General features: G+C 55.3%; 3 protein-coding genes and 1 long non-coding RNA gene across 9 annotated transcripts; 2 read left to right on the top strand and 2 right to left on the bottom strand.

The window, feature by feature from the left end:
* Positions 1 to 18,854: 18,854 nt before the first annotated feature.
* MIS18A (MIS18 kinetochore protein A) lies at positions 18,855 to 31,083 on the bottom strand. Of its 2 annotated transcripts, none has more exons than XM_051829906.3 (5): positions 30,615 to 31,083; positions 26,532 to 26,598; positions 23,321 to 23,443; positions 20,293 to 20,389; positions 18,855 to 19,415 (listed from the first exon to the last, which is right to left on the bottom strand). In XM_051829906.3, exons 1-5 carry the CDS (start codon positions 30,952 to 30,954, stop codon positions 19,335 to 19,337), a joined length of 708 nt encoding a protein of 235 aa, XP_051685866.3. In that variant the 5' UTR covers positions 30,955 to 31,083; the 3' UTR covers positions 18,855 to 19,334. The 2 variants fall into 2 exon arrangements, with proteins under 2 accessions (XP_051685866.3, XP_089186716.1); XM_089330590.1 differs by lacking the exon at positions 30,615 to 31,083 and adding an exon at positions 30,354 to 30,586.
* Positions 31,084 to 31,099: 16 nt separating this feature from the next.
* On the top strand, positions 31,100 to 31,982 carry LOC138849242 (uncharacterized). The gene is made up of 2 exons (XR_016232284.1): positions 31,100 to 31,369; positions 31,924 to 31,982. It is a non-coding gene; the product is annotated as an uncharacterized LOC138849242 (long non-coding RNA).
* Positions 31,983 to 51,392: 19,410 nt separating this feature from the next.
* Positions 51,393 to 61,053, top strand: MRAP (melanocortin 2 receptor accessory protein). The gene is made up of 3 exons (XM_002716695.6): positions 51,393 to 51,684; positions 58,686 to 58,785; positions 60,488 to 61,053. Exons 1-3 carry the CDS (start codon positions 51,549 to 51,551, stop codon positions 60,699 to 60,701), a joined length of 450 nt encoding a protein of 149 aa, XP_002716741.4. The 5' UTR covers positions 51,393 to 51,548; the 3' UTR covers positions 60,702 to 61,053.
* Positions 53,820 to 133,571, bottom strand: URB1 (URB1 ribosome biogenesis factor). 5 transcript variants are annotated; one of them, XR_011387734.2, is made up of 40 exons: positions 133,272 to 133,546; positions 127,700 to 127,839; positions 126,958 to 127,109; positions 126,006 to 126,138; positions 120,923 to 121,019; positions 118,683 to 118,768; positions 117,319 to 117,444; positions 116,201 to 116,325; positions 111,035 to 111,230; positions 109,389 to 109,526; positions 107,012 to 107,185; positions 106,171 to 106,297; positions 105,270 to 105,386; positions 104,121 to 104,233; positions 102,297 to 102,413; positions 101,033 to 101,149; positions 100,064 to 100,202; positions 99,221 to 99,391; positions 98,215 to 98,408; positions 96,392 to 96,610; positions 95,602 to 95,781; positions 93,466 to 94,321; positions 92,578 to 92,779; positions 91,824 to 92,010; positions 89,471 to 89,529; positions 86,873 to 87,066; positions 85,232 to 85,342; positions 84,904 to 84,967; positions 81,716 to 81,887; positions 81,158 to 81,263; positions 72,541 to 72,701; positions 71,960 to 72,071; positions 70,390 to 70,496; positions 69,974 to 70,117; positions 68,947 to 69,056; positions 67,858 to 68,055; positions 66,545 to 66,786; positions 65,446 to 66,027; positions 64,054 to 64,315; positions 53,820 to 53,956 (listed from the first exon to the last, which is right to left on the bottom strand). XR_011387734.2 is itself a non-coding variant. In XM_089330589.1 (39 exons), the coding sequence occupies exons 2-39, from the start codon at positions 127,790 to 127,792 to the stop codon at positions 64,119 to 64,121; spliced, it is 6,618 nt and encodes a 2,205-aa protein (XP_089186715.1). In that variant the 5' UTR covers positions 127,793 to 127,839; positions 133,449 to 133,571; the 3' UTR covers positions 63,724 to 64,118. The 5 variants fall into 5 exon arrangements, 2 of the variants coding, with proteins under 2 accessions (XP_089186715.1, XP_069927979.2); XR_011387733.2 differs by lacking the exon at positions 53,820 to 53,956 and adding an exon at positions 61,582 to 61,830; XM_089330589.1 differs by lacking the exon at positions 53,820 to 53,956 and having other exon boundaries at positions 63,724 to 64,315; positions 133,449 to 133,571.
* Between the last annotated feature and the right edge of the window lie 6,259 nt (positions 133,572 to 139,830).

Raw genomic sequence — 139,830 nt, 5'->3', positions numbered from 1 at the left:
GCTTCTCCAGGCTCGTCACCTGTCTACCAAACCGGACGTCTGGGGCAGAGATGGGAGAGACATCAGAGAAGGAACTGGGGCCCATGCTGGGCTTACGGGGAGGGAAGTCATCAGCCCCGCCCTCCAGAGAGTCACAGCGCTGTAGGCCATGCTGGAGGGACAAGGACAGCAAAGACCCAACCGAGGAGGACCCATCAACCCGGGAGTGTTTGAAAACACGGCTTGCAGGGAAGGAGGGAGCTGAGTCCCAACGAAGGAGTGGACCATTTGCTTGTTTTCCTGTCTCCGCAGATCAGGGTATAATGGCGGAACAAAGACGAGGAGCCAGAAACTGACCCACAGAAACACAAGCAACTGACTTTAACCAAGGCTCGCAAGCAATGCAGAGCAGGAAGGGGGGCTTCGCACAATCGACACCTGTAGGCAAAAATAAAGCAAACCAGCCTCAACCTGCCTTTGTACCCGAAACCATTCAGAACAGATCACCAACTGAAATGGGAAACATAAAACTTTCAACTTTTCAGACGGAAGCAGAGGAGGAGGGCCAGCGCCGTGGTGCAGTGGCTTAAGCGCCGGTTTCAGTCCCAGCCGCTCTGCTTCTGATCCAGCTCCTCACTAATGCACCTGGGAAAGCCGCAGAGGCCGGCTCAAGGAGTTGAGTCCTCGCCACCCACACGGGAGACCAGGACTGAGTTCCTACCCCCCAGCCTCAGCCTGGCCCTGTCACGGCTGTCGTGCACATTTGGGAAGTGAGCCAGCAGATGGAGGATCTTTGTCTGTCTTTGTCTCTATCTCTGTCTCTTTACCTTCAAATGAGTTAAATAAATAAATAAAATATAAAACAAAAAAAATAAATAAAGTGACTATGAGATGCCACTGTGTACGCACATTTAAAGCCTTAACGATAACGAGTGGTTGATAAGACTCCCCTAGAAAAGTCTCCTACGTTAAACGGAAACTTCTCCCATGGCCCAGCAAGCCTGCTCTCAGGGATTTAAGGAGAAGCCGACGCCTCTGTCCACTCAAACGTGTGTATGCAAATTTCACCGGAAGCGCCCCAGGTCCACCACGCGGTGAGCGGCTGAACTGCAGCTTGTTCACACGCAGGTCACCCTGAGCGATGAAAAGGAACTGACCGGCTGCTCGCACGAGAACGCATAACCACAGAACATTGTGCTGAGGGGAGAGAAGGCGGGCGTGAACCGCCTCGGGTGCGTGGCTCCCATCACGTAATATGCTGCAGTAGGAAAACCACAGTGGCAGAGGAAGGAACAGGGACGAGGAGGAGAGCCGCAGCAAAAGAACAGGAGCGAATCTCGGGCAGAGAGAAGTGCACAGTATCATGATGGTAAGGGCGGTATTATTATTATTATTATTATAATTATTATTATTATTAGAAAGGCAGAGTTACAGAGAGGTAGAGACAGAGAGACAGTTCTTCCATCCGCTGGTTCACTCCCCAGATGGCTGCAGTAGCCGGAGTTGGGCCAATCCAAAGCCAGGAGCCAGGAGCTTCTTCCGGGTCTCCCATGCAGGTGCAGGGACTCAAGCACTTGGGCCATCCTCCACTGCTTTCCCAGGCCATAGCACAGAGCTGGATCAGAAGTGGAGCAACTGGATCTCGAACCAGCATCCATATGGGATGCTGGCACTGCAGGTGGCGGCTTTACCTGCTACACCACAGCGCTGGCCCCCAGAATAAACTTAGTTGATCAGCTGATCATGGACTGACACCTTTAATTTCACGACCCTATCAAATGCTTAGGTGACCCCTTACTGCGTCATGGTAGGGTCCTACTATTAATAAAACAGGAAGCCACTGAGCCCGCACTCCAACTGTGGTCACCCCACCTACTGATGGGAGGTGGCCTCATTCATGACAGTGGGAGGCCGAGAGTCTCTGTTGGTGCCTTTGGTCTACACAGGCAGGGGACAGAGGACAGAAGCCGTCTCTGCTGGCTCTTCGGAAAGCCACAGCAGCTGGGTCCTCCCGTGGGAAGAGGGGCCTTTAACGTCTCCTGGGCGCCCCGCGGGTGGCGTGCAGGGCTCACCTCCTGTCTCTGCATCGAAGAGGAATATATGGGGGGAAGCGCCGTCAAGGAGGGAGGCTCTGGGCGCAGAAGGGAAGCTGCGGCCAGGGAAGAAGGCAGGGAAGAATTCCTGGTGACTCGCAAGCCGACAGCCCTCCGAAGGCGAGGACGGGTGCGGCGTGAGGCTCTGGTGCCCGCGTGGGGAACACCTGCTCTGTCGTCCCAGAGCTGCCGTGGGCTCCTCGCACCGGAGCGCCCCCAGCGGGCGACTCTGCAGCGCGGACGGTCAGCATCGCTTCCCCGTACCTCGCCCTTCCTCCACTAGCCCAACCCCCGGGCCGCTCTTGTCCCTGTGTCCCAGTGTTCGCACAACATTCCCGCCCCTGTGCAGTTTGTAAAGAACAGAGGTTTGGGTGTCCGTGTCTTGGCGCGGTGAGCTAAGCCTCTGCCTGCCGTGCCAGCGTCCCGCGTCACAGCGCCGGTTCGAGTCCCGGTTGCTCCAGCCTCTGATTCAGTTTGGAAAGCAGTGGTCCGTGGCTCAAGAGCTTGGGCCCCCACACACCTGGGAGAGACCAGGATGGAGTTCCAGACTCCTGGCTTTGGAAGTGAACCAATGAAGATCGATCTCACTCTCTCTCGCTCTTGCTCTCTCTCTCTCTGCCTTTCAAATTAAAATGAAAAAGAAAGGTTTAATTTCTTTACCACTCCAGAGGTCCAAGAGCATGGTGCCAGCTTCTGCTTCCCTCTGGTGAGAATCACATGGCGGATGGCATCCCAGTGCTGTCATGTGTGTGCGTGTGTGTTTGTGTGTGTTCATGTGTGTGCACGCATGTATGTGTGTGTGTAGGAGGTCCCATGGTGAGACAGGAAGGCAGGGGGTAGCAGGGATCACTCTTTGTGGTACAACCCATTCTCATAGACACTTGCTCCCTGGGCTCAATCCACTCCCAGGACAATGACCCCCTGACCTACTCACCTCCCGCTGGGCCCCACCTTGTAGAAGTTCCACCGACATCACGGCTCCACCCCAGGAACCCTTGGGGGACAAACTTCCAGAACACAGCAGCCACCCCAGATTCACTTGCTGGGATGAGCGCCTGAGCCAGAGTAGCTCAGCTCCCCATCCCACACTCGTCTTTGGGGTTCAGCCCCATCAGGGTCAGGGCCACAGCACTGCCTTTGCCCCCCACTCCCACTGCCCACAGCTGTGCGGTTCTGGGGCTTGCACTAGGAAACAGTCACTGCGCCCCAGCCTCCTTCCTGTTTCTACCCCTCAGTTGGGTTAAGATCCCGGCAGAGGGGACAGAGCGTGAGCCGTTGAGCCCCTCACCCCCCAACAGGAGGTTCTGAGTGGGAAGGAAAGGCCCGGCCATCAGCCCGGCCAGTGTCCTGGGAGGAGCCCCCAGAGAAACAGCTGGGGCCGGGGTAGGGGGCTGCCCTTCTCCGAGTGCTTCTGTCCGACTTCTCCGACTCCTTTGCCTGTCGCCAGCGTCCTGGAAGATCCTTTCTCTGGCTTCTCTCTGTACTTGGCAGTGACCGGAGCTGTGCAAGGAGCCCCCGGCAGAGACTACTGGAGATGTGGCTGGGGGAGGCAGGAAACCACCGAGGGGGGAGCCGTCCCCCGAAGCAGGTGTGGCTGTGGTGTGGAAGGGCAGAATACTTTTTTTCCCAGAAAAAAAAAAAAAAAAGAAATGAGTTGCTTTTGACCAAAATGAGCTGGTCGATCATGGATGACGCCTGGCTCCTGCCCAAACCAAAATGATGGGAAATACTCCGTTCCAAACACGCACAAAAATCTTCCCCATCGCTCAGGCCAAAGCCCATTACTTACTCCACTCGCTGGCACCCTGCCCTTAACCCGTGTGAGGCTTGGGATCACGGATCACTGTGTCCACTGTGCTTTGGTCCTTCATCCCATCCTATAGAGGAGAAGACTGACCCCTCAAACGCCGACATCTCTTACCCTCTTGGAAGGCACAACCCCGACCAGATCCCCAAACTCCAGAACCCCAAGTCTGCTCAGGACTTGTTCCACAGCTCCAGGCACCTGGAGGGGGATGAATCCCCTGAGGGCACAGGGGAGGAGCGCAGTGGTTTGCAGAGAGGAGAGAGAGAGAGAGGACCGACATTTAAGAAGAGGTGACCCTGTTCCTGGCACCAGACTAGGGACGCTCCTACAGTGGATACCCTTGGAACTGTCTTCCCAACAAATTGGAGGTGTTGTTATGAATTGTGAGCCCCAAAACAATTCATCAGCTCTCATACCTCAGAACGATTGTATCTGGAGATACGGGCTTTGGAAAGAGAATCAGGGGGGCCCGTGCTGCGGTGCAGCTAGCTAAGCTGCCACTTGCCCATACTGGGCTGCTGGTTCGAGTCCCAGCTGCTCCATTTCCGATCCAGCTCCCTGCTAATGCACCTGGGAAAGCAGCAGAGGATGGCCCAGGTGCTTGGGCCCCTGCCACCTTCATGGGAGACCTGGATGGAGACACAGGATCCTGGACTCAGCCTTACCCAAACCTGGCTATTATGGCCATTTGGAGATCTCTGCTTCTCTCGCTCTCTCTCTCAAATAAATAAAATAATTTTTTTTTTTTCAAATAAAGGATGTAAGGGGCTGGTGCTGTGGTGAAGCAGGTAAAGCCGCCGCCTACAGTAGCAGCATCCCATATGGGCGCCAATTTGAGTTCCGGCTGCTCTACTCCTGATGCAGCTCTCTGCCATGGCCTGGGAAAGCAGTAGAAGATGGCCCAAGTCCTTGAGCCCCTGCACCTACGTGGGAGACCCGGAAGAAGCTCCTGGCTCCTGGCTTCGGATCAGTGCAGCTCTGCCCGTTGCAGCCATCTAGGGAGTAAACCAGTGGATGGAAGACCTCTCTCTCTCTCTCTCTCTCTCTCTCTCTGCCTCTACCTCTCTGTAACTCTGCCTTTCAAATAAACAAATAAATCATTATAAAAGAATGGCAATTATGTTAAATTGAAGTCTTTATGGTGGGCCCTCATCCAATATGGCTGCTGTCCTTATAGTAAGAGGAGTTTTGGGGTCAGACACACACGGAGGGGAAACCATTGTGAAGGCACAGGGAGACGGCGGCCGTCTGCCAGCACAGGAGAAACCAAGCCTGCCCATGCTTCCAGCCCTGACTTGCTGTCTCCAGGACCGTGAGCTGCCCGTCTGTGCTTCTGCGATGGGAGCTCAAGCCCACGGTCACAGCATCTGCTTCCCGTCCTGCTCAGCCTTCCATACTCACAGCCTGCCCCTGGCAGGTACCAACTGAGCCAAACGCTCTCCATGGCAGGAGCCAGAACAGAGAGAGCTGCAGAGAGCAGTACTGTGTGCAGAGTCATACCAGTGGGGTCTCTGGCGGGGAGACCCCCCCCACCACCACACTGCTGAGATCCCCAGGACAGCCCCTCCCTGCCCTCCCTGGGGCCTCCTGTGCTAAACTTTCCAGTGAATTCCAGGAAAGACTCCAACATCCTGCCAAGAATTCCCCTTTCTTGGTTGAATCTGTTCAGAGTGGGTTTTCTTACTTACAACCCAGAGGAAGTCAACCGTGGTGTGTGTGTGTGTGTCTGTGTTCTATGACATGGTGCAGTTTCCCCATGAGGTTTTATTGTTCCATCCTGTGGACCGTGATGGTAATGACGTTGAGTAGCCAGTCCAAGGTCACAGGCTGCGTGCCTGTGCCCTTTGCTCTTGCCATGCTGTCCAGGACGCTGGAGTTCTTCCACCTCCCTGTGCAGGGCTCGGCTGGGAGCTAGGAGCTCAGTACAAGTTGTTCAATGGAGTTGGACTCACGGACGAATGTACCGGCTGTAGACCAAAACATAGATGACTGTGCTGCCTGTTCAAACCACTGGAGCCTAGAGAAATAAAACCAGGGTCAAGTACGTATTCATCTCATGCCCTGCTTCCCCTGAGACCTAGAGAGGTCAGAGACGTAACCCAGGCTCTCCGGGGAACTCATGGTTCACTCAGAGACACCAAGACCCAGCGCTGGCCCCTGGGTTCACAAACCCTGTCTACCGCTCCCATCTGGGTCGTGTTTATTTAACCTGCAAACCACAGCAAGCTACCTCCCCAGCAGTACCTTGTATTCTCCAGAAAAGATCTGCGCCCTCAGTGTCCCTCCCTTCCTCCTCCTCCTCTTCCTCTTCTTCCTCCTCCATGTGTGTGTGTGTGTGTGTGTGTGTGTGTGTGTGTGTTTTGACAGGCAGAGTGGACAGTGAGAGAGAGAGACAGAGAGAAAGGTCTTCCTTTGCCGTTGGTTCACCCTCCAATGGCCGCCACAGCTGGTGCGTTGCGGCCGGCGCACCGCGCTGATCCGAAGGCAGGAGCCAGGTGCTTCTCCTGGTCTCCCATGGGGTGCAGGGCCCAAGCACCTGGGCCATCCTCCACTGCACTCCCTGGCCACAGCAGAGAGCTGGCCTGGAAGAGGGGCAACCGGGACAGAATCCGGCACCCCGACCGGGACTAGAACCCGGTGTGCCGGCGCCGCAAGGCGGAGGATTAGCCTAGTGAGCTGCAGCGCCAGTCATCTCCTCCATGTGTCGTAACAAAAGGACACAGCCCACGCTCTGCTGGGAACTCGCCTCATCCTCGTCTTCGAAGGTTCTAGGAATCAGGAAGCTGGAACAGCGACGAAGGACTCAGCTGGCAAGGGTTTCTGGGCATTTTTCTCCTCTTTATAAAAATAAAATTACTTTTTCCCCTCTTGCTTTGGAAAGATCCCAAAATAAACCCAAGATCATTTGCATAGCTCTGCTGAAACTTCCCAAGCCAACCAAGACATCCAAGTTTCGCTGGCGGGGGGAATGGCTGTAGACCCGGCCCCGCCATCTTGTATTTCAACACGAATGCCTCGAGTGTGGAAGCCCTGGCCTCAGCACCACCTCCCAGAGCCACGAGGAAGCAGCTCCTCATTCTCTGACACCTCGGGCCTGGGACTGGCGGGGTGACGCTGTAGGTTAAGCCGCAGCCTGCAACGCCAGCAGCCCTGTGAGGTTCGACTCCCCGCTGCTCCATGTCTGATCCAGCTCCCTGTGACGGTGTGAGGTAGGGATCCTTGGTTTCTCCATTGCTCAGAAGCGCAGGAGAAATCTGCCCTGACAGAAAGGAGACGGCAGAAGCCCAGGTCCTTCTCATCCCATCCCCTCCACTCCGTGTTCTTTCCCTCCCCCTGGGCCCAGCCCAGGAGTTGACCAAGAGCGTGAGTCTCACGATGCCTGCAGTGGAACCTCATGGAAGCCTGATTTCTTGCCCCAATTTTTCTTTTTCCCAAATGGAAATATCTGCATTAGGGTTGTCTTAACTACAAAAACATGCATTTGCAGAAGGAGAGTTGGACTCACACATGAGTTCTGGGCCAACCAGCCTTCCCTGTCACCACCCCAAACCTGTAGCCAGCACCTCCCATCTTCCATTTGGCCAGCTGCAACTCCAGTGAACTCACCTCCCACCAGATGGCCAGGATCCTGAGTCCCACTCACATGGCTATGGGACTCGCAGCCCTCTCCTCTCCCCATTGTGTTTCCCCCAGTTCCCCAGAGGGCTCACAACACAGGATGCCGCGCGACCCCCAGCCCACGCGGCATGGGAAAGGCGCATTCTCTTCGTTCCAGCTCTGTCTCCCCCGCAGGTGCCCAGGGGGAGAGCCCTACCTCTCCCAGACTGATGGGATGGCCAGGCGGCTCTGGCACAACCCTAGCACAAGCTCCCTCCCCTCCCCACTTCCTTAGCAGGGAAATAAGAAGTGGGGGGGGGGGGGGCGGGGGAGGGCCGTGGCAGGTTCCTCGGGAGTTGGAGGCTGTGCAGCGACTTTCTTCTCGCCTGTCTGAGCACAGCCTCGGGAAACCAGCCGCGGGAGGATCCTGGAGGCTCCTAACTCTACTGACTCCCCTCCCCTCCTCCTTCGGCCCCTTCCTCTCTCCCACACCGCCTCTCTGCAGACCCTTGCCTCACTCTCCGCCGCTGGCCCATGAAACAGGTGCATGCTCCAACCCCAGCCTCCCAAAGCCAGGCGGGCAGGAGTCTGGGAGCTCCAGCCCTCTGATCCCCCAAACGGAGCCTCTGCAGATCCCTTCCCAACCTTGTGATTCAGGAGAATAAACCAGAATAAAATCTGTCTTGGGGCCAGCACTGGGATGCTGCAGGTTAAGCCGCCACCTGTGACACCGGCATCCCATATGGGCATGCTCCACTTCCGATCCAGCTCTCTGCTATGACCTGGGAAAGCAGTGGAGGATGGCCCAAGTGCTTGGGCCCCTGCACCCACGTGGGAGACCAGAACAAGCTCCTGGCTCCTGACTTCAGCCTGGTAGTACAGGTCCAGTCGTTGAGGCCATTTAGGGAGTGAACCAGTGGATGGAAGCACTCTCTCTGTATCTTCTCTCTGTGTAACTCTACCTTTCAAATAACTATTAAAAAAAAAAAAGACCCTTTGCTACCTCCTTTATGGATTTAGATGGGCCTCCTACACTAAGTTCAGGTTTACGGGCTTATCCAGAAAAGAAAAACACGTTAGCATTTCCATGCAGGTTTCAGAAAACTCAAGATTTTTTCATCACTTTGGATTTTCTAACCCAGGCATTGCCTTACACGGGTGGGAAGGGAATCGCTTTGTTTCGGGATGCTGAAGACTTGGCGGTAAAATCCACGGCATCAGGCTGCGGGTGCCCAGCCCCACCCTGGGGGAGGGAGCTCTCCACCTGCCCGCCCTGTGCCCCATGCCACTCTCTGGTCCAGCTGGTGCATGCGCAATGAACATCACCCTGCACCCGCACCGCCCCTCGGCTTAGGAGAACTGAAGAAGCGGGGGGCATCTCAGGCCTCTTCCCACAGAACCCCACGTGGGGGCTGTGAGCTGGGATGTCAGAGGGAAACGGCATTGCTCCCTCTGTGTTCCCATTGTACCGGTGCGGGATGGGTCCAGGCGAGCCCGGCGCAGTTCCCACGTGTAGGGCTGTCTTCTTGGAGTTAAGGAAGCTGCAAAATTCCCATTCATCTTCCCTATTCGGCCACTTCAGATCCTGTCCCCAGTGTGGCTGGAATTCCCAGGATTCTTTCCCAAGATATTTTCTCCAGGTTCTCCTTCCAACAGCCGTTGTTATCTCTGACAGCAGGGGTGGCCCCTGTCTCTGGAGCTGGACAGCACCAGCTCTTAGGCACAGACTCCCGCTGGTGGGAGCCAAGGTGGAGGGGTAGAGGGGAGAGACAGCTGCCACCTCCCCAGGAGCACCACATCGCAAGGCTACGTCCGCCTCCACCAGGGGGAGCCCTTGCAAGCTTTTGCTTCCTCTCCCTTTGGTTTGACAATGCAGAGCCCAGGCGCACTGTCTGATGGACCTAAAACACTTCTACCACCTTCCCCTTGGAAGTGCACACTCAGGCACCAACCCAACACTTGTTGGGAGGTTCATAGAAATCAGTTTTTCTGGAGAATCGTGCCTTTCTCTGACTCCAGCTTCCTGCTACCGCACAGCCAGGAAAGCAGCAGACAACGGCTCAAGGACTTGGGTCCCTGCCACCCACATGGGAGATCTGGATGGAGTTCCTTGTTCCTGGCTTCTGCCTGGCCCAGCCTTCGCTGTTGTAAGCATTTAGGGAGTGAACCAGGAGGTGGGACGCTTCTGTCTGTGTCTGTTTCTCTTTATATCTCATATTCTCTCTGCTTCTCTGCCTTTCAAATAAACTGAAAATTAATAATATACTTTTTTTAAAAAAAATCAGTTTTGCTGGAGAAGGTCAAAAAATCAAAATAGTTTTAATTGATATAATAAGAATGTTTTAAATTGCATTTTCAGGGGCCAACATCCCACATGAGCACCAGTTCAAGTCCCCGCAGCTCTGCTTCTAACCTAGATCCCTGCTAATGTGCCCGGGAAAGCAACAGAAGATGGCCCAAGTGCTTGGGCTCCTGCACTCATGTGAGAGACCCAGAAGGAGTTCCAGGCTCCTGGCTTTGGGCTGGCCCAGCCTCAGCAGTTGCAGCCATTTGGGGAGTGAACCAGCAGATGGAAGATCTGTGTATGAGTGTGATTCTCATTCTCTCTCTCTCTCTCTCTCTCTCTCTGCAACTCTGCCTTTCAAATAAATAAGTCTTTTTTAAAGAATTGCATTTTGAAAAGAAAAGCCGAAGTCCCTGTGGAATTCTTCATGACGTCAGAAGGCTTACCACACCTTACATTCTCTCCCCCTTTCAACAATTCTGTGCAAGGGACAGATTTCACTCATTAATCCAATTTTCATAATGCTAGTACAAATAAGAAGACAAAAACATGTGAGGTTATGTGAGGTGCTCAGGGTTCTACGTCTGGTTGAGAGCCAAAAGCCACGCACGCGTCTTCTTCCGTTCTTATTGTGTGTTCATTCCACTAGCAAATCACAGGCAGATTTAACAGCGCTCAGACATCCCACCGAGCTCACACAGTCCACATGCAAGCTACACACGTGCACGGTGAGCTTCCCAGAAGATGTTCCACACCGTACTGTGTACAGTAAACATGTCTGAAAACGACCCCGGCCCCCACACCAGGAGTTCGGTTGAGAGAACTATTCAATACTGTGAAATATCACGCAGTCACCAAAGCCAAGCTGTAAAAGCATGCTTGTGGCCATGGAGAACTGCTCATAGCTACAGAACGCGCACAGCAAGCTGTCGTTTTTATAAGTCTATGTATCAATAAGACACATAGCAAATCATAGGGAGGGATAGATACTAAAATATTAACAGTGTTATTAATGGATGAATTGCTGGTGATTTTTTTTTTTTGCTTTTGCTTTTTAAATGTATTTTTAGTTTGGGCTGGCACTCTGGCGTAGTGGGCTAAGCCTCTGCCTGCAGTGCTGGCATCCCATATGGGTGCCAGTTCGAGTCCCGGCTGCTCCACTTCTGATCCAGCTCTCTGCTATGGCCTGGGAGAGCAGTAGAAGATGGCCCAGGTCCTTGGGCCCCTGCACCCGCGTGGGAGACCCAGAAGAAGCTCCTGGCTTTGGATTGATCCAGCTCCAGCCATGTGGCCATTTGGGGAGTGAACCAGTGAATGGAAAAGCTTTCTCTCTGTCTCTCCCTCTGTCTGTAACTCTACCTCTCAAATAACTAAATGAAATCTTTAAAAAAAAAAAAAAAAACACCACGTATTGTTCCTTGTAGTAGACATTAGCAGTTGTACACACTTATGGGGCACAGAGTGACATCTCGTACAAGTACACCCAGTGTGATGAGCGGGTCAGGGCAACCGGCAAACGGTTGCAAAGCGGTCATGTCTGTGCACTGAGAGTGCGCACAGTCCTCTCCCCAGGCCGTTTTGAAATAGTCCATGAACTCTTGTCAACCATAGCTACTCTGCTATGCCGCGTTGTTAGATAATTCCTCCTCCACCGCCCCCAGGACCCCTGTTCCTCCCTTCGATCCCCTCCCCCCACGTCCTGGGCTCTTGCAGCCACTCTTCTTTGCCACCCACTTTCTAGAGTCCCCATAGGAGTGACAACACTGGCATCTGCCTATGCCTGACCTGTCACTTAACATGTGAGTGCGAACGACAGAATGGCATTCTGTTTTTCCTGTCGCGATTGAGTAATACTCTATTGTATACTTGTACCACATTTCCTTTACTTGTGGATGATTTTATGGTCTTCATAACCTACATCTTCTACATTCTTACCCACAGTAAAAGTACATTTCTTGTTTTTTTTTTTTTGTTTGTTTGTTTGTTTGTTTTTTGGACAGGCAGAGTTAGACAGAGAGAAAGGACTTCATTTTTTTCCGTTGGTTCACTCCCCAAATGGCCACCATGGCTGGCGAGCTGCGCTGATCCGAAGCCAGGAGCCAGGTGCTTCTCCTGGTCTCCCATCGGGTGCAGGGACCAAGCACTTGGGCCATCCTCCACTGCACTCCCTGGCCACAGCAGAGAGCTGGCCTGGAAGAGGAGCAACTGGGACAGAATCCGGCACCCCGACCAGGACTAGAACCCGGGGTGCGGGCGCCGCAGGTGGAGGATTAGCCTAGTGAGCCGCGGCGCCAGCCTCTTGGGTATTTTTTAAAGTGTCGAGACTGCTGTGTCAGGAGCCCTCATCGGGTTAAAGCACAAACGTGTTTGCACGTAAGTGTACGTACTAGCGTGACAGGGCAGCTCTGCAGGGTTATTCGCTCACTTGTTGTGTAACAGACATGTCGCACCCTTCAGGAGACAGAAGACTCCTCACCAGAGACTTGGTTCCTGGGTTTCTCGTCTCGTGTTGAGACGGTTTCCCCCAGAACCTCAGCGCCACTTCTGGGACCGAAGCTGTCGCTCCTGTACTCTCCACTTCCCAGCCGCAAACCCGCTGACCAGGGCACAGCAGTTAAGATGCCGCTTGGGACAGGAGAGTGCCTGGGTTCAAGTCCCGGCTCTGTTCCTGATTCCAGCTTCCTGCTCACGCACACCCTAGGAGGCAGCTCAAATGCTTAGGTCCCCGCCACTGCCATGGGAGCCCAGTCCGAGTTCCTGGCTGCAGGCTTCAGTCTGGCCCAGCCCCAGCTGTAGCAGGCATCTGGGGAACGAGCCAGTGGATGGCGAGATCTCTGTCTATGCTGTCTTTCAAATAAATAAACAAGTCCACAGACCCAGCCACCAAACGGTGCTCCTGCAAAGCCGACCAGTGCAAAACTCCTGGTCTCGTTTCTGTCCGCCTCCCGGAGCTGCAGTCCAGGCTGCCCACAGGTCCCAGCCCTCTCTCCCATCCCCCCTGAATGAAAGGCATCAGGTGACCTGGAATGGTCCTGTGTGGCAGAGCCTCGCTGGGCTCTGGGCTCGCCAATGAAGCCTTTGTTCAAGGGACTGCTCACCGCGGGGCTCCCGGGCAGTGACATCCTCGCTGGGGAGCCTGGGACAGCTCATGTCCGTCATCCCAGCTGCATCATTCGAAGTCCCCCTAATTCTCTTGTCATTGTCCTACTCACAATGAGACTGTCACTGGGTGAGGACAGTCCCCTGGCGCCATATCCGCCTCTGCCCCTTGGCTCATGCTAATCTTCGCCACGCTGCTGCGTGCCTGCAAGAATCTCCCTTCTCCGTGAGCACATTCGCTCTGTACCTCTTCATCGTGCGCGCATTCGGGGCGCGCCTTGCAGGATGGAGAGTGAATGTGCTTTTCCAACTTGCCATCGCTGGGGATGAGGGAGAATCAGACGTGGGGAAGACGCACCCAGAAATGGGCTGGGCTCTCCTGGAGCCACAGCGAGAGTGGGGTCTCCCAGCTTTTCCTGCTTGTGGAGAGCAGCTGTTGCCATGGAAACCCTGCCCAGTGGTGACGGTGGTGGCAGCAGCGGGCAGGAGCCACGGGAGTCTGCCCGCCTGCCTCCGTGGCTGCCATCCAAGGCTGATTAAGTTTGGGTTGGCTGTGACGTTGCTCAAGGCAGGCAGAGACGGGCAGGGGCGAGCCCGGGAGACGCCGAGCACCGCCAGACACATCCCTTCTGCTCACTGGAAGCCACGTGAGCAGCGACAAAAGAAATCAACAGGGCATTTTAGCAATTAACATGCTGGGCGCAATGCTGGCGACCAGGCGAGCTGTTAAAGAAAGCGTTCCCGGACCCGTGTTTTCGTTCTATTCAGAATTCCACGCGCTGATTCATGAATTTCTTCAAGACACGCCACCTGCCAGCCACCTACAACCACTAAGCACGCAGCAGCGGCAGACGTGGGCGCGCCGCCACCCCGAGCCTCTCTCCGGGCCTCGGTTCTCCAAAGGGCAGGTCTTGTCGCCGGCCGTCAGCCCGCAGGTGCCCCGGCCAGCCTCTGTCGGCTGCCGGAGCAAGGTTCAAATCAGCACAGCCCGAGGATGCCTGACCCAAACCACTCGAAATCTTTGATTTCAGATTTGTTCGACTTTTGGGGTATCTACATGCGTGAGGAGATGAAATTCTTCTGTGTTGTACACACAGCCTGAGGTCACGTGAAGAATTTTCGGCTTTGAAACGGTTTCAGATGTTTCAGATTAGGGGTGATCATCCTGTTATTTATTTATGTATTTTGAAAGTCAGAGTTATAGAGAGAGAGAGAATCTTCCATCTGCTGGCTCACTCCCCAGAAGGCCACAATGGTGAGGGCAGGAGCCAGGAGCTTCATCCGGGTCCCCCAGGTGTGTGGGGGGCCCAAGCCCTTGAGCCATCTTCCGCCGCTGTCCCCAGGCCATAGCAGGGAGCTGAATGGGAAGTGGAGCAGCTGGGACACAAACTGGTGCCCATATGGGACGCCGGCGTCACAGGCGGCGGCTTCACCGTCACATCACAGCACCCGGTCCGATCATCCTGTTCTTAACTAACACAACATTTTAGATTCATCTTAAGAGGAAATGTACGGATTGTTCACGTCCAACCTCCTCATCACAGACATGAGAAAACGAGGCTGGAGCTGGGACCCCAGGAGTGGCAGTGGCTCCTCGCTGGCTGGAGGCAGAGCGGGACGCACCCCCAGGCCCCAGGTTTCCCAGTCTGGTGGGATCTCGCGGACCCCTCACTTGGCGTCCGCTGAGTTGTGTTGAGGATGACTTGGTGCGCAAGCATGAAGAGAATCTGCTTCATCAAACGGAGACGGACACACAATACACAGTTGTCCCTGAGTATCTGAGCGCGGCTGGGTCCAAGTTCCCCACAGCTACCCAAACCCACAGATGCTCAAGTCCCATGTGCAGTATTTGCATGCACCATGCGAACGTCCTCTTGTATACTTTTAAATTAAGTTACGAGAGAGGCAGAGAGAGAGGGAGAGCGAGCCCACCCATCCACTGGCTCCCTCCCCAAGTGCCCCCAAGTTAGGAACTAGGAGCCAGGAATGGGATGCAGGTCTCCCACAGGGCTAGCAGGAACCCAGACCATGGCCCGCTGGAGTCTGCACTAGCAGGAACCTGGAGCCAGGAGCCACGTGCTTGGACGTCTTCACTACGAAGCTGAGTGTCCACTCCGTCTCCCGTGTGCTTTGTAACATCAACACACTGTAAGTGCTATGCAACTGGCCGCTCTGTGAGCACTGCATTGTTTGAGGAATAGCACAAGGAAAAGGAAAATATATACGTGTTTGGCACAGATGCAATTTCTTCCCCGAATATTTTCCATCTGTGGCTGGCTGAGTGCGGCGATGTGGGGGGCCGCGACTGTCGAGGTCTGGACGTGAGGTGTGGGGAAGTGCGCCGAGGTGAACAGTAAGCGCTGGATGCCCCGGCCCACAGGGAGGGAAACTGGCTCCCCGGTGGTTCCGGGGACGCTGTGGCTCCCCGGGGAGTCTCGTGGTCAGACACTTCAGCAAGGGGACCAGAAACTCCCTGCTCAGAAGTCCGACACCTCTCTGCTGGCAGTTCCAAAGCCAGCTGGCAAACAACCCGTGAGGGCTCAGAGCGCACTGGGGGCGGGGACTCGGCGATGAACCCGAGTCACTAGGAAACCATGATTACCGCCCCTGGTAAAATCAGACTCTGGGGGAAATGGCTGTGGGAGAACCGTGTAGCCAGCCTTGGGGCACAGCCCTTGGGCACTGCTTTAGGAAGGAGCTGGGTGGCAAGCGCGGAGGATCCAACTCCACCGAGCAGAGGCAACCAGGAAGGCGGCTCCTGCAGTCCCCACCCCACCGTGCCCACGAACCGGCTGCGCACGGTGAATATTTATGTGGAGAAAGGCGACCCCTTGTGGGCTAACTCTGGAACAAATCGAATCGAACAGCCTGGGAGCCCTATTTCACAGGATGCTGGAAAAATCGCCAGGCTACCAGGGGAGTTCATAATCGTGCCCAGAGGCGCGACGGAGACCCCTGGGCCTCGTGGGAGCCCCGGGGAGGGTCTGCGTGACGGCAGTGTGCCCGGGGGACGCACCCCTGACAGCTGCCCAGAGCCCTTGCGGCCAGGACCTTGCCCTTGGAGCGGCCTGGGGCTCTTCCCGCCTTGCTCCTGCCCAATTCTTTCCCACACCCAGACGCTGAGGAGCCCGGGGAAGCCACCGCGAGGTGCGTCCCTCGAGGACAGCCCGGCCCCGACGCCTTCTCAGCCCGAGTGGGACCCTCGCTTGCCTGGAGGGAGCAGCCCCTGCGGGCGGGCACCAAGCGCACCTCCACCTCGTGTCCCGCATCAGACTCCCCAAACCCAGCCCGATGCTTCCAGCGCCCTTTGCGGCCAGATCGCCGGCTAAGCTGCACTCACCCACCTCTGCTCCCGTCCCAGTTCCAAGAATCACTGTATTCGCTTACGGGGGAAAAATCATTTAATACAAACTATTTTTAACATGGTGTGGGAGGACAAAGGCGGAACCCACACGACCGTAGACAGATCACAGGTGGGTAATTACACATGCAAATGGATTCGATTTGGTAATTCTCCCCTGAATTCCTATTTACACGCTAACAAGTCATGCTAACCCCACACCACCACTGCACTTTGGGTTTCTCTTTATTCTGATGTCAATTCTGAAATATTAACGCCATTTAGAACACCTCGATAACACCGTGTTTCTGAGTTTAGACTGGGGGGGGGGGGGCTCCATACTAACTGATCCACACAGCCGGTAGGAGATGAAAACTACTTTCCTCACTTAAAAAGCGCCCCAGTGTACAAGGTTGCACAGGCTGGGTTTTGGCGGGCGGGGGTTGGGGGGAGGGCGAATCTACTCCTGCAGGAAACGTCCCCTTAAAACCAGAATGCAAAACCCAAGTCATGAAGCAAGAACATCCGGCAGAGCATCAGGAATGAAATGGGAGAAAAGTACTTCCTGCTGAGCAGTCAGGAAGGGCCTCCTGGAGGAGGTGACATTCGAGCAGGGCTGTGGAGGACAAGCTAGAGCTGCACATAGAGCAAAGGGGCAGGTGGAAGGCACGGAGGAGTTCTGACGGGAGGCAGAGCAGGAGGCCACCCTGGGGCAGATCAAGGCCTCCAGGCACAGACGGAGAGAACCCGTGCTGTGCGCTTTGCAGTGACCGCCGTGGGAAGACGCACTTCACAACAGGGTGTCCACCGGGTTACAGCAGAGGGATCCAAACATTAGTGATGCAAGCAAGGGACACCGACGGCTAGGGGAGCAATGGACAGAGAGGGAGGGACGAGAGACTGAGCCAAGAGCTGCCCGACAAGGGGCCGGAGGCGGCAGCGGGACCGTGGGCTCACCCGGCCCCACGCGCCCTCACACGCACTGCTGGCTACAGACGCAGTGCGGGAACTCAGAGCTCCATTTGCTGGAGAAAGGGGAGGGGAGCTCACGCCTGGGAAGCCTCCTATCGGATCCTCCCTGACAGATGCAGGAGGATGGGGCAAACAGCTGCAACACACCCCCAGGAGTCTCCCCAGGCCGCCCACCCATTTCCGACTGCTCCATCCGGGACCTTCCCTCAAAAGGCAAGCGCAGGGAGCGTCATGCGAGGCTCCTTCGTGCCCGGAGCGCCTGAGGCTGCTGTGCCGTGGCTCCTGGCTCCCGGCCTTGCCCGTGGTAAACGCCCAGCACCTGCAGAGAACCCTGCAGGCGGGCACGCCCTGCCCAGGCAGCCACTTGTCCCATGGGGGACGCTGGCGTGGCCGTGTGGGAGCCCCACAGACCCACAGTAGATTTATGACAGGTTTTTTTTTTTTTAAGTTGTTTATTTGAAAGGCACAGTTACAGGGAGGCAGAGAGAGAGATCTTTCTTCCACTGGTTCACTCCCCAGATGACTGTAATGGCCAGAGCTGTGCCAAGCCAAAGCCAAGAGCCAGGAGCTTCTTCCAGGTCTCCCATGCCAGTGCAGGGGCCATCTTCTACTGCTTTCCCAGGCCACAGCAGGGAGCTGGATCAGAAGTGGCGCAGCCAAGACTTGAACTGACGCCTGCAAAGGATGCCGTACCCCCTCCGCCACAGCACCAGTCCCTAGGATGAGACCTCACGCAGAGCCAGGAGCACCAGTCCTGCAGCGGCCCCCAGAGAGGAAGACCCTGGGTGGGGACCCCTCAGGCTGGCAGTCTAGGAGCCTCAGAGATCCCGCTCCCATTGCAGAGGCAAAGCCCCTCCTGCAGGGACATCCCAGGAGGCCAAGGCTGAGGACAGCCCCTCTGAGACTGTCCAGGGACCGGCCTTCAGAGGCTTGGCTCGCTGCAACCGTGTGGCATGGCGGGTGTGGGCTAGCATGGAGGTGCACACATCTGAACGCAGGGGTGGGGAGCAGAGCAAAGTCACCCCTGGGAGGGAGCCACGTGGGCAACCTGAGCCACGTTTCTCTTGTGCTCCCCAATAAGGGCTTCGTTAATTAGCGCCATGGAGGTTAGAAACGCTCTTCGTGATGCGTGGCTGGCTACAAACAGCACACAGCCCCGCCTGCCCAGGGTGGACAGGTGCGCGGGACTAGGGGGCGTGGCCCCTGCACTGACCGCTGAGCTAGCGGAAACCAGTGTGAACTCACTGGCACGCCTGTTCAGAGCGAGCTTTCGCACAGGTGCCACCAGGGCCCCGGCAAGCTTCCTGAGGCTGGACGGCCGTCTGGCGGCCGGCAGGGACTGATGCTGCCTTTGTGGGACCACGTTCCACCTGGCGGCGAGCTTGTGAGCAAGGAGACGGAGAGGGCTCGCTTGTGCCACGTGGGACTAGCAGGTTTCGACGACGTCACAAGAAGAACCCAGTACTGGTGAACTGATCAAGCCCCTGTGTGGGCCCTGTGCTGTGACGGGCTCAGGAACCCAGCGTCCTCTGGGGAACGCCTTCTCAAGTTCCAGGAAGAGGCGGAGCACCCCGTCCATAGCCAGCAGCAGGAAGGGGCTGCCACGGTGCCCAGTGCCACGCTCAGCAGTGCGTGTGTTGTCGCACCGGGATCTGTGATGCCGGATGAAAGGCAATCTGAAGGCGCTGTGCTTTCGTCTTTATTCTCTTTCCCATTATACAAATAACCCCGTTCTCTCTGTGAAAGCCCTGCGTCACACACACTGACAACCTGCACCCCGTGTCTCCCAGACTGGTAGCCCGCAGCAGTAAATCAACAGGACAAAGTCACCCACACGGCACGTCTCCCCAGAGGGCCGTGCGCGTCCGTTCTCCCCAGAGAGCGCTCGGGCGCTCCAGCTGCGGGAACCTCCAAGGCTTTCTCAATGTTCCATAGGACAAGCCAAAGCATCAGCAGTGAGTTAGCTTAAAAAAAACAGGAAATGGAGGACAAGGAATTTGACCAGAGGAGAAAACAGTTCAGAAACCATCCTAGCTTCTTACCAAAATAAAAACTCCTAAAGTTCAATTCCGTAAAATGGCTGGAACACTTGAACGTGGGAACAGTCACTTCAGCACCACACACAGCCGTCCAGGTAACTCCCCAGCTCTGCTCACTGAGCGCTCAGCTCTTGCAGCCGGGAGAGCAGAGTTTTGACTCCACCTCGCACAGCTGCTTCTGCAGGCCTTGCAGCACCTCCTCCATCTAGCGAGCGGAGAGAATACAAACACAGTAGAGTCACGCGGGACTGTGTGCGATTAACACGCGCGATGTGAACACAGTTTCAAACATTTCATGCATTACACATGCTGACTATTCAGTATTTGTAAGACGTAACTACTCAGAGGCATAGATCTGATTTAAATAAGACATAATAAATAAATCACACGTAACTCTATTAACAGTAGTTCTCAACCTACAGTCTGTTTACAGTTCCTTTAAACACGCCCCCTCCCTCTTGCCTATCTGGCCATGAAAAGATGTTAACATTCAACAGTGAAGCTGTTTATACCACAAGAACTGGATCAAATAAAAAAGGGACTTCATTCAAAGATGGATTTCCAGTTTAAGTTTTGGGATACAGACTGCTTTAACTCTGGCATGAGATGTCTTCCTTACACTTCATCAACTTGAGTTCATGGTTGGTTCCCAAAAATCAACATGAACTCCCAGTGTGGAAACGCTAAGATCAAGCAGGTATGGGGCCGGCAAAGTAGCTAAGCCTCCGCCTGCAGAGCCAACATCCCCTGTGGGCGCCGGTTTGAGTCCCAGCTGCTCCTCTTCCAACCAGTTCTCTGCTGTGGCCTGGGAAAGCAGTAGAAAGATGGCCCAAGTACGTGGGCCCCTGCACCCACGCGGGAGACCCAAAAGAAGCTCCTGGCTTTGGGTTGGCCCAGCTCCAGCTGCTGCGGCCATTTGGGGAGTGAACCAACGGATGGAGGACCTGTCTCTGTAATTCTACTTCTCAAATAAATAAATGTTAAAAAACAACAACAACAACAAGCAGGTGGCAACACAAAGAGCACTTGTTCACTGATAGAAGCTGTTCACAAAAGGATAGAAAATGTGCAGAAAAAGTTACCTGTTTTAGAGACTTTTCTATTTCAACTCTGCTTTCAAGATTAAACAGCTCTTCATCTTCTGACACTATCCGTTTTTCAGAGGATCCCAAAACATAGCTGAGGAACAGAACAGAACAAAGTTAAGATGCGATAAGGAACAAACACTAAATGAATGGCAGTTAATAATATGAGCACTCTAAGTACATTCCACAGATCAACACCAAGTCAGCAAATAGAGCTATTCTTGTGAAGAGGGACCACGCAGGAAGCTCTACTACGTACCTCATGCCTTCCTCCACAGCGGCTTTGTCTGCACAGCTCTACATCCCAATTCTCCAGCATTACAAGTATCTCATTACTGGCACAAACCTGCTCTAGGCAAACTGGGTGGCAAAGCATCATCACTCATAGCTCAGCCACCTAAGGACCCGGAAGAAGCCTCCCCTGTCTTGCTTTATCTAACGGCAGAAACATGTGCCACTTCCAATTTGACCTTTTTTCCAATTTTTTACTTAAGAGGGGCAGGGGAGAGAGCAAGAGCACGACCTCCCGTCTGTTGTCTCACTCCCCAGTGCCCCCAGTAGCCAGAGCTGGAAACTCGATCCAGTTCTCTCACGTGGGTGGCAGGGACCAACTACTTGGGCCAACTGTGTGCTACCTCCCAGGGTGTGCATTAGCCGGAAGCTGGAATCAGGAGCTCAGAATTAAACCCAGGGACTTTGGGGCCGGCGCTGTGGCACAGCGGTGAAAGCCCTGGCCAGCAGTGCTGGCATCCCATATGGGTACCAGTTCGAGTCCTGGCTGCTCTACTTCCAATCCAGCTCTTTGCTATGGCCTGGGAGAGCAGTAGAAAATGGCCCAAGTCCCTGCACCCACATGGGAGACCCTGAGGAGGCTCCTGGCTCCTGATCAGCTCAGCTCCACTGTGGTCATTTGGGGAGTAAACCAGTAGATGGAAGACCTCTCTCTCTCTCTGGCTCTACCTCTCTCTCTAACTCTGACTTTCAAATAAATAAAATAAATCTTAAAATAAAATATAATAATAAAATAAACCCAGGGACTTCAATGTGGAACACAGCTGCCTTAACCAGTAGGATAAACACCTGCTCCTAAATGAGACTTTAAGTAATAAATTGTGGTGGTCAATACTTGATTAACCAAATGTCAGCAACTGTAACAGTTATTCTCCAACTTACACTGTGTTTGCCTCTCATTGTTACAAGATGCCATGGTTTAGGAAAGTAGGAAGTAGCAGAAGAATCAGCTGGCAATGGAGGGGAACCAGCTCTGGGCTGGCAACCAGCTACATCTAAACAGTAAGGACGGAGATGCCAGCATCTCTCAAAGAAAACTCGAGGGGCCAGGGCTGTGGCGCCAGCTCCCGGCATCCCACAGCAGAGTGCTGGCGGGAGTCCCCACAGCTCTGTCTCTGCTCCAGCTTTCTACCAATATGCCTGGCAAGGCAGAGGAAAATAGCGTGGTAGGCAAACTGCAGAAGGCAACCGACATCCTACTTAGAAAACCAAAGATGCGGTGGGAAAATGACATGGCACCGAGCAACTGATAAAACTGTAAATAAATGGCACAGAGGGCAGCCCTGGCATTACAATTCCACCCCAAGGGGCCAGTGCCGTGGCATAACGGGTTAAGCTACCACCTGCAAATCCAGCATCCCACTTGGGTGCTGGTGCTAGTCCCTAACGTTCCACTTGCGATCCAGCTCTCTCTAATGCACCTGGAAAAGCAGCAGAAGATGGCCAAGTCCTTAGGCTCCTGCATCCATGTGGGAGACCCAGATGGAGCTCCTGGCTCCTGGCTTTGGCCTTGTCCTGCCCTGGCCCTTGCAGCCATTCGGGCAGAGAACCAGCAGATGGAATATCTCTCTCTCCTCACTCTCTCCCTCTGTAGCTTTGCTTCTCTCTGTGGCTTTGCCTTTCAAATAAATCTAAAAAATACACACACACACAAACTTATTTTTTTAAAAAAAATTCTGCCCAAGAAGTAGCCTGTCTCCTAAAATCAACTATTCAGGAAAAACAGCCTTGACAACCATGATCTCCTGCAGTAAAACCTCCCACGTATTTTCTTCTGTAACACAATATCGCTTTTTAGAAAAATTACTCTCATTTTATTTGAAAGGCAGAGAAAGACAGGAACCTTCCATCCACTGTTCACTCCCCAAATGCCTGCAACACACAGGGCTGGCCCAGGCCAAAGCCAGGAGCTTGGAAGTCAGTCTGTGTCTCCCACATGGGTAATAGGGACCCACCCAAGTACCTGAGCCAGCATCTACTGCCTCCCGGGTTTACATCAGCAAGAAGCTGGATCAGAATTAAAGCAGGCCCTGTCCTATGGGTTGGGGACATCCCAAGCAGCAACTTAACCACTGAGACATAGCCCCAGAAAATACTTAAAAAGAATCCTTCTCAAGTTCATTCCATTTTTAAAAACAAATGAACACAGGCCGGCGCCGCGGCTCACTAGGCTAATCCTCCACCTTGCAGCGCCGGCACAAAACCGGGTTCTAGTCCCGGTCGGGGCACCGGATTCTGTCCCGGTTGCTCCTCTTCCAGGCCAGCTCTCTGCTGTGGCCAGGGAGTGCAGTGGAGGATGGCCCAAGTACTTGGGCCCTGCACCCCATGGGAGACCAGGAGAAGCACCTGGCTCCTGCCATCGGATCAGCGCGGTGCGCCGGCCGCGGCGGCCATTGGAGGGTGAACCAACGGCAAAGAAGACCTTTCTCTCTGTCTCTCTCTCACTGTCCACTCTGCCTGTCAAAAAACAAACAAACAAAAAAGAACATATTTTTACTCCAAAAAAAAGCCACAATTTAGGAGTGCTGATTTTTCCAATATCAAAAAATTAGAGCAAAGCAAAGAGAAAAAGAGAGAGACAGAGAGAGAAATTAACCGGCTTTACTGTCAGAAAGTACTACCTGGAAATGTCGTTTAAGCGTGGTTTAGCTCTGACGTCTTCATAGCAATTTCTCTGCAAACTTAACTCTCTGAGAGGTCAGTTACCCAGTGGCCACTTAAACATCAAACTTACCTTTCAATGGCTTCGACACTGAGGCAAAACAAGTCCCTCTTGTAATCAAGGCTCTTGGGGGTGCATCTGTATATGTAGCCGAGGTTGAGGGAGCAGCCGGCGCAGTACAGGGTCTCGAGGACGCTGCGTAAAGACATAGCACCACTTTAGGAAGCAAAGCAGCAACTTGCTACAGAACACCCACTGCTGGCACCCACAAACGCTTCAACACTCAGGTTTCCAGGGTTTGTCATTCTGACCGTGTTTAGTTACATGTATTCATATAAGGAAGGAAAAAAATCAGAGTAAGACATTTATAATAGAAATGCAAGGACAGCCACACTGCCATCCACATCTGACGGCAGGAACATGCACACGGCAACAAGAGGAGGAGACCATCAAGTGCATGTGTTACGGCGCAAACTCTGCGGCCAGGGCTGTGCCCCAGCAGGTTAAGCTGTCGCTTGAGATGTCAGCATCCCATATGAGCGCAGGTTCAAGTCCCAGCTGCTCCACTTCCAATCCAGCTCCCTGCTAATGTGCTTGCGAAAGTGGCAGAAAATGGTCCAAATGCTTGGGCTCCTGCTACTCACATGGGAGACCCAGATGGAGTTCCAAGGTCCTGGCTTCAGCCTGAATTAGCCGTGGCTGCTGTGGCCATTGGGGAGTGAACCAGTGTATGGAAGTTCTCTCTCCCTCTTTCCGTAATGCTATCTTTCAATAAATAAATCTTAAGAAAAATAAAGAATGTAAACTCTTTGATTATAAAGAAAATTGGGAAATAAGACAAAAAGATTCTACACGTCCTTTTAATGCCATTGTCCAAGGAGCCCAACAACGGCAGGGAGAGGCAACTCCTGTGTAATGACGCAGAGAATAACTAATCCTTACTACTGGCCTCTGCCGTCACGGCACGGAAACAGCTTACAGACACTGCAGAACTCAATCACCTAGGTTCACAGAGAGGCATCCAGCCCAGGGCCTCTGCCTGCCCCTGCATTGGCAGAAAGCTAACACAGCCCAGTTTAGAAAAAGCCTCTAAAGTTAAATGACAGCCTGAAGAAAGCCCACCAATACACCGTAAGTGAGTTTAGTCTGGCAGGGACACAAACCATCCCTGTGAGTAGCAAAGCAAGCCCCAAAGACTGAGGGGCCATAACTCAATCTGCCGACCCTGAACCAGCTTCCGGCTCCTGCGTTAAGGGGTTTTTAAAAAGTCTCGGATGTGTGCCTGTGATCTGTGTGTTAGAGCTGCCTGTTAAAGGATCTACTCACCACCAGCACTTTCCCAGCAACCCCAGGCACGCCCCACACAGGTCACTCACACGTACTTCATGACCCGCCGCCTCTCCACTCACTTGTTCCTTCATCCTGGACTCTCCTCAGCCTGGCTTGCAACATCTGAATATACTCCCTTCCTGTCAACCTGTCTTCCTTAATCTGCCTCAGAATCACCGTTTCCAAAAAGCCTTGCTGACTTGGCTCATTCAATTTGCCACTGCGTGAGTAATCCACAGTAAAATTTTAGACCTAACACAGCAAATTAATAAGTGGAGATTTTTCTTCTCAGACTTAAAAAAAAAATTTTACTTGAAAGGCAGAGTGATGGGGATGGGGGATGGGTACGATCGTCCATTGGTTGGTTCACTCCCCAGATGTCCGCAACAACCAGCTCTGGGCCAGGCTGATGCCAGGAGCTAGATAGAACTCTGTTCTGCTCTCCCACATGCATGGCAGGGGCCTTTTTTTCTTTTTTTTTTTTAAAGATTTATTTATTTATTTGAAAGTCAGCGTTACACAGAGAGAGAGAGAGACAGAGACAGAGAGAGGGAGAGAGAGAGAGAGGTCTTCCATCCGATGGTTCTCTCCCCAACTGGCCACAACGGCTGGAGCTGCACCGATCTGAAGCCAGGAGTCGGGAGCTTCTTCCAGGTCTCCCACGCGGGTGCCAGGCCCTTGTACTTGGCCCATCATCTACTGCTTTCCCAGATGCATTAGTAGGAGCTGGATCAGAGTAGAGCTGCCGAGACACCAACCCCACTGGCACTTTGATATGGGATCAGCACCAAGGCTACTGCTTAATCCCCTGCACTGTAACACTGGCCCCACGACTGGAGACTGAAATCTAGTAGGAAGCGCACAGGTGGACTACACAGAAGATTACTATTTTGTAGGGCTGACACTGGGGTGCAGCGGGTTACAACACCGCTTGGGAAGCCGGCATCCCGTATCGGAGCCTGGTGTGGCTGGCTACGCTGCCTTCTGGTGCTCCGCACTGCCTGCTAACGCACCTAAAAGGCAGTGGATGATGGCAGAAGTACCTGGGTTCATGACAGGACTTCACAGACCCAGGTGGAGTTCCTGGCTCCTGGTTTTGGCCAGGCCTAGCCCAGCTATTGCAGGCCTTTGGAGAGTGAACTAGCAGATGGAAGACACCACTCAGCGAATAGAAGATATTTCTTCCTCTCTGTCACTCTGCTTCTCAAATAATAAATCTTTCAAAAAAATCATCAGATAAGTATTCTAACTCCTACTCAGGACGTGAGCCACTTGTAATCACTGCCTACCAGTTCCTTGATCAAGCAAAAGGAAACACCCCGGACTCAAACAGCAGACTCCACACACATCACTGTTCACCTACAGACACACAGGGACATTCTGAACTCCTGTAGCAACAGAGCAACATGAATCACTATCTGATAAATTACAAGTTCTCACTGGTAATGTAATAGCTAGATAATATCCCACCAATTATATATGAAGCTTCTGTGAGCTTTAATAAGCCTTTATAAAAGAAAAACAAGAAAAAGAAGAGCATCTTATAAGTAAACTCCAAGTAGGGAACCCGGCCTGCACCACGGGCAGCTAACGGCGAAGCTCCGCGTTCCACGTCAAGCCTCCTGGTTACCGCAGTGGCCACACACAATTACCAAGACCGTGCGCTGGGCCGGGGCGCCTTTTGACAGGGACTTCACAGAACAGACGCCTCCTTCTTCTGCGCTCAGCCCGAAGATCCAAACAGGGAGCGTCAGCCAGGCCTTGAGGAATCTAGAAACTTCCACCTCACTATCTACAGGGCACCACCCGCTGAACTGATGAATCTGAGTACTGACTTTATCCTGACGACCAGGAAATCAGTTTGATCCCAAGTTCTGACGCTGGTCGCGACGGAAGAGTTCCTTGGAGCACACCTTCTCTAAGCACATGCTCCCGCCCAGACGGCCTGACTCACCAGCCATTTTCATCTTTACGTTTGGAGAGCTTCTGCTCCTTATCCACAGAAACGTTACAGGAAACACCTAGAGGAAGCAACAACACGTTATGTTAAAACACATATGCAGACATTCAGAGCTTCTAATCAACGTTTAGAACACAAAGCACCAGAAAAAATAGGAGCCCAAAGTCACATGTACACACACACACACACACACACACACGCGGACACATACAAGTTGGGTGCAAAGGAAATGCACAGTGATTTTTCTGGAAAAAGACGGCATTAGAGGAGTTATTTGCTTCCCTTCCCAGAAGAACACTGGGACTGGTGAGCAGAACCAGCATGGAAAATTCAATCCGCGGCGGGACTTGGAACAACTAGGACCTGAAACCACAGACTACAAGGAAGCTCTGCCTGACACACGTCCCAGTGGGAGCAAGGCAGCAGCGCATAGCCAGTGCACGCACCTGCAGATCCCAAGGGCAGAGCTCGAGTCCCTAAAAGCAACCACAAGGGCCCTCAGGACCCCAGCCAAACATCCTCCACGGGGACCACGACTTGGACGGGGGAAGGGGGTACAGCTGGACCCCAGAAGCAGCAGATTCCTGGAGGATCCTGCCCGAGACACAGGAAAGAGGGGAGACAGGAGGCCAGAAGGAGACCAAGAAGAGACACCAGGCATAAAGGGACCAAAAACATACGCCTGCTGTCACCTCTGCCTACAGGCCTCCTCCTGCCTCAGCTCGGCAAGCTGCACCTTCATCCACGCGGCTGCTGTCTTTCTGGGTCCTTCCTCCCCGCATCCTTCCCCCCCTACATGCACCCCACAGGTAGGTCTGTCCATTCCGTCTCACAAGTCTCCCTCCACTGCCACCAAACCACTGGTGCCACCTCTTGCAAGGACAACCCCACTAGCTCCTCCTCCAATGCCTTCTCCAAAGGGGATCATTACCTCTCCCCTGCACACCAGAACGCAGTCCTGTCTTTCAGAGCAGCCTACAAGGCCCTGAGTTTCCAGCCTCTTCCCTCCATCCTTATTTTTCCTCTGACCTTCGGCCACACTAGCCTCAGGCCCTCTACACAAGCTGTTTCTCAGAAAAGCAAAGAGCAGGGTCCAAGGACTGTACACGCCCCTGAGTGGGCATCCGTGCACAAGGCCAATCAAGACCTTTCCAAGCGCTCAAACGTCACATTATCACAGCGATGAGGGAGGCAGGAGGGAAGGGTGGACTACTACCGACAATTACCTAACTGAGGAATGGGAACGCTGCTAATAAACTTTATCTTTTTTTTTTTTTTTTTTTTTTTTTTGGACAGGCAGAGTGGACAGTGAGAGAGACAGAGAGAAAGGTCTTCCTTTTGCCGTTGGTTCACTCTCCAATGGCCGCTGCGGCTGGCGCACCGCGCTGATCCGATGGCAGGAGCCAGGTGCTTCTCCTGGTCTCCCATGGGGTGCAGGGCCCAAGCACTTGGGCCATCCTCCACTGCCTTCCCGGGCCACAGCAGAGAGCTGGCCTGGAAGAGAACAACTGGGACAGAACCCGGTGTGCCGGCGCCGCAGGTGGAGGATTAGCCTAGGATTAGCCGCGGCGCCGGCCACTAATAAACTTTCATATACACGCAAGGAGTGAGTACTGGGGTGACAAAGGCAGTCCTGTACACATTAAAGCTAAAGACCACGTTATGGCTACAAGACTGAACGCAGATGCTATAAGCCTTGAAAAAGCGACAACAATAAACTAAATCAAACCGGGGCAAGAAGGAATGCAAATTAATCCAAGAAGGAGGGAGGTGAGAAAGGGGGCAGTTAGCCAAAGCTGGTGAATCAAGAACCTTATACAAACTTAGTAGGAGCCAGCATTGTGGCACAGCAGGTAAAGCTGCCACCTGCGAAGCCGGCATCCCATACGGGAGCCGGTTCGAGTCCCGGCTGCTCCACTTCCAATCAAGCTCCCTACTAAGGGCTCAGGAAAAGCAGAAAACAGCCCAAGTCCTTGGGCCCCTGCACCGCATGGAAGATACAGATGAAGTGCCGGGCTTCAGCCTGGCTCAGTCCTGGCCGCTACAGCCAGACGGGGCGTATACCAGCAAATGGAAGATATCTCTCTCCCTTCCCCTTCTCTCTCTCAAATACTTTTTAAAAACACTATAGAAGAAATATTATTTTTATATATAAAACAAAATAAACAGCCCTGGGGCTGGCGCTGTGGTGAGGCAGGTAAAGGCACCGCCTAGGATGCCAGCATCCCATATGAGCGCCGGTCCATATGATCCAGTTCCCTACTAATGGGCTGGAAAAGCAGCGGACGAAGGCCCAAGCGCTTGGGCCCCTGCACCCACACGGAAGACCCTAAAGAAGCTCCTGGCTCTAGACCAGCTCAGCTCTGGCCACTGTGGCCATTTGGGCAGTGAACCAGCAGATGGAAGATCTCTCTCTCTCTCTCTCTGTCTCTCTCCCTCTAACTCTGCCTTTCAAATAAATATAAAAAAAAAAAAAAAAAAAAAAAAAAGCCTGTGTGGCTAAATGTTTTTTAAAAAGCTATAAAAACAGGCCGGTGCCGCGGCTCACTAGGCTAATCCTCCACCTTGCGGCGCCGGCACACCGGGTTCTAGTCCCGGTCGGGGTGCCAGATTCTGTCCCGGTTGCCCCTCTTCCAGGCCAGCTCTCTGGCCTGGGAGTGCCAGGGAGTGCAGTGGAGGATGGCCCAGGTGCTTGGGCCCTGCACCCCATGGGAGACCAGGAGAAGTACCTGGCTCCTGCCATCGGAACAGCGCAGTGCGCCAGCCACGGCAGCCATTGGAGGGTGAACCAACGGCAAAGGAAGACCTTTCTCTCTGTCTCTCTCTCTCACTGTCCACTCTGCCTGTCAAAAAAAAAAAAAAGCTATAAAAACAAAGTACAAATAAAATATTTCACATATTATTTCTTAAAAAGCCAGAAAGACAAATCCACCTATGAAAAAGAGCTTCTCCTACATCGAAAATCTCAACCCCAGTATAAGCTGGACGCAACCTAGACCCCATCCAGAGACGGCCGGGGTGGATTAGGGCGTGTGTAAGCGGCACCTGGCGCTCGCTCTGTGCAAACGACAGACACTAACTCAGTCACCCTCACAACCACTCAGCGGCAGGGGCAGCACCTTTTGACAAAGACGCAAACTGAGGCAGAGAGGTGCAGCAACCTGCCCAGGGTACCCGCGTCAGCGCAGGCCAGGACTCAAGCTCCAGCGGCCTAGAGGTTTCCCAGCGAGCTACACCCAGCAGCGTCTAAAAGAGAAACAAATCTAACCCAGCGTGGGAAAGTATTCAGAGTACGCGTGCGGGGAAAAACAAGGGCAGTTCATAGCACGCAACCGCGAGTGTTTTCAGAATTTCACGCGTTCAAAGATGCTCACCAAGGCAAGAAATGCATCCGGACACATACAGAGACTACGGGAAGTGCGACACGCCCTTCGCACCTTACAGCCGTCTGCACTGTTGATTTCAACAGGCGCAAAGGAGTCACCTCGACGGACCACACGGCCAGGGCGTGCCTAGGCTGGCTGTCCAGGGACGCGGCCACCGTCGGCACCGATCGCCCAACCACCACTGAGCTGGCGCCATCGAAATGCTTACAGGATGCGAGCAGAGCCGAACTGCCTCGGGGAAACCCCAAGTCCGCGGAGAAGGCTCCTTCTGCGCCCATTCGGGAGAACTTCAGAAGCGGAAAGACCTCCCCCCAAAACCCACAAAACCCACAAGGAAAGGGTCGAACCCGAAACAAAGGGGAAACTCGCGCCGACCTAACGCCTAGCTGAAAACTCAGCTTCTTCAACCCCCGACGGTACTGTTCGCTACCTGGGCGCCCGCTAACTCCCGCAGCCAAGCCCCGCGCCCTGGGCGGGCAGCACCCCGAAACCATCACGGCCCGATCGGTCATCTGCTCCTGGCTCTTCTGAGATGGGGGACCCCACCCCCAGGAGAAGCACCTGTCGCTCGGGAGCTGCGCGAGGCGCAGGGACCTGAGCCCCTGCTGCTACGGGGCCGCCCAGGTGCGGTGCACCTGAGGAGACGGCCGCCCCCCACCCCGCGCCGCGCCGGCCCCCAGCCAGAACCGACAGCGCAGCAGAATGCAGTTGGCGTCCTCCAGGCTGGTCACCCAGCTCAGCGAGTCGCCGAGCGGCCGCCGGCAACCGGAGCACAGGAACACGAGCGGCCTCTCCTCCTCCTCCGCCGCCGACGCCGCCTCGCGCGGCGCCTTCTCCGCCCCGACCTCCGACGCCTCCCCGCTCGTGGAGCTCCAGATGCTCGCCCACTTCTGCAGCAGCTGGTGGCGGCTCGAGTCCTCCGAGAGCCGCCTGCCTAACAACGAGGACTCGCTCCACTTGGCCCTGTTGTCACGGCCACGGCGAGGGCAGGAGTACCCTGCGCCGCAATCCGGCGACCATGCGCCCGCCATTACGTACAAATCGCCCGCGCCCGGAGCGTCCAGGGAGAAAACCACGCCCCCTGTGCGTGCGCATGCGCGGACGGGCCCAGGCGGTGGCGGCCGCAGCCGAAAACTGAGGGGCGGGGGACGCACGCCCCCTCTAGTGCGCATGCTCGTCGTGGGATTGGGCCGGGCCGGCGGTCACTGCGCATGCGCCAGGTTTTCCAACCTGCGGAAGTTGATGCTGTTGGAGATGGGGGCTTTAGGTTTACCTCCTACATAAGGAGCGGCTTGATGGAGAAAGGGACGGGCTCCCTGTTAAATTGCGAAGGTCTCGGCCACGCCTTCACAGTGGTCTGTAACAGCGCATAGGAGCGCGCGCCAACCTCCCACGCCCTCGCGAGCCCAGTGGTCACCTGGGGGCCCGCACCTGCTCGGCTTCCGGGTGGGTGAGGAGGGGTTTGGCTTGAGAGTGTACCTGTAGACGCGTGCGGAAGCTCCGCCCCCTGTTCACTGTAGATTGGCAGATTACGTTGTGTGTAATTTCCGCTGCTGTGGTTTGCTCCTGGGGGGCCCGCTTTCCTTGAAGGGCAGAAAACAGGGTTTCTTTTTGCCTTGTAACTCCTGGGACAAGGTCCTGGAGGGAGCCCGATGGCTCGGGCTGGCGCGGCAGGGGAAGGGGAGGGCAGCGGCAGGGTGGCCGGTCATGGAACCGGAAGCTCCTCACTCTTGCACGGGGACCAGCTCTTCAGCGAGGGCAGCAAAGGCGGAAACCCATCCTCTGTCGTTAACATCAGGCACCTCGGCTCCCTCCCTCGGCTCGCTGTCCCTGTGTCTTCACTGTGGGGCTCACAGGTCAACTCCTTACGACAGAGTAAGCTCACTAACTTAAAGGGGTGGTGCAGGGGGCAGGCTCACCCTCAGGATCCCAGGTCACAAGTCCCAGAATTCCGTTGTCACCTCTGTGGTTAACATCCTAACAGCTGGACTCTGTTTCAGGATGCGTTGGGGGACGCCAGGCCCTGATCAAATAAGGCAATGACCAGGCTCACTACAGACCCCAGACAGCCCGAGCCCACCTTACTGGCACAGTGGGTTCAGAAAGCTGTGCTGACCAGTCAAAGGAAGGCCATGAGCACTGCGGACCAACCAGAAGCCCACCCGTGAGCCGCACACTCGCTGCACCGTTTATCCATTCGGAGTGAACACGAGCTGCCTGCCTGGCTCCTTGCTCTGGGCATTGCAAGATGAGCACCTGCGTTCTCCCACCCCGCTGCTGTCAGCGATTGGCTGGCTGCACGTAGACAAGGGCCCTGGTTTGGATAGATGAACAGCCCTGCCAGGCCGCCTCGGATAAGGCTCCGTACTGCGTCCCTTGATGCTCTGCAGGCTTTTGGAGAGGCAGTTTGTTCCTGTTGACTACCTCCGATCGGAAGAAAGGGCTTTGTCCCACCACTGAGTTCTCGTCTCCCCCTGCTTCTGTGGGGTCAAGCCTGACCTTCCTGTGCTGTTTTTGTTTTTGTTTTTGTTTTTTGACAGGCAGAGTGGATAGAGACAGAGAGAAAGGTCTTCCTTTGCCGTTGGTTCACCCTCCACTGGCTGCCACGGCCGGCGCACCGCGCTGATCCGATGGCAGGAGCCAGGTGCTTCTCCTGGTCTCCCATGGGGTGCAGGGCCCAAGCACTTGGGCCATCCTCCACTGCACTCCCGGGCCACAGCAGAGGGCTGGCCTGGAAGAGGGGCAACCGGGACAGAATCCGGCGCCCCGACCGGGACTAGAACCCGGTGTGCCAGCGCCGCTAGGTGGAGGATTAGCCTAGTGAGCCGCGGCGCCGGCTCCTGTGCTGTTTTCAAGCACACTGGCACCACACTGACACACCACGTGAGTTCCTTAGGTGCGTGGGCAGTAACTTTGGAGTTGCTCTGTCCGTATTATACATGTAAAATACTTCGGTAGCCACAAAGCCCTGTGTTGTGTGAGGATACAGTGAGATGCAAACTGCCATCCCCGCCCTTCCCCTCTCTTCCTTCTGCAGTAGGCGATTCCGGTAAGCTTGAGTCCAAGTGCTTCATCATCACAGTTCCAGGAACAGGCCGCCAGGTCTCAACCCTTCTCCCACAGTGACTGGTGCAGGGCCAGCACCTACCCAGACTTAAACCAGAGAGCACGTGTCCCCACCCCCACCCCAGCCACGGGAGCTGACTCACCATAGCAGCTTGACCTAAGTCATCCGATCAGTAGACCTCCGGACTCCTGCTCCGAAAGAGATGGCCTCTTTGTGCCCAGGATCTGGGAAGCAAGCACCATGTAAACATGGAGAGCCGTGGAGCTGAGGGAGCCACAGGGGAACTGAGCGCTCAGCTCAGTTCTCTTTATTGTGGAAGCCAGTTTGAACTATTGCTTTGCTCTCTTTTACTATCAGTTAAAGTCAGGTATAATAATCTATTATGTATGTTAAGATTGACGTTTTGGCTGAGACTCCAAGGTGAAGCAAAAATGAGACACCAAAGTCTGTGTGAGAAAGTTTATCCTCAGAGGTTTTTTTTTTTTTTTTAAGATGTATTTATATATTTATTTATTTGAAAGAGAGAGAGAGAGAGGTCTTCCATCTCCTGGTTCACTCCCCAGATGGCTGCAATGGCTGGAGCTGTGCTGAACTGAAGCCAGGAGCCAGGGGCCTCTTCTGGTTCTCCCATGCAGGTGCAGGGGCCCAAGGACTCGGGCCATCCTCTACTGCTTTCCCAGGCCATAGCAGAGAGTGGGATTGGAAGAGGAGCAGCCAGGACTAGAACCAGCGCCCATAAGGGATGCTGGCACCGCAGGCGGAGGATTAAGTTAGTGCACCACGGTGCTGGCCCCCCCTCCTTTCACTTTCACACAACATTGGAGCCAACACCATTCTCCCTCAACCCACAGGGATGCCAGAAGAAGCTGCTAGAAGCCAAAAGGACAACGAGTTGTGCACACAGGCCACCTCGAGAGGCCTGCCTTTCTGTGTAGGGATGTGGCCAGCTGAGATGGCCCTACGGGGATGGAGGCAGCAGGTTGAATTCCCTCACTGCACTGTCTCCCTCCCTCCAGTTGCCTGCTGTACCTCGCATTACGCAGATTCAGTGGGCTCCAAGGGTGTGGGACATCCTGATGTAATCTGCGCAGGTCAGTCTCCCACGGCGGAGAGCAGGCTCTGGGGATCTGAAGGAATCAGGCACACAGACTGCCTCTGTGCCCATCCAGAGGCAGGGAAGCCCATCCTCACCGAGTAAGGCCTAAGGGCATAACCAGCAACAAAATTTAAAATCTGGTTCCGTTCCCATTCTACCCAGCACAATTTCTTGCTCACTGTCTCAGTTACCCCTACTCCCCGACTCAGCCTTGGCTTCTGGCTTGGTTCAAAAGCTTTGATATAAATAACAAACAGATGCTAGTCTAATAGCAATGGCCAACACTGGAGGCAGGAAGATGGGAAACAGAATATGACGATGTGAGAAGGGATGGGAAGAGGGGGAGAAGAAATACTAATGAGACCTTGAGAGCTTTGAACTGTAGCTGCGTAAAAGGAGAAAAACTCAGAAAGTAAGGGCTGCTGAGGACGGTCCTGGGCTAGATTTTAATGCCATGCAACTCTTATACTTCCACAAGACAATGACAATGTGATTAAGGTCAGGGAAGTAGGTGAGGCGCTCCCCTTACTGCATAGACGGCCAGCTGCAGCTGCACCTGCGGACATCGTCATCCAGCTGACTGGTAGACGTGGAGCTGGGGGCCAGAAAGCTCACAAGGCTGCCCTCCACGACCAGCTGGCACCGCGGGAATGCATGCTTGTGTGCCCTCGGCTCCAGCTTCTCACAGTCACAGCCCTCCTTAGGGGATAAAGGGGGCTGTAGGAAGAGTGTGCAACAGTGGCTACAGGAATACACTTCACCTGCTGAGCGATCCCCGGGGGCAGGTTGCCCTTTTCCACCTGTCTTATTTAACATGTGGGATCACGCTTTTCTCATCGTGAGCTTGTGCTATTTGGTTTCTCATGCATGTTTAAAAGGAATGAGGAGGCCGGCGCCGCGGCTCACTAGGCTAATCCTCCGCCTTGCGGCGCCGGCACACCGGGTTCTAGTCCCGGTCAGGGCGCCGGATTCTTTCCCCAGTTGCCCCTCTTCCAGGCCAGCTCTCTGCTGTGGCCCGGGAGTGCAGTGGAGGATGGCCCAAGTGCTTGGGCCCTGCACCCCATGGGAGACCAGGAGAAGCACCTGGCTCCTGCCTTCGGATCAGCGCGGTGTGCCGGCCGCGGCGGCCATTGGAGGGTGAACCAACGGCAAAAGGAAGACCCTTCTCTCTGTTTCTCTCTCTGTCACTGTCCACTCTGCCTGTCAAAAAATAAATAAATAAAATAAAAAAGGAATGAGAAGAGTGTCTGATTTTCAGGAAAAACTGTCATGTCTTTGAGCTGCAGAACAATCCGCATGTCTCACTTTGTGGGTGAAAACTGAGGTGTGGGGTGGCGCAGGAGTCCCGGGTCTGGTTAGTAGCAGAGGGTCCTGGACAACGGGGCTGTTTTATGCAGCGCTTTTTCCCCTCATCTGGGAAAGCCCCTCGCTTCACCCCTACAGCCAACTGTTGGGGGGGGCTCCCACCCTGAAGTCTTCCCTCCTGCTTGCCCCATCCCGGGAGCGGGCTATGCCCTTTGCCCCAGTGATGGCCTGCCTGTCCACAACGAAGAGTTCAAGGTGAGCAGGTGAACTAGAGCCAGGCTCCGTCCACCCCTGGGAACATTCATGCCAATCTTAGAGGGAGGCGCCCACATGGGATGCTGGTACCTTAGGCAGGGGCTTAGCCTACAGCACGGGCCCCCACCCTTTCTTCTTGAATCATGGCTCCAGGCCAGTCCCCAGCCACATGGAACATCCCGGCCTGGCACCCTCAGAGAGAAGCAAGATGCAAGGAGACCAGGGCCATCACAGCATTCTACTTCCCAGCGCTCACTCCCAGCCACCCCTCACACCCAGTCCCCACCGAGCCCCACTGATGTTTAAGTCACTACCAAAAGAATTCTGACTAAAAGCAGATTCCAGGTGAGAACCAAGTTCTTCAGCCCCTGAGTACAGTGGTCAGACGGCTAGACCAAATGGTTGAAATTTTGAAAAGGCTTATTTAATATTTATTGATTTATTTGAAGAAAAGAGAGAGAGAGAGCTTCTGTCTGCTTGTTCACTTGCCAGATGGTTACAACGCATTGCCTGGGCTGGTCCAGGCTGAAATGAGGATCCCGGAACTCTATCCAGGTCTCCCACGTGGGTGCAGGGGCCCAAGTACTTGGACCACCTTCCACTGCTTTCCCAGGCTCATTAGCAGGACGCTGGATCAGAAGCGGAGCATCCAGACCTCCAACCAGTGCCCCGATGTGGGATTGCATTGCAGGTAGCAGCTTAGCTACGACGCTGGCTCCAACGTCTTGACATGTAATAGCATACATTTGATGTAAATGATAGTGCCGTATAATTTGCAAGGGACAGTTTTCCAAGGGGACTAACTTCGAAGATTTCCAGTATCATATAAGAGAAGAATGTATTTCCAATGCATAAAATTCTAATATCAGCTGCTCTAAGGGCCGTTGGGAAATCTCTGAACCTTCCTCTCAATTTTGCAGTGAATCTAAAACCACTCTTTTTTTTTTAAGATTTTTTTTTTTTTGAGACGTAGAGTTAGAGGGAAGGTGGAAGGGTGGAGAGACAGAGAGGATGCAAAAGAAACCTATGAATTTAATAAGATGTCAGACTCATAACAATCAAGCACAACACTTGGACTTTATTTACTCTTGGTTTGAAATTCACAAGACAAACAGGGAAGACCTGAACACTTACTGGATACTTGGTGCAATGAAATAATTGTGGTCGGGGGTTGGCATTGTGGGCGGCAGGTTAAGCCACATGTTTGTGATGCCGGCATCCCACATGGGAGTGCCAGTTCAAGGCCTGGCTGCTCCACTTCTGATCCAGCTCCCTGCTAATGCTCCTGGGAAAGCAGGGGAAGATGGCCCAAGTAAGTGGGTCCTGCCACCCACACGGGAGACCTGGATAGGGTTCCAGGCTCCTGGCTTCAGACTGACCCAGCCCTGACCATTGCAGCCTTTTGCAGAGTGAACCAGCAAATGGGCAATCTCTCTCTAGGTTTCTCCCTCTCTCTCTGTTAAATAAAAGTTCTTGGCTGGCGCCGCGGCTCACTAGGTTAATCCTCCGCCTAGCGGCGCCGGCACACCGGGTTCTAGTCCCGGTCGGGGCGCCGGATTCTGTCCCGGTTGCCCCTCTTCCAGGCCAGCTCTCTGCTGTGGCCAGGGAGTGCAGTGGAGGATGGCCCAAGTGCTTGGGCCCTGCACCCCATGGGAGACCAGGAGAAGCACCTGGCTCCTGCCATCGGATCAGTGCGGTGCACCAGCCGCAGTGCGCTGGCCGCGGCGGTCATTGGAGGGTGAACCAACGGCAAAAGGAAGACCTTTCTCTCTGTCTCTCTCTCTCACTGTCCACTCTGCCTGTCAAAAAAGAAAAAAAAATAAATAAAAGTTCTTAATATTGTTTCTTTTAAATGAGTTACTTGTACTATGATTTTGCTTTTTGTTTTTCAGACACACATGGGAGGTTAACAACCTCCCCATGGATAAGGGTAGAATTTGCTTCAGAATAACTCAGAGTGGCCCTGGAATGTCACAGATTCCAAAACTCTGCTGAAAATGGACAGCTGGAACCAAGTGCTGTGTCTATGTCGAGGACAGTTTGGAAGAAGAGGGATTTGACTGCGGTGTGATGGTGGAGGTGGAAGGGAAAGGCAGTGTGATGGGGACCAGAAGCCCGGGACAGCCCCCGGACGCTGGGAAAAGCACGCGGAGATCTTCCTTTAGGGTCTCCAAAGGGACCCAGTCTTAGGCAGCCGCTTGACTTCAGTGCCTGGAGACTCGTTCCCGACTGGTGATCTCCAGCACTGAGATCACAGCTCGGTGCTGTTTCCAGCCACCATGCTTGTGGCGATGTGTCGCAGCGAGCGCGTCACCACGACATCCCCGTGTTCAAGTCGCGGGGCTGCCGCACAGAGCAGGGGCTGGAGGCTGTGCCCTCTGCCTGTGTCTCAGCTCATGCTGAAAAACGGGGTTTCCAACACCCCAGGCACAGCGTTGTGGGAACCACGCACCAGCAAATGTTGGTCCTCCCTTCCCCAGCTCTTCCTCCCCCCCCCCCATCTGCAGTCTCAGTGACAGCTCCCAAGCACGCACCCTTCCTGTAATAGAAACCCCGACAGAAGAGCACTGGCACCTTCCAGCTCGGTGATATAAATTAAAGGGGCCAGAAAAACAATGCTGGCAGTCAAGGGCTTCGGGGCGATTTGTTAATATAAATATGTCATTATTATCTCAGAGAGCCGACCTTGCTGGCGGCGTTCGCTCTTACTGATGTCACGGAGGGAAAAGCGTTTGAATTGTTTTTCTACCAGGGTACACTCGTGGATCTTTTAAAATCAAGACGATTATCAGGCCAATCAATTTCACCTTAACAGTCAGTATTTCGTCACATAGAAGTGAAAATTCCAAACTAACGGAAATAAATTGGAGTCCATTGGAAAATGCAGTGAAGAAGGAAGGAAGGAAAAAGGTCAATTTATTGGGGTCGGTGCTGTGGTGTAGTGGGTAAAGCTGCTGCCTGCAGTGCCGGCAACCCCTATGGGCACCGGTTCGAGTCCCGGCTGCTCCACTTCCAATCCAGCTCTCTGCTGTAGTCTAGGAAAGCAGTGGGAGATGGCCCAAGTCCTTGGGCCCCTGAACCCACATGGGAGACCCGGAAGAGGCTCCTGGCTCCTGGCTCCTGGCTTCGGAACAGCACAGCTCTGTATGTTCCAGCCAGCTGGGGAGTGAACCAGTGGGTGGAAGACACCTCTCTCTCTCTCTCTCTCTCTCTCTCTCTGCCTCTCCTCCTCGCTCTGTGTAACTCTGACTTTCAAATAAATAAATTTTTTAAAAAAGGTCAATTTATCTCAATTCCTCACTTAGAATGAAAGTTACACAAAGCTGTGAATTTCATACGATCTCCTAACTTCAACCCTCACATTTATTTACATACACTTGACCAGTGCCATGGAAGTCCATAAACTACTAGGGCTTCCGGGAGGCCACATCCTCCCCCGCTCCCTGGATCTCGGGGTCCTACCCTAAGTCATGTGCAGTGATTATCCCACAGCCCAGCCCCCTTCTGCGGAGGTGATACATAGGGTGGAGCAAAGCCCCCCCACACCACATGAGCGGCACCCAGGGCACTGTTGCAACACAGAGACGATTGTACTCACGAAGCCTAACTCCTTAAAACCACAGTGGGAATTCCACCAATTTTCACATGCAATTCCTTTAGAAAGAGACAATGACTCAAGTTTCTATGGAGTTTGGGGGGTTTCATAAATAGCTCTTTTAAAAATGATTTATTTTGTTTGTGGACGTGTTTTAGCTAAGAGTGGCAAACTGTGAGAAGCACAGATCTTCGGCGGATGGTTGGATGAATTTCAGCACATACCTGTGCAAGTCATGTCAGTGCTGAAATAGAACCATTAGTGTGACCTCCAGAAAGTTCCCTGGGCCCCGCCCCAACCTCTCCAGTTGCCATACTCACAGGCATCCACTTTGAAGGGTCTTGTTGTCACAGCACTGGCATGGAACTTAGTGGTGAAGTTGCCAGCCAAGATGCTGGCATCCCATAGCCAAGTGTTGGGTTCAATATACATCTCTTCACATATCCGAGTGCCTGGGTTTAATTCCCAGCTCATCCCCTATCCCAGTGCCTGGGTTCAATACCCATCTCCACTCCTGACCTCAGCTTCCTGCTAATGCAAACCCTGGGAGACAATGGTAACGGCTCACACAATTGGGTCCCTGCTGTCCTTGTGGGAGACCTGGGTTGAGTTCCCATCTCTCTCTCTCTTTTTTGCCTCTCAACTAAATAAATAAAAGTGTTATCTTTTCACCTAGTTTTGCCTCTTTTAGCATTTCATGTATGGGAAGCACACTGCCTGAGACTGGTGGTATATTTCTAGCTTCTTTTCCTCAAAGCAGGTTATACCGTGTGGCACTCTCTTGAGCAAGCTATTTCCACTTCTTCCATGTGCTTACCAACAGTTAGCATCATCAGTCTTTGTCATTCTATCCATTCTGCTGGTATATGGGTGTCTCCTGGTGTTGTGTGCATCCTCTCATACCTAACTGAGCAGCTTTGCTTGTGCTTGTTGGCTATTTGTACGTCTTTCTTTGTGACATATCTATTCAAGCACGTTTCTTGAATTGAAATTAAAATTAAAATTGAGATGTTTGTCTTTTTACTAGTGAGTTATATATACTGGAAATAAATTATCAGATACATAATTTTAAAATATTGCCTTCCAGGGTGTGGCTTACCTATTCTTTTCCTTAATCATATCTTTTGATAAACAAAAGCTTTAAACTTCAGCAAAATATAATTGATTGATATGTTGATTTCTATTTTTAAAAAAGCTTCTGAGGTTATAATTGGGATTGCATTGAATCAATAGATCAATCTGGGGCAGTTTGCCATCTTACTAATACTGTTTCCACCCATCAGCCTGGTAGATCTCTCCATGTTTGGGGGTCTTACTTCTCTCAGTAATATTTTGCACCTTTAGTCTTACACATCTTTCGCTGATTTTATTCCTGCGTAATTTTACATTGTTGGACACTAGCAGGAAGCATTTATAATAGTCTACAAAAAAGCACAGGAACTAGCACTGTGGCCCAGCAAGCTCGGGCCTGCAATCACAGTGTCCCGTGTCGGAGCGCTGGTTCAAGTCCCAGCTGCTCTACCTCTGACCCAGCTCCCTGCTAATGGCCTGGGAAGGCAGCGGAAGATGGCCCAATTGCCTGGGCACCTGCCACCCACATGGGAGACCCAGATGGAGTTCCTGGCTCTTGGCTTGGGCATGGCCTAACCCACCCAGGTTTTTGCAGCCATTTGAGGAGTGTACCAATGAATGAAAGATCTCTCTCTCTCTCTCTCTCTCTCTCTCTCACTGTCACTCTTTCAAATAAATATAAATAAGCCTTTTATTAAAAAAAAAAAAAACACGAATTACACCTGAAAGGAAAGTACAATCTGCAGCTGTTGGATATAGTAATAGAAGCAACTAGGTCTAGATGTCTGGTAGGTGTGTGAGCTGGCTAGGGCTGCCAAAGTAGCCCAAGGATCACAGTGGCTTAAAGCACAAATGTGTTTTCCAGAGTTCTGAAGGCTTGAGGCAGGGCCAGCTTCCTCTGAGGCCCCTCTCCTTGCCCTGTCGCTGCTGTCTCCTCCTTCTGCCTTCACAAGATCATTCCATGCCCTCACTTCGTCCTCTGCTCTGGTAAGGACACCAGTCGCAGAGGGCCAGGGCCCACCCTCCACGCTGGCTTTCATCTATCACCTCTTGTAAGATCTGTCCCCACGTGCAGTCACGTCCCGTGGGATCCAGGATTAGGGCTTCGACATAGACATTGGGGCGGGTGCACAACTTGTCCCCTAACAGTGGGGTGGTATTTGTATCATCTAGAATTTTTCAAGTTTTTCTGCCTAGTTCCATCAAATATTTACAGTGTAATGTTAAAACTCTTATTTTACTTATTGATGTATTTGAAAGGCAGAGCTAGAGAGAGCGAGAAAGGCAGAAACAGAGATCTTCCATCTGCTGGCTCACTCCCCAAATGGCCACGAAGGTTGGGGCTGGGCTAGGCCAAAGCTAGGAGTCCAAAACTCCATTTGGGCATCCCACAAGGGCAACAGGGACCCAAGTACTTCCCAGGCACATTAGCAGGGAGTTTAATCGGAAGTGGAGCAGTTTGAACTGGCTCCCATATGGAATGCCAGACCAGGCCAAAAAGCAGGAGCTATTTCCAATCCAGTTCCCTGCTAACGCACTTAGGAAAGCAGCCCCTGCCACCCACATGGAGGCCAGGATGGAATTCCTGGTTCCTGGCTTCAGCCTGTTCCAGCTCTAGCTGTTGCAGCTATTTGGGGAGTGAACCAATGGATGGAAGATGTCTCTTTCTCTCTCTCTCACCCTCTCTGTATATTCTAGCTTTCAGATAAATAAATAAATAAATATTTTTGTAAAAAACATAGAATTACATAAAAGTTAAAAATAGTGGGGCCAGTGCTGTGGTGCAATGGGTTCATTTCCTGGCCTGAAGCACCGGCATCCCATACGGGTGCTGGTTCGAGACCCGGCTGCTCCACTTCCAATCCAGCTCTCTGCTATGGCCTGGGAAAGCAGTAGAAGATGGCCCAAGTCCTTGGGCCCCTGTACCCAAGTGGGAGACCTGGGAGAAGCTCCTGGCTCCTGGTTTCAGATCGGCGCAGCTCCAGCCATTGCGGCCAATTAGGGCGTGAACCAGCTGATGGACGACCTCTCTTTCTCTTTCTCTCTCTGCTGCTCCTCTCTCTGTATATGACTGACTTTCAAATAAATAAATAAATCTTTTATAAAAAGAAATAGCTACTCTAACAAGCCTTCTCTTGATAATGAACTCACTCCTGGAATGACACTAATCTATTCACGAGGACTTTGCAAGACCCCACCTCCCAACGCTGCTGTAATTGAGGGTTAGGTTTCCAACACCTGAACTTGGAGAGGCCCACTCAGACCACAGCACCCACCAAGGTCCCTTTTTTCTGGCCCAGGATCCAATCCAGAAGGCTGCGTGGTGGCAATAGTTATTACGTCTCTCTGGGGGACACCATCTGTGACGCGTCCTCAGTCTTCCATCGACTTTCATAACCTTCGCCCCTTGGAAGAGCACTGGGCAGTTGTTCTGTAGCATGTTCCTTGACTGGCGTTCCCTGATGCTTGATGGTGACTCAGCTGGGGTTATACACGTAGCAAGGACGCTACAGAGGTGAGGTGCCTTTATCACACGTAAGTCACTATGCCTTATTCTTCAGGGTGCTAACCTTTACCACTGCTTCAAGGTAGTTTCTACTGGGTTTCTCCACTGTAGAAATAGTGTTTGTCAGGCCGGCGCCGCGGCTCACTAGGCTAATCCTCCGCCTTGCGGCGCCGGCACACCGGATTCTAGTCCCGGTCGGGGCGCCGGATTCTGTCCCGGTTGCCCCTCTTCCAGGCCAGCTCTCTGCTGTGGCCAGGGAGTGCAGTGGAGGATGGCCCAGGTGCTTGGGCCCTGCACCCCATGGGAGACCAGGAAAAGCACCTGGCTCCTGGCTCCTGCCATTGGATCAGCGCAGTGCGCCGGCCGCAGCGCGCCGGCCGTGGCGGCCATTGGAGGGTGAACCAACGGCAAAGGAAGACCTTTCTCTCTGTCTCGAGCTCTCACTGTCCACTCTGCCTGTCAAAAAACAAAAACAAAAACAAAAACAAAAACAAAACAAAACAAAACAAAAAAACGAAATAGTGTTTGTCTCTCTAGAACTAATGGAACTTGGAGGAGATGCTTCTCAAGCTACGCAAATATTGTCTGTCTTCAAACCTTCCTCCTGGCTGTGGGTCTTGGCTCAATGGGGTTCTATGGGTGTTTTTCTCTGTCCAGCCTTCTTCCTCCATTCTTTGATTGTGACTCTACTGTTGGAAAGGCCATCCTAATACCAACATTTCTTTGTCAATTATTTATTTATATTTTTTTGACAGGCAGAGTGGACAGTGAGAGAGAGAGAGAAAGGTCTTCCTTTGCCGTTGGTTCACCCTCCAATGGCTGCCGCACCACACTGATCCGAAGGCAGGAGCCAGGTACTTCTCCTGGTCTCCCATGGGGTGCAGGGCCCAAGGACTTGGGCCATCCTCCACTGCACTCCCGGGCCACAGCAGAGAGCTGGCCTGGAAGAGGGGCAACCGGGACAGAATCCGGCGCCCCGACCGGGACTAGAACCCGGCGTGCAAGGCGGAGGATTAGCCTAGTGAGCTGTGGCACTGGCCGCTGATTGGCTTTTAATTTCATAACTTTGCATAGAAATAACTTGGGTTGGTTGATGGTCGCATCATTCTTTGCACTCTTCAGATTTCCAGGGGTTAGGAACAAGTCTCATTTATCTTATGGAAACTTTTAATATGATTACGATATCCACAAGTTACGACATTACAGGTCTTCTGTAAAGCACGGTGTCTTCAAAAGCATTCCGAAGCAGCTAGGAAGTTAAGTCATGAACAGAAGCGAATTTTCAAACGTGGCGCCTCCCTATCAAGTAACTGAAGTGAAAGGACTGAAATACCCAACATCGGTGAAGACACAGAGCACCAGGAGCTCTCGTATTTTATCAGTGACCTGTTGCACGAGAACTCACCCCAAGATCAGTGCTGTCATTTGATGGTTGTACCCCGATATCAGGCACTTGTTCCCCAAAGTCTCATGTTGATGATGCTAAGTGGGTGGGAACTGAATCCAGCCATGGTCTTTAGAGGTAAGAAGTGGTTAGGTTGGATTAGGTTATTGGGGTGGGGCCTGCGAGTGAGTCCGGTGGCTTTGTAAAAGACACACAGATGGACAGGCGTGTGTGTGCCCTGCCTCTGGCCGTGTGAGGTCCTGTGTTACCTCAGACCTCTGCCAGCCAGAATACCATGAGCAGAGGCTGAACCAATAGGGCCTCACCCAAGCTTGAACTTAGAACCTCCAAAACTGTGAGCTAAATCGATTGCTCCTCTTTGTAAGTTGGTTGCCTCAGGTATTTTGTTATAGTAATGAAATACTAATACTATAGGGGCCAATGTTGTGGCACAGGGGGTTAAGCCCCCTCCCGTGATCCTACATCCCATATCAGAGCACCAGTTTGAGTTCCTACTGCTCTGCTGCTGATCCAGCTCTCTGCTAACGCACCTGGGAAAGCAGCAGAAGATGGCCCACGTTCTTGGGCCCCTGCATCCATGTGGGAGACCCAGATGGAGCTCCAGGCTCCTGGCTCTGGCCTGGCCCAGCCCCAGCCATTGTAGCCACTTGGGGAGGAACCAGCATATGGAAGCGCTCTCTCTCTCTCTCTCTCTCTCTCTCTCTCTCCTTCTCTCTCTGAAACTCTTTCAGATAAACAAAAGAAAATAAAAAAATAAAACTAATATAGTTAGTGACTTGGAAGAACAAATGTCCATGCAGCCCAGCCTCCCAGTTCTGCAGATTAGCGCTGCAAGCCAGGCTCAGCTGGGTGTTTCTGGGTTCTGACTGCAGCTGCTCACGGATCTGCAGCCAGAGCCACATCGGCCAGGCAACCCTGTCCTCGGGGTTAGCTGGCAGCCATCCAGGCGACAGGTCCCTGATGATGCAGCAGGTCAAAGCGTGCTTATTCACAAAGTGAGTGGGCCGAGTTCCAGGGGGTGACGGAGTGTGCGAGACCTCTGGAGACCTTGGCCTGGGCCTCATAAAACTGACTAAGTCCTATCAACCAAAGACAAAACACATTGCAAGGCCAACCCACATTTGAGGGGTGAAGAAATTCTCTTCATTTTCTTGTATGAGAATGTGCAAAGTCATGGTGTACACAGGAGAAGTGGTTGCCCTTTTTGCAACACCTGAGCGCCCTACACACGTTGTGGGAGGGTGAGCTGGGGCAGCCTGTCGATTCCTCACCCAAGAGAAATCCACACTCACGTCCCTGAAAGACGTGAAAGAGAGTGCACGGCCACTCCGCTCACAAATGGCCAAAGGAGGAAATAACACGTGTTCGCTAATATGAGAACAGATATTCATACAATGAAATACTATGCAGAAGACCAAGAATAAGCGACCACTATGTGCAGCGTGTTACGTGAAAGAAGCCAGAAAGCAAACGGGTTTGTATTGGGTGGAATCATAGGATTCCATGGATGTGAGGTCCAAAGCAGGCAAAAGCAGTCATTGATGACAGAAGGCAGAAGAGAGGTTCCTTGGGTGATGGCAGGGCTGGGAATGGGGGTTTATTGATCCGGAAAGAACATGATGGAGGCTACCAGGGCTTTATGGTTACGTGTGTGTGTGTGTGTGTGTGTGTGCGTAAAATATTCCTCTGTAAATGCCTGCATCTTATTTAAGTTATACCTCAATTTTAAAATAGGAGCAGGCATTTAGCCTACTGACGCCTGTATCGCATGTCAGAGTATCTGCGTTTAAATCCCAGATCTTGAGCCGGCGCCGTGGCTCAATAGGCTAATCCTCCACCTTGCGGCACCGGCACACCGGGTTCTAGTCCCGGTCGGGGCGCCGGATTCTGTCCCGGTTGCCCCTCTTCCAGGCCAGCTCTCTGCTATGGCCAGGGAGTGCAGTGGAGGATGGCCCAGGTGCTTGGGCCCTGCACCCCATGGGAGACCAGGAAAAGCACCTGGATCCTGGCTCCTGCCAACGGATCAGCGCGGTGCGCCGGCTGCAGCGGCGGCCATTGGAGGGTGAACCAATGGCAAAGGAAGACCTTTCTCTCTGTCTCTCTCTCACTGTCCACTCTGCCTGTCAAAAAAAAAAAAATAAATAAATCCCAGATCTTGCTTCTGACTCCAGCCTCCAGCTAATGGAGACCCTGGCAAGCAGTAGGTGATGACTCAAGTCGTTGAGTTCCTGCCCCCTGCATGGGATGCTTGGACTGAGTTCCTGGCTTCAGCCTGCCCAAGTCTCAGATGCTGCAGGCATTTGGGAAATGAACCAGCAGGTGGGAGCACCTCTCTCTCTCTCTCTCTCTCTCTCTCTCTCTCTTCCTCCAATTTCTGTCCCCATGCCTCTGAAATCAACACATAATTTTAAAACTAAAAATAATTTTCAAGGGGTGGGAGTGATGACCAATACAAGTGGTTGGGGTTGAGAGGTGGGGCAGGTGCTGAGGCCCGGCAGGATGGGAAGGTTTCTCGGCCTCTGGGAGCTCAGGAACAAGCTGAGGAGGCGGAGGTTCCGGGACGGCAGAGCAAGGAGCGAGCTCTCCCACGGGTCTCAGTATCCTGCATCTACTCAGCTACCAGTTTCCGACTCCTCCAAAAGACAAGATTGCAACAATTTTATCTTATTAAAGATCTTAATTCAAGGCTGGCACTGTGGCGCAGCAGGTTAACATCCTGGCCTGAAGCGCCGGCATTCCATATGGGCGCTGGTTCAAGTCCCGGCTGCTCCACTTCCCATCCAGTTCTCTGCTATGGCCTGGGACGGTAGTGGAAGATGGCCCAAGTGCTTGGGCCCCTGCACCTGCGTGGGAGACCAGAGGAAACTCCCGGTTCCCAGCTTCGGATCAGCGCAGCTCTGGCCATTGCGGCCAATTGGAGAATGAACCATCGGTGGAAGACCTCTCTCTCTGCCTCTTCTCTCTCTGTGTAACTCTTTCAAATAAATAAATAAATCTTAAAAAATCTTAATTTGGCTTGATTTGCAATTCTAGAATCAGACAGCACCCCGTTCTGTGAAATAGAGTACCTGATCCCATGAGTCGAGCAGAAGGGGTTGGTTTTATAGACAGAGAAGGGCCAAAGAAAGCAGAAGCAAAGAACAAAAAGGACATTGGTCCTTCCAGAGTTTTCGCCTGTGAGTCTGGTTTCTCAGAACAGACAGCAGCTCAGTTTCACTTGGGTGAAGTGGACCCCTGGCACGAGTGGCATACTTCTGATTTTTAGTCTGTTCTGTTGGAGCCTGGTGCAGGAGCTTAGTCCAAAACAATAGCCTCTGATCATTTTTACATAACTTCTCTCAACTCCAGCCTTCTAAGCATTGAATAAGAAGAAAAAAAAATTATAGTCAATTGGACAGATAGATACTGAGTTGCCTAAAAATATGAAAATCTGTATGACCCAGCCTAAGGGTGAGCTATAGTGCCTAACAAATCTTTTGAAGTCAGAGATCCAATGTCTTAATCTTTTTATTAGCAAGGTCTCACTTGACCTTGAAATGGAGCCTCTCTTGGGTCACATTTCTCTGCTGTTGCTGTTCCGGGTCAACTCATTTGCCCTTCAATTCCTAATGGAGGAGTCCCTGTTTCTTCTTTCTTGCTATAACCGTACACCTCTGTGTCCAACAAAAAATGGCTTATACAGGTCATGTCTGTAGCCGGTTCATTTCCTGCTGAAGTATGCATGATGCCAAGGGCAGCTCATCCAACGGGGAGTTGGGGGACCCTGCTGCTAATCTGGACTTGGGCTCTAATTGGCTGGTTTGAACAAGCCATTAACTCTCTAGAAAAGAACCTGAGTGTGTGTGTGTGCAACATGAAAACACAGAGGGTGAGAGATGGTGATGGTGGCCGCAGATTGGAGAAAGCATTTTGTTACAGATGTCAACGAGGGCAGCTGGCTTGCCTTGAATCCTTTTTGCCAGCTGAGTAATGAATTATAGTTCAGACACTCAAAAGAAGGGACGGTAAAGCACAAGTTTATTACAGTACAATCCAAACAGGGCCAGTAGAGAGAGCACATGGCCCCCTTTTTTCCTGGATTAGGACTTTACTCCTGAAGTGTGAGGGGTGATGACTGGTAATGTGGCCATGATGCTCGTGATTGACATTTTTGATTGATATCTGGGAACTGTATGCCTGGAACTCTCTGCACATGTGGTTTCCCAGCATGCATTGGGAATGCGCACCATGGCAGGGGCAGGGGGTATGAAACCGCAATGCTGATCGTAGTATAATGATCATATAATGAAGCAGAGTCACTCCAATGTCAAACCGGGTCTCACTGAGCGTGTGCCATAAACTAGACTTTGCTGGTTTGGCTGAGTTCCCACTTTATCAGAATGCTTTCAGTACAAGTTGAACCCAAAGTGAGCATCTTAGGTGGGCCCCTGGTCCCACCCCTGGATGATGGGTTTGTGGTCCCTCCCAGTCACCCGTATCTGACTCTCCACCTGACAGAGACCCCAAAAAGGGAGGCTATGTGACTGGAGAACATGAACACGAGAAGCAAGGAGTTCATTTGCACCGAAGGCTGGCATTGTACAAGGAGAAAGCAGAGAGAGGAGCAAAGATGGATGAGAGAGAGGATGAGGAGCGGGTGGGAGGAAAGGCCACGTTTGTTGGCACAGCAATAATGGTGCATGCTGGTGAGTGCCTGCCACGGATGAGGCGCTGCCTGAAGTGCCGTGCCAGCAGGTTCTCGTGTAAACTTCCCAACTCCCCGAGAGACACCTGCTGTGGTCGGTCCACTTCCCAGATGAGGAAAACAAGCCCAGAGAGGTTAAGGCACTTGACAGGAGCCACGTCGCTAGGAAGAGGTAGAGGCAGGATTTCATCATCTCATGACCCGTGGATAGGATCATGAGAATTCCCTATGTATGTCCGGTTTATCAGTGGTATAGGTGACAACATGGGGCCTGTGATTGGCTCTGAAGTGGGGCACAATCTCGCGGGATTCAGCACTCAACCTGTGCCATCTGTGACAGTTCCAGGCAGTTGGGGTCAGCGCTGTGGTGTAGTAGATTAAGCCTCTGCCTGCAGCGCCAGCATCCCAGCTGGGTGTGGGTTCGAGTCCTGTCTACTCCACTTCTGATCCAGCTCCTTGCTAATGGCCTGAGGAAGCAGTGGAAGGTAGCCTAAGTGCTTGGGCCCCTGTACCAGCGAGGGAGACCTGGAAGAAGCTCCTGACTCCTGGATTCGGCCCAGCTCCCCTATTACAGCCATTTTGGCTTGTGAACCAGCAGATGGAAGACTCTCTTTCTCTCTGACTCTCTCCCTCTCTGTAACTCTGTCTCTTGAATAATAAATAAATCTTTTCTTTCTTTCTTTTTTTTTTTTTTTTTACAGAGTGGACAGTGAGAGAGAGAGACAGAGAGAAAGGTCTTCCTTTGCCATTGGTTCACCCTCCAATGGCCGCCACGGCCGGCGTGCTGCGGCCGGCGCACCGCACTGATCTAATGGCAGGAGCCAGGTACTTCTCCTGGTCTCCCATGGGGTGCAGGGCCCAAGTACTTGGGCCATCCTCCACTGCACTCCCTGGCCACAGCAGAGAGCTGGCCTGGAAGAGGGGCAACCGGGACAGAATCCGGCGCCCCGACCGGGACTAGAACCTGGTGTGCCAGCGCCGCTAGGCGGGGGATTAGCCTATTGAGCCGCGGTGACAGCTAACAAATAAATCTTAAACACACACACACACACATAATTCCAGCCAGTCAACGTCAGAATTGATTTAAATTGGAGCACACCCCATCTGTGTCTGCTGAGAAGTGGAAATGGCTTGGTGGGAGAAAAAAAAAAATCCACACCTGTGATGTCAGAAGGGTGGGTGTCTAAAGGTAAAGGAATTTCTTCTGCTTTTCTTTCTTGTTGTTGTTGTTCTTATTTTTTAATTTATTCAAGAGGTAGAGTTACAGTGAGGGGAGGATACACAGAGAAAGGTCTTCTATCCGCTGGTTCACTTCCCAAATGGCTGCAACAGCCAGAGCTGAGCTGATCTGAAGCCAGGAGCCAGGAGCTTCTTCCAGGTCTCCCACATGGGTGCAGGGCCCAAGGACTTGGGCCATCTTCTACGGCTTTCCCAGGCCACAGCAGAGAGCTGGATCGGAAGAGGAGCAGCTGGGACTAGAACCGGCGCCCACATGGGATGCCGGAGCCGCAGGTGGAGGATTAACCAAGTGAGCCACGGCACAGGGCCCTTCTGCTTTTCCAGGGTACCTTTCACCTCCTCCCTTTGGGGGCCCATGAGCTTATTCCTCCCCAACTGATCAACCGAGCCCCCTCAGAGCACCCCTGTGCATGGCTCAGGCACAGCAGGCCTGATCTAAGCCAGCAAGTACACTGTCTACACGGTCAGCTCCCAGTTTTATTCTTGCAGTGTAGACCTGAGCAGGAACACGAGAAAGTCGGGATACTGGAGGGAAAGACTCCATAAAATCTGCACATTTTGACTTCCTATTTCCAAAGGCTGAGCTCTGGGGCCCCTCTCACGTTTAGCTCTGCCGATTCCAGACTTCTCGAATGTTCCTTTTGCTCGCGTCTGAGGCTCCCCGAGAGTGACTGCATGACGGAATCAGACCCTGAGGAAGCCAGAGGAATCCTCATCTCAGGAGGGCTGAGCGGGCCCCAGAGTCCCGTGTCCCAGGATCCCAGTCCAGGAGGGATCTGGGCCCAGATCAACAACCCCATTCATCTGACTCGTTGACTGTTAGGGTGGGTGGGGGGGACTTCGATGAAAGCTGAGCCGTGTACCCAGTTGGGACAGGGAACTCCTTGGCCATGGGTGCATGGAGAGGTTTCAAATTCAGGGTCAACATCACTCAAGTTCTGCTGACCCTAAGCTGGTTGCTTAACAGCATGGAGAATTGCCTCAGTGTAAGTCAAGGGCACGGCTGGGTTTTCACTGTGGATTTGTTCACTTTTCAAGTACTGAAGGCAAACAGTGACTGTCCTGTCCACTGGGTTTCTCTTTCTCTGCCCCAGCATCTGCCTGCCTGCCTGCCTGGGTCTCTTACGCAGAGAGGCAGCGGAGAGCTGAGCCGGAAGCCTGCTGTCCTGCCTCTCCAGCTCTGTTTGCTTTGGAGTTGAGTCAAGAAGGGGCAGGATCAGACGGGCGGCCCCAGGCCCTCCCCTGCACCGGGATGCCAGGCTCGGGCCCCTGACCTTTGTTCCAGCCCAGGGCCTCCTATAAGTGGGCGGGCCTTGTGCCTGGAGACCCACAGACACACTTGGCTGAGTCCTCCACACGCCCCTTAGGCAATCTCCTCCCGGGGGCTCGAGCCTGGCTCCCGATGCGAGCCGGGCTTCCCGGTGCTGCGGACATGGCCAACAGAACCAACGGCTCCGCCCTGTACTACAGCTACGAATACTACCTGGACTACCTGGACCTCATCCCCGTGGATGAGAAGAAGCTGAAGGCCAACAAGCGTAAGTCAGAGCTGGGGAGCCTCGGGACCACGGGCTCCCTCCCGGCTCTCTCCCCGTTCCCCTCTTAGCTCCGGATGAGGCCACCGGCGCGCACCCGCCGGGCCAGGGAACACGCAGATAGAGTGAGTGGGCTGCGGGGGAAGCTGGCTTCCATAATGAGCCCGCGTCGCCCTGCTGAGAAGCTAAGGTGCTTTGGAAGGAGAATGCTCTTTCAAGGCAGGTTTCTTTTATTATTATTTGTTTCCCAAAATACTTTTTAAACTGTTATTTTCATCTTTAACTAGTTTTTAATAGATTCAGTGTGCTTTGTTGATACAATTCTGAGAACAAAATGCTATTTCCTATTTCTTTCTCCCTTTCTCTCTGCCTTTTTTTTTCAGCTTTTGATATAACATATTTTAAATTTACATTACAGTAAAAATGCTTAATGCTCTGTCCAATAAGAAGTTTAACAAGTGCAAAGCAGAAAGATCCTACCTTAGGGAGAATATAGATCATGGCCATAAATGACCATTTCCCCCATATGCAGTACATTTTAAAGTCATCACAGATCATTAAAACCACAGGAGGACACCATTTTTACCCATTGGTTTGACAAAGGTACAAAACAAGGTTTTTGTTTGTTTGTTTTTAAAGATTTATTTATTTATTTATTGAAAGGCAGAGCTACAAAGAGGCAGAGGGAGAGAGAGAGAGAGAGGTGTCTTCCATCTGCTGGCCCACTCCCCAAACGGCCACAACAGCTGGAGCTGGGCCGATCTGAAGCCAGGAGCCAGGAGCTTCTTCCTGGTCTCCCATGGGGTGCAGGGGCCCAAGGAACCGGGCCATCCTCCACTGCACTCCCTGGCCACAGCAGAGAGCTGGCCTGGAAGAGGGGCAACCGGGACAGAATCCAGCACCCCGATCGGGACTAGAACCCGGGGTGCTGGCGCTGCAGGCGGGGGATTAGCCTATTGAGCCGTGGCGCCGGCCTGAAAAAATATTTTTTTGCTTCAAAAGTATCCTAGTTCTGGGGCTGGCTCTGTGGTGTAGAAGGTTAAGCATCTACCTGCAGTGCCGGCATCCATATGGGTGCTGGTTCAAGTCCCTGCCGCTCCGCTTCCGATCCAGCTCTCTACTAATGTGCTTGGGAAGCTGCAGAAGATGGCCCAAGGGCTTGGGCTCCTGCACCCACGTGAGAGACCCGGATGAGGCTCCTGGCTCCAGCCTGGCCCAGCCCCTGCCATTGAGGCCATTTGGGGAGTGAACCAGCAGATGGAAGTCCTTTCTCTCTCTCTCCGTATCTCTGCCTTTTAAATAAATACATAAATCTATTAAAAAAAAAAAAAGACCATAGTTCTTTAAGAGATTCATTCCAGATTGACTGCAGGGTAGCGGATTCCACTCTACCCAAGTCTCTGAACACCCGGGGTCCGTGACACTTGCACAGAGCTGCTCCTTCAAGCCTTTTTGCTTCCTGTTTGTATCCCTGAGGGCCCCGTCTTCGCGTCTTATCTGGACTCAGTTTTGGTTTTCTCTAGAGGAGAAGTTCAGGGCTAGACAAAAATCACACCACATGGATGAGGTCATTGTCAAGGAAATGGGCAGAAAGCCGGCTTTGTGTGTGTGTGCGTGGGGGTGGGGGGCAGCCGGGAGGAAGCAGCCGTGGAGACACAAGGCGTGTGGACTCCCTAGCCGGCCCGCTGGGCCTGACCCTGAAGCTCTGTTCAGATCCACATCTGAGGCTTAGCCAGGCTCAAGAACTGGAGGGGTGTCCAGGGAGAGCTGGGCCCATGCAGGCCTGCATGGAGGGTGCTGTGTGGAGGCCTCCCAGGCCACCTGGGAGCGGTGGCAGACCAAGCCTTGAGGGTGTGTCAGGGTGGCTGGAACAGCAAGAGGTAGGTAGGAACCTCGTGAGCGCAAGGAAGGGCAAAGAGGGTGCCAGGACAATCATCCTAGAAATGGAAACCCCTTCCTTGTGCCATCATTTAATAGGACCCATCAATCAGCAAGGAAAACAGCAACAGCGAGTAGATATATTTTTTAAAGATTTATTTATTTATTTGAAATGCAGAGTTACAGAGAGGTGAAGCAGAGAGAGAGAGAGAGAGAGAGAGAGAGAAGAGAGAGAGAGGTCTTCCATCCGCTGGTTCACTCCCCAGTTGGCTGCGACGGCTGGAGCTGCACTGATCCGAAGCCAAGAGCCAGGAGCTTCTTCTGGGTCTCCCATGTGGGTGCAGGGGCCCAAGGACTTGGCCCATCTTCTACTGCTGTCCCAGGCCATAGCAGAGAGCTGGATGGGAAGTGGTACCCATATGGGATGCCGGTGCTGTAGGCAGTGGCTTTACCACTACACCACAGCGCTGGCCCTGGTTTTTTTTTTTTTTTTTTTTTTTGTATTTTTGTTTATAAAGATTTATTTATTCAAAAGACAGAGTGAGAGAGAGAGAGACAGAAGGAGAGGGAGACAGCGAACAATAAATCATCCATTTGCTGGTTCACTCCCCAAATGGTTGCAATAGCCAGTGCTGGCCCAGGCAAAAGCTAGGATCCTGTAACTCCATCTGGATCTCCCACGTGGATGGCAGGGGCCCAAGTACTTGGGTCATTTTCCACCGCCTTCCCAGGTGCATTAGCAGAGAGCTGGATTGGAAGCAGAATAATCGGGACTTGAAACAGCACTGATAGGAGATGCTGGCGTCACAACAGCGGTTTAATCCACTGTGCTACAGCACCTGCCCCCAAACCAGTACTGAAGCTGACTGGTATCATCCGGGTGTCAAAAATGAAATATGATCTCATAACACAGCAAAAATGTGTGTGTATGTGTAGGTGTGGGCATGTGTGTATATGTGTGTATGCATGTATGTGCATGTATGTGTTTGCGTGCATGTGTGTTCACCAATTCACCCGCAGAGGTGAAGAGGAACTCTGTCAACGTCCGGGCAACAGATGTGCTTTAGGGAACTTAAGACTCGATGGCGAGTACCCGTATTTCGGAGGCCAGTCTTCACTCGGGTCTTCAAGCTCCAGTATGCGCATTCAGAAGGTCAGGTTCATTCCTGACTTGGTTAAAGACAAGTGATGCCGCGGACAGAGTAGCAGATGCAACAGGAGCTGATTTCTGTCGCGTGGAAAAGTCTGCAGGGCTGGGGCAGTGAGTGGGGCCCACGGAGTCCTCCCACCCTGCACCCCATCCCGCATCCTCTTCTTCCACTGTGGCTTGGGCATCACGGCTGTGTTCCAGGCAGTAACGGACTAGGAGAGGGCCCACGTCCTGAAGTCTAGCCATCTCTGTCCGTGGTCTCCCAGCGGCTGCCCTGGAAGCCTGCACTCACATCTCATTGGCCAGAACCCCGTCACCTGGTCCCATCTGGCCGCACAGGAGTCTGGGAAATGTGACCTTTATCACAGGCAGCCCCTTCCCAGCGGAAAACAAAGGCTCATAGCTGTGGGAACACAAGCGGGCCCACACCAGGGTGGGCAGCCAGCTGTGACGCCACGGTCGCTCTATTCACGTCGTATGTGTTTGTGAGCCTGCAGGATGCAGTCATACGACCACAAAGCCAGAAATAAGGACTGGAGTTCTGCAGAAATCATTCCACAGCCATGGGTTTTAGATACACGGGTTCTGCCGTCCTCCCAACACCCTCTGTAACAGGCGCCACTCTCCCCCTTTTGCAGACAAGCGAACTGATGTAAAATCCCACCTTGCCCAAGATGGCACTGCTCGGAGCCAGAACTGGAGCTCAAAGCCGCTTACCTCTGCACTTGGGCTCTCTACCCTGCATGTGTGTTCGGTCCCCAAAAAGGGACAGATCTTGACCTTGACCTTCTAGGCTCCTGGGCCCCCCTGTGAGAGTGTGTGTGGAGGAGCGCTCACCGTGCGTTTCAGCAGTTTTCACTCAATAACACTAAGGTGGCTCCCAGGAGGGCACTTTTCAAAATTTAAGGAAAGCACTTAGTACAAACAGCAGAAACTGCGCACGGATTTCAAAAAGCTTTTGCACCAAGATAAACATGGGTATCTCAGTTTCCGTGAACTTTTTTTAAAAAAAATTTACTTGAGAGCCGGCGCCGTGGCTCAATAGGCTAATCCTCCACCTTGCGGCGCCGGCACACCGGGTTCTAGTCCCGGTCGGGGCGCCGGATTCTGTCCCGGTTGCCCCTCTTCCAGGCCAGCTCTCTGCTATGGCCAGGGAGTGCAGTGGAGGATGGCCCAGGTGCTTGGGCCCTGCACCCCATGGGAGACCAGGAAAAGCACCTGGATCCTGGCTCCTGCCATCGGATCAGCGCGGTGCGCCGGCTGCAGCGGCGGCCATTGGAGGGTGAACCAACGGCAAAGGAAGAGCTTTCTCTCTGTCTCTCTCTCACTGTCCACTCTGCCTGTCAAAAAAAAAAAAAAAATTTACTTGAAAGGCAGAGATAGAGAGGCAGAGGCAAAAGCAGAGAGAGAGAGAGAGAGAGAGAGAGAGAGAGAGGGCATTTGCAAGTTCACTCCCAAATTGGCTGCAACGGCTGGAGCTGTGCCGATCCGAAGCCGGCAGCCAGGAGCTTCCTCCAGGTCCCAGGTGCAGGGGCCCAAGCACTTGGGCCATCTTCTACTACTTTCCCAGGCCATAGCAGAGAGCTGGATCGGAAGAGGAGCAGCTGGAACTCAAACCGGTGCCCATATGGGATGCCCACACTGCAGGCGGCAGCATTACCTGCTACGCCACAGTGCCAGCCCTCCATACACTTTTTTGAAATGCCCTCTTGCGAGCAGAGAGTTGGGTTAGTTTGCTGACTCCCAATTAGGATGAGAAATCCCCCAATGTGAGGTGAAGCCTCAGCCATGCCTTCCAGAATGTTCTTTTCCCGTCACCTTAGTTGGTGTCTGCTCCTCCCTGATCCATCAGGGTGCAGCCGAGCCGGGAGCCGGAAGGGAGAGAGGGAGGTGGGGGAAGGGAGAGGGGAGGGAAGGACAAGGAGAAGGGGAGGCAAGTGGGGGGGGGTATTCTCCATAAGGGGACCAGCCTGGTGTCACCCCCGCCCCCGCCCCGTGTTGTGAAAACAAGCCCGTGGGTGTTGCGGCTCTTCCAACACGGGAGTGGCGGTTCTTTGCCCCTGGAACAAAATGTTCTCTCTGAGCATCTGGGCGAAGCTTCAGGAAGGAGACAAAAGGAATGCGATTTCCTTGGCTGCCTCTCCCAAAAACACGACGAGAGCAAAGTTCCGGGCGCAGGGCAGGGCGAGCGGCCACCCAGCGTCTTCTGGGTCCCACCAAGTTGATATCTTGCTTCTCTGAGGACGCCGTGTTCCGGGAATGGTGGCTTCGCATTTCCTGCTCTGGGCTGGAGAAGGGGGACCGGGAGCCTGAAATCCCTTCCTGGGTGGGAGCCCAGCCCCCGCAGCCCAGGAGCATGCGCACTCTGCTACTGTGACACCCGGAGACTAAGCGGGGACTCCGGGCCGGCACAGCAGCCACAAAGTCGGGGGCTCTGTGCTAAGGTCCTAGAGCTTAGGACAGAGAACCTCACTTCCTGTTTCCTGGAGCCCAGGGTCCCGATACAGTGTCATGCCCAGGGTGCCACCATCAGTTTCTCCGCTCAGGCATGGAGAGGAGACGATGATGTGGGAGCCAGGCTGGGTGGGGCTCTTTGCTGCCTTTTTGTTTGTTTTAATGCTTATTCATTTATTTGAAGGTCAGGGTTACAGAGAGAAAGAGGGAGAGACAAAGAGGGAGAGGGAGAGGGAGAGAGAGAGAGAGAGAGAATCTTCCATCTGCTGACTCACTCCCCAGATGGCTGGAATGGCCAGGGCTGGGCCAGGTCGGAACCAGGAGCCAGGAGCTTCCTCTGGGTCTCCCACGTGGGTGCAGGGGCCCAAGCACTTGGACCATCTTTCACTGCCTACCCTGGCGCACTAGCAGGGAGCTGGATCAGAAGTGGAGCAGCCAGGACTTGAACCAGCGCCCATATGAGATGCAGGCACTACAGGTGGCGGCTTCACCCTCTGTGCCACAGCGCCGGCCTCCTCTTGGCCGCTTTCAGTGGTGTGGTGTGGTGGGCGCGGTGATTCCTTTGACAAATGCTCGCCTTTGCCTGACGCTCTGTTTTCGAGGTTCACTGCGGTGTCCCAGCTGGGCTCTTCCAGGGCCTCAGTTTCTCCCTCCGTCTGTCTGGGGTCATAGAAACTGACTCCTTTTACTGGAGCACAGTCACCACCCACCACCCCCACCTGTGGCCCCAGCTCCACAAACACTCAGTGGGGTACGGCCCTTCGTGGCCTCTTTGGCTTTCGACGAAAGTATCTAGGACGTCTCTGGCTCAGGTCAGCCATGCGGTCTGGACAAAGATTCTTGCAGCCTCTCTAAGTAGGAGCCTCATGCCTGGGCCCACACGGACACCGCCCAGGAACATGACAGTTCCCTTAACAGCTGGGCCTCGCCAGCCAGGGTCTACCCGGGGTCCCTAAGAGGCCAAGAGGGTTTTGTGGTTTCCCCTCTGCCTTGGGCCACACATACAGCCAAGAGTGCCGGCTGCAGAGTGTGCATTGCTTCTTGCCACAGCCGCAAGGTGAGCCGTCCCCTGGAAAAGAGAGTGCAGCTCCTTCCTGGGTTGTCTGCGGAGCCAGGCACCCGACTGCCTCCAGGGCAACCTGGGGGCTCAGGGCACACCTTCCTTCCAGGTCTCCAACCCCTGGGGTCTCCAGGCTGCTCCGGTCAGGGTCAACACCACCTCCATTCCAGGAACTGGCGTGTGTGTGTGTGTCCATCTGTCTTACTGCCCTGCACTTCTCACATCCTTCCTTCTGCCAACCTGCAGCAGGGGCAGCCCTGAACGCAGACCCAGGGGCACCATGCGTCTGCCTGCACTGGTCAATCACACAGACCCGGTGGCTGGCGGGTCCCTTCCCCAGGTCACTGTCATCGGGAACCCCTCCCAGTGCTAGTGGCAAGAGAGGTGGGGAGGGGCGAGAAGGGCTACACTCGGGCGCCCTGGCCGCAAACCCACACTCAACCGCCTCTGCTCCCCCCGCAGACTCCATCGTCATCGCCTTTTGGGTGAGCCTGGCCGCCTTTGTGGTGCTGCTCTTCCTCATTTTGCTCCTCATGTCCTGGTCGGGCTCCCCGCACGGGAGGTGAGTAAGAGGGGCTGGGAACAGCTCCGCGGTGGGGGTGCAGTCCGCCCCAGAAAGGGAGGATTCAGGGGAAGGAGCTGGGGACCGTGGAGCGCAGTCCGCATGGCTCCCCTTATAGTCACGTGCACACGACAGCAGCTCACTCGCTCCGCGGCAGACTGCATGCACGGAGCTCCCACGTCACCTGGGATCCCCAGGGCGCCTTCTCTGTGTTCCCACTGTGAGGTCCCAATCGCCCGTGGCGTTCAGTACAGCCATGTGCTGCACGGGTCTGCAGCCGGGGAGCAGAAGAGCGAGCCCCTCCCCTCTGGGCTTGCTGCAAGTTCTCTGGTTTGCACAGCAGCGAACTCGCCCGAGGACAGTTCTCCGAGTGGTGTCTCCGCCACTTAGTGCAACTTCACTGCATGTGAAATCCAGACAGGGAGGATCTTCTATGGGAACAGGAAGCGGGTTACTGGATGCCCAGGGCTGGGGAGGAGGGGGGAGAGCGGCTGCTCTTTGGGGGTGGGGGGTAATGGTGAAAATGTTGATTACAGCTAGAGGACTGAATTGTACGCTTGGAACCGTACAATTCAGCTCCACCCCCTGCAAAGATCTCTCTCAATGAAGCCGTAAGAAAGAACAAAGCCAACACTGACCCCACGTGTGGCTGAAGTCACGCCCCCTGACTCCCCCGGAGAACGGGCCCCTAGCCTAGGCACATTCGGCCACTCTCTCAGGGGCTGCTGCCATGGCTGTAGTTTCACTGGAGGCAAACGTGGGAGCCACAAGAAGTGATTCAGACCCAGCTTGGGCTGTGTTCTTCCCGGTGCAAGAGGACTGGCTACTGCTGTCCGAAAGGACTTCCGCCATAGGGAATGGGACCGGGGTGGGCAGCTGACCCGGAGATGAGCTGGGGCCAGCGAGATCACCAGCTCTGCACCTGGGAGCTGGGAGACGGAGCAGGAGGCCACGGTAGACCAGCCTGCCCATCACAGACCCGAAGCCTTGGGGAGCAGAAGCCAGGACGAGGCACAGGCGGCTGGGCAGCACAGACAAGCAAGCCGGGGGAGGAGACGAGGGGCCCCGGGAGAACCGGAGGGTAGCGCCCCTCCCTGATGCTCGTGCATTTACAGGCTCCTCCGGGGGTCTTCTCCGCTGCCCGCCTGTCCACCCGCGGCGACCCGCCCACCAGGTGTACTCCCTTCCGGTCTGCTCTGGGTACCTCTGGGATGGTTTGTGAAGGCTGTCAGCCGGCCCCACTCGGGGGAACGTTCTTGGCCCCAGCAGGCTCACAGGGGCTGTCCCTGCCAAGCCCAAGTTCAGTGGACACTACAGCCCTTGTGAGCTAGAGTTGTTTGTTTTGCTTTTTCCAGACTTAGTGTTATCTATTTGAACAGCAGTGATAGAGACAGATAGATTCTCCATCTGCTGGTTCACCCTCCCCAAGCCTGAGTTGGCTTGGGGTGTGGGGATGACACCGCCGTTGATACATGGCTGGATACAAGGCCAAGCTGCCCAGCCCCCACTGCAAGCGGACAGAGGAGGAAGTGACCTTGAGGGTGAGGCGGAGGCCCGGCTCCCTGCCTTCTGCTTCCTCTGCGCTCTGTGCTCTGGCCTGGCCTCCCCTGGGGCTCGCCACTCCCTGGGCCGTGCAGGCAGGAGACAGGGGAGCGCCCAGCCGTCTCCTCTGATGCCGCCTCCCCTTCTGCTCTGTCCGCAGGAACAGCCCTCAGCCCCGCCACCCGTGCCGGTGGAGCCACAGCCTCACCCTCCCCTCCTGCCTCCGGCGGGCCCACCAGAACAGGGTCAAGGAACCAGGAGGCAGAGCTGGCGCCAAGCAGAGGCTGCAGTGTGACGGCTCCCCAGCTTTGCCCCCTATGGCTGCCACAGCCCACCCCGCGCTCGCCCACGGGGGACCCCACAGCATCAGCTGACATCAGGAGCAGGTGCAGCGAGCACGCCCAGGAGACATAGCCTCGCCACTGTAGAACCGAGGCCAGTGAACGGCACCTAGGCCCAGGGAGCTGGGGACCTCCAAGCCGCCTGGCCACACCCAGGTCTCTACAGCCCACTCACAGGCAGCAGAGCGCAGGTGGGCCCAGGGCTCGCCAAGGCAGCGCAGCACAGCAGCTGGCTGAGGCTTGCACACGGCCCCTCCAGCGCAGGGCAGATGCCCCGGATGCGACTGGTCTTAGTGTGTGTGTACTCTGCTTGGTTACTGACTGGGTTCAGTGTACTTAAAGGAAAGGGAAGGGAAATAAAATGTATACACATGGAGATGAGAAACCCTTGTGTTTGCAGTTCTGATTACGCCACTTCATCGTTCCTCCTGGAACACTATTTTTGGATTTATTTTATTTATTTGAAACGCAGAGTGAGAGACAGACAGATCTTCCATCTGCTGGGTCACTCCCCAGATGGCCACAACAGGCAGGGCTGGCCAGGGCCAGGCTGAGACCAGGAGCCAAGGAGTCCATCTGGATCTCCCATGTGGGTGGCAGGGGACCAAGCACCTGGGCCGTCCTCTGCTGCCTCCCCAGCCGCGTCAGCAGGGAGCTGGTTCGGAAGCAAAGCAGCCAGGACTCAAACTGGCACTGTGCAATGGGATGCCAGTGTCGCAGGTGGTGATTAACCACAAGGCTGACCCTCTTCTGAACATCCCATGCCCCTGGGCTCACCTGGCCCAGCTGTGCCAGTGTGGTTAGGACACCTGGGAGGCCTGCAGAGCCCACAGCCCAAGATGGAGTAGTATCCACACCGCCAGCCCAGCTGCAGCCAGGGACCTGAGTCACACCCAGCATCGTCCTCACAGACTTTTTTTTTTTTTTTTTAAAGATTTATTGTTAATTTATTTGAAAGAGTTAGAGGGAAACAGAACGAGAGAGAGAGGGAAGGAGAGAGAGGTCTTCCATCCACTGGTTCATTTCCCCAAATGGTTGCAATGGCCAGAGCTGAGCTGATCTGAAGCCAGGAGCCAGGAGCTTCTTCCAGGTCTCCCACGTGGGTGCAGGGGCCCAAGGACTGGGGCCATCCTCCACTGCCTTCCCAGGCCACAGCAGAGAGCTGGATAGAAGCGGAGCAGCCAGGACTAGCCCACATGGGATGCCGGCACTGCAGGCCAGGGCTTTAACCCGCTGCACCACAGCGCTGGTCCCAACCTCACAGCCTTTCAGGACAGAGTCCATGCCCCAGAGGGAGAATCAGCCTCCAAAGCTGGCACCAAACACCGGGAAGCTGGCAGGAAAGGCCCCCGTCTGGGTCAGCATCACGTGGCCTCGGATCTCAGGTTCCCAAGGACTCAGCTCTCCACCCACAACAGTGAGGAAGGCAGCGAGCGGCATACACGAGGCCCGGGACACCACAGCACCCCGGCTTGCAGGGGGCAGCTGGTGGGCTCTGTTCCTAAAGTAACTGTTCCCGGATCGGACCGGGGCATCTTAGATACACTTGTCCCTTGGTAGCCACGGGGGTGGGTTCCACAGACCCCTCGGTTACCAAAATCCAGGGACGCTCACGGCCCTTGTACGAAACGCCGTGGTGTCTGCATGGAACCCGCACACAGCCTCCTGAGGACTTTCAGTCAAGTCTAGAAGTCTTGAAGATTTAACCTGACGCAAACGCTGCGTGAGCAGTGGTTACGGCCATCGCCTAGGGACAATGAAACAGTCTGTTTCTGAACCAAGGTCGGTCCGGCTGTGTGGGCGCAGACCCGCGAACACGGAGGCCGTGGGTTGTAAATTTCCCAGGACAGGTTGACAATCACCTGGCCGGCAACAGGCTGTGATTGGTCGGGGCATAGACCACCCCTTGACCAGATTAGCTGGTCTTGGCTATATAAGATGTTGTACCAACTGAAATAAAGGAGTCTGCAGGCTGCTTGCCTCAAGCCCGCTTTCACCTGACTCCCCGGGTCTGTGTAGACACTGGTCTTCCTCGCCTGGCTGCCGGGAAGTGAGCCGCACACCAGGGCGGTGGGTTTGAAGGGAGACGAGGGAAGGGGAGACAGGTGGGCTCGAGGTGCAGACCCGGGGCAAGCTGCTCGAAACCTGTCTGCACTTCATGGAGCTGCCACTCAGTACCTGTCGCCACCCAGCGTGGCACCTGCTGCACTGGCTCCCGCCCCCTATGACGCTCCAGGCGGGCAGCGCACTGCTAGGGGAGAAGGCAGGGGCCGAGCCGCTAGCTGGCACAGGGACACTCAGGGAAGGGTAGGCTTCGGAAGGCCTGGCAGCCTCCCCTCCCCCAGGGCTCACAACAGGGAGGGCAGGGTGTCCCCCGCCCCCAGGGCTCACAACAGGGAGGGCTGGGTATCACCAGGTCGGCTGGGCGTCGCCAGTCAGGCAGGGACTCCAATCTTGCCCAGTGCCTGGGAGCTCAGGCCCTAGGAGACGGCTGACAGAGCCACAGAGGCCCACCCCACGCGCGGCCCCTTCCCAACTCCAGGGGCCTGGGCTGCCAGAGCACCCCTGGCCATGCCTTCCCAGCCAGCACCCCTTTGCGTAGGGAAGTCGGGGTGCTAGTAAGCCAAGGAACCTCAATAAACGTGCAGAGGAGGGAACCGCAGAGAAGCGGAAGGGGACGTGGCCTCGGCTGGACCGCGCACCGTGAGTCCAGCTGAGCGGAGCAGAGAGGTTCCAACCCGGGCATCCTCAGAGAGCGCCGCCAGGGGACCGCAGTGGACCAGGCCGGGGAGGGCGATGGCCCTGGCTTCCCACGGCGACCCGACTCGTGGGGGAGGGCAGACGGGACCCTGCCGCTCCGTGTACCGAGTGGGCGAATAGGACAGCCTCGCCCTGGTGACCGAGTGTGCGGGGGGCCTCTCGTGAGAGGCGAGAGCTCCATCCGGGAAACACCAGACTGCTGGTGAGAACCGTCAGCTCCACACTAACGTCCCGACCCCCGGTCTCCGCAGGGCAGCGCGTGCCCGCCACCACCTCTGAGGGCACACGCAGCGCCTTACAAAAATAGACATTTATTAGCCAAAGCAGAGAAAACGCAGACCTCCTCTGAGCCGCGGCGTCTCCCCCGCAGGGCCACGGCGCCGGGAGGGCTTCGGTGTCACCCTTCCCTGCAGGGACGGCAGGACCTCGCTTCCCTGCAGCTCCCGCGGAACCTGCTCTGGCTTCTCAGGGAAGGAAAGCCGAGTCTCTCCGTGCGTCCTAACCCACCCGACGTGTCTGCCAATGCAGCTTCACGCCCGTGATGCCACCTGCACGGCCCGCGTCCCCTCAGCGCGTGTCACCTGCAGGATGGGGCCCTGGGCCGTGGCGGGTGAAGTCCTCTCACCTGGCCTTGTCCGGGAACTCAGTCCCCGCGCTGCACCTGCCGCTGCCGTGGCTGTGACTTCCCTGTCAGTCCCGCAGACCCTGGCGCCCGGGCCGAGAGGCGGCGAGGCCCGTGCAGAGCGCCACGATGGCCTCCTCGCCGGCGCCCGGGGCGCGCTCTGCGGCTTCACAGACCATGCGGACGTGGGCGCGGAGGGTGTCGGGCTGCGGGGCCCCCAGCCACAGGTCCTTGACGTACAGGGACACCAGGAAGGCCGCAGAGGCTGTGGAAGAGGGGACAACCAGGAGGTCAGGACAGGCCACCCATCCACAGTGCTGGGGCTCAGCCGAGCGCCCGCACAAACCACCACACATGTGGGCGGCCCACGGGAGCCTGGGGACAGGACAGGAGCCCAGCCTCTGCCTAACTCTCGCGTCACCTAGCGGGCAGCCCACAGGAGCCTGGGGACAGGACAGCAGCCTGGCGTCTGACTAACTCTCGCGTCACCTAGCGGGCAGCCCACGGGAGCCTGGGGACACGACAGGAGCCTGGCGTCTGCCTAACTCTCGGGTCACCTAGCGGGCAGCCCACGGGAGCCTGGGGACGGGACAGGAGCCTGGCGTCTGCCTAATTCTTGGCGTCATCTATGTTGTTCATTACCTTTAGGCATCTGCTAAATGCCCAGCATGTACACCGTGCGTGCATGTGTGTGCTCGTGCAGATACACGTGTGTACATGTGTGCTCGTGCAGATACATGTAGGTGCCTACTTGCAGAAACGTGTGCATACATGCATATGTGTGTGCTTGTGAGCAGATGCATGTGTAAGTGTATCCTACATGCTGATACATGCACGCGTGTCTGTTCGTGTGTGTACATACGTGTATGTGAGCACACACACCCTGGCCGAGAGGAACAGGAATCTTCATCAAAAACCCCGGCTCTGCAGGGTGGCAGAGTCCCTGGTGGGACACGGAGTTCACGGGAAGGGGTCCCCGCTAAGGCAAAGACCCCTCGTTCATCCCAGGTGAGGAGGGCTCAACACCTCCCCGCCTGAGGGAAGCGGCTGCTGCGGCCTGAGTATCCGCAAGGGGGCGTGTGCTGGGAGGCGCCGGAGGCAGGGGACTGAACCCGGCGGCGGTGTGCAGAGGTGAGGCCTCGGGCAGTGATCAGGGGCAGGCGAGGGAGAGGCCAGCAGACATGCGTGTGTGCTCCTCCTCCTGACACGTGGCCCTCGGCCTTGGGTCTCCAGATCCCATCTTGGGGGAGGGGGGGTCTGGCTCGGCAATGGGGAAGGGCTGAGAGGGGACACCCGAGCTGTCACCAAGGCCGCGCCGGAGGCTCCAGGGCACGGGAGTCACCGCCCGCTCCTCCCCTCAAGCCTCTCAGCTTCCCGCCCCGGAGCGCGCCTTACCTCGAGAGGCCTCGTCCTTCCCGGGCAGACAGGAAGCGCACAGCGCCTCGACTTCCGCGTGCCAAGGGCTGGCTGTGGTGGTCCCGGCTGCCAGCAGCTGCAGCATGACGGCGTTGAAGAGGCAGGCCACGTCCTGCGCGGGCCCGGCCAGGCCCTCGGCCCCACAGAGCTGGCTGTACAGCACAAACAGGCCGCTCTTCACGGTGCTGTCCCCGAGCAGGCTGGCCACCACCGCCGGGTGTGGCAGAACGTGGCTCCGGAGCCAGCCCAGGAGTCCCGCGGCCTCCGGCCTGCTGAGCGAGCGCCCGGCCAGCGAGCGCAGCACCCAGCTGAGCACCAGGGCGGCCGTGGCGTACGCGGCGGGCGGGGCTTCGCTCTCGGGGGGCTCCTGGGCAGGGGCGGCGGGGACCACCGGCCCCCAGTGGGTCAGTATGGAGCGCAGGTGGCTGCGGCATGTCTCCAAGCTGGACGCCTTCAGCTCAGGGTCGGCCGTCTCCTCCGCCTCCCCCAGCCTCCTCTTCCGGCCGCGCGGGCCTTTGGCTCGGGCTGGCCCAGCGGGCTTGCTCTTTTCCTTGAGCATTTCTGTTAAACACACAGAACACAGACAGTGAGACCGGCGTCCCTCCGTCCCTAGAGAACCCGGCGGGGGTGGATATTTTTTTTGGTGGGCGGGGGGAGAACGGGAGGGAGGGGCACGGCCACAGCTTCCACGGGACCTGCTCCCCTTCACCACCACTGCCCCCGTTGTCAGGATGAACTCAATCCTCAGTAACCTCAGGAGGCAGGGCCCTCGCCCTCGCGTACATCCGAGGGAGCCGCCAGGTGGCGCTGTCACAGCGAGGCCAGGCAGCCTCCACTCTGTCCTTTGGACCCTGTGCTGCCTGACAAGGTGGGGACAAGGAGCCCCTGGCCCCTTTAACGTGAGTGGTCTAAGCGACTTTCCAAAAAGCGAAAAGCTCCTACACGGCAGAGCTGGGACTCAAAGCCCGGCTCCCCAGCTGCCTCCCCAGAGGAACGTGGCCCGCCGCCAGGCCCCTCCTAGGCGGGCAGGCAGGCGGCTGGGTGGCTGTGTGGGCCGGCCGGGGGCGCCGACACTCACTCACGAGCTCCCGGACTTGGCACCGCTCGACGACCGCCCTCAGGTCTTCCTGGAGCCTGGCGTCCTCGTCGATGAGGCTCCACTTGTGCAGGAGGACGAGGACGTCCCTGGCAGAGAGCACGGTCTCGTTCACGGTGAAGCGGTCCATGTCCCTGAAGGCCTGCAGCACGGCGGCCTGGTACCTCAGCACCGAGTCGAGGGTCCCGAAGAAGCTGGTCAGCTGGGCGGGGGCCAGGGTGGGCCTGTTTGGGGCCGACAAGGCAGACTGAGGTGGGGCTGCCCCCCTGGCCGGCAGCCCAGGACCAGGGGCCTGTCGGCTTCACACGCCCAGGGCTGCCAATGGTGACGCAGGACCCAGGCAGCCGGCAGGGTGCCCGGGGTGCAGACCAGGAAAGAGCGAGCCAGGGCAGGGAGGCAGAGCCCAACCCTCACCCTGCAGGAACCCCGGCTACAAGGGGCGGCCAGGCAGGGCAAGGCTCGAGATCTGGGCACCACGAGTGGGCACAGGACTGCATGCACTCTCCAAACTCCGTGGGCTGGCATCAGCCCATAGCCCACCCTCAAGCCACTGTCACCGGGAGGAAGGGGGTCTCTCTGAATATCGGGTTTCAAGCGAAACCATTATTTCCAGTAGCAGTCAGTTCTCACGCGCCAATACGCCTCCTGGAAGCACGGCCTTCCCTCCGTGTGGAACAGTGCCCAACAACATGGCGCGTTCTTTATCGAGAGTTCTCACTGTGGTATGACGTGTTTGCCAGCCACCTCCTGCCCCGACCGGCACACCAAGACCAGAACCGTGAGTGTGCACAGTGTCTTTCCTACAACACAGAGAACTCAGGTCTCCTGTGAAAACCCAGAACAGGATTCTGAGGGCCTGGACGAAAACACTCAAATAGCCGAGAAAATTCATGGGTGAGAGCGTGCTCACGGCGAACGAAGCCAAGGGGCAGGACTGGAACTCCCTGTCTTGGGTCAAGGTCACAGAAAATATTCTCCTGTGAAACACCCCCGATGCAAGTGGCTGAGTAAAACGCAGAGGTGATGTCTGTCCGCCCAAAACAACCCGGTACGATGCGCTCCAGGTTTGGAAAGGTGTGAGGTTCTCAGGGCCTCGACCAGGAGCCGTACAAAGCTGAAGGAGCAGAACTCTAGGAGACGCCCTGACGCCACGCCACGAGGCCCCCGTGTTGTCCTGGCCCACGCCAGGCCACAGCCCAGCGTCCACCTGTGGCGTCGTGACCGAGACATGGTGTCCACAGGTGACACGGCCCCCGACGGGCAGGCCGAGGGGTCCCCTGGCAGGGAAGGCTCACCTCAAGTGCTTCAGGAGTGCGATGAGGACGTAAAGGAACTCGCTGACCAGGTGCAGGGCGAGCATCTTGGGGGGCTCGTGGGGCCCAGGCTGGCCAGCAGGCTGCTTGTCGCCCTCCACTCCCTTGTCTCCCAGGTTGGTCACCCACAGCGTGTGCAGCAAGGAGATCACGCTGGACAGCAGCGGGGTCTCCAGGAACCTGCAACCGGACACAGATGCGCTCCAGCTCCACCAGGGCCCTGCCCACCAAGGGGACCAGTCCAGGGGCAGTGTGGGACCCAACATGGCGGCAGGGCGGGACCAAGCAGAGGTCCAGTGCACACCGCCCCAGGCAGCAAGGCCTCTGAGCAGAAACAGGGAGCCTGCTGCACCCCGGCAGCTTCGGCAGAGCTGAGGCCCCAGCTCTCTAACCAGATGGCTGCCTGGGTCCCTACAGAAACCTGGGTGCTGCTGCCACACCCCAATAAAAGCTGTCCACCCAGGACAACGTGCGACTCCTGACACACCGCTCTCAGGCAAACAGTAATGAGCCGGTTACGCGTTTCAGCCGATGGTCTTAAGACCAACGTCCAAAGACACACTCCAGGCTTTGGCTATGACTTTCTAAGATGCTTTTTAAAAATGCACACAAGGACCCAGATAGCCCAGGACTGAGAGCAGCCAGAGCTTTGAGAGCCAGACCCCTCTGCCCCCCACGCCTGGCCCTTAGCCTCCCAGACGTCCCCCACTGGACTTGGAGGTGACAGCACTCAGTGAGGCCCGTCTCCAGCACGGTCACCCACTGTCACACGTGGACTCCACGGAGCTTCCCACGGTTCTACTCAGGAGGGGCTGTGGCCTGCCGGCCCCACGGGGGAGGAATCTGAACCCGTGCTAATGGAGCCAGGGAGGCTGGGACGCCTCTGCCAACGTCGACAGCAGGTGGTGGCTGTCACTCCGCGGCAGACAGGGGGCACGGGAAGCGGGATCTGAGGGCAGGACAAGCACTGGGCGCTCCCAGGGGCAGGACGGCCAGGCACGGGGAGGGCGGGGTGGTTCAGGGCTGAAGCTGGTGGCAGCTGTGCCATGCGTCTCGGGAGGAGGGCCTTACTTGTTCTCGAGGATGTGTAAAATCCAGGTCAGGAGGCTGTAGTCCCGGATGACCTCATAGGCAGACCTGGCGACCTGCGCAGCACTCTGCAGGATTTCTAGAATCCAGTTCTGAAAACCCCAAACCAAAGTCACTCCGCAGCGGGAAGGTGTCGCTCACGTGGCCAAAGGGACAGGTCTCCAACCCAGGGCTGTGCCACGATTACAGGTGGCGGCCAGGCAGGAAGACGCCCTTCCCCGCGAGTGGCAGCCCGGGGACGCGGTGTCCACAGCGGTGCCTGGGTGCTGACCCAACATAAAGAGCCGGCCCCAGCCCCGCTCCAGCCCAGCGGCGAACCACTCCTGCCCTGTTCCACTCCTGGCAAGGGAGCCGCACGCCCGGAGCTGCCCCTCGGCTGTTCCCATGCCAGAACAGGCTCTCACGCAAACTGAGCTTATTTCAACCGCTTCTTAATCCTCACTCCAGTTTGCCTGTATCTTATGTAATGGTGGCAACCGAGGCTGGTCAGGCCAGGAACTCAAATGCCAATGGCTTTTCCTGTTCACTTCTTCCAGTGACCTGAGGTCTTTAGAAAACGCCCCTCCCCTCCCCTCCAGCACTCGGTGTTGGGGGACAGAGCTGCACGCACAGATTCCCTGACCGGCAGGCGAGGCCGGTAGCTTCCTGGCCGGGCCCTGACGACTCGCAGCTTCTGGGCCCGCGGTAGCCTCCTGGGGCCCGAGCGCACCCCCAACAAGTGCCCCCATCACTTGAGGAGGCTGCTGTGCCCTGGACTCCGGGGCCAGCTCCAGGGGCCCCTGATTCCTGACCGGCCCTCCCTCTAGATGGCAAAGCAAAGAGGCCTCCTGTCAGCCAAGGGCAGGGCGCCACCACCCAGCCTCCACGCATGGATCGGCCTGTGCGGCGCAGCCCCCGGGAGGGGCGTTCACGGAACCCCGTCTTTGTCCGGATCAGTGTCCACGCGGACCCGACTTCCCACCGGGAGCCTGAGGAAGGGCACGGGCCTTCCGGCCTCGGCTCGGCTCACCTGCGCCGCGTGGTCGCACAGCGGGCTGCAGAAGAAGGCCAGCAGGATGCGGAAGACCCCCCGCCGGGCGTACAGCTCGTAGCAGTGCTTGTCACGGATGCCCTCGCGCAGGACCCCCAGCACCCACTCCTGCTCCTGCTTGTGCTGCCGGCCAGGAAAACAGGGAGCTACTGCTGGGAAAGGCAAAGCCCCCGCCGGCCCGGCTTCAAACCCCGCTGCGTTCAGGGTGTGAGGACCGTGGCGCAGCCGAGAAGCTGCATGAAACTTGTGCCTGGGACGGGAGGCGTCCCCTTCCCGACTCCCCGCTCTGACGTGGCTCTCGCAGTCCTGGCGGCCACGAGTGCACAGGGTGAACGGGACAGTGCCCGCGCGACCACAGTGCCCGAGGGACCCGGCTCAGGGGCTTGCAGCGTTACCTGGAAGTCAGAGCTGTAGAAGAACTGGTAGAAGCCTGGCACTTTGTCCATGTTCAGGTACTCGTGCGACAGCAGGAACTTGCTGATCTTCAAGTACATGTGCTCCTCTGGGAAGAGGCAGACGGTGGGGTACGTGGGCACCACAGCACCCGGGCCGGCTGAGCCCAGGGTGTGCTCTGGGCTATCCGACACAACCCCCTCCGGGAGCTTCTGCCCTGCCTCCCGATCCCTGGCTCTCGAAAACTAGAGGCCGCCTTAGCGGTCTGTGGCACACGGCTTCCCCCACAGCTCAGAGGCCACGGCTGGATGTCCCCATTATCATCCCACTGCCACGGAAACAGCAGGGGCTGGTCACACACACGGGCCGGGGGAGCTCAGAGACAGGGAGGCGCAGTCCCTGGGCTCAGCACTCCTGCTGCGCCCCACCCTCGCGTCACCCACCTCACTCTGTGCAGACCTGCTGCAGCCTGGGGCCACGGCTACCCTGCACAACCCCCCACCCCCATAGCAGGGCTGGTGCGGGACAGAGCCCAGCTGGCACAAACGGGACGAGGCGAGGCCCACAAACCCCACAGTCCCTGCCCTACATTCTACTGGGTCTACAAATAAAGGTCTTCATTTCCTTCCTGAGGGAGGGGGAGGGGAACCAAGTTTTAAAAATGACAGGGAGCAGACTGTGGGAGCAGAGTGAGTAGGTGCCACTATCACCCCACTTTACAGGGAAGAAACCAAGGCAAGGGGAAGTCAGAGCAGCCTGGCTCAAGCCCTCACTTAGCCCCTGAGACACGGGCCCTCACCTCAACCCTGGGACACGGGCCCTCACCTCAGCCCTAGGACACAGGCGCTCACCTCACCTGGGACACAGGCCCCCACCTCAGCCCTGGGACACAGACGCTCACCTCACCTGGGACACCGGCCCTCACCTCACCTGGGACACAGGCCCTCACCTCACCTGGGACACAGGCCCTCACTTTAGCCCCTGGGACTCGGGCCCTCACCTCAGCCCTGGGACATGGGCCCTCACCTCAGCCCTGGGACATGGGCCCTCACCTCACCTGGGACACAGGCCCTCACCTCAGCCCTGGGACACGGGTCCTCATCTCAGCCCTGGGACACGGGCCCTCACCTCACCTGGGACACGGGCCCTCACCTCACCTGGGACACGGACCCTCACTTTAGCCCCTGGGACACGGGCCCTCACCTCAGCCCTGGGACACGGGCCCTCAGCGTGGCTACATCCACTAAGGGATCAACCTGGCTTCTTACTTCTGCTTATTTGCTCTCAGCAGTTTCATGCAACCACAAGCAGTGATGACAGATACCCTCTCCCCGTCACACACGGTGTCTGCACCTTGTTTCTTTTTTAAAGTCTTTAGGTATCCGCCTGCTCACAGCACCAGGTACTGCCCACTATTTGGGGTATTTCAGTGGCACCCAAGCTTTCCCTCCCACAAGCACTGAATGGCCTTCGACGTGTCCTTTATCACACGAGTGTGACTGCTTATGCCTAGACATGGACTTGTTTAGCTCAGCTTTCCAACTTCTCCTCAAGCTACTTAACCCATGGTACCTGGTTTCAAAATCTGCAGGGCTGCTTTGGCAATGAAGAGAGCCAGGGTGAAGGTGAGTCTCATGTTCTGAGTTCGAATCCCGTTCCGGACCACATCCATCAGGTAAAGAACCTTGTGCGGGGCGAGACGACCACTGTCAGAGCAGGGATGGTCCTGCCCTGGGCGGCTGAACCACAGCACTGCAGGACGCACCTGCTCCTCCCACCTCAGGACCCTCCAGAGCTCACAGTGGGGAGCCCTCCCCTGCTGCCAGGAGTCAGGCCTGGCGCCAACCGAATCTGCCCTTGCTCCTCTACCCCAGCGGCACGTTTCTGAGCTCAGCGCTGCGTGGTAACGGCCTCTTCACCCGGGTGTAGACTACAGAAACACTGAACGCCAAAGCAGTCAGTGCACCCGTAAGGGCTCCTACAGGAAACCGCTCCCAGCGTCCCCAGGGCACCACGCGCGCTGGGAACACCTGCATCTCGTCCTACAGGTTTGGACAGGCTCCCCTCCCTCAGCAGGGGCTCCTCCGCAAGTCCTTCCGCCGGCCCCGGCCACCGCCAGCTCTCTGCCACGGCTGTCCCCACGGCCCCCTTACCTGGGGCTGCTCTCGGAACCGGGCCCCCTCCAGGTGTGAGTAGTAGGCCGCCAGGATGTAGTAGGCCGCGGCTCGCATCTGGGGGTCGTAGCTGCTGAGGGCCATGACCGTTAGGCCCAGTGCGTTTGAATCCAAAAATTTTCGACAATCCACCACAAATTCTACAGGAAATAAAATACAGCATGAGACACACACGGTGGGGTTTCATTTTGCATCTTACCAGTGTCAGGTGCAGGTGCGGGCCCCCCACCGGGATGCACACTTGTGCCGCAGTAGCAGAGGGCCGCCTTCCCTCCAGCGGCAGCAACCGCCACGCTTCCAGTTTCCACCTCACTGCTTCTCACCACCATGAGCCAGAGAGACGCCGAGGCCACTGCTGGGGTCCCAGGGGAACACAGGAGGGCCGTGCCCAGTTCTGTGCTCAGCCCACGGCCCGGGGCGCCCATCCCCGAGCACCATGGAGGAGAAACCAGAAGGCGGCACAAGCGGGAACCCAGTGGAGTCCAGCAGTCCGGCATCATGCTGTGACCTCCCTTCCTTCTTCAAACACAGCACAGCAGCTCAGCAAGCCTGGGCAACGCTGCAGGCGAAGGAGCCCCAGGCTCCCAGCCACCTGCCGTCTGTGAGGCCGAGAGCAGCGGGCAGACACACAGGAACCCGCTCACCGCAGGGCACACGGCTCGACTCTCGCTCCGGTAAGGCAGGCTGCTTCTCCTCCTTGCCCATCGCTAAGAGCCCCGGCCACTGTACAAGACAAATGCCCCCAAGAGGAACCTCACAACAGAGAGGTGCGAAACTGGCCAACCTGGTCATGACAACCACCCACGAGGGAGTTCTTCAGACTGGTGACCAGCAGACAAGCCAACCGAAATGCCTCCCCCAAGCTGAGAATCTTGGATTATACCATTAGTGATAGTAACACTGCTCTTTTTTCTCCTCTCTCCTTAACTTTTGACTGATAAAGCTTAATGTCAACAATCTGAAAATTTAAGAAGAGATCTGGGGCCAGTGCTGTGGCCCACTGGGTTAATCCTCCGCCTGCAGTGCCGGCATCCCATATTGGCGCTGGTTCTAGTCCTGGCTGCTCCTCTTCCAATCCTGCTCTCTGATATGGCCTGGGAGAGCAGCAGAAGATGGCCCGAGTCCTTGGGCCCCTGCACCCACGTGGGAGACCCGGAAGAAGCTCCTGGCTCTTGGCTTCAGATCAGCGCATCTCCGGCCATTGCGGCCATCTGGGGAGTGAACCATCAGATGGAAGACCTCTCTCTCTCTCTCTCTGCCTCTCCTCTCTCTGTGTAGCTCTGACTTTCAAATAAATAAATCTTTAAAAAAAAAAAAAAAAAAAAAGTAGTCTCCTCAAAAGTGAAGTCCCTGAAAAAAAATCTGAATACTGGCTAAAACTTTTCCAAATTTCACAGAAACTATGAAACTGCAGAACCAAGACGCTCAAAGAACCCCACGCACAAAAACAGAGATGCTACCAATGCACATCAGCACACACACAAAGCAGCCAGAGAGCACACAGAACAAAGCCGAGGGCGGCAGCGTCCCTGTTAGAGACGATGCAGGCCGGGTATCAGAGGAGCAGCATCGTAAAGCATTATAAGAAAAAACAAGCAACTCTGCCAATCTAGTTACACTCCATGAAAATCTTCCCATAGTTAAGCCTTTTTCAGCCATAAAAAAGCTAAAAGACTTGACAGCCAATAGCCTTGAACTACAGAATTCTTGAAGGAAGTATTGCAGGCAGAAAGAAAATGATACCAGACAGAATTCCTGATGCACACAAAGTAATGAAGAAAAAAAAAAAAAAAAGGAAAACTATATCACAAATACGTCTCCTTTAAAAAGAACAATCTGAAGGAAAAACAGCAGCATGTTGTGGGGCTTATAGCACACTGAAGCAATCACAAAAACCAGGAGGGGACGAACGATCTATACCGCTGCGAGGTTCTTACACCCTACCAGGATGGTTATGGTTATTATCACACTAAAGATGCTGCAATAAACCATAAACCCCAAGGCAACCACTAAACACGCACACACCCACACAAGCTAAAGTCAACAAAGAAAAAAGGACCTGGGAGCTGATGCTGTGGCGCAGTGGGTTAACGCCCTGGCATGAAGCGCCGGCATCCCATATGGGCCCCAGCTGCTCCACTTCCAATCCAGCTCTCTGCTGTGGCCTGGGAAAGCAGTAGAAGATGGCCCAAGTCCTTGGGCCCCTGCACCCACATGGGAGACCTGGAAGAAGATCTTGGCTTCTGGCTTCCAATAGGCACAGCTCCAGCCGTTGTGGCCAACTGGGGAGTGAACCATCGGATGGAAGACCTCTCTTTCTGCCTCTGTCTCTGTGTAACTCTGACTTTCAAATAAATAAATACATCTTTAACACCCAACCACATGTTGGCCGGCGCCGCAGCTCACTAGGCTAATCCTCCGACTAGCGGCGCCGGCACACCGGGTTCTAGTCCCGGTCGGGGCGCCGGATTCTGTCCCGGTTGCCCCTCTTCCAGGCCAGCTCTCTGCTGTGGCCAGGGAGTGCAGTGGAGGATGGCCCAGGTGCTTGGGCCCTGCACCCCATGGGAGACCAGGAAAAGCACCTGGCTCCTGGCTTCTGCCATCGGATCGGCGCGGTGCGCCGGCTGCGGCTGCCATTGGAGGGTGAACCAACGGCAAAGGAAGACCTTTCTCTCTCTCTCTCTCTCTGTCCACTCTGCCTGTCAAAAAAAAAAAAAAAAAAAAAAAAAACCACATGCAGCCTACGAGAAACTTTTACTATCAAGATACAGACTGAAAGAATGGAAAAAGAAATATCTAGTGACTCCTGGGTTCAAAAAGCACTAAACTGATTTTTCTCATTTCTAACATGTGACTACTTCTATTAGGAGGGCAAACCCAAAAGCTTATTTAAAAGCATCAAAGTGTGGATAAAGTTATAATCACATTGTTCTTGAAACAATAGTTATTTTCTTAAAGATACATTTATTTTGGATAAGGCCACCTCCTGCAGTGCCAGCATCCCATATGGGCACCGGTTTGAGTTCCAGCTGCTCCTCTTCCGATCCAGCTCTCTGCTGTGGCCTGGGAAAGCAGTGGAAGATGGCCCGAGTCCTTGGGCCCCTGCACCAGCTTGGAGACTCGGAAGTCTTCTGGCTTCAGATCAGTTCTGCTCTGGCCATTGCGGCCACATGCGGAGTAAACCAGCAGATGGAAGATCTCTCTCTCTCTCTCTGTCTGTCAATCTGCCTCCCTGTAACTCTGCCTTTCAAATAAATAATTTTTTCTCAAAAAAAAAAAAATAAATATATATATATATATACTGATTCGAAAGAATTAGAGAGAAAGTGCTCTAGAGAGATCTTTCATCAGCTCGTTCACTCCCTAGATGGCAGCAACAGCTAGGGCTGGGCCAGGCTGAAGCCAGGAGCCAAGAGTTTCATACTGGTCTCCAACATGGGTGCCGGGGCCCAAACATTTGTGCCATCTTCTGTTGCTTTTCCCAGGCCATTAGCAGAGAGCTGGATCAGAAGTGGAGCAGCTGGGACTTGAACCAGCACCCATATGAGATGCCAGCATTGCAGGTGGTGCCCTTACCACTATGCTACAACACTGGACCCAGGTGAGATGTATTTAAGAGACACCTACGTATCTACCTAACAAAGATCCAACAACAGAATACACGTGGGAAGGGTGTAATCTAGGCATTTAATATTACATTCACCAAACACCCTAGTATTCAGCTGGCCGGGGTATTTTGGGTGATCACTGACATGTCTAAGACAAGTGGATTTTCCGTGTGCCCATGAGGAAAAAGTCATTTTCATATTTCATGCCCGTCTCTGTTGCTCTGTGTGGTTTTGGCTTTGTATCATTTATGGAAAAAAGCTGTCCTTGGGGAGTTGAAAACATAATAGGCTATTTAAAAATAGTTACAAATGCCATCCTCCGTTTTAAGAATCTCACACACAGCAATTTGGCCTTCTGCTAATAGACTCTCAGATCAAAATGCCTTAACCAGGACGATTGTCAAGGCCTAAAATCAAAACCATCCCAGCTGTGCCGCTGGCACATTAAGAATCCTTCCACAGGCTCTTCCGACACGGGACCCCCAGAAGCAAGCTGTCAGGTAAGTTCAGCACGGTGACAGGTGTCACTGGGGCCCGTGTCGCCTGATGAGGAGGCCCGGAGGACGCAGAGGGCCTCCCTGCGCGGGCTGCTTGTGGCAGTCGCGCACTGTGAGCTGAGGATCTCACCCAGTGCCGCGGAGGACCAGGGTTTGCTGTGGAAAAGGCATCTGTCAGGCCGGCGCCGTGGCTCAATAGGTTAATCCTCCACCTTGCGGCGCCGGCACACCGGGTTCTAGTCCCGGTTGGGGCGCCGGATTCTGTCCCGGTTGCCCCTCTTCCATGCCAGCTCTCTGCTATGGCCAGGGAGTGCAGTGGAGGATGGCCCAGGTGCTTGGGCCCTGCACCCCACGGGAGACCAGGAAAAGCACCTGGATCCTGGCTCCTGCCATCGGATCAGCGCGGTGCGCCGGCTGCAGCGGCGGCCATTGGAGGGTGAACCAACGGCAAAAGGAAGACCTTTCTCTCTCTGTCTCTCTCTCACTGTCCACTCTGCCTGTCAAAAAAAAAAAAAAAAAAAAAAAGGCATCTGTCACTGCCACTGCTGACGGCCAGGCTGGCCTCGTTTCATGGCCAAGGACTCAAAGAAGGGAAGCAGTAAGGTTAAGAAAACAGGCTCCCATTTCCAGGGAAGGGCTGAAAATGGAGCGGTGAGACGCAGCTTCTCTGAGGACTCAGCACGCGCCACTGTGGGGATGAAGCACGGGGCCGAGCGCTCTGTGACACTGGGCACGGATGAATCTCCGCAGGGAACGTGGGATGCGTGTTGCTGACACCCAAGGCCGCGTGGGCCATAACGGGACCCTGGCTCTCCTGGGGAGGAAGGGGTTCGAGTCCTGAGCAGGCTGGGGGTCTCCCCCACGCTCTGCCTGTGCACGTACAGGTTGTGCCCACCCCCATGGCCCCCTTTAATCCATTTCACCTCCCCGGTGAACTGCTGAGCTTCCTAACTGGCAGTCAACGAAATCTGTTTAAAATCCCAGCTTCCAGTGTTCACTTGGGATGTCAAGGAGCCTAGGGCACAGCTAATATACCTACTTCTGGGAAGTGTTTGTTTTTTTCTTTTGGGGAGGTATATCTATTTCCCTCTCTACTTCTATGTTTGCCTTCTTTTTAAGATTTATTGATTGATTTGAAGGGCAGAGTGAAAGAGAGAATGAGGGAGAGACAGATATCTCCCACTCCAAAATGCACAAAGGCCAGGGCTGGACCAGGCCAAGCCAGGAGTCTGGAACGCCATCAGGGCCTCCCCCAGGGGTAGCAGAAATCCAAGCACTTGGGCTGTCATCTGCTGCCTTCCCAGGTGCACCTGCAGGGAGCCGGATCTGAGGTGGAGGAGCCGGGAGACGAAGCAGTGCTCATTCGGGATGCTGGCGTCGCGGCCGCTCCGCCACAGCGCCGGCCCCCGCCTCTGCACTTTCTGGGGTGCTCTGGTTCGAGGTGAGTTCTTAGCGGAAACAGCAGTGTAAGCGGTCGCAAACCCTTTCCAGGAGTGGGACAGACACGCTCTGCTGGTCTTCCTTCCTGTACTGTACCAGGAAAACTGAAGACAGGCTGTGGCGGAGACAAGGTGGGGAGAATGGGGCTGTGCGTTTCTCTAACGTGAACGCGCATTTGCCTGTCGCCTCCCCACACAGAAGGCCTCCCAGGCCCTGCCGCCACCAGGCACTAAGGCCAAGAGTCAAGGTTTTGGGGAAAACACTGTGCTAACTGCACTACGACACACTTTCCAAGTCTTTGCGTTCTGGTTCCTGGGCTAAGAGACAGAGGCCAGACCACATATGTCTCACGGTGCACACTGACGCTATGGCGGCCAGAGGCATCAGTCTTGGGCTGCGGAAATCTCTTTCTGAGCGTGGTGAGGCGCAGACTGCGCCAGCACCGTCACGGCTTAGGGCGATCCAAAGAGCTCCCCGGGCCCCCGGGCTGCTGGGTGTGCCACAGGCAGCCGCTGCTCGGCAGGCCCCGGGCCACGAAGACGGCCTGCGCCACCACCATGTCCGACACCTGTGTGAAACACTCTGCTCTCTTGCAAACAAACCCCAGCTGCAGCCTCAGAGCAGGGTCAGGCCAGGGGAGCTAGAACCAGCACACACGGCAGGAGATGGGAACTCTCTACCGACAGCCGGCCCTATCCACTGTGTGAAGGGGTTTAAAGGGCAGGGGAGGATCAGCAACTGCTCCCAAGGGTAAGGAGAGACATTTTCAGACTTACAAAGGGGCACAGCTCAGCTATCCAATCCTGCGGAAAGGAGCCCTGGGGAGTATGAGGCTGGCTGTGCCAACAAGCACAGAGACTGTGCATGCCTGTGCCCCCAGTCCCAGGAGGTCCTCTGTCACAGCCAGACTGGCAGCTCACCGGGCCTTGCGCAGCCCCTGAGCCCTGGAGACGACACAAACATCTGCTAACACATGCTTCCCGCTGAGTGAAGAGGCCCCGGCCAAGGGCGTGGCAGGAAGAGATCTGCACTGCATGCCCTTCAGCCCAGCTGAAGTTCCTTTGAAAGACAGAATGACAGAGATCGTCCATTTGTTGATCCACTGCCCAAAAGCTTGCACTGGCAATGTTGCACTGGTTCAAAGCCAACAGCCAGGAACTCCCACCTGGTCTCCCATGTAGGTGGCAGGAGCCCGAGTACTTGGGCCATCATCTACTACTTTTCCAGGTGCATCAGCAGGGCTCTGCTGGGACTTGAACCGGCGTCCTGATCTGGGGGTACCAGAGTCATAGCAGGGTCTTAACTGGCGGCCCACGAAACCACTCATTTCCCCACCCTCCCCAGCCGAATTTCGATCTGTGCTGCACTATCTAATGCTAGAACTGATTACATTAGGCTCTCAGTTCTGGGAAGAAGGAATAGGCACACTTTCCCCTAACTTCTTCTTCTTCTTTTTTTTTTTTTTTTTTTGACAGGCAGAGTGGACAGTGAGAGAGAGAGACAGAGAGAAAGGTTTTCCTTTGCCGTTGGTTCACCTTCCAATGGCCGCTGTGGACAGTGCGCTGCGGCTGGCGCACCACGCTGATCCGGAGGCAGGAGATAGGTGCTTCTCCTGGTCTCCCATGGGGTGCAGGGCCCAAGCACTTGGGCCATCCTCCACTGCACTCCCGGGCCATAGCAGAGAGCTGGCCTGGAAGAGGGGCAACCGGGACAGAATCCGGTGCCCCAACCAGGACTAGAACCTGGGGTGCCGGCGCTGCAAGGCGGAGGATTAGCCTATTGAGCCACGGCGCCGGCCCCCCTAACTTCTTACTAAGTGAAACTAAAACTCTGGAAATAAACACAGGTGGCCCTGAGAGCACAGAGACAGTGGACAGCCAGGGACGCTGAGACCCAGGACGGACGAGGCAGCCAGCGCCCCAGAGCCCAGGTTGTTCTGCCTCAAGCGTCCCAGACTCTGAGTGGAAGACACCAGGCACAGCTACTAAAAAGTCCGGGAAGGGGCAGCCGAGTGAGACTGACTACTGGACAATCAGACACTTGCTCTGAGCCCCACGCCAGCACCAGGGAGTGGGGAGCCAGGCCTCGCCCCCACATCTGAGGCCCTTCTGGACTGTCATGGTAGGCCTGCCTCAGTCCCCAGGCGGTGTCAGAGGAAGCCCAGTGGAGAGAGGGCTCCCCCACTGCCCTGCGGTGACACAGCTCCCCCAGCCTTGGGACCACAGCCGCTTCTACCCTCCCATCCAGGAAAGCGCCCTGAGACCCCACTCTGGCCCGCAGCCCTGGCCTTCTCCTCAAATAGGGTGGAACAATCAGACACCTAGAGGCCGACAAATGAACCTCGGCCTGAACCTCCTGTCTGATACAAAGACAAACTCTGTACAGATCATGGCCCATGTAAAGCACAAAACCATGAACTTGAGAAATAAGCACAAGAGAAATCCCTCAGGATCCAGGGGCAGGCAGAGTTCTAGACACACACTTGTACAACTGACTGGACTTGCTCAAACCCAAGGCTGTGCGCCACGGAAGACCCACAGCAGGAGGAATGGCTGCACGCCACACGTCCTCCGAAGACAAGGGACCCCCAAACTCAACAGCAAACAATCTGATCAGAAACCAGGCTGAAGGCACAAAGAGACATTCCACCCCAAGGACGTTCACGTCCCCATCGAACTGACCGCAGCCAGCTTCTGCCACGCACGGTCAGGAGGCCCCAGGGTAGCGGACCTGCCAGCCAGGGGACAGCAGCCGCGGCTCCGCAGAGTGTGCGCACAGACCTGCTCCCGCCCCTCTCCCTGCCCGTGCACCTACTCCCTCTCCCTGCCCACACACCCGCTCCCTCTCCCTGCCCACGCACCTACTCAAAGATGCCCAGATGCCCAGAGAACCGAGCGGCCCCAGCAGGCTCGGACCCGTTCACAGTACACACCCTCTCACCGCTCTGGTGTCTGGCCACCAGCTGCAACAACTCAGGAATCCTTCCCAAGCTCAGGTCCTGACGCGCCGCTGAGGGCAGCGAGGAGCAGTGGGGCCGAGAGGGGCACTCACCGGGCCTGGTCAGTTCACTGAAGAGATGGAGGAGAAAGCAGGGGTCGTAGAGGCCACCGAGATCCACCCTCACGTTCTTGTCTTCGAACACAGGCTCCTGCTCGTCCTGAAACAGCCAAAACCGACCGCAGAATGTCACCTCGCAGAGGGAGCCCAGGCCGGGGGTCTCCATCCCACAGTGGTGGAGGATCCCAGGTTTACTGGCTCAGCGTCCCCAGTCTGAAGGCTGGAATCTGAACGCTCCCAAATCAGAGCCTTTGCAAGCGTTTTGCTGGTGCTCAACAAGACTCGGACGCTGGAGCACTCAGATTAGGGGTGCTCGACTCGTACTGCCTGAGCATTTTCCGGTGACGGCCAGAACGCCAAGGGGTCCTGTGAAAGGCAGAACTTGTGCGTGAACGGATAATGGTCTTTGCAATCGGTGGGGCAGGGGTTGCCAACAAAGGACGTGGCTGCTGACCGCTGGAGTGCTGTACCTCGGAGCAGTCGGCCGCTGCCCCAGGGTGCAGACGGTGCCCTGGGAGGGGTAGGGGAGGGGGCAGGACAGCGGCGCGGTACCTCGGGCGGCAGCAGCTTCCGGCGCTGGGGGAAGTGCAGGATGGTCTGCAAGACCCGGTCGCGATCCAGCAGGCGCAGGATGTCCCCGGGGCTCGGCTGCTGCCACAGCGACTTGCCCAGGCTGCGGCACGTCTTGTGGTGCTCCACGGCCGCCGGGCCCCACAGCAGCACCCTAGGGCCAGGGAGGGGAGGAGGGACTGGTCCCAGCGTCCCAGCAGGAACACAGTGAGAGCAACAGCGACCACACTGGGTGGCCTCCGTCGAGACACACTTCACCCCCACCACGTGCATCCCTTCCCTTACCCCTGTCACAGCCTCCGGAGCTGCCGGTGGCGAGGGAGGGGAGGGCAGTGTTGTGACGATGACAGAAGCCAGCACCCATGCAGCACTGCACTTACCACGTGCCAGGCATTGTATTTCAAGTCCCTGACTTACGACCCTGCAAGGCAGGCGCTACTGCTGCCCCTTGGGCAAATGGCAGGGAGAGCTGCAGAGAGGAGTGAGGAAGCGGCCCCACGGGTCACCTGCCCGGAGGCGAGCGGCACAGCCACGGTTCCTGCTCGGCAAGTCTGGTCCAGAGTCCGTGCTGGACCACAGGCCCTGTGCGCGAACCAGGCCTGTGTGAAAGCCTTCTGCTGCCCTCACCCTTGAGTCTGCCCGTGCGTCACGTAGGACCAGCTCACTCCAGCTCCCAGCCACAGAGCTCACAAAGGCGCACCTCACCTTCCACCTGAAGAACAACACGACACGGGCCTCTCTCTTCTTCCCTGTGCCTCTCCTCCTCCCCACTGCTACAGGGCCCTGGCCAACACCCAGCCCTGAAGAGGGCCGCCTCTCCACTCCGGAACACCTCTCAGCTCTCTGCCATCTCCCGATGGACTGGAAGTCTTCTGTTGGGGGCCTGCGTCCTCCCTAACCAGCCGCCTGGCCTTCCAGCACACACCCTAAGACCTGGACGGGCCACCCCAAACACTCCCCCAGATGTCCTGGTTTCCCAGCTCCTCGCCGCCGGCCGTGCTGTTCCCTCCACGGCCCTCCCAGCTCAGGTCCTGGTGCCAATCCCTGGGAGGCCCCGCCCACCTCTGCAAGCAGGAACCTGACCGAGTGTGTGTACAGTTGATAGAATACACTTTGGGGTCCTCTTGGCTGCCCTGGACTCCCCTTTCTGCCTCACATCTGGGACCAGCACCTGACAACTGCCGATGAGGACGTGAGGACGGGCGTTGTGTGTTCAGGGAACTGAGCTAAGCAGGCCAGGGAGAGCCCTGCAGGGAAAACCGGGGCTAGCCCGGAAGCCACCCCACCCTATCCCCTCAAGAAGAAAGGAACAACAAATGAGAATAATTTTCTCGCACTTAGGCATGGCCCAGGCTCCTCTGCCACACCTGCCCCACCCCATGCCTCCCTGTCCTTCCAATGCCAGCCCACTGGGGCAGCGTGCCCTGGGCTGTGTCAGTGGCTCATGCCACGGGGGAGCCAGGTGCCAACTCACACAGAGCCGCCTCTCGTCAGCCTGCGTTTTCGTAACCACGGCCCTGAGTGGTCCCGACTGTGCCGCGCCCAGGGCCTGCTCCATAGCAGGTGCTCCACCAACACTACCGAGGTGAAGGCCTCCTGAGGGAGACGCCTCTCTGCCGAGGAAACAGCAGTGAGTGACAAGACGACACGGAGGACCGCCCTCCAGAGGGCGCTCCCAGCAGGCAGGCAGCTAATGCCCCGCCACACCCTTCGACAGCCCACTGCCTGGCAGATGGCGGCGTCCGCTGTGCTGTGCGCCACGGGGCTCCCTGGTCCAGGCCTGCTCCGTCACCTCAGGACGTGGTGATGCTGACTTAGAGTCTGAGGAAAACCTTGCACCCTTGGCTACCTTGGGTCCTCTAGCCACTGTCTCCCCGGGGAGCTGGACCTGGACTCTCCCAACCAATGCCAACCCGTCTGCCGGCACCTCGCGGCCCCACTCAGCCCGCTCAGCTCTCCAAGTGGGAGGGGCTCCATGCAGCCACCGGGGGCTTCCCGGTGACACGGCCTGCCTCGCCCTCACCTGTGCAGGGGCCGTTCTATTCCAGAAGGCAACTGAGCGAGGCCCGTGCGGAAGTGGAAGGAAAGAACGTTTGCTGAAGACCTGCCATCCTTAAGAGCAAGAAGACGATTTCAACGTTTTGTTGTTCTTTCCTTCTTGGGGAGAATGGGGTGGCAGCTTCCGGGCTAGCCCAGCCTTTGGCGCTATAGGGCTCTCCCCGCTCTCCGCCTGGCCCCCTGAGCTCAGTTCCCGTCTGAACACACAACGCACTTCTTCACATTCCTGCTGGCTGATAGCAGGGTGCTGTCCCAGATGAGAGGAGGAGAGGGGAATCCAGAGAAGCAAAGCGGGTCCCAAAGTGTTTCCTATCTACAGTACCATCTGACCAAGTCCCCACTCGGCCCTAGCACTCGCAGAGAGGGGGCAGGGTGCCCGGGGAGAGGCACCGAGCCCAGCCCCAGGACGTGGGCAGACATACACACGCGTGCACACACACACAGGAGAGAGATTTAACATCTGCTCAGTCCTCCTCGCGTCAATGAGACACCGCATCAAGTAAAGATGAAGAGGTGGGAGTCTGGTGTAGGGGTTAGGATGCCAAGTGAGACACCCGTGACCCGAATCAGAGCTCCTGGGTTCAAATCCCAGCTCCGCTCCTGACTACAGCACCCTTGCTGATGCACACCCTGGCAAGCAGCACGTGACAGCTCAAGCACTCAGGTCTCTGCCACCCATGTGGGAGACCTGGACTGAGTTCACGGCTTCTGGCTTTGGCCTGGCCCAGCCCTGGTTGTTGTAGGCACTGGGGGAGTGAACCAGAGGATGGACGATCTCTGACTATCTCTCTTTCAAGTAAATTTAAAAATAATTTACAAGTTAAAGCATGAAGGAAAAGGTTATTGGAAAAGTCTCCTAAACCAGACACTGGAGCCCAGGTGTGAGGCTGGGGGCAGGTCTTGGACAGGCAGGCACCCACTGTCAGCGGGGGCCCAGTTTTCATGGAGCAGCCCATGTGGTGCTAGGGGAGCCCCGGCAACCATGCCCTTTCCTTGGGAATCAGAAAAAGCACAAAGAAACCTCAAGGCTGGAGCTCGCTGTGTGGAGAGGGCGCCAGCGTCTTGGGGCGGGCACCGTCCGGCCTGCCACTCTGACGGCGCCCCACACGCACCTGAAGTCGATGAGGCTGAGGTTGTTCTTTTCATACGCCCGGAGCAGAAGTAAAATTTTCTGGTCTGTAAGCCAAGTGAGGGTCAGTTTAGAAAGTGGAACCCCTGAGGAACACTACCATGGGAGGCACCCCACCCCACGCTCATGGCACAGCCCTCACGTGGTTCCTGGTCACTAACAGTGGTCACACCCTCCCCCAGTCCCACCAGGCCCCACAGACTCGCACTCATGCTCCCTGCTACACCTGCGATGACCACAGCTCGCTGCTCACCCCTCCCACCCCGTACTAACACACTCCCCACTCTCAGCCCCGGGCTCTCAAACCTCACCTAGGACACTGAGGGTGGCACCGTAGGCCCCGAGAAGCACGGCGAAGTGGCTGCTCTCACACACAGAGGGACACATCCTCACCACCATCAGCATCAGGTCCACCAGGGCTTCTGGAATAAAACAGCGTGAGCCACACAGCTCTGCCGGGGTGTGACGCTCAGGCTAAATGTGGGAAGCCCACCGGGGGCCACTGAGACTTTCAAGGGGTCCCCTTGGGGCTGCCATCCAGTCCCTTCCCCGTGTCTCTTCAGCTTTACATCAGTATCTTCTCCATCACCTGTCTTCCTGGGTCTCTGACACGGCTGAACACCATTCTCTGCTCACTGTCCCCACCTGCCTCGCAGGCCACCCAGGACTGAACCATTCCTGTTGCCTAGCAACGCCCATGAGAGCCAGCCTGCTGGTCTCCTCGCGTGTCTGTGGCGACACTGGGGTGAACAACTCTGCACTGTCAGTGTCTAAAGCAGAAGGCACGCAGGTGCGCCCAGCGCAGCACACTTGGCCGTGGAGAAGCACTTAGGACAGGGTTAGGCATTCACTATACGACACCCTTTACTGCGACTGCGTATTACAGGGCAGCAGCCCCACACACGTGGTGTTCACCGCACAGATGGGCTGCAGCAAGAGGCCACACCAAGCAATGGGTCTGTGCCCTCCAGGCCTGCGTAAGTACACTCTGCAACATTCGCACAATGATGGAATCACAGTGACGCAGGCCTGAACTAGACTGAACTTGTAGTGACGTCTCGTGATGTAGGGGCGTGGCTTCCTCTCTAGACACAGGGGGGCACTGAGGGTGGGAACCTACAGCCCACCTTCTCTGACCCTCCCGCAGCCCACCCACGTGGGCACTGACGCACACACTGACGAAGCAGGAATGCAGCCCAACTTGGGGCTCGAGAAGTCTCCTAGCAACAACTGCTGACAAGTTTTACCCTTTCCCTCGCTAAAAGTTGCAATCTTCTCATTAACAAATTTCAGGGGCTGGCGCTGTGGCGTAGTGGGTAAAGCCACCGCCTGCAGTGCCAGCATCCCATATGGGCACCAGTTCGAGTCGCGGCTGCTCCATTTCCCATCTGGTTCTCTGCTAAGGTCTGGGAAAGCATTAGCAGATGGCCTAAGTCCTTGGGCCCCTGCACCCCTGTAGGAGACCCAGAGGAAGCTCCTGGCACCTGGCTTCAGATCAGCTCAGCTCCAGCTGTTGCGGGCATTTGGGGAGTGAACCAGCGGATGGAAGACCTCTCTCTCTGCCTTTCAAATAAATAAATAAATCTTAAAAAAAAAAAAAAAGTGTCCAACTGCTCGATTTCATTTCAGATGTCTACATACTTCCCCCATACCCTAATTTCCCTAATTCCTAGATTTTGATGGTAGCCCATAGTATGGCAATACGACCTCAGATAGGACTTCTGCAGCCAAGCAGGGCCTGAACAACAGGTCTGCAGAGCCTACTTGACTGCAAGGCAGAGGAAACAGGCGTTACCTCAGATCTGACAGAACTAAGGGACTCCCACACCATTCTGGTAATGGGCCCTTGGCCCTGAAAACACACGAGACAAGCTTTGGTGCAGAGCTGAATGAAGGCGGAGGATACCAGGGAGTAAGATCGGGGTCTGCAAGGGGAGGGGGCAGGGGGCTACCTTTCACTTGGGTGTCAGGGACGTCCTCTTCTTCAGACTTCAGGAGCGTGGGCAAGAACAGGGAGTGCTGGGTGAGCATGGTGTGGACCAGCGGGAGCTGGACGAGCGTCGTGCGCCCGGGGCTTCCGGGCGCGTACAGGAGCTGGGTGGCCGCACACAGGGTCTTCAGAAACGTGTGGTCCTGGTATCGAGACCTAGCAGCAGCAGACCGAGGGAGAAGCGCTTCACGAAAGGGCAACTTTACCTCACAGGAGACAAACAAGCCTTTCCCTCAGCTCTTCAAACACAGCACCAGGCGAAGATCTCCCAGGAATGGCCGCAGACCCCCGCTGCAGATCCTACCACCGACGGCGCCACACTCTCTCACAGGGACCCGCCCGTCACCACTGCACCTCTCAAGCCAAATGGGGGATGCAGCACACTCATTTGCTTTATCACACAAACACCAAACAAAGCCCTGAGCAGCTGAGGCGCCCGCAGGCAGCAGAGGAGCTGAGCCTCAGCGGAGGCCACACCGGGTCTCCGAGCCCCCCGCCAGGGCGGCCCCCCTCCTCCTTGCTCTCTGCTGCACAGACCGTCCGTCAGACAGCACAGAAGGTACAGGAATGGGTGTTTGTACGGTGGCTAAGACCCCTCTTCACATGCCCACATCCTCTATCAGGGTGCCCAGTTCAAATCCTGGCTCTGCTTCCAATCCAGCTTCCTGCTGATGCACACACTGGGAGGCAGCAGGTGATGGCTCAAGTACTTGGGTCTTTTCCACCCATAAGGGAGACCCAAACTCCATTCCAGGATCCTGGCTTCGGTCTGTTCTAGCTCCAGTTGCTGCAGTGAGGTGGTGAACCAATGGAAAGAAAATTCTGTCTTTCAAGTAGAGTGAAAAACTTCTTTGATTTTTAAGTTACAGGAGCAACAAAACATCGTTTCATAACTCTCCCATTGCCACAAACTAGGGTCTGACCATATCAAGTGTCAGTGACCTGTGAGGGCAAATGAACTCACACACGCCATGCCAGGAGCCCACAGTCACCTGCGCAGCACCAGGGAGAGCTGAGAGCCTTGTGAAGTTGGAGGTGTGCTGATGCTAATGGCCAGCAGGGGCCCCGTCCCACCCCAACACCACCACCTGCATGGCAAGCAGCACGAGTCCCTGCCAGGGGCAGCTTTTTGGGCGAATAAACAAACCAAAAAAACACACAGTCAGAAGGTGGAACATTCTACAGTGGTCAAAATGCATGACTTAAGATGGACACGTATTGGTGTGGATAAAACAGAAGTGTCCGAGAAACAGGACACACAAAGGAGAGATCAGTGTAAAATGCTAAACACACTGAACAATGTTATTGTTGAAACACATAAAGGCTGGCGCCGCGGCTCACTAGGCTAATCCTCAGCCTGCGGCACCAGCACCCCAGGTTCTAGTCCCGGTTGGGGTGCCGGATTCTGTCCGAGTTGCCCCTCTTCCAGTCCAGCTCTCTGCTGTGGCCCAGGAAGGCAGTGGAGGATGGCCCAAGTGCTTGGGCCCTACACCCGCATGGGAGACCAGGAGGAAGCACCTGGCTCCTGGCTTTGGTTTGGTGCAGCGCCGGCCATAGCAGCCATTTGGGGGGTGAACCAACGGAAAGGAAGACCTTTCTGTCTGTCTGTCTCTCTCTCTCTGTCTAAATCTGCCTGTCCAAAAAAAAAAAAAAAAAAGAAGCAGCAGCACACAAGGACACATCAATACAGAGCTGGAAAATCTGCACACACCAGAGCACAGCCTTGGAAGACTGGTGACTTTTGGGTGTGTATGTGTGTGACAATGAATTAGGACAAGTATGAGAGAACTTTATAGTGTGTGGAAAACAGGACTAAGACAGGTATAGTTTGGTGTTAAAAATCCAGGGGCCAGCACTCTGACACGGCAGGTTTAGCCTCTGCCTGTGGTGCTGGCATCCCATATGGGCACTGCTTCGTGTCCCAGCTGCTCTCCTTCCAATCCAGCTCTCTGCTATGGCCTGGGAAAGGGTGGAAGATGGCCCAACTGCTTGTGCTCCTGCACTCACGTGGGTGACCCAGAAGACGCTCCTGGCTTCTGGCCCCTGGGTTTGGAGTGGCCCAGCTCTGGCTGTTGCAGCCATCTGGGGAGTGAACCAGTGGATAGATCTCTCTGCCCCTCAAATAAATAGATAATTTTTTTTTTTAAATCCACATGTAGCTTCTTAACATGCATTCTTCATGAACTTTTTGAAGATGCCTTTGCATGCATGAATTTCCTAATTTTTTGCACGACAAAACTTTCTATGACCTTTTGGAAGCACTCCCAGGTAGAAAACTATCAGCATTTATTACATTTGAGTACTGCTACTAGTTTCTGCACATTTTTGTATTTACTAAATATCTCCTGTTTTAGAAACACGCTTCCTCCTCCTCACCACTGGCCCCGTGTGCCGTCGGGTAGATCATTTAACCCCTCCAATGGCTCTCGTCTCTACTACGGAGACCACAGCCGCTGTGCCGTGTGTAATGCAAACAGCAGGAGATAAAGGAGCGTCCCAGCATCAGTGAGTGACACTGACTCTTTCACCAGATGGCACCAAGATTCTCAAATCCACTTACTTGAGTCCCGTCTTCACAAATTTCTGCCAGTCCCCGGGATCAACTTCGTTACATGCATGCTAGGAATAAAGAAAGCAAGACATCCACGTGGACTATCTCAGTGACTTCTGAAGACACTAAGAAGAAAACCCAACCACACAACCTGCAGGAAGGAGCCTGCTCTGGAAAACGCACTGCTTTCACGTTTGAGAGAGAGGTTATCTCTGCCAGGAGTGCTGGCACTCTCTTGGCATACGCACGATCACAACGGGCAAGAGGAAACTTTCCGAGCGCCCTGTCACTCTGTCCTGTCTTCCACTGCAGATGGCACTAAGGGACTGGAAAGAGCAGAAGACCACCCACGGACCAGCTTCCCCCATCCTCAGGCTGCACGGCGTGAAACGGTCTGTGTGACAGGAGAGTGATGCTGGCACCAGAGGGACCGGCTAGCGCCACTGTGCGCTCGGGCCACTGCCTCCGGCAGGCTGGCCGCGCCCTGGAGACCCCGCTGCCAGAGGCGGCAGGGGAAAGGCAAGCAGCAGCCGCGTCTCCCTGCCCGGGCACGGCTCCGGCGGCTCCTCTTTCAGGACGTCACTCAAGACGACTGAGCAGGGGCATGAAGACGGACCACGCGAGATCCCCGGGCCGCCGTTCCCCAAACACGTAATGGGACGGCTCTACCTAGGCCGCCGTTCCCCAAACACGTAATGGGACGGCTCTACCTAGGCCGCCGTTCCCCAAACACGTAATGGGACGGCTCTACCTAGTGGAGACTGTTCACTTCCTTCTTGTTGTCTTTGCATCACTTATGGTTGCAATGAGTGTGCTGGCTGGTTTCATGATCACAAAACCCAGTAATTCAAAATGTTCGGGAGAGGAGGCGGGAGGGGGTGTCACACACGGACGCTGCTTGGCAACCAGAACCATTCATCCCCACACCCGGAAGGAAGCCGGACACACACACGCGTGGTGTTGGCTTACACTGCACGGAGGTGATCTGAGGGTGAGGGGGTTTTGGAGACAAGCACAGGAACTTTACGAGGTGATGGGGTGAGGGCACTCAGGTGTGTCATCCACACACTAGCATTCGTGCGCCCTCCATTCACAAAGCTCTGACACGAGGAATCAAGCCTGAAAGTAGAGGCTTTCAAGTCTCTGAGAGCAACTCGATGACCCACACACGTATCTAGGGCGAGCAGGCCTGCTCACGGTCACAAGGTCTTGGGTTCAGAGTTAACCACGAGCCCCAGGCTGCAGGACTCCTAATGCAATGTCACTCACACTCCGGGGTGTTAAACACTTCTGCGCAAAACCCAACACCAGGGGAAAAAGACAACTCATGAGAAGAGTGGCCAAATGATTCTGAATTTCATAAAACTATCACTGCACACCACTGAGCCCCAAGCATGAGAAACTTGACGAAAACTACACTGAGGTTCAAAAAACATGAAAATCACCCAGAGGGGAAAGAAAAAAAAAAACAATGAACAGAGGAGCAAAGACAGGAGGAGAGATTTCTTACTGGGAATAAAGATAACATCTTTAAAATACTTAGAAAACAAATAAGCCATCAACCAGGACTTCACACCCGGTGAAATACTTCCCAGCTTGCTCTGTGAGGCCAGAGAAACCTGAACTAAGACCAGAGACATGCCAGGGAAGTAAGAGCACACACGAAAATCTAAAAATTCTAAGAAAATCAAATTCAACAATGTACGTATAAAAGGGACAGTCCATCACATTCATAGGCTAATCTAGGGAATGCAAGGTTGTCTTAACATTCGGAATAATTCATCGTGCTGATGGGCTAACTGAAACACGAGATCGTATGTAATATCTTAGATGCAAAAAAGCAGCTGACAGGGCCGGCGCCGTGGCTCACTAGGCTAATCCTCCACCTTGCGGCGCCGGCACACCGGGTTCTAGTCCCGGTCGGGGCGCCGGATTCTGTCCCGGTTGCCCCTCTTCCAGGCCAGCTCTCTGCTATGGCCAGGGAGTGCAGTGGAGGATGGCCCAGGTGCTTGGGCCCTGCACCCCATGGGAGACCAGGAAAAGCACCTGGATCCTGGCTCCTGCCATCGGATCAGCGCGGTGCGCCGGCTGCAGCGGCGGCCATTGGAGGGTGAACCAACGGCAAAGGAAGACCTTTCTCTCTGTCTCTCTCTCTCACTGTCCACTCTGCCTGTCAAAAAAAAAAAAAAAAAGCAGCTGACAAACTCCAGCATCAGTTCCTGATGAGATGCCACCGAGGGGCTGCCGCTCCACCCCTGGGCCCTTCTCATTTGCCACATGGCCTGAAACGTATCTGCAAATCTGGTCCGTCTTGGCACGCCTCCCCCTGAAGTTAACCCTCTGACTGGGAAAGGACACCCACCAGCAACTTATTCAGTCTGAGCAGCATCTGCTTCTCCTGGCCCTGGGCGCCGTCATCACCCTGGGGGCTCCCGCTGAAAGACGCAAGCAGCCACTTGATGCAGGACTCCAGCAGGGTCCTCCTCCAGGCAGCCAGCTCTTCTGCCGAGCCCTCCAGGGCCGCTGAGATGGAGTCTGCCACGCTCCAGCTGCAGCGGGAGACAGAGGAGTCGCAGAGTGAGAGGGAGGCTGAGATCCAGCAGGGCACAGAGGACAGATGCCCCCTCTCCCAGGGAGCACGGGTCTCCCGGCACTCTTGGGCCAACATCAGACACATCCCAGGGTTTTTACCACTAAGGAGAACCATAGTAACACTCCAGAAAATGGCTCTACGGCCAGCTTTGTCAAGACCAGGTGTCTCAACTGCAGCGCTACTGGCATTCTGGGCCACGTGACTCTTTTTTCTGGGGGCTTCCCTGTGTGTGTGGGGGGGGGACTTAGTAGTACCCTGGCCCCCTGCATGTTAGATGCCAGGGTGGGACAATAACAAACGTGGGCACCGCCAACTGTGTCCCCGGAACCACCCATCTCGGGCAATCAGCCTCCGCCCTCCACTCAGAGACGCATCTGCCCGGCCAGGGGGCTGAAACGCAGACTTCTCATAGGAGCAGCCCTCCCACCGCTCGACACAACAGCAACACAGCCACTCATCTTTCACTGTGTTACTTCCAGAAAGAGCAGTGGGCCCCAGCCACCGGGCAGCCTGAGCCTCCTACCCCTTGTGAGTGCCCGGAGCCTGCAGCAAGCCGGGCAGCTGGCCCATGAGAACGCGGAGATCCTTGGCTCTCGCAAACGGGACCAGCTGGGCCAGGACCTCGTGGTGCAGGTCCGACGCGGGGGAGTCGTCGGCACTGAGAAGCCTGTCTTGCAGCCGCCTCCACAGCGCCTTCCTCAGGACAGGAACCACAGCGGAGGACACTAGGACAGACACACAGAGGCGACGTCATCACAGGCAATGGCGGCTGGAGGCGGCTCAGGGCAGCTCACAGGGGCTGCGTTTATCCGCCTTTCCTGGTGGACTCAGCAGGCCCAGGCACTCCCTTCAGTGTCCAGTTCTACGCTCTAGCCAGCGGACCCGGGGATGGCCCCAACCGAGTCCATGCCAGGAGCTCTGAACTCACAGGACCGGAAGGTCCCTGCTGCAGGGCGCTGTCTTCCACAAACACCTGTCACTCTGGGAGAAAGCGTGCGGAACAGGGAAAGCGATGAGTGCAAACTCACGCGGGTTCAATGCACAGGAACTCATTAGAGGTGATGGACTCAGCCACCTTCCTCCAGAGGTGGGGAGGGCAGGACGGACGAGCGAAGGCTTATCCCCGAGTGGCTCCTGCAGCTTCACCAGACAGGCCCGGTGGCCCCAGTCACTGCCCAGCCCTCCCCCCGGCCTCTATGGGGTAGCACAAGGGGCGTGAGTCAAGCCAGGAGGTCAACAGGCCCCGAGAGGGCTGCAGCTTTCTCGGTCCTCGGAGGCGGGTCAGATGCCAGAGGAGCCAGAGGCAAACCACACCTCAGAGTGTGGAGTGGCAGGGGTTGGGGGCGGCCCCACAGTTCAGTGCCTTAGCTCCTCCCGCTTCAACATCCCAGCTGCCCATCCTCTCTCCTACCTCCTGCTGGGCGTGCGAAGAGCCCCCGCGTGCGGCACCGGAGGTACTCGTGGACGAGGGGCAGGAAGTCATCCGGGTCCTCTTGCAGGCCGAGCCCGGCGCCGGGCTGCCTGCACCACAACTCAAAGCCCAGCAGGTGGGTGCAGCTCTGCTGGAGGAGCAGCGCGGCGATGCCGAGGGCGGCCTGTGTCCGCCGGGCCAGGCAGTAGTGCAGCAGCTCGGCCCCAGCCACGGGCGCCAGCTCTGGGTCTCTCTGCAGAGCGCGGAGGAACACGGCGTCCAGCTCATCCACGGCCAGCGCGGGGAGCAGAGCCCCCAGGCCTCTCACGTACTCCGAGGACCAGAGGAGCTCGCCACTCTGTAGCCGGTCCGGGCGGCTGCTGGTGAGCAGCTGCACCAGGGTCCTCCCCAGAGCGCTCAGGCACCTCTCCTCCCCGGCGGACTCTGTGGGGCGCCGGGCCAGCAGCTGGGCCTCGGGCAGGCCCAACAGGGCCAGCGTGACCTCGCGGAGCTGGGTGCCTTCCATGTACGGGTGCAGCTCCCGCAGGGCCTCCAGCTGAGGCGGGGTCTTGGGTGACGACGGGGCTGGGCCTGCCCTCCTCGCTCGCAGCTCTTTGAGCACACTTCGAGTGATGGCCTCCGAGTACTTGGAGAGGAGGCCCAGCTGAGCCCTGCTCTGCAGGATCGGGGCACACGACCCCAGCAGCTGAAGGACCCCGGCACTGAAGTGGGCTGCGAGCAGCTTCACAAGGACCGGGCTGAGGGTGTGTGGGGGCAGGGCCTGCTGCTCCAGGGCCAGGAACCAGCCCTCCAGCGTGGGGTGTCCGAGGACGGCCACCAGCACCTCCTCCAGGGTCTGAAAGACAGCGACAAGGCACAGCCTCAGGCAGGGCTCAGGGTGGGGAAAGAGGCAGCGACTGCTGTGCGCGTATGGGCCCTGCTCAGTGAGAGAGCAGAGGGCAGCCTTCCTACCCCAGCCCGTCCTCCACAGCCCTTGCAGGTGTACGCGCCCCAGCTGCTGTCCATCAGAGCTACACGGCCACAAGGTCACACATGGCCTCCCCTGCACGGCCGTGGGCACCAGGGACTCGTCAGCACCCCAGATCATGAGCAGGTGTCTGATGAATCCAGCCCGGGTGGCCTACTGTGTGCAACACTGCTCTCACAGCCAGCGGGCGGAGAGGCCAGGCCACGCACAGACACTAACGTGATGAAGACCACTCACCCACTGGCTTCTCCGCAGCCTGGCCCTCCAAGAGAACTCGGGGGTCTCCCAACAGCTGGGGAGAGGTGAGTACAGCCTAACTAAGACCATGTGTCTGCGGAAGGCAGACTGGGGTTAAAGGGCCCCAGTCCCAGCCTGAAGGTGGTCCTGTTTCCACTTTCAGAAGACAGGGTCTCGGAGGTCCCTGAGACCAGATGCGACCCCAGCAGAGGAGACGAGAAGGCAGCTGAGCATCCACGGAGGGACTGGACCAAGATCGGATCCTGATGCCCCAGCCACCAAGTCCCGCCCAGGACGGGACGGCAGGGAGTTTTCTTCCTCGTTATTCAATCAGAGGAGGCAAGAGGAGTCCTGGCCCCTTCCAAGAGAGCAGTATCAGCCAGGAGCAGAAAAGCAGCCCACGTGTCGGGGTGCTGCCCCCCCCCAAAGCACCCAAAGGCCGCCCACAAGTCAACTTGGAGACCAAAGCAGGAGGGCTGTAGTGTGCAGGTCCATGATACTGTGAGGTACGGAATGTGTCTGCCTCCCAGCTGTGACAAACAGCCCCGGCCCCCTGACACAGCTGCCGTCCAGCCTGATGCCAGGAGAGAGGCGCTGGCTGTTGCTGGGAGCACGAGTTCCCCAGTGCACCTGCCCACCACCGTCCTCCACTCGGGAAAAACCCACGCTGGGCTCCTCAAGACCACACAGCAGGCCTGGGACAGCTGCCCGCGGTGCCTGCAGAGGACCAACGCTCCTCTCTGGGCGGGAGTAACAGGCAGTTGGTAGCAGCTCTGCTGTGGTTTCTGCATTTCTCTGTTTTTCTACCATGAATAAATCTGTCTGATCAGAAGTGCAGAGAAGGCCCCTATCGGTGACTTCACAGGAAAAGGCCACGGGCGGGGGCACCCGCGGGACAGGGTCACAATAACCTGGTCATTGGCCAACTCCAGCGCGGCCATGGACTCCATGTCCAGAAAGAGGTCGGATTCGGCCCGGGCAGCCTCGCACTTCTGCCGGTTCTGGGCATCCAGCTGCTCACAGTGGACAACCAGGCGCCTGAGGAGGTCCAGGAAGAGCAGCAGCAGGGGAGGCCCTGCGCTTCTGCCCAGCTGTGAGGATGAGAGACACACAAGCCTCAGTCGGGGCGGGCTGGCGGCCACCAGGACTGCCACGACCTGCGTCACCAGAGTAGCGGAGACAGGCCCTTGGCCTAGCAGTTTACACACCTGCATTCTACATGGGAACACCCGGATTCAACACCCGTGCCGGGAGGGCTTCCTGCTAACACACACCCTGGGAGAGGCAGCCAAGATGGCTCCACCTAGGAAACCTGGATTGAGTTCTTGGTTCCCAGCTTAACTGTTGCAGCGACAGAAAGCTACTGGGTTAATGAACTTATGAAAGACCAAGGGGACGCCTGGCTGGGCCACTGCCCAGCCTCTCACAGGAGGGCCCCGTCCTGACCACAGCCACCAGGAGTCAGCAGCTGCACACAGGGAGCCAGCTGCTGGGGCGCCGGCTGGCCTGTGCAGACTGGGGCCGAGACTGTCCCTGCTTGCTCCGGGGAAAAAAGGCGGTGCCAACTGGTGTGCAAAGGAGCCACGGGCCTGCCCTGAGGCCATCAGAAATCCTGTCCCTGGGCGTGGCGCCAAGCCAAAGGCCACGTTCTCTGAGGAGGGAGTGTGGGAGCACGGGAGCCAGGGCGGGGAACAGGCTCACCTGACCGAAGCTGTCCACGGTGCTCCGCAAGTACAGCAGCACTTGCTTGGCCGAGCGTGGGATCTGGCGCAGGGGGAGGCCCGGGAGGGCGGCCTGCAGCTGTGCCTGTACATGCTCATCACGCAGCATCTGGCTCTCGTAGGCTGCCTGCAGCAAGGCAGGGAAGCTGGAGGCCGAGAGCGTAGCGTGGGGCACAGGGCCATCCGACACCTGCAGCGGCTGAGGGAGCAGCAAGAGATGGGAGACCAACCACATTAGTCACGCACATCGCCAGCCCACGGTCGACCACACGCATCCCACACATCATGCGTTCTCACTGGCCCAACGTGGGGCGGTTTCTCCAGGTGCAGGCCGCAGAGAAGACTGTAGTCACTGGCCTCACTGGGAACCAGGAAATCACAAGGCCAACAGCGGCTCGCGCTGGCAGCCACTTGCCTTCCAGCGCCCTGCCCCGGAGCTGCACTGGAAGAACACAAGGTCTACGCAGGGAACAGAGCAACTGCCTCAGGCGGGCGTGGCTCCTTCCCCTAACAGAATCCCCAAAGCGCCTTTGCTGCCTTATCCCAAATGGCCTACGTTATTTATTATCAGCGTCCCACTTCCTAAGGCTAATAAAACCCAAGGCTGCACGTGCCACGGAACTCGGTGGTTCTCCAAGTGTGGTCCCTGGCTGGGATGTGAGGACAGCAGGCTCTCGGGCCCTACCCAAGCCTGCTGCAGGGGCCTCAGGCACGCCGTGCGGGCGCAGACTCACTGCTGTGACTTACTCAAAATGGATCCCCTAGGGGACACAGCACTGAACGTGTAATACCTCCACACAGGGCAGGGCACGGTCTGGCTGCAACCACGGCCTGTATGTGGAGGGAGCTGGCAACAGCTGTGTTGGGTGTGAGCTCTGCACCCAGACTGCCTGGGCAGTCCCAACTCCGTCACTTGGTGCCTCAGTTTACCCACATAGAGGAGGGTAGGTGTCTTGATCTACTTCTCAAAGTTGCTGTGAGGCTTAACTGAATTAAAATGCACACAGAACACACAGTATGGGGGTCTAACATGCACCTGGCAAACAAACAGAAATCATGCTATCAACGCTGGCTAGCGTTCATAAGACAAGGAGGCCCCAAGCTACCTGCTTCTCCAAGTGTGGAGTTAGAACTGAAAGAATACTCGTAAGCACACCCAGCAAAGTTAGCTTCTTGCCCCACCCATCATCTGCAATACTCCATACTGGAGCTGGACTCCCATCACAGGAATGCAGTTTCCAGGGGCTGGTGCTGTGGCGCAGCAGGTTAAGCCGCCACCTGCAGTGCCAGCATCCCATATGGGCGCTGGTTCGAGTCCCGGCTGCTCCACTTCCAATCCAGCTCTCTGCTATGGCCTGGGAAAGCAGTAGAAGATGGCCCAAGTCCCTGGGCCCCTGCACCCATGTGGGAGACCTGGAAGAAGCTCCTGGCTCCTGACTTCATCTCTGGCTTATTAGTTTCTGCCCAAAGAAAACTGCTTTCTTTTACCTTCCTGGCTCTAACACAACGGTGCCTGTGCAGGCCTTGTGGACAAGCTCAGTTCTGCAGCAGAGCTGCGGCACAAGCGTGCACAGGTCAGAGCGACGCTGACACGGTGCTGGGGCCGTGACCGCAGTTATCACCGCCACGCAGCGCGGGAATCGCCCTCTGCTGCGTTACTGAGACGTCGTGTTGCAGCCACGTTGGTGGAGAACAGCGACGCTACTGAGCTTCCCCTCTACGCGAAGGAAACGAGGGCAAACGCTTCACCCTGTGCACCGCGCGGCTCCCTGGCTACACGGCTGCAGGGCAGCCCCAGCTTACCCCAGCCTCTCGGGCTTGCTCGGGGATCCACAGGCTGTAGTATCTGCGAAACCGGGAGAGCTGATGGCAGCAGGGCGGGCCTGGAGGTTCAAACTTGTCATAAGCCTGCAGCAGAAGACACAGGGCCAGGGGGTCCCTCTGCGAGTGGAGGAGGTCGGTCAGCACTGCGGTCAGATACGCCACGATGCCTTCCCCTGCAAGGAACGTAGGCCTGTTCGAACGCCCTTCTGAGAGCCAGCACTGCCACCTCCTCCCACATCCGCACGAGGCCCGGAACACCGCACGCAGACTCCAGGAGCACCCCACACCCACACATGGGTAAGCGCTGCTGCTGCTGACGACTAGGCTCGGGGCTAGTGAGCACAGCACATGAGCAGACATCAGGGCCTGACACAGTGGATGGCCAGGCGGTAGAGGCACTGGAGAGGAACCGGGACGCACCAGGCACTCACCAATCCCGCTCTTCCGCCTTGGCACACAGCCTCTCGTGCAGGGAGGGCGACCACATGCCACTTCAGCCACTTGTAGGCCGAGACAGCCCCTGCCTGCCCGCCCCCTCTCTCTTCCCCTTCCCCAGGGATCCTGAAGCCACATGCTGAGATGGCAGAGTTACAGAGCTGACTCCCGCAGGACAGCCCACAGAAGAGCAAGCTCGCCCATTCTAGACTTTGAAGACAACTTTCCACATCAAACCATGGATGCACTGGGGCTCACCTGGTACTGCAGCCAAGCCTGAGCTCCCCAGACTACACTACGCTGATCTGGGAGCACTTGCTGGGCCTAAGTTGCCTGGAAGACCCCGCAGAATGAGGGCTTCACCGTTAGCATCAAGTTACCCAGAATAAATCCCGAGACAACACCAGCGTCACGGCTACTGCCCACCCAGCCCATGCTCGCCGGGCGGCTGCGCCCAGGTGGACTACACACTTGCTGCCTTCCGTCCTCAGCGACTGTTTCCTCTGGAGCCTCTGGCCTGACGCAGCCGGAGCAGCCTGAGTCCACGTACCTGCTTCATTCTCCTGCCCAAGGAGCAGCTTATTCCTGGCTTCCAGGGCTGCGGGAACCACCGCGCTGAACGGAAAAGTGAGCAGGATCATGTCTTCGTTTAACAGGAACCCTATTTCTTCATCCAAGCCTTCGCTGCCCTCCACCAGGACGTCCACCATGTCGAGAACATCTGAGACACAGAGCAGGGACCCAGGTGAGGCAGAGCCATTGCCAATAACCCTCCAGGGTTCCAGAAGCAAGAGACTGTTCGCAAACACAGAAAAAACAAAACCTCAACTCTCCTGGGAGAATACATAACAATACAGTCGGATCTTAAACAGGCGGAGACACTGCGTTTGACAAAACACAGCTCATTCAGCTGGGCTGATGACAGCCACACCTTTCCTCAAGTCACACAAGCAGCCTGAGGAACCTTTAAACTGGAGATTCAGGCAAACAAGCCAAAGTCTGAGAGGCAAAATGGCGTGAGAGTTAAAGCCCAGACAAGGGCCACAGAGCCTGGGTTCAAATCCTGACTCTGCTATACAGCTATGTGAGCTTGAGCAAGTTACTCAACTGCCCTGTGCCTCGCCTGCCTTATCTGTTCATAGAACAACATGACCATCCTGGTCCCCTAGCGTGTTGGTAACTTAGGACGGCACCTGGCACGTAGAACCTGCACGAATGAAAACAGTCCCGCAGGTTCTGTTCATATTTCCCGCCCCGTGAGCAGATAAGGCGGGTTTCACTTCCACAGCAGGCTGATCCTTGATGCACAGGCACGGGACAGCTGCAGTTCGCTTCCTCCATGCCACCGTGGCTTCATCTGCAGGTTCCCGGCACAAGAGGGAGGTGCACCTACCATCGATGTGGGAGACAGGGATGCTGACGTCGTCGGCGTCTTGCTTCGTCATGGTGGCCTGCAGCGTGCTGGCTTCTTGGACAAAGTCAGATGCTTTGTCTGTGTAGGAATACGGATTTGCCACCAAAGTCAACAAGACCTGAGCAGGAGCGAGCCAGGTGAAAGACGGTCAGATGGCCACAGGCGAAACAAAAAGAAAGGGCACCGGTCAACACCACGGGAAGTTCTAACGTGAACAGTGCTTAACAAGAACAATAATTCGACTGCAACGCTGTCTTTTTAAAAATTTTCTATCGTGGCATTTTTTTTTTTTTTTTTTTTTTTGACAGGCAGAGTGGACAGTGAGAGAGAGAGACAGAGAGAAAGGTCTTCCCTTGCCGTTGGTTCACCCTCCAATGGCCGCCGCGGCCGGCGCGCTGCGGCCGGCGCACCGCGCTGATCCGATGGCAGGAGCCAGGAGCCAGGTGCTTTTCCTGGTCTCCCATGGGGTGCAGGGCCCAAGCACTTGGGCCATCCTCCACTGCACTCCCTGGCCACAGCAGAGGGCTGGCCTGGAAGAGGGGCAACCGGGACAGAATCCGGCGCCCCGACCGGGACTAGAACCCGGTGTGCCGGCGCCGCTAGGCGGAGGATTAGCCTAGTGAGCCGCGGCGCCGGCCCTATCGTGGCATTTAAAAAACAATCTATCTCCCTTGAGTATACCGCTGCTTTCCACACTCTCTCAGCGTATTTAGTGTTTTTAATGCATGCCCTGTGCAAAAGCAAACTCCCCAAGGAAATGAAACGGTGCAGCCCTAGGATCCTAGTGCAGAGATTCCAAAGCCAAGTAGATCCGGAGGTCTCGGCAGGAACCAGGGCACCAGGACGCAGCGGCCTGGGGCACAGCCACCACCACGCCTGGACGAGGAGGAGGCCGACCTGTCGTGGTTATCTCCCACCCTGCTCCTGGAGGCGGGAACACCGGCTTACGCGTTCCAGAAACTGAATCACGGCCTCTCTGCGCTCTTCCGCCGTGTTGTCCAAATGCTCCAGCCAGAGCTCCAGCTCCCTCCAGGTGTGCTCAAACACCCCTGTGTCCCGCAGGATCTGTCAGCAAGCAGACAGGGGAAGGTCGGCAGAGAAGCCGCCTCATGGGCAGCTGAGGCCGCTTCACGACGCGCCAGCACCAGGGGCGCTAAACGGGAGAAGGTGGTCCAGACCCTTCCTCTAAAGGCTGCATTTTCATTTCCCACAGAGCACGACCTGTCCTGAGGCAGGACCTGGATCTGCGAGGGGGCTAAATGACATCCTGCATGGCCTGATGACACAGCCCTGAGGTCTAAGCGCCTGGCCTCACAGCAGAGCCCCACAAGAGTGTGCACCAAAGCAAAACCTCAGCACACCAACTGCACCTACTCGCAGTGCCGGGGTCAGGTTCACACCTGCGCTGCCTGGGAGGCAAGGGCAGCCTGCAGAAGCAAGCACTCAGCACCAGTCAGGCAGCTCAGACGGCGAGGTTCAAGTACAGCAAGTTTAACGACGGTGAAAGGCCAAATCCTCACCCCCTACACATAGTGACTGCGGGTTCTGCAGCCTCCCTCTAGCCTTCCTGGGGTCTGAAATGGGACCTGAGTTCTTCCTGCGACAGCCCGGAGAACCGAGTGCAGAGTAAGAGAGGGACGAGGTCTCCCTAAGGAGAGGGCCAAGACACTGGGGACAAGGGAGGAGGCCTGGCCTGTCGGACAGCTCCCCAGAGAGCAGACACGGAGCAAGCACTGAGCCGACCATGTCTGGGGTAAGCTCCCCTCCCACACACTCCCTCTCCCCAACCTAATGGCCGCATCAGGCCCTGCCACCACAGGGGCCGCTCAGAGAGGCGAGGTGCACCGTCCACGGCCACCTCGGAAGTCAGAGGGTGCGTCAAAACTCCGTGGAAAGTGAGCAGTATGAAAAAATTATGAATGGATTTCAAAACTTTTTGCACCAAAATAAACTTATCTTCGAATTCATTCTCCCCAAACCTCTTGAAGCACCCCTGTAGAATCAGGACTGGGATCTAGGAGTCGGACTTCGAGGCCCATGTTTCGTCCGCTTTACCACGCTGCCTCTCAGAAATGCAGCGACGCTCAAGACGCGACACATTAAAGCTGCCATCAAGCCTCTGTTCCTGACTCCGACGACTGTTCACGAAGCACCCCTGCACGGAAGACCCATGCAAAGCACTCTCCAGGGTTAGAAATGGGGAACCGCTCACCTTCATGATCAGAAGCTGGGTCGACGACTTCAGCTGCAAGTGGCTACTGGTCACAAACATCTTCATCAGCAGGTAGAACACGGATCGCTCCGCCACACTTTCTGTGTCTGGGCCTTCCTAGAGCGCAAGCGATCGGATATATTTTTAATGCATGTAACTACATATGGAACCACAGAATGTAAAATAACACAGGCCATTACTTGCTAAGCACACAGATGACTCCCTGCCCAGGATGCCTCCTCTCATTTTAATTAGAACTCAGCGAGACTCTGGTGATTTTACACGCAGGTAACCTCAGAAGTTCAGAAACTCACTCACAACCCCAAAACATCAGTTGTAGGAAAAACAGAACTGCAACAGCATAGGCAATGCCTTCCATATGTCGGTGCCATCCCAGGGTCTTGATACATTCTCACTCACTCACTCCTCCCAACAACCCTAGGAGGTGGGTACAGCTGTGAGCCTATTTTCACGTACGTGCAAACGGAGTCCCCAGCCCAGGGCGTCCTGGTGCTGGGCGGTGGGGAGCGGCCCCAGGGGTGTGTGACTCCACCAAAGGCGTACTGCTTGTACTGAAGCAGGATGCCAGAGATGTAGTAACCATTTACTTGTACATAACGTATCCTCCACAAAGGCTCAGAAGTCCACACAGCCCCAGATCCCAGGTGTAAACTCCACTGTGTCTGTGTGATGTGCTGCGGCCCCTGCCAGAGGATGACCCCAAACATTGTCAGCACTGGAGTTGGCTTAGCCCCGCAGATCCTTATATGCGGGTACTTCAGAAAAGTCCTGGGAGGTTTTTATGAACTTTTGGTCATGACCTTGTAAAAGGTGGGGCACTGGAAATACACGTCTCAACACCAGCTCTGTCAAAGTCAGAGGCCTCTGTTCACCTTCCAGTGAGATCACCAAGATCCACTGGCCCAGTTCAGCCACAGTGAAAGCCAGTCAGCGGCAGCACCCACTTGTCACCTGTCCGGGGCTGGGGGCCGTGACCTCAGAGGTGGGAAGGCTGAGAGCAAGGCCTACCACACATGGTTAGGACCTTAGGGAGGTCCCCTGACCACTCCGTGGCCCTGTGCCCTGTCTTTAGTGAGGTGCGTGGAGTAGCCACAGAGGCACACGCTGCAGCCGGGTGTCAGTTAGGGCCACAACGCTCTCCACCTTTCTGGATATGCCACAGGTAAAAGTGCCAATGTCCATTTCCACATCACTGGTTCTCCATAAAACTGTACATAAAACCCAAGTCATTAAAAACATCGTCTGAGCTATGGAGACACACACCTAGACCAGCTTAATGGTGCTCAGCCAATTCCCCCTTTGCACAGAAGGACAGCGCATCTGCGTTATCAAACTGCTGCATCCTGAGCACCCCTTTATGGTTCCCCAGAAAGCCCTGGACGACGTCCCTGAAGGCGGACGTTGTAGTGGTGTGCACTGATTCTCCCACTGTCCCCAGCACTCAGCAGGCTCGTGCCTGTCCCCAACTCCGTCATTCTTCCAGGATGAGGATGAAGGGGCAGGAACATGTGTTTATTTCCAAAAAGGTTTTAAAGTGACTCAAAAATGTAAAACAGTCAAGATCAACAGGTGAAAACCCGCCCCAGCCAGCGACAGCACGTTTCCAAGAATGACAGGTTAGGCATCTGTCTTCCAAAAGCAGATTCCCAAGCAGGCCAGCAGAGGGTTCTGGGGCCTGCTCTGCTCAGGGAGGGCTCTCTACATGGAGAGCCGTTACCTTCTTCCATCGCTCCCCCAGCACGGCCAGGAAGCCGAGAAGCCCAGCCTGTGAGCTGGCAGGAGACGGGGCTGTGTGCTTCCTACCTGTGCCTTCAGCCACAGAAACTTGTTGGCAGGCAGCTCCAGGGCCACCTTCAGCATGTGGTGCTGCAGAATGGGGGGCGCCTCCTCCCCAAGACCCTGCTCGGAGATGATCCCTACGGAGGGAAGAAACAGTCAGGCAGAAGCAGAGGCCCAGCAACCAGATAAGGAAATCAAGAAAGACAGGGGGGCACGTGGGCTCCCGCTCCCTGGGTCCTGCAGTCACTGTCCTGGAGGCTGTGCCCAGGCACACTCCACTGACAGATGCTTCTCTCCCCAGCTCTATCCCAGAATTCCACTTGCCTACAACAGCACCCCCCTGCCACCCAGCCCAGGCTTACCCCATGCACCCACTGGAACCACCACCCCACACTGCCCCCAAGTGTGGCCTTCCGCTCACATCATCCCTCATGTGCGGCACGGGCCTTGCTCTCCAGAGGGCAAGAGCCTGAGGCTGGGTCTCTAAGCTCTGGCCTGGGCTCCGGGTTTCTCCTTTGCTTGGAAGGACACAGCTACTATATACTGAATGGTTACATCCTAGTAAATCCTATATTCCCTCAGCAAGGAGGCTCTTTCACCTTTGGGGTGGTTACATATTTAATTACAGCTTTTGCAAAGGGTTGTTTGAAGGCTCATACAGATTCCAAGGATGACAGGTCTGTAGGTCTTCTCCCGGAGGCTCTGTTACAAAGCTGACCCTACTGGGCAAAGCGGACCACAGGCCATGGGGGACAAGTGTGTGACCCTTACAAAATGCCATTTGAACCTGACTCCCTGGGATGGAACACGGGGCAGCCACATCAAAACTGCTCTTGCATGGACGAGCCGTCCCTTAGACAAGGCTCCTGCCTCGGCAAGCCCCCCCAACCCCCGTACGCCTGCTCCCTTGAGAAGCCGCTGGAGAATCGGCTCCGTGTGGTCTGACTTGTGGACTGCCCAGCAATCACCAGGCAGCCAGCTTCGCCCTTCTCCACCCTCACTGCTGTTAAGTGTTCATCTGACATCGACTCAAGAAGTCCATGCTGGTGCAAACAAAATTCAGCAGGCTGGGCGACACGCACGCAGGCCACCTGCCTGCCATTTCCCTGCTCCGTGGCCCAGGGGACTCTGCTCGGGTCCTCCCCAGCTGGCCGGCTGTCCCCCGACACCCACCTTTCAGGAGCTTGCTGAAGTCAAAGTTGTACTGAGTGACCATGTGGGGCACCACCTTCTGGTAGAGGCAGATGACCTGGAGCAGGACGGCTTTCAAGAGAATGGTTTCCGCATCGTCTGCGTCAAAACACACGGCTCGAGTTAGACACACGTGCCCTATGCCCCCGATCACCAACAGCACTGGGGCTGCGACAGATTTCCCCCAAGAGCCAGAGGAGGGAGCCAATGTGGCAAGAAGATGGAGACTGTTCAAGGAGCCTGCGTACACGCCCTGTCTCCCTGTGAAGGCCGTGGACAGGCTAAGGTTACTCTGTCTCCTGTGCTTTTGGGCAATGGGGACACATACCCGGGCCTCCCCTGGCAGGGCTGTGATCAGGTTAACTGTGATGCATCTATAGGGACAGAGCCCATCGCCCAGCCAATAAGGTCTTAGCCAACACATTTTACCCCTGGGAGGCTGTGTAGCCCACCTATCTGCAGAACAAGAGCGCCACGCCCCCACCCCACCCCCACCCCCCACTGAAAGGCCAGGGCACCAGGCAGCCTGTGTCACAGGAAACACTGCCCGGCAGAAGGCCCGGGCACAGCCCTTAGCGTATTAACACTCCATCTGCAGGTCTACTCCAATTGTCTTCCCTCAGCTAAAAAGGATGGCCAGAGGGGCCTTGGAACAGGAGGGTCAGAGGACCCTCTAGATGGCAGCCACCCCGGGCTGCCCGTCAGCTCCGGCCCCCAGACCCTCACCACAGAGATGAGCCTCACGGCCCCAGGTCAGCTCCGGCCCCCAGACCCTCACCACACTGATGCGCCTCACGGCCCCAGGTCAGCTCCAGCCTCTAGGCCCTCACCACACTGATGCGCCTCACAGCCCCCAGGTCAGCTCCGGCCCCCAGACCCTCACCGCACTGAGCCTCACGGGCCGCCACAGCCTTGTCACCCGCTCTCTTCCCCTTCTGGTCATCCTGTTTTGTCTCTTGTTTTTTCAGGGACTGCCAGACCCACACAATAGTGTTCAGGTCTGGCAAGATCTAAAAGGGAAAAAGAAGCAAAAAAAATCTGTCACATTAACAATGAAGAGAAACAAATGAGCTGAGCATAAGCAAAAACACAGAGGGGGAGGTGTAGGTATCTGAGTGTGTAAGGGAGCGTGAGTGTAGGAGAAAGGCTGGGGGAGAGCAGGTGCACACCCCTCTTACGCTGTGTTCCCAGGTATCCATCCCTCCTAAAACTACACCGGCAAGGATGCGGTGAGAACACGAGAGTGCTAGTGAGGACGACCCGTTTAAGACCACTCCCGGGCTCAAGACACTGGTCCACGTGCCCACGGGGCTGTCAGAGCAGCCGGACAATCTGCAAGCGCCTGGCCTCCCTCATGAGCAGAGTCAATCATGGGAGGGAGCAAGACGGCCTCCCCAAGCCACCCCCACCCCCAGGGCCATGGGACCATCAGTGTTCGCAGTAGAGGGCGAGGGGCCACAGGGTCCCCAAGAGCCATGGCCCCACTACTGCTGCCACAGGAGAGCAAGTGGGTCACATGACTTCTCCCTCTGCACAGGATTCCCGGACTGCGCCCTAAGTGTGACCTCATGCCTGACCAGAATCACGGGTTTCACCAGTGGGCCCTCAGCACCCAAGCTGCTGGAGGACACACCTGGCCCGCACTCTGCTCCGCAGATGGCTTTGCCCTGTTGTGGTCTGCAGGGAGGTGTGCAGGGCCAGCCCAACCCTGGACCTGTACCTACCTTGCTCAGGGCCTCTCTGAAGAGCCGCACAAACTCATCCATCATTGTGGCCGTGTACACGCCTGGCTCCTGCCACGCCTCTTTGTCCAGGCAGTGGTCAATGGTTTTTAATGCTCTTTTCAAAATGACAGAAACAAGGGATAAAGCCGTGTGCTTCACAGATTTGCTGTCCAACTGGGGAGAAAGAGGATGAAATGCACATGTCTCCAGCTGCACAGTGCACGTGGACTCCCCCGGCCCTGGGCAGGGCTGGCTCTTGCTCCTTCTTGGATCTCTCCAAGATGCTGTCTCTACATCAGATGAGGTGACCTGGGCTGCCCCCCACCCCTCGCAGACAGCCTGCAGGTCTGACCTCAGCAGGTGCTGGGAGAGCAACTGCTAAAGGCAGAGTCCAACGGTGGTTTTTGCGATCGGCTCATCGGTGAGCCTTCTCTGACAGCCACTCAGCTAACGCACATCACCTGCCATAGCAAGACGTGCCCAGAACACACCCTGGCACCGAGGCAAACGCATCAGGGCCTGCGGTGGGAAACCAGCCGGGGGCTCGGACAGCCAGCAGCCCCCACACTCCGCCTCCTGCTGCCATTCACTGCAGCCAGGAGGGCTTCGAGTCCTCACCGGACGCAGAGCTGAGTGAGGCCCAAGAGGAGGACAGAACCCCGCCCTGGCCGAGTGCAGCGAAGGCCTCTCCCGGCCCCCGCCTGGATCAATGCATGTATAATCCGTATCTTCACAAGGCCCTGGGGGCACAATAAGGAAGCCTGAGGTGGGAGGCTGGAGATTCACAGAGAGAACCAAACAGGCCTCCCACGGACTTTGTTTCACACCCGCCACAGCCCAGTGCCCCAGCATTCCCACCAGCCCTGGATTCACCTTATGCACACGCTGCACTGAATACCCTAAGCCACTAACGGCTCCCGGCTCAGAACCACTGGGAAGGCGGGGCCCAAACAACATGCCGGTAGAATACCCACAGGGCTCGCGACACCCAAAAACAGCCTGGGCCCCTGCTTCCAAATACCTTATTTCCCATTTCCAAAATAAGCTTCTTCTTTCTCACTCTAAAAATACATGCTGTTAAGAGTTTTTTAGACAATACTGCAAGGAATTAAAAATTAAACAGCATGTAGGCCTGTCTGTGTCCCTGGGTCTCACAAGTACTAAAGCACCGTGTTGGCTCCTGGGAAGGGCATGGCTGTGGCCCACGAGCCCTGGGCCACCACCAAATGCCAGCAGCCACAGGGAGAGGGCTGGATCCTCTCTCACTCCCTGGGCCACTTTGCCCGGGGGCACAGGTCGCTGCTTGGGGCCCCCCTCCACCCTGAGACAGCACTGAGAGGAGGCGAGGGCCAGCCTTTCACCTCCCAGCCCACCAGGACTAAGCTGGGGCAGGTGGAGGGTGCACAGAAGCAGCCCACAGGAGGTGCAACAAACAGGGGCCTTCCCATCACGGAGCAGTAATGTCTCCCAGGAAGCAGAGGGGCACGCTAAGTGCGCTCTAGGTTTGTGTGGGATCATTCGGCAAACAGAACAAAAGGCCCTCTCGCCTGGTCCACAGGTCTCCCTCTCTCTACTGCCACATTCAAGTCAAAAAACACCAGTCAGTCCCAGCACACAATCTCAGGGGTCTGGGCCACTCTACAGTGACTGTCATCCATCACCACTGGGGCCAACATGTGCCTGTGTCACTCGCCCCGGCCCACTCTGGTCCGCCCCATCACACAACAAGTGAGATGTCACTCTGAATACCCAGCATCCTCCAGGTAAGTCGTAGGCAACCCGGGCTCAGGAGGGGCTGGCAGGACCCAGGAGGTCATTCACCTGGGCCCTGTGGTGAAAGAATACAGCTTCTATGGGACTTGGAGGACTGTACAATATAGAAAATAACAACATGAAGTGGAACCATCAATTTTTCTATGAATATATTTTGTCCAAATGCCTGAAAATAGCTGGTCCTCAAAGCAAATGCTCCCCAGAAATCTTCACACTGCCCTCCCAGTGCAGCCCTGCCCTAAATGAATGAATGAGATGCTGGCAAGAACTTTCGCTCCTCTCAGTCCAACCTCTCCCACCCTAGGGCAGCCCCAGGCAGGTGTGCAGGGCTTCAGAAGTCCGGGTCATGGGACAGAGCAGGGACAAGGATGCAGAATCTGTCGCCCCCTACAGGGAACGGGTCCCCACTCCGATGTCCTCTCCCCAGGCAGGGGGACCTGTCACTCATGGGACCATTGCAAATGAAAGCCCTGTCCTGAAGCCTCAGAGGCTCACTGACAAAACCCAAATACATCCACGTTGGTATTTGCAGACCAACCATGCAGCACAGCCAGAAGGTTTAGTGGGAGAACATTCTAGAAGGGGGGCAATTGCCTGGCCTTACATTTAATGCTTGGGTGAACATGATCTTGTTGCAGACCAGGGGCACAGTGGTCACCATCACCATGGCCAGGAGCCGCGGCAAGGGGATAAACTCTCGGGTCTGAAACGCCCGGGAAATCTCCGGCTGGGCCTCGTAGATCTAGAGAGAGCAGAAGAGATCCAGTTGGTGCTGGACACAAGATTCAGGCCTGAGGCTCTTTGTAAGCACCAGACAATAAAGCCCCTGCAGCAAGGAATCATAGTAACAAGGTATGACTCGCTGCAAGGCGTGGGACCCCAAGATCAACCTCCAAATCCACTTGTTAAAGACAAGCCAGGGACCTCCAAAGCAGAGCTTGGCCTGTGGTCTAGGGAGCCACTAAAAACCTCTAATGGCAAACAGTTCACCGCTGGAACTCAAACAGCCCTGCTTACCAGCCACGGACACCCAGGTCAGGCGGCTGACGGCTCACAATGCCTCTGAAAAGCTGTGTGTGGGAGACTTTCTAGTAAAAATAAAACGTGTGTGTGGATGACAAAATCGGGTGTTAATGAAGTCAGACAACTTCCTTAGGACTACAGACCTAGAAAACAGCAGGGCTGCACCTGGGCCTACGGGAGCACACACTTGCCCGTGGCCTGCACCCAGGAGGGCAGTATCCAAAGCAGCTTCCAACAGGGATGCTGGCCGCAGGGCTACGTGCCCCCCAGTGAGGGGCAAAGTGTGTTCCCGCCCCAGGACACATGAGGGAAGTGCACACAGTGGCCCTCGAGGAGACCTTCGAGACTCGGGATCAAAGCTCGCTTCACAGACGGCCAGGCCCAGCTTGAGGCCTAACAAGCTCAGGTATCTCAGCATCAGGCAGAGAGCGCGCTCAACAGAGCCCGGCATCACTGCCAGAGAACATACAGTGAGCGCCCCCAGGCAGACAGGGGAGTTTGACGTCTGTGGCCCAAAGGAAACTGACAGAGGCCTGCACTGTGGCACAGAAGGTTTAGCAGCCGCTGGCAATGCTGGCATCCCATATGGGTGCAGGTTTGAGTCTCGGCTGTTCCACTTCCAGCACAGCCCCCTGCTAATGTGCCTGGGAAAGCACAGGAAGATGACCCAAGTGCCTGGGCCCCTGTACCCACATGGGAGACTTGGATGAAGCTCCTGGCTCAGTCCTGACCATTGAGGCCATGGGGCAGTGAGCCCAGGGGATAGAAGATCTCTGTCTCTCTCTCTCTGTAACTCTGACTTTCAAACAGACAGAAATGTTAAAACAAACAAACAAACAAACACTGACAAAAACCCACTTAAATTAACCAGCAGACCAACAACATCTCACAGATGATTTCAAGCTTTCAAAACTGCAGTCTTTAAGAACTGTCCCACAATTCACACATTTCTCTAATTCTGGCCTACGTGCACTGAGATTCAGTAAGATTTTTACTCTAAGCAAAGTTTTAAAAGTTTCAAAGATAAATTGTTCCACAGATTCAAAAGGAAAAAAAACAACTCAAAATTCAGCTCAATGAAAAGCAACACTATACTTGGAAGATGAGGACTGCAAATTTATATGATCAAAAATACGCTCTTGGTCCCCAAAGAAGGCCTTCCTAGGGTTTACTGGGCCAGAGCGCCCGGCGGCCCCGCCCGGCTCGCAGGCGAAGCCCGAGCACGACCTTGTTCAGGAGTTTGATGTTGTTCTGCCACGTGGCCTTCACTCTGGGCAGGAAGGAGAACGTCACTTCCTTGAAGTACTTGTTCAGCAAGTCCGGGCACACTCGGAGGATGTTCACCACCAGCTCGGCCACCAGCTCGTCGTCCACGGCGGTTTTCAATCCCAGCAGGAAGTGCAGGAGGGTCAGGTTTCCTCCTCTGTTGGAGAAAGGGGAGAGGGAGGGTCAGCAGGGAAGGCTGCTGCCTGCAGTGCCGGCATCCCATATGGACACCGGTTCGAGTCCCGGCTGCTCCACTTCTGATCCAGCTCTCTGCTATGGCCTGGGAAAGCAGTAGAAGATGGCCCAAGGCTGGCCTTGGGCCCCTGCACCCGCGTGGGAGACCCAGAAGACACTCCTGGCTCCTGGCTTCGCATCAGCGCAGCTCCGGCCATTGTGGCCATTTTGGGAGGAAGACTCCTCTCTCTCTCTCTCTCTCTCTCTCTGCCTCTCCTCTCTGTAACTCTGCCTTTCAAATAAATAAACAGATCTTAAAAAGAAAAAAAAAAAAGCACCGAGATCTCACGCTAACACCGTAGCTCCTGGAACGGCCCCGGGGCAGAGCAGGCATGTCCCGCTGGGCACAGGCAGGGGTTCCATGGCTCTGACAGGGAGGCCTGAATTCCTGTCCCCTTCTTCTGTGGCTGAAAAACAGTCTCCACTTTGAGTCCCGTCTGCTCTTTCCTCCTTCTTTCCCTGGAGTTCAACTTGACTTCCAAAGAAGGGGAATAAAACCATTCTCCCTGCCCCCCCCCCCCCGGCCGCCTACGGGACACCCAGGCTGCTCTAAAGGGGCAAAACCGGCAGAGAGAATGCACTCCACTCCTGAGAGCTCACTGACCTCTTTCCTCAAACACATGAAAAAATACGAACATGTATGTGAGGACAAAACATACAAATACGGCATTTTTCTTTGGAATGGATAGTTCTTTTTTAAATATGAAATGCTCAAGAGATCGGCACATGGATCCCCAATGTTGTAAAGTTATTTCTGAAACAGCCAGGACGGCACAAGGCCTTCTGCTCTCTTTGTTCCCAGCTTATTTCAAATTCCTACACCTCCGCTCAGCAGCTGAAAGAAGTGAGTACAAGAAAAAAAACCTACTGTAGAAAAACAAGTAGGCAAACAGACTTCAAAAGGATGAGTAGACAACTGCCCTGGCTTGAACAGCACACAGCTCGGAAACTAACAGTGTTCACGCCCCAAAGTCTTTAAAAAAAATTTTATTTGAAAGTCAGAGTTACAGAGAAGGAGAGGCATAGGCATAGGCATAGGCATAGGCAGAGAGAGAGAGAGAGAGGTCTTCCATCTGCTGGCTCACTCCCCAGTTGACCGCAATGGCCACAGCTGCGCTGACCCGAAGCCAGGAGCCAGGAGCTTCCTCCAGGTCTCCCACGCGGGGGCAGTGGCCCAAGGACTTGGGTCATCTTCCACTGCTTTCCTAGGCCACAGCAGAGAGCTGGATCAGAAATGCAGCAGCCGGGACTCGAACCAGCATCCATATGGGATGCTCGCTTTGCAGGCGGTGACCTTACCCACTATGCCACAGCACCAGCCCCCTCAAGGTCTTAAACTGTGGCACTAAGGGGGCAGACGTTTAATCTAATTACAGAGTTTGGGAGGTGGGCCTAGAGGGAGGTCCTCGGATCACGGAAGCCACCAGGCCCACAGAAGGCAGCTCTGCCCTGCTCCCTGGCTCGCCCACGACCCTTTCTCTGTCCAAGCGCTCCACCTCACCACTGCTACCCTCACCAGAGGCCAGAGCGATGGACTGCAAATCTCCAAAAGCCTGAGTTAAAGTCAACTTCTTCCTTCCCAACTAGCTTTTCTCAGGTACTTTCTTATAACAACAAAACCCTGACCAACACAATGATTAATGCAAGAGGTGGGAAACCTCAGGAAGACCTGCACACGTGACACCTACAATAGGCGACCAATGATCCTGGGATCTCAGCCAAAACCACAGACGCTGGGTTCCCCCACCCTGAGGCCGTCTAGGAACAGGGGCCTGCCTCCTGTCCCTGGACTCCGGGAAGGCAGAATCGGCCTCCCACGCATGCCGTGCTGATGGTTTCTGGGATCCGCAGCGTCTATGTCCCTTAGAAACCGAGTGGAACGACCACGCCATAGCACAGCTCTACGCAATCAAACAATAAATTTTTTTTTTCAAAAAAGAATTAGAGCATAATTTTGAACAAAAAACTATCCTTTAAAAAATGGCATAAAAATCCTAATGTGAACTTTTCATGAACCAAGCAAAGGCAGTTTGTACCTCAGATGAACAGAATGTGAAATCTACGGAGTGCTAAAAATACTGCACCCACACCCGATTCCATCAACAGCAACGTAATAAACCAACAGCACCGACGGCCGTGTGCCAGATGCTGCTCACGGCACGCAGCACCCCCACCTCTCCGTGGCTGGCGCGACTTTTCTCTCCTTTACAGAGGAGGCAGAGGAGGTTCGTAACCTGCCCAAGGGCGCACACTTAGGACTGAAGCCCACCGTCCGCCTCGCGTTATCTGCTCTCTTCACCTCCACGCTACACCCACCGCCTAGCTTTGTAAACAGCATCTTACTGGAATCCAGCTGTTTCATTTTGTGTGATTAAGATTTATTCGTTTATTTGTCAGGCAGACCAACAGAGAGAGGGACAAAGAAGATGACTACCCACTGGTTCACTCCCCAGAGAGGTTGCAATAGTCCAGTCTGGGCCAGCCAGGAGCCAGGAACTCCTTCCTGGTCTCCCACATGCTGAGCCATCTTCCACTGCCTTCCCAGGGACATCAGCAGGGAGCTGGGTCAGAAGTGGAGCGAGCGGGGCTCCAGTCGCATCCTGATGCGGGAAGCTGGGGCTGCGAGCAGCGGCTTCATCCACTGTGCCAGATGCTGGTCCCGAGCATCTGCTGACCCCCGAGGCCTCTTTGGTGCTACAGTGCACAACTGAGTACCAACAGAGACTGGGTCAGCACCGCGCCTGAAGTACCAGATGGTGCTTTATAGAAAAAGTCTGCCAAGCCCTGCCCTACACTGCAGCATCGGCCTCCCATCAACACCTGCTTCACGCTCTGGGAGCAAAAATAGCCAGCAGAGCAACAAGCACGCAAGGTGGTGACGGCGGTCAGGAGCGCGGGCCAGGCAGCAGGACAGCGACAGCAAGGCGCTACTTCAAAAGGATTGCTGGGAAGGGCTCCCTGCAGTGACGACGTGGGGCTGAACGCAAGGGAGTCACAGGACACTGGGGAGCCCTGGATTTCAGTTGTCTCAGCACTTCTGAACTCTGCCCACGAACACAATTCACTTCCTCTCCCCTAAGCACAAACATTTGCCTTCGCCCATGGTTTCACAAAACACACAAACCTCCACGGCACACTCCCAACAGCGCCCACAACGACACGGTGCTTCAGTAACTCATCCCGTGACCATGTATGTCATGGGGCAAGTCAGGAGGGAAAAAGCGCCTTAAAAGTAGGGAGGGGTTGGGGAGATGCTTGTGTTTTAAGTACAGTATTAGAGTGCGCTGGACTACGAAAGGCTGCTGTGAACCTTTCAGCAGGAGAGAGTCCATTCTTACAGATGAGAGAAAAGAGAAACACAAACAGAAATGGTGGGCCGAGAGGAGTCCTGGCCATCTCGGTTACATGCAAAGTTACACACAGGCACAGATTCTCCCCACCGGGGCAAACCAGTGGTTTCCTGACCAGCCGAAATCGGAAGTAAACCCAACTACACGCAACTCAATCCTTCTAATAATGCTATGCAGTCACGGGGCAAGAAATAAGCCATTCACAACGATCAGAAAAACATCCATTAATTAAAGAGATTGAGGACCAGCAGTCTACTTTGGAGATCAAAAAATATAACAATGTGTACAGGGGTCTTCAAAGACTTCATGGAAAATATGTATTATGAAAAAGCTACACATGGATTTCAAACATTTTTTTGCATCAAAATAAACCTAAAAATTTTTTTTAGTTTATTTGACAGAGAAAGTAAGAGAGATAAAGTGAGAGGGAGTGAGACAGACAGAAACAGAGAAGAGCAAGCTCCCACCTGCTGGTTCACTCCCAAATGCCTACGATGGCAGGGCTTGGACCAAGCGGAAGCCAGGAGCTGAGAACTCAATTCAGGTTTTCCCCAGCGGTGCCAGGGACTGAGTTAGCTGAACTTGCACCATTGCTCTCAAGGTCTCCATTGGCAGGAAGCCGGAGTCTGGAGCCAGGGCTGGGTGCAAAAGTCAGCTACTCCAACGTGGGATGTGGGCGTCAACTGACATCTTAGGTGCTAGGCTAAACACTTGCCCCACGCTTACCACCTTTTTAAGATTTATTTACTTATTTATTTGAAAGGCAGAGGGATAGAGGGAGAGACAGACAGAGAGAGATCTTCCACCCACTGGTTCATGTCCGCTGGCTCACTCCCCAAATGGCTCCAATGGCTGGGACTGGGTCAGGCCAAAGCCAAGAGTCTAGAACTCCATCTGAACCTCCCATGTGGGTGTCAGGAACTCAAGCACTTGGGCCATCTTCCACTGTTTCCCCAGGGGCATTAGCGGGACCGCAAGTGGAACAGTAGGAACATGAACTGGCGCCCATATGGGATGCTGGCACCACAACACCAGCCCCTCAGTGTACCTCTTAACGCCATTTTCCCACAGACTTCTGGAAGTATCCCTGTATTATGTGACTATAAAGAAAAAGTCTAAATATAATCAAAACCATCAGATTTGGATTTGATCTCCCTGCTGATGAAAACATTATCCTAATTAAGAAATAAGAAATCAAATGCAAGAGCACAATTCTGAAATCCTGCCAGCACCTGTCAGAGGAAGGCTGGTGCAGTCACCTCTTTCTGACTCGGTCCACGCCACTGACTCGAAGCAGACAGGTGCAGCCCCTCCCTGGGCGAGGCAGCGTGTCCTCTGCGGCCTAAATAAACTGCTCCCGTGCCATCTCCGCCCGGGTGGCGTGGAATGCACACGGGTTCTCTGGGTCTCCCACCGGTAACATCCACCACTCTGGCTGTAACCTACTACAACTCCACCGTGTGCTCGGTTTCCACTAGGAAGGCAAGTACGTGCCGACATGTAAGGAACCCCCCAGGGTTCACACTCGCTACGTCCCACTCACCTGCCAGAGGTGCCCAAAGACGCATCATAGAAGTTAATGCCATGCTTGAGGGAACAACACAGATCCAGCAGGAAGCTGTGCACCAGCTCCCGCACCATGGCCTTCCCCGCCTCCTCAGCAGACATCTAGAAGGGGTTAAGAAAAAAAGACTGAATCCCAGCCCTTTGCAATAGCTCCAGAATAAAAATGGGCAACTTCAAAAACATATTAAGCACTTGGTGTCAGTCCAAGACACAGAGGAAAAAAAAAATCAAAACACAGATATACCAACCAGGGCAAAAGAACACTAAAGAGGAGCACGTTTAAACCTGAATTTTTAAAAGCTTAAAAATGACTTAATTTCTCTTGTTCTTGCAAATAAAATCCCCCATTTGGGAGTGTTTTTATTAAGCCCCTGAGGCTTCCTGGTAATGGAGCATACAGAAACATGTTCAAAACAAGAGGACACAGGCGAGTCCCCAAGAGGTAAATTATCAGAGTTAACAGGAAGTCGGAGCCGTCACTGCTCTGGCCAAGTCCACGTTCAGAAACGCCCCAAGGAAAACGAAAAGGAGGAAAATTAAAACACCCGCTGGCCTTGGGTCAATGTGAAAGCAACTGTTTTAATTTGGCACTTGAATTAACCGTTACAAAATAAATTATGCATGTCCAGCTGGATGAGGCCACGTGGGTCCCCCCAGACAGTTAAAAGCAAACCTGAAACTCCAAACGCTTTACACAGGAACGAGGGCAGGGGTCTGGCAAGGTGAGAGGAAGAGGGAGCCTGGCTGATGCTCAAAGCTATGCGCAGGCATCCCAGCGAAGACAAGATGTTGCTCACTCGACCACAGGGACCAGTCGTTTTCCCATTAATAAAAAGGAAAACAAATACAGATTGCACTCATGATAACCCAGAGAGCAGAACAAAAATCTTAGTGCTATAATTTAAAAAAAAAAATCATATTGCACATAGCAGAGAAAAATACGACCACATAACCATAAGCCGAAAGAGACGGTCCACACGAGGAGGGCGCTGGTTTTTCTGGAAGTGCAGCGTGCTGTCAAGGTTTCTGAGTCTCTCAGCTGTGGGGGTCGCACCCCAGAGCCGAGGCCCACTGACAGCCAGAAGCGACACCCACCTCTGTGTTCTCCGGGCTTACGTCAACAATCCCGTTCCAGGCGTAGAGAGACGCTATGTGGCTCAACAGCTGTGCGGTAAAGAAATGCACCTTCTGGGTCTTTGTGATACTTTTACTGTGAACTACCTGAAAGCAATGATAAAACTCAGTTACCCTTCAAATAACATGTATTGTGTTTTCAGCCCTATAAATTCAACATGTGACAACGGCAGAAAGCTTGATTAAAAAAAAAAGGAAAATACAAATATAAAATCCACCAACATTCCCATTCCCAAGCTCAGGATATCCATGTTCCATTTTGATCTATTTCTTTTCAGTCTCCTGTGTGTGTGTGTGTGTGTGTGTATGTGGGTGTTCATATACATATATAAATGTATATATACACTGCTTATCTCTTATTACCTTAGATTATATTTATATATGGTTGTGTGTCTCCTTATGCAGTAGAAGCTGCTTTTTCCATATCATTAAATATTCCTTTAGAACAAGGGGGGTGGGTAATCTTTTTTTTTTTCTGCCAAAGGCCATTGGATACATATAACATCATTTGCAGGCCATACAAAATTATCGACTTAAAAATTAGCCTAGGGCCAGTGCTGAGGCGCAGTAGGTTAATCCTCCACCTGCGGTGCCAGCATCCCATATGGGCGCCGGTCCTAGTCCCGGCTGCTTCTCTTCCGATCCAGCTCTCTGCTGTGGCCTGGGAAAGCAGTAGAAGATGGCCCAAGTCCTTGGGCCCCTGCACCCACGTGGGAGCCGGGAAAAAGCTCCTGGCTCCTGGCTTCGGATTGGCACAGCTCCTTCCGTTGTGGCCACCTGGGGAGTGAACCAGCAGATGGAAGAGCTGTCTCTACCTCTCTCTGTAACTCTTTCAAATAAATAAAATAAATCTTTAAAAAAGTCCCCTGAACAGGAAAACACGCTTCTGGTGGACTTCCAACAACTTTACTGCAGGAAGGTTTCTAACTGATCACTTCAGGTGCTTCTGTATTCAAGTCAGTGGCCCTTTCAGCAAAATTTAAGTTTCTATGAAATATGGAAAATGACATTTTGCTAGGTGTGACAAGGAAGAAGAAGTATTTGTAACTTACAGCTCCCAGTCACCCCACTGGGCAACTGCGCAACGTCAACCAGCGCTTTTATCGCTGTTGCTGGGATGGAAGCAGCCGCCAGTCTTCAGCCTCCCGGGCCCAGGCTTTGCTCACCACCCCGAGCAAGCCTGGGCGTAAGAAACGGCTTCCCGCTCAACTCACACAACCATAACCCACAGACAGTGTCGTGGCTCTAGAGTCCCATAGGACGCCAGGGGCTCTTCACTGACAAGGAGAAGTGAGTAACAGAAATGCTGCTTACCAAACACGTACCTTTGTTTTCATTGTGGACAACAAAATATTGATGGTAGAAATCCTATCTTCCTTTATGCCTGAGCTAAAAATGCAAGGAATAAACTCTGAAAATAAAAGGTTCAAAGCATTAAACTCAGAAATATTTTGAAAACAGAACAGATGGGAGAATGTTACTATTTAGCAAGCAACGTCTTTTTTTCAGTTTCAATTATACAAGTTCAAGGCATAATAATTACCCCTTTCCTGACAAAGTAAACCAAAAGTACTTAAGCATGAAGCAAAATCAATACTGATTGAAGGAGAATGTGTGTTGTAACAGCTTTCTAAAGCTCTATTGCTATGGAGTTTGCTCATGGTAGGAGCGACTTCTGTGTGACTTGGTTTGCTCTGGCTTGCTCTGTGTACCTTCCGACCCGGGGGAGACGGCCACCAGAATGCGGTGCTGTGTCCCTCTAGCACACGGCGGCCCCAGGCTGAAGCATCTGAGACGTAACATCCAGTGTTACTTGGTCTGCACATCTTTAGAGGCTTCACATAATTTCTACAAAAGCAAATTTCTTATTCTTAGAAAAAGAAAATCAGAGGGCCGGCATTGTGGCGTAGCAGGTTAAGCTGCCACCTGCAGCACCGGCATCCCATGTGGTCACTGTTTCAAGTCCCGGCTGCTCCACTTCCCATCCAGCTTCCTGCTGATGCACCTGGGAAAACAGTGGAAGACGGCCCAAGTGCCTGGGCCCCTGCACCCACATCAAAGTTCTAGAAGAAGCTCCCAGCTCCCGGCTTCGGCCTGGCCCAGTCCTAGCCATTGCAGCCATTTAGGAGAAGAAAGACCTCTCTCTCTGTCTCTCCCTCTCTCTCTGCAACTCTGCCTTTCCAATAAAGAAAATAATTCTTAAAAAGAAAGAAAATCAGGAAATACCAAAGCAAAAGAATAAAATTCAAAGTCAGCCATCCTGCCACGATGCAGAGGTGGGCCCTGCTGCCCTGTGAGAGAACTACCAGGCCTCTGACGCAGCCATGCCACTCCCCTCAACCTCCAGTGAGAAGGGATCACCCTTCTGCAGCTGGCAGCCGAGGCTACGCCAATCACGCATCACAAGGAAACCCGGATGCCAGCAGCGACATGCCCACAGCTGCACTGTCCTCTTATGGCTGGCGCTCAGTTTGCTCAACTAATCCCTTACTGGTAGACAGTTAGGAGCCCAATTTTCAGCGAACATGAAAAAAAAAAAAAAAAAAAAAAAAAACACACACACACAAAAAACAAATCTTCCCTAACAAAACCTCTTCGCACACTCTTAATTCTTTCCTTAGTACAAGGACCAGACGTGGGACTGCTGCTCAAACAGCCTAGGGGTTTTGACGCAGAAAGCCCGCACTGCCGGACGTGCTGCCCCTTCGGCAGTGTAAACGAGAGCTCACTGTCCTTCAGCAGCAGGCCAGGCCGCAGGGCTGAGAGGGCCCGGGGAGCTGCGAGGAAACCTCCAGCCCCGGCAGCAGCCGGATGTCCTACCCTGGGTTCCTGGCAACACACAGTGGAAACACTGTCTGCTGTGTCTCCTCCCCAGAACTACTCCCAGGCCAGGCGGACCACACACAGGGGCCCTGCACCTGCACCCTCACGTCCCGGAGGAAGCTCAGACCCCTGCCTCCTTCGGAGTGGACAGCTGACCACACTAGGCCACGGCACCACGCGCCTCCTCCTCCAACTCCCAGAGTTCTGAGCGTAACTGCGGGGATCTTGCTGAGCAATTGTCCCATGCCAAGGCAGGGGCTGCCACTCACCAAGCTCCTGAACCTCCCGCCCAAATGCAAGTGGCCCTAATGGGTCACACGACGCTAAGCCTCTCTCTCTGGAGACGGCCCCAGAAGGCGGCCAGGCTGGAACTCCCTGGAGCCCAGTGACAGACCTTCTGGCACCACATGGCACAGCCACCGAGGCGGTGAAGCCGTATTTTACAACACACTAGCCATGGAAGGCCAGGCAGCTGGGCCGCCTCTGTTCACCCCAGTTTGCCTCCCTGAGGCTGGCACTTGTCCTGGTGAGGGGCTCGCTGGGCATCCAGATGGCAGACAGGAACACCTGTGTTCATTCTGACCCGTGGGGTCAAACCTGCACCACCGCTGCCTGGCCACACGCACACGCGTTCTCAGCCTGTGAAAGAGGCTGCGGCCTCTGGTCACCGGGAAGAACGGTGGGCAGCGGATCTTGGAGAGCGGTGACGAGCGGGCTTTCTGAGGGACACAGGGACACGTACCTTTCAGCTCCAGCACCTGCACTATGGTGCTGTCGTCACCAGCAATCAAGAAGGACAGAGCAAACTGGATGTAGGCCAGCCGGACGTCGGGCACTCCCTGAGGACCAAAGAGACCACATGTCACACGCAGAGTTCACGCAGGGCCGAAGGAGACAACAGTGCAACCGGCACGCGCACTCCCGTCTCCAGCCGTGGCACCACCAGCCTCCTGGTCCTGGCCCAGCCATCGGGGGTGGAAGCCCAAAGCCACTGCTCGGCCTTTCCGGGAGGTGGAGGGTTTCCCTTCATCTTTCCCCACAATTCTCTCCACCTTCCTTCTCTTTCGAGCCTTGCTCTCAATATATAACTTGCATATAACCAGTTGTGTCCTGAGTAGACCACATAAGTTCCTTTAGCTCCCGGGCCACACCGGTGCAGGACACAAGACTGCTTGGACCCATCTCCTCTCACTTGCCGATGGGAAGCATCTGTTTTTGAAAATCCAGGGAGAAGGGAGGCGTTGTGCTGCTCCTGCTGAGACACCAGTGGGGACGTGCAGCCTGTGTCGGACATCAGAAATCACTCATCACTCACCCCAGAGACCAGGGCACAGATGCTGCGGGGCTGCAAACACTGCAGAGCCTTCCCAGGCTGGCAGCCTGCGCTGTCCTGCGGGCTTCAGCCGCGGCACCGGACGGGGCGCACCCCTGGCCAGGGCCCAAAGGCAGAGCCCAGCGGCTAACGCTTCTGGGGAAGTCGTGAGGGCCACGGGTGCGTTTTCCCTCCTGGCTCCGCTAGGACATGCCCCATGTCGGCACACCTCGTTCCACATCTGAGGGACCCAAGTGGTCAGGGCTAACGTGTGCGCTCAGGTCCTCCACTGCCGAAAGCAAAGCCACTCCCTCCCCGCAGTCATTCCAATGGCGCCTTAATGCACTGCCAAGGACAAGTCAGCAGCACAGACAAGGACTGTCCTGGACGCCTGGGAAGATTGAGGAGCAGCCCTGCCTTGCAGACGGCCCTGCCCCCCTTGCCAGTGGCAGCAGTGGTGATGACGATGACAACCACTGAGTGTGGACTGTGTGCTAGGCACTATTCTCAACGCTACCCCATTTAGTCCTCAGGACAACCTGAAGAAGAGATGCTTACCGCACCCACTTTACAGATGAGGAAACTGAGGCTTTAAAAACTCACTCAGAGGGTAGGCCCTGTGGCACAGTGTTTGAGCCACTGCTTGGGACTCCCACATCCCATACCAGCACCTGGTCCAAGTCTCAGCTACTTCACTTCCTACTCGGCTTCCTGCTAACGTGCTGGGAGGCAGCAGATGATGGCTTCAGGAGCTGGGTCCCTGCACCCACTGGGAGACCCAGATGGAGCCCCTTGCTCCCAGCAGCCTGGCGCAGCCCCAGCTGTTGTGGGCATCTGGGGAGTGAAGCAGCAGGTTGAAGATGCCTTCCTCCTTCCCTCTCTCCACCTTTCAGATGAATTTAAATAAATAAATAAATCTTAGAAAGAAAAACCTCGCTCGGAGGCACGCAGCAGCTATGGCCCAGAACTGGGGTCATAAGACTGCACAAAACCCCACTACCACGTGTGGGCCTCACAGCAGCTCTGCTTCTCACAGCCTTGGCTCGTCCACGTCACCTCCTCTCAACACGGCACCAGCTGGGTCTCCGTGTAAGGATCTCCCCGGTGCCTTCCTGGTTTACGGGGGAAAGGGCTGCTTTCGGAAAAGGCGAGGATACCCACCCCCGCTGCCTCAGCTGGGATCAAGGCCTCGCACACGCATCACTTCCTGGGCCTGTGTCTGCCTGTGTCACTCACACTCATTTCCTGGGCCTGTGTTTGCCTGTGTCATGCACACTCATTTCCTGGGCCTGTGTCTGCCCGTGTCACGCACACTCACTTCCTGGGCCTGTGTCTGCCCGTGTCACGCACACTCATTCCCTGGGCCTGTGTCTGCCCGTGTCACGCACACTCATTTCCTGGGCCTGTGTCTGCCCGTGTCACGTGGTATTTCAGCGAGCCCTTCTTTGACCAATGCCAGCCTGTTACAAATATACTGAGAGCTTCAACGACCCTCCCTGTTCTGGGGACGGGTCTGCGGGCCTCCTCACAGTGCAGAGCTAGGGTTTGGTGATAACTAGAGCCGAGAACCAGCTGCAGCTCCCAACGCCGCCAAGTGTTACTCACCAATTTATAAAACACCCAGCACATGCACGACCCCACAACTGGGGCTGAGCGAGGATGCAGTGACTAGGATTCTGTCCTTGTCCTGCCGCTCCCAAGCTACCTGGATGTCTCACTGTTCAAATAAAGACGGCACGGATCCAAACGCAGTCACTGCTTGGCCTGGTCTACCTACGCCCTGTGTAGCAACTGACTGCCGGCACAACGCATGCCTGGCGGGATTCAATCGGGCTGCATCTGCTCCCCACAATGGTCTGACTTCCTGCTGAAGCAACAGTACGTGAAACCAGGGCCCTGGAATGCTGGTCCCAACTTCTCCTGTTCTAGATCTTTCTATCCTGCTCGTACACAGCAGAGTTGGACTAGACTCTGGCGGGTCATCCAGCAATCAACTTCTAATTGCAAAGGAATTTGGTTCTCAGCTGCTGACTTCCATCTTGTAAATACCAGACACCCCGATTTCACTGTCCTGACCCTGTGAAGGAAGGGGCAGCATCCCTGCCACACACCTGCCCGCTCCACGCTGGCCCTGGCCAGGGCATCCACACAGCTGCACACTCCTCCATCCAAAGCACCCCACTCCCCGGGGCCAGCACCGCGGTGCGGGGGGTTAAGCTGTCTCCTGTGACGACAGCATCCAGTACGAGTGCCAGGTGGAGGCCCCGCTGCTCCACGTCCCATGCGGCTCCCTGCTAATGCACCCAGGAAGGCAGCGGGAAATGGCCCAAGTGTCTTGGCCCCTGCCACTGGTGTGGGAGACCCAGATGGAATTCCTGGCTTCGGCATGGCCCAGGCCCAGCGATTGCAGCCATCTGGGGAGTGAACCGGCAGGTGCAATATCCTTCTCTATATCTCCTTCTAACTCTGCCTTTCAAATAAATAAATAAATCTTTAAAAACAAAAAACAGGATCCCACTCCCAGCAAAAGCAGGCCCCGTGCCTACTCCTCATTCCTCCTGTGTGACCTCACAGGGTGATCAGCCCAGGAAGAAGACGTCCTGAGCCCTTTAAGGCTTGTTTTGCAAAACGCTGTCTAAAATAGACCAAAATATATTTGGCAAAACTGCTCTCTGGCACAGGATTTTAACAACGCTTTCTCTGGCCGGGTGAGTCCACCCATCATCCTCTTGTACATGAGGCTTTCATAATGCTCAAATGCGCTCATAAAAAAGAAAAAAACTTAACCAGCCTCTTCTACAAATAAATGGCAAGAAAACAAGCAAGGGAGGTTGGGTGGGGCAGGACACAAACAAAAACTCAAAAGACCCAGAAGAGGTTTAAGAAACAAATCGGCCTTGGGGGCTGGCGCTGTGGCACAGTGGGTGAACACCCTGGCCTGAAGCACCGGCGTCCCATATGGGCACCAGTTCTAGTCCCGGCTGCTCCCTTCTGATCCAGCTCTCTGCTGTGGCCTGGGAAAGCAGTAGAAGATGGCCCAAGTCCTTGGGCCCCTGCACCTGCGTGGGAGACCCAGAAGAAGCTCCTGGCTTCAGATCGGAGCAGCTCCAGCCGTTGTGGCCATCTCTCCCTCTCTCTCTCTGCCTCTCCTCTGTGTAACTCTGACTTTCAAATAAATAAGTCTTTAAAAAAAAAAGAAAGAAAGAAAGAAACCTATCAGCCAAACACGACGTGTGGACCTTGTCTGGATCCTGACTTGGACATTCTGAGATCATCAGGAAAACCTGAGGCCACACTGGGTGTCAGAGGATACTGGGAATTCACTAATGGAGTTAGGTATGATAACTGACGACAGCTGTGAAAGATCTTAGACGGTCAGAACACACGCCGAGATATTTAAAGTGAAACGCTTCTGGGCTCTCTGTGTAGACTGCCCCAGACACAGAGAAGGGGGTAGGGACTGAGGCAGGACCACTGGGTGCTCCTTGTATTGTTCCATTTTTTAACATCCTTGACATTCCCTGTATTTAAAAACAAGTCTAATATCTAGAAACCATTTCTGTTTAAGACATTTGATATGGAAGAACCCAGAAAGGATGGTAGAAACGCTTCCATCTTGAAGTAACTCCCATTTTACAGATCCCTGAGCGACGAAATAACCTGCCCTGGCCCCAGGATGGAAGTCCAGGAAGGGAAGGCCCTCTGGGGCTGCCCTCTGCGTGGCCCGGGCACCTCAGTCTACTTGCACGGCTGGAGGGCTGAGGTCCAGGGAGTTGGGCCAGCCTGACGCCAGCTAAGGCCAAAGAACCAGGACATCTGCCCTAGAGGTGGCCAGGACAGGCTTCTCTGGGTGTTACGCATCACTACCTCAGTCTCTCAGCTGGCCAGAGAGCTCAATTCCCAGAGAGAGAGTGTGGCTGCAGCACCGGGTACCCGCAGGGCCCAACTGGCAAGCGGCACGGGCGCTCTGACAGCCTGGAGCTGGCAGGTGCGTGGGGAGCAGGGCCCTTCCCAGGCACGGGCGGTCTCCAACTGTACTTTTCCCCAAGCCTCCCCAAACCCGGATGCAGCTTCTCCGGCTGCCAGGAATCTTGTTCACAATTCTCCTGAAAACAACCACTCACACCCCGCTTCCATCCAGCACGGCCCAGGCCCACCCACTACAGCACAGGCACCGGGGCGGCCTCACCGGTCAGCGCTGCGAGGGTTTCTGCCATGGGAGACGGGACAGCACAGAGGGCTGGGACACGGCAGCCTCGGGGTCAGAGGCGTGTGGGGTTCTCTGGTTACTTCGCAGAGAACACACTCACAAGCCATGTCATCCCCACGCCAGGAAGGCTGCACCTCTGAACCCCAGAGAAGCCCCCAGAGCCCTCCGGATCAGCCTCTGCCTCCTGGACAGACGCCGCCGCCCCACCTAGGTGGGACCAAGGTGTGAGAGAAGCAGACAAACAAACCTTGGGACCCGCCAGAGGAAGGGACATGGGAGGAACAAGACACACGGGGCTCTCACCTTTGAATCCCTCTTGGTCACCAGGGTGTACAAGGTCTTTTTATTCAAATCAAAATGGCCGCAGACGTCCCTGGCAGCTTCAGGACCCTGGGTCACCATGGCGGCCATCATGTTGAGGCAGGCTCGAGCCATCCTGCACGGGGACAAGGACGGCAGGCCTGTCAGGAGCAGCTCAGCTCGCCAGGGAGCCAGCCATACCACATGATCCGCTCTCCCCCGGGCAGAGAACGGAAGGAAGGAGCCACGCAGATGTGCTCTGTTTTTAATAAAAGCAAAACAAGAGCACAGAATGCAAGATGCGAAGATGGGAACGGGTCCCTGGAGGAAACCAGCGTGTGGCCGAGGGGTCCCAACTCAGTTCCGGCATGTGCAGGGCACTGAGGGAGACCTCCTCACAGTGCCTCACAAACCTCCTCATTTTCTCCAAAAGTGAGCTCTTGGCGCCCTCTCTGTCTGCAGGTACCTGCGACAGCTGAGGCACGGGGCTAGGGCCTGGGGAGGCGCCATCCCGAAAGACAGGTGAGGGCCTGGCCGTGTGCACCCCACATCCTCATCAACAGACAGAGAATGTTCTGTGCAGACGGATGGCCATCTCTGGGAGAAACACAGAGCAGGCTGAAGGGACAGAGGGGACGGTACAAGTGCTGTGGGAGGCAGTGTGGTCGTCGGACGTCTTGCCCAGTGACACCCCTGCACAGTCCCAGGGCACAGAGAACCCCGCGCCGAGAGGCGAGCCTCCAAGGCAGGAGGACATGAGCGGGGCAAGCTTGCTGGGGTTTTCCTAGGGCACTGATGGCAGGGGCTGCTCTCAGAGGAAGGGGGGCAGAGACACGGCCCAGAAGCCCTGCTAACAGCTCAGCTGTCCCTCATGGGCGAAGGCCAACGTCAAACACTCCTGCCGAGAGCAAACCCAAAGCCGGTCCTTGCCAGGCGCAGGCGCGCGGCGGCTCACCTGTACCCCGAGGCGTACAGGGACTCACAGATGAGCTTCATGTGGTTGTTCAGCAGCTTCTTCACGATGTGGGTGCCCGCGACGTGAAAATGCGACAGATCGCTGGCTGTCCTCAGCAGGATGGCTTCCAAAACTTGAAATATTAGCAGCATCTGCAAAGGCAGGACTCAGTCGCGTGTGAACCACTGCATCCCCGTTCCTCCCGCACAGAAATGCTCCTCGGTGTTGGCCATGGTCACTGCGGGCTCAAAACCCCCAACCTGCGGGATGAGGCCTCCCCAGACCCTGGGCCGAGGCAAGGAAGCTGGGGGGTGCCGGCCTAGCAGGCCAACCCACCAAGACCAAAGCCCTCAGCTCTGCCCCCCCAGTCTAGCCAAGCAGACGATAGCCGGCGTACAGCCGCACAACCTGAACCCAAAGAGGAAAGAGACACCGAGCAGCGGGCCCACAGCTCGAGGCCATTCAGTTACAGCGCTCACTCCCACGTCTCAACAGGTCCTCACGTGTTCAGGAGATAATGCAACCTGTGTTCTCAGTCTGTGTCCACCGTGCTAAAACCAAGCGCGTTTTGATTGAGACCCTTTGCTCCACCATTCGCCGGGTGCTAACAAGGCTGTGTTTCAGGGACCACGAAGGCAGGGCTGAACGCGGCCCGGGGCACAGGCACAAAGCGTGGTGGTCTGAGGAAGCTGGGGCTGTCCAGCACCCCCACACGCTCGCCAGGCGGGCAGGGCCCACGTACTTCACTTTCGGGCCGCTTCTCCCCACTCAGGAGCTGGAAGACCTCGGCGCACTCGACGGAGATCTTTATGTACCCTTCCACCACATCATACATGTCCTCGCTCGGCAGCTTCCTGGCAGTGGACACGAACGCCTCCAAGGCTGAAATGAGAGTTGTGTCCAATCGTGAACGAGCGCAGCCTCCCCCGACACCGTCCCGGCCACGACGGCCCCTGGGCCCCCACACGGAGCAGCAGCGGTGAGTGCTGCAGACCCGGCTGCCCCCACCCTCCACGTGCACACGCTGACGCCTTAACCCCCAGAGACGGCATGGAGACAGGGCCTTTGGGGGGTGATCGCAGTCACTGAGGGTGGGGCCAATCCAGCAGGTCTGGGGTCCTCTTAAGGAGGGGAGGGAGACGACAGAACTGTGTGGGAACAGGGAAACAAGGCAGCCGTAAGCAAGCCGGGAAGAGAGCCCCCTACCGGGGCCCTGGCTTAGCCCTGCCACCTTCAGAACCGGGAGACGACCATCTCTGATGTATACGCCACCCAGGCTGTGGCACTCTGTTACGGCCAACCGAGCAGATGAACCCACAGGGACGTTATCAAGACACCCAGGAAAGACGACGCAGGAGAGGAACAGAGCAAACCGCCCGCCCACACTCACGGGCTTGCTCCTGGCTCCTGCAGTTACTCCTCTGGACGCTCCCCGCCCCTCAGCTTGCCTTCCTGAAGCCATAAAATGGGCTCACAGCAAGGTAATGAAGCACTACCACAAGCCTTACCTGTACTCTATCAGTTAGGTCTCACCGTGACCCACCGCCCTCGGCACTAGCATTTCCTTCCATTTTACAGATGAGAAAACTGAGGCCCTTGTGCAGGGCGACACAGCCAGGAAGTGGCACAACAGAAGCAGCCTGGCTCTGGAGCCCACGGAGCACCCCTTCACGCTCATGGAATTGATCCCTGGGGCTCGGGGGCGGGGGGGAGAGGGCGCGTGGTGTCCGAGTGGGGCCTGGCCCACTGTCGGCACCAGGCCCGCCAGCTGACCCAGTTCCACACACGTAGGGCTGAATTTGGAGACTTCTGGGGCCACAAGCAGGATTTAACACTAAGAACATAGCAGGCAAGAACGTAAACTCTGGAGCGGTGGCCTGGCCATGCGCCTGTGAGCTCTGGGGAGGTGAGCGAGTCACTGCAGTCCGAGTTTCATCACCACACCTGAGAAACGAGAGCCATGACGGGACCTACTTCCCAGGGCCCACGGGAGCACACAGCGCAGAGCTCCCACGGAACGCACCTCAGCCTCGCGCCTAGCACAGAGCGAACCCTCAGAAAGGGCCCTGGCTGTCCTCAGCGGCAGCAGCGTCTATCAGGTCATTCAGCCCTCTGCTGGCCTGCAAAGGTCTTTTTAATTTTTTTTTAAAGAAAGATTTATTTTATTTATTTGAAAGGCAGAGTTACAGAGAGCAGTAGAGACAGAGAGCAGCTGAGCTGATCTGAAGTCAGGAGCCAGGGCTTCTTCCAGGTCTCCCACATGGGTACATAGGTCCAAGGACTCGGGCCATCCTCTGCTGCTTTCCCAGGCGCATTAGCAGGGAGCTGGACTGGAAGTGGAGCAGCCGGGACTCGAACTGGCGCCCACTTGGGATGCCAGTGCTGCAGGCTGGGGCTTTAACCCGCTGTGCCCCAGCCCGGCCCCAGTGCAATCACCACGTAGGCTGTAGTGCGGCACTCCCCAGCAGCTGTACTCACCCCCTAAACACCCACCAAGCACCTGTGCTTGTGGTGCGGCAGGCTCAAGGCTCTGGGGCCAGACTCCACTGCTGCCTCCAGCTCATGAGCAGGGGTGAGGCTGCTCCGGCCGGGTAGCTGTGCGGCACCTGAGCACTCACAAGACCCCACTGCCTCCTTCAAGAAAGCAGAACACCGGGGAGAGCCAGGGTTGCTAATGCAGAGGGTAGTCAGTGCTGTTTCTCTTCCAGGACTCATGTGCCACACTCTCACTTAACTCTGGGCAGTCCAGGTACAGCAGGCGGGGACTGCTGGCCCAGTGCACCTGTCCTCTCTCTGTATGCACCACTCCCTGAGGGGTGGCTGGGATGTGCTGCTGAACAAACTGGCAAGGCCTCCACCCACGTAGTACTTACTTATGAATATTACTTATGAATATTTATGAGGCACTCACCACAACCTCTGCAATAGACAGGGACGGCACAGTGCAGGAAGAGGGCTAGGAAGCACGACTCAGGGGTGCATGGGATGTGGTTTTAACTGGGGAGCAAGATTTACACCGGAGGGGGGAGGTTTTCCCTACAGAACACTGAAACCGACAATGCTAAGAGTAAGAACGAGTCGGAGGGCTGCAGGCCAAGGATCTGCCAAGGCCCAAAACTGGAGGGTGCAGAGGGCGGGGCCCAGTAGGTGAACAAGTGGGGAGGGTGATCTGAGACAAAGCGAGGTATAGTAATGACCTTGTATTTTATCCTAAAGACCCTGGGACATCCCTGGAGGTTGTCATGAGAGAAGTGAAATGATCAGATCAGAAGTTTTAAAAGCTCAGGGGGGGGGGCAGCGTTGTGGCATAAAGCCGCCACCTGCAACACCGGCATCCCACGTGGGTGCTGGTTCGAGTTCCAGCTGTCCCACTTCCCCGCTAGGAGAGCAACGGAAGATGACCCAAGTGCTTGGACCCCTGCAGCCATGTGGGAGACCCAGAAGCTCCTGGCTTCAGCCTGGCCCAGCCCTGGCCACTGCAGCCATTTGGGAGTACACCAGCAGATGGAAGAACCATCTCTTTCTGTCTCTCTGTAACTCCTTTAATAAATAAATATACAATATTAAAAAGGAAAGCTCATCCCACTGCTGCACGTAGAGGGCACAAGAGTAGGAAAGGGAGAACGACCCGGGCAGCCCCAGCCACAGGCCCAGCAGGGACTGACGGCACCCAGGCTAGAACGAGGATGAGGATGATGGAGGGGACGCGTCCAGGCCCAGCGGGACAGAGGCAGATGCACCTGCAGGAGCACCCAGGTGACCAGAGTTAGCCCTTCCTGTCACGGGGACACAGAAGCAAGCGGGGATGGGACTTCCACCACAGGATCTGAAGCACACGGCTTCCTCCTCCTGACGCCGACGCCGACGCACCCCGAGCCCTCGGGGTCTGCACCGTGTGACACCCAGCCCTTTCCTCCACTACACGGTAGGGAGCGGCATCAGAACCTTCCCCCAGCTTGCACCCGCTGCACCCCAGCTCCCAGCAATGCCACCTCGAGAGTCACGAAAGCGTATCAGCAACCAACAGAGCCTCCCACGAGGGAGTCACGCTTCCACCCGTGCCATCGGCCTCACCGAATCTCCTGGTCCGCCCTTCACCTGCACCGACGCCTGTCGGCATGAGGCAGCAGCTGCGGGCCGTGGCGGTCTCTATGAAACAGGGCGAAGGACCTTTGCAAAAATGACTGCTGGGGCCGGCGCTGTGGCGTAGTGAGTAAGCCGTGGCTGCAGTGCCGGCATTTCATATGGGCGCCGATTCAAGTCTCGGCTGCTCCTCTTCCGATCCAGCTCTCTGCTGTGGCCTGGGAAAGCAGTAGAGGATGGCCCAAGTCCTTGGGTCCCTGCACCTGTGTGGAAGACCTGGAAGAAGCTCCTGGCTCCTGGCTTTGGATTGGCGCAGCTCCGGCCGTTGCGGCCATCTGGGGAGTGCGCCAGCGGATGGAAGACCGACCTCTCTCTCTCTCCTTCTGTGTAACTGACTTTCAAATAAATAAATAAATCTTAAAAATTAAAAAAAAAAAAACGTGACTGCCTTTGCCAGAAACGCTCCAACCCCTGCCCCACCCCACACCGCTCCTGAAAAGCCGCCTCCTCTGGGAGTTTTCTCTGGTCCCCCGGGTTGAGCTGCAAGCAGCGTCAAGCATCCCCAAGCTCCATGCACCTCTGCTCTGGAGGACCCGGCTGGACCGGTAAGGAATGCGACATTGTGGACTGCCCTCTCCCTCCCCCCGCCCGACTGTGGGCCCCACAGCGGCAGGGCCCACGTCAGACTTGTGTTCATCCTTTTACCGCTACCCTACCAAATAAAAGCCCCTAGTACGTACTGAAGTGTGAGTGAGTGAAACGTAGAATCCTGTACTACCACTGGCCAGTGTTCAAATATTTTTTAAAATCTGTAGGAGGGGCCGGCATTGTGGTGCAGCGGGCTGAGCCACAGCCTGCGACGCTGGCATTCCATATGGGCACCCAGCTCCTTGCCAAGGCACCTGAGAAAGCAGCAGCAGAAGATGGTCCAAGTCCTCCAGCCCCTGCACCCATGAGGGAAGACAAGGATGAAGCTCCCGGCTTCGGCCTGGCCCAGCCCCAGCTGTTGTAGCCATCTGGGGAGTGAACCAGTGGACCGAAGATCTCTCTCCCTCTCTGCAACTCTGCCTTCAGATAAATAAATCTTTTATTTTTTATTTATTTATTTGAAAGGCAGAGTTAGAGAGAGGCAGAGGCTGCTGGTTCACTCCCCAGATGGCCGCAAGGCCCAGAGCTGTGTTGATCCAAAGCCAGGAGCCAGGAGCTTCTTCCGGGTCTCCCACGCAGGCGCAGGGACCCAAGCTCTTGGGCCATCTTCTACTGCTTTCCCAGGCCACAGCGAGGAGCTGGATGGGAAGTGGAGCAGCTGGGACTTGAACCAGAGCCCATAGGGATGCCAACACTGCAGGTGGTGGCTTTACCCACTATGCCACAGTGTTGGCCCCAAAATAAATCTTTAAAAAAAGAAAAAAACCTGTAGGAGGGGCCAGCATTGTAGTGCACAGGGCTAAGCCAGCACCTGCAACGTTGGCATTCTATATGGGTGCTGATTCTTGTCCCGACTGCCCCGATCCAGCTCCCTGCTAACGCTCCTGGAAAAGCAACACAAGATGGTCCAAGTCCTCGAGCCCCTGTCACCCAGAGGGAGACCTGGAAGAAGCTCCTGCCTCCTGGCTTCGGCCTGGCCCAGCCCAGTTATTGCAGGCATCTGGGGACTGACCAGCAGGTGGACGATTTCTCTCTCTCCCTCCCTCCCTCTAACTCTGCCTTTCAAACAAATAAAAATAAGTAAACCTTAAAAAAAAATTCTGTAGGAGAAAAATCGCAATCGAGGCGAGTCTGACCGCTACACTTCATCATCCCGTTAACCTGGGGGAAACACCGGCCCTGTTTAATTTTAGCACTCTGACCACGTCTGCACACAGCCCGTTCACTGGTATTTCTTCCCTGACAACCTGCACCTTTTCCAAGTGACGCCAGGCAGCTGCGAGGGGCGGCCGCGCTGCACAGGAAGCCACTGGGCCCCGGGCCCGGCTTTGGGCTCTGCTGCCCGGGAGCGGTCAGCGCGGGGCTGGAGGCTCAGGGTGCTCCCGACGGGGCACCCCGGCTTCACGTTCCTGACAACAGCAAGCGCGCGGCCGGACAGCTCCCCGGCGAGGAAAGGTGCGGGCCCAATCACCGGGGCCTGGGTTCCCCGCAGCCGCGGAAGCCTGGCTCGCACCCTCGGGGCCGCGAACGCTGCCCGCACACGGAGAACACCGGGCAGGCACGTGCTCCCGCCCCGCACTCACCCGCAGCGGCGCTCTGCGGGTCCCTCAGCTGAGCCTTGAACTGCACGCCCGTGAGCTCTTCCTTGCGGGCCCGCTTGGCTGCTCCCGCTGGCAAGGCCGCCCCGTCCTGGCCGCCCCGGGCCTTCCTCTTGGGAACCCCCATCGCAGCGAGGCCGGGGCGCGACGTCGACCACGCACCTGCGGGGGGAAGCCGGAGAGAGGGCGCGTGCACAGGGCTGACACGCACCTGGGCTCCTACACATGGCCCGGAAGGGGCGGGGCGTGCGGAAGACGCTGGGCCTCTGGGAGCCGGGCTCGGCGGAAGGGGCGGGGCTCGAGGACGGAGCCGGCGGAAGGGGCGGGGCCCGGGAGGGCGGGGCAGCGGGGTTGCTAGGTTACGGAGTCCGGGCGCTTTTGGTTTTCCGCCTGTCGCTGTGGCTGTGGCTCACGCCGGCGCCTCGGAGCCCCGTGGCGGAAGAACTCCCAGACTCCGTCTCCCTCCGACCCTGTGCGCCGTGGCAGGGACTTGGTTCTGGACCCGCAGGCGCCTGAAGCTGTCATCTGAAGACCCTGCCTCACGCGCTCCGGGATGCGCCGCGCCCTGCGCCTGGGGGTGGGTTCCCTCTGGCTCGCTGACCAGCAGGCGTGGTTAGTTAAGCTGGGAGGTCGTCCGGCCCCGACGCCTGGCCGAGGACTGTGCAGGTGCCCCCGACCCCCGCCCCAGGGCGGCCACCCGCTAAGAGCAGACCGGCTGGTCGGGTAGGAGTCGCTGCGCTCCTGGGACCGCGCGGCTGGACGGAGGGTCTCGGGGAGGGGGACGAGGGTGCAGACCGGCAGGGGACGGCCCGGGCCTCCACATCTAAATCCCATCGGTGGAAGAGAGAGACGGCGAGGAGCTGGCTGCCTCCGGGCGCCCGCGTCCCGCGTCGGAGTGCGCGGTTCCAGTTCTCCGCCTCCGATCCGGCTTCCTGCTGCTGCTCAAGTCCTTGGGCCCCTGCCACGCACGAGGGACACCGACTGAGTTCCCGCTGCTGTTGCGGGAGGAACCAGCAGATGTGAACGGTGAAGGGAAAATTTTTGAAAATAAATAAAAGCCCTGCCCAACCCTTGGGACTGCCTTGGAACAGTAAAGGATGCAATATTTGAAAAAATGCTTTGAAAGGGAAAAAGTGCACTGTACTTGTGTAAGATGCCCTTAATTGACTTGTCGGATGCACTACATGCACTGAAATAAAATGGAGGTAAAAATGAGTAAGTGGGGGCCGGTGCCGCGGCTTAGCTAGTGAGGCCGCCCCCTGCAGTGCCGGCGTTCTAGTTGGCATTGGAGTCCAGGCTGCTCCACTTCCGATCCAGCTCTCTGCTATGGCCTGGGAAAGCAGTGGAAGATGGCCCAAGTCCTTGGAACCCTGCATCTGCATGGGAGACCCAGAAGAAGCTCCCGGCTCCTGGCTTCGGATCGGTGCCGCTCTGGCCGTTGTGGCCACCTGGGGAGTGAACCAGCAGATGGAAGACCTCTCTCTCTCTCTCTGCCTCTCCTCTGTGTAACTCTTCCTTACAAATAAATATTTTTTTAAAAAATTGAATGTGAAAACAGGCAGGTGCATTTTTAAAATACGACTTAATACTTGAGTATGCAGTCAAATCAGCTAAGAGCTGACGAGTTTGATGATTCCTGGAATTCTTTGCCAGGCTGTCCTCTAGGCCAAGCAAATATGGACTTTTGCTCTGCAAGTAGATGTTTTGTTTTGGTAAAATTTATTTATTTATTTGAAAGTCAGAGTTACACAGAGAGAGGAGAGGCAGAGAAAGAGAGAGAGAGAGAGGTCTTCCATCCGATGGTTCACTCTCCAATTGGCCACAACTGCCGGAGCTGTGCCAATCCGAAGCCAGGAGCGAGGATCTTCTTCCAGGTCTCCCACGTGGGTGCAGGGGCCCAAGCACTTGGGCCATCTTCCACTGCTTTCCCAGGCCATAGCAGAGAGCTGGATCGGAAGTGGAGCAGCCGGGTCCCAAACTGGTGCCCATATGGGATGCCGGCACTGCAGGTCAGGGCATTAACCCGCTGCGCCACAGCAGCGCCGCCCCAGTAGATGTATTTTGAGCATCTGAGGACAGTGGCCTTTTGGGACCTGTTGGGGTTTCCTAGACTGTACTGGAAAAAGGCACCCAGTGTTGACCACAGCCACTGCGTATGGGAATGTCAGAGAGGGAGCTGCCCCTGCTGATTTGAGCGGAGGCTGCAATATTAAGAGAACGGGATATGCTCAAAATCAGACTGCAAAAGACACCACTCTTCTTACTCTTAGCGAAAACAGACTTCTGGTCCACATCGGTTCTCTGGTGCGTTGTCACACCAGCTTGGTTTTCTGCCGGGACAAATCGACCAAAAGAGACAGCAGCATAGTCAAAGCTTCAGTTTCTGACTGTGTGACCCTGGGCAAGTTACGGTTGTTCTGGACTGATTTGCCTCACAATTAATTAGTGCCAGGAAGTCGCCAGGATTGCCCAGCTAAAGGGGAAGCCAGAAGTCACCCAGTGTATCCAGCCCCAAGTTCAAGAAATCGGAGTTGGCAGTGCCCATCCCAGCCTCAGCCAGGGACAACCCTGATTGGCAGGAAATGGGTAAGAAAGCCCAGGCAGATGCTTCAGGAACACCATCCAGTGCCAGCAGTCATTGGCACCAGGTCACAGCCCTCTGCCCAGACTCTGGCTCGGCACCCCACCTCCAGGGAGTGGCGTGGCTCTGCATAGAAAAGGCCTGCACGGGTTAGTCCCCAGGGGCGTTCTGAGCTGTGACAGACTGAGCATCCCTGTTCCTGGGCTACTGGAAGCTGGAATCCCACTCGGCGTTTGCACTTGTTCCCTCCCCCGAAACTGCCTGGGCTCCCTGTGGCTCAGCCTCTCCCTTGAGGAAAGCCTCGATCTCTCCATCCCCCATTCTCTATCTCCTTACCCTCCTCCTTTGACCTTTGACCTTATCACCCTGTGATAGTAGATATTCTTTATTAAAATGTGGACTGTAGACTGGCACACAACAAAATTCAGTGCTCGCCTCGCACTGCCCAGACCACAACACCATAGGATTCAACAAATGCTTGCTAAGTAGATGTCTGTATAAATATGACTATGGATGACTGGACACATCGACCTGGGTCTTGTGCGTGATTTATGTGAGTCTACCCTAAAGGACCAATTCACTCCTAGAACAGTGTCCGAGACTTCTGAGTCAGTAATCCCATGAATGGACCCCCTGGACCTCGGTGAATTAGCCGAGGGAAGCGTCCCACCCGAGGAGCCTGCCGGTTCCTCTCCTGAGGCCACACTGCACATTCACACCGCACGTTCACACCTGTTAATTGTGTTCCTTGCTCCTTTCAATCTGCAGTGATAGACTCAAGTTCTAGAAAGGCGTGAAAGGAGACGCTCAGTCAGGACCCACGTCAAGTTCATGTTAAACCGCATCCTTTATAGACTCAGAATGTGAGAAGAATGCACTACTGTACACAAAGTAAAGCTGTTTTGATTGATTTGTCCTGCGTTGTTTCATCTGGATAAAGGCTTGTTAATTCAATCGCATGTTGAGGCGAGGTATAGCATTGTTTATGCAAATTCTGATCTCTGTAATTTCAATTGTAAGAGAGACTCAAACTGAGAAACCACCAATTTTTTAAAAATTTATTTATTTGAAAGGCAGAGTGGAAGAGACACAGAGAGAGAGAGAGAGACAGAAAGAGAGATCTTCCATCAGCTGGTTCACTCCCTGAATGGCGGCAACAGCCAGGTCTGGCCCAGGCTGAAGGCGGGAGTGAAGAACTCCATCCTGGTCTCCCACGCGGGTGCAGGGGCCCAAGCACTTGGTCCGTCATTTGCTGCCTTCCCAGGCACGTGAGCAGGGAGCTCGAGCAGCAGCAGAGCAGCCAGGACCTGAACCAACATTCTGACAAGGGATGCCAGCACTGCAGGCGGCAGCTTAACCCCCGTGGCACCACATTGCCAGTGCCAGTAGTGAGTGATTTAGTGTGACATTTGCACAGATCAATTATCTGCTTTAACAAGGAAAACAATGATTTCAAAGACAGTCGTTGTGAACTTCAGTGAAGGATGCAAGAGAAGTAAACCTCAATTCGATTCAACGGAACCCAATATATCTGCCAATATGCACTGTGCATATTGCATTATACAACCAGCCTTAATAAATCCAAAAGTATAAAACAGTATGCTGTACCCATCCCAGGGGACTTACAGCACCGTGGAGGGTATGAGCTCAATTGCAATAACAAGTTAAACCAAGAATCCAAAATGATATAAAATGTTTCAAGGCCATCTTATAATTAAAAGGATTATTTGAGCAACAGACACATCACCTTAATATAATCCAGGCTAGATCGCTGTATACTTCCTATCAAAATGATAGTAACGGAGAGAAAAACCAGGAGCTTTGAGTTTGTCCATTTTTTTTTCCTGAAACAAAACTGAAGAAAGATTAAAAAAAAAAAAAAATCCCTTCTTGTTCAATACGGAGTAAAATAGCCATACCCGTGAAGCCAGTCTCAATTAAAAAAAAAAAAAAAAACAACTCATGACTTAGATGCGTTTTGTCTTCTTAAATCCCCCAGACCACTGTGCACACAGCCCGACCCCCAGAACGGATCTCCCCGGGAAGTGCCTGCCCCTGGGATTGTTCCTGCTTGGATCGCTATGTGTGCTAGGCTCCCCTACTCTCCCTCCTTACAAAGCAGTGCTATGAGCTGGACAGCAGGAAATTAGATTAGATAGAAACAGGAGAAGAAATGACTTGAATAGAAATGTATCCAAGTTAATAGACAGAAGAGGCATTTCTGCAAACAGAGGATGTACGGTTTTTCAGCAAACATGGAATAGCCCTGGAGACTGACCATGTTCTACACCACAAAGGAGGCCCTGATAAACCCCGGAAAATCAGCATTGTACCAGCATGCCGTCTGATCAAGCAAGAAAGTTAGACCTTGATAATAAGAGGCTGGGTTTTTGAAATCCCACCAGTCTAAGTGGGATGAGAATGGGACTGACTTTTGCTAAATGATACTTTGAAAGCAGAAGGGAAATTATGAAAGACTTGGAATGCAGCAAAATGAGTGCCTTATTATCAAGATCAGAGGACACAGTGCTTAGAATTTGGCATCAGAAAGCGAAAAGGGTTGAAAATAAGTGAGCTAATCAAAAATGTTCAAATCAAGAAATTGGAAAAAATGCAATAACCTAAACAGGAAAGAAGGGAGGAGAAACAAAGGTAAGCTCAGAACTGAATTACAAAAGAACAGAAAAAAACCCACTAAAGAATATTCCTAAGCCAAAAATTGATTGGTTTTGGTTTTTATGTTCTAGGGACAAAGCTGGGAAGATAAAAGGAAATGATGCAAAAAAAAAATGCCACAAAACATAAAAGAAGTAAATTAGTACAAACAACACAGATTTTAAAATAATAAAAAGTATTATAAACAACTATTCATCCAAAACCTTGAAACTAAATTCTGTTGGAGGGTAAAAGTTCCAACATTGACACAAAAAGCACTAGAAAATCTAAATACACCAACAACTGAAGAAAATGACAAGCCAATCAAACCTTTTCCAAAACACAGATGATTCGTCAGGCAAATTCTAACAATGTTCTAAGAAACAGAACATCCTTACCTAGCTCAGTTTGTTCCACGAAACAGAAAAGGAAGAAAGTATTCCAACATATTTTATAACAGGCCAATATAACCCTAAGTTCAAAGCCAAAGACAATACAGATGGAGGAGAGGAGGGAACTGCTTCAATGACAGATATGGATGTGTGGACATAAATACAAATAAATAGCCACAATTACGGATTAAAGGAGAAAAATAAATTATTATTTGAATAGATAGAAAAAGGCATTTGGGGCCGGTGCTGTGGCACAGTCGGTTAATCCTCCGTCTGCGGCGCAGGCATCCCCTATGGGTGCTGGTTCGAGACCTGGCTGCTCCACTCCCGATCCAACTCTGCTGTGGCCTGGGAAAGCAGTGGAGGATGGCCCAGGTCCTTGAGCCCCTGCACCTGCGTGGGAGACCAGGAAGAAGCAACCTGGCTCCTGACTTCAGATCGGCGCAGCTCTGGCCGTTGCGGCCATCTGGGGAGTGAACCAACAGAAGGAAGATCTTTCTCTGTCTCTCCCTCTCACTGTCTGTAACTCTACTTTTCAAGTAAATAAATAAAATCTCTTAAAAAAAGGCATTTGAAAAAATGCTTATTTATAATACTTTAAAATTCCTGAAAACTAGAACTGAGAGAAACCCCTTAACATGACAAAGACCTGCAGCAATTGTCATGCCTGCGGGAAAAACTTGAGGGACCCTTGCTTTATGGCTGGGAGCAATAGTAAAGACAGAGCTCTCCACTATCTACGCTCTTTTCTGTTACTGGAGATCCTGGCCAGCGAGACAAAGCAAGATGGAGAAAAAAGAGATGGAAGGATTGGAAGACCAGCTGAGTGCCAGTGCCACTCCATCATCATCGTCTCCTTTAACGTCTCAGAGTGCATCGCGACAACTTCATGCATTGGCTTTCTCTGCTTTGGTCT

Source organism: Oryctolagus cuniculus, chromosome 4 (assembly GCF_051225735.1).
Source record: "Oryctolagus cuniculus isolate XC-2025 breed Fujian yellow rabbit chromosome 4, ASM5122573v1, whole genome shotgun sequence".
Lineage (NCBI taxonomy): Eukaryota > Metazoa > Chordata > Mammalia > Lagomorpha > Leporidae > Oryctolagus > Oryctolagus cuniculus.
The sequence above is the reverse complement of the archived record's forward strand: the minus strand, read 5'-3'. Positions and strand labels throughout refer to the sequence as shown.

Coding starts and splice junctions, on each gene's coding strand:
- MIS18A (XM_051829906.3), bottom strand. CDS start 30,954: ATGGCGGGCGCATGGTCGCCGGATTGCGGCGCAGGGTACTCCTGCCCT. Junction 26,599..30,614: donor CAACTGCATTCTGCTGCGCT/GTCGGTTCTGGC, acceptor TGCTTCCTCTAG/GTGTTTCCTGTAACGTTTCT. Junction 23,444..26,531: donor CGTAAAGATGAAAATGGCTG/GTGAGTCAGGCC, acceptor GTCTTTACGCAG/CGTCCTCGAGACCCTGTACT.
- MRAP (XM_002716695.6), top strand. CDS start 51,549: ATGCGAGCCGGGCTTCCCGGTGCTGCGGACATGGCCAACAGAACCAAC. Junction 51,685..58,685: donor GAAGCTGAAGGCCAACAAGC/GTAAGTCAGAGC, acceptor CTCCCCCCGCAG/ACTCCATCGTCATCGCCTTT. Junction 58,786..60,487: donor TCGGGCTCCCCGCACGGGAG/GTGAGTAAGAGG, acceptor CTCTGTCCGCAG/GAACAGCCCTCAGCCCCGCC.
- URB1 (XM_070071878.2), bottom strand. CDS start 133,413: ATGGGGGTTCCCAAGAGGAAGGCCCGGGGCGGCCAGGACGGGGCGGCC. Junction 111,231..116,200: donor TCTTTGGGCACCTCTGGCAG/GTGAGTGGGACG, acceptor TTTCTCCAACAG/AGGAGGAAACCTGACCCTCC. Junction 81,264..81,715: donor GGAAGCTGCTGCCGCCCGAG/GTACCGCGCCGC, acceptor TGGCTGTTTCAG/GACGAGCAGGAGCCTGTGTT.